Raw genomic sequence first — 102,382 nt, forward strand, 5'->3', positions numbered from 1 at the left:
TTTGTAGTAACTGGTCGGTAAAATTCAATCCAGTAAGATCCAAAACATGAAAACGTGAACAAATTCTATACTTACTACTTCCCATAAAGAATACTATGTAATTGGCTATAAAATGAACGTAAGTAATGTAAAACATATAAAATCAATCTTATTAGGTACTTTAATAAAATATACTTCAATAATATGAATAAATTATATATGTATATTATAAGTACTTTAAAATAAAGTGTTATTATAAATATGTTTATTTTATATGAAATTATATTCTTTATTAACTTATAAGAATTAAATATTGAATATAGAACTAATATTGAATAATATTGACCAATCAAGCTCATATAATATTGACCAACTGCATTGACAAGGGAAGTTAGCCCTATATTGACCACTAAGAGACTGCCAAACTTAGTATAAAAAAAAAACAGTATATCACAGTAACAAACATGTATATGACCACTAAGAGACTGGCAAACTTAGTATAAAAAAACAGTATTTTACAGTGACAAACCCCTATATTGACCACTAAGAGACTGGCAAACTTAGTATAAAAAAACAGTATATTACAGTGATAAACCCCTATATTGATCACTAAGAGCACTATCTAAAAATGGCAAACTCTAGCGTCTCTTTCTCCACTGGAGATATTGTTTTTGCCAAACTTAAATATCACCCACATTGGCCTGGTAAAATAATAGATATGTCTGCTCAAGACAAAGAAAAATCTTTAAAATATACCATTCTTTTTTTTGGTGATAACAAAACTAAATATGTGTATGGATTACCCAAGACAGACAATTTTAAAAACAAGATATTTAATAAGGCGCTACAAGAAGCTGAGGCAGCCATAGGCTCAATCACAGATGCTCATTTAACTACTCCACATAATTTTTTCTCAAGAAGTTGCTCCTGAAGAAACTGATGACACCTCAGTCATAAAACAATGTACAAGATAAAATCAGGAGAATATGAGCTATCTGATGATCTTGACCTTGAAAACTTCTCTGACTTTAGCAGCGGAAGCCGGCAACGCACTACTTAGTGAGAACAATGTCCTGAAGAATGAAATTAATAGCCTCAAACTGCAAAACGATAAACTTACATTTCCTACTCAGGGAAACCAAAAATAGTAAATCTTCAATACAGCAAGACATGGAAAAGCAACTAGAAGAATTGGAAGATAGAGTAGCAGCACTAACGGACTACACTCGGGACCTTTCTGAAAAGAATGACTACCTTAGCAGAAACCTCATCAAGGAACAAAATATCAAAGAAGAGTTATTGGCACAGGCAGAGGAAGAAAAGAAAATCAGCGATGCTAGATTTAAAGAATTGCAGGAATTACAAACCAAGTCAGTGAGTAAAATAAAATATTTAGAAGCAGAATTAATTACCACCACAAAACAAGCAGACAATGAAATTCTTATTCTAAAAACAAAAATTGCTCATTTAATTACTTTAGGGAATGAAAGAGACCAGGAGTTAAGGGATAACAAAGTCATGTTGTCTAAGCTGGAGGAAGATGCGGAAAAAAAGCAGCTAAAGTTTACTGAGCAAAATAAACAAATTTAAACTTTACACTAACTCCTTTCTTGACAACTTTATGAACTCTAACTTTAATAACTGTTTAAATATTTCAGTGAATAATAAAATCAAATCCACATTGCAAAGACAGAAAAATCCATATTCCTCAGTTAGTAGAGATCTCATGACCGAAAACCACAAATAACGACCAGATAAGTAACCCTGTGCAAAAAAAGAACGTGTTCAGTGTGTCTCTCAAAGCTGCAAAGTACAAAGCTAGTACTCAGGATATGATTCATACAAACATATCTGCAGGTGATATGCAAATGGTTGAATGTGGCACTAGATTTCCCCTTCAACTCACTAACGGCCCTCCCATAACAGCCAAAATAAGGAAGAAAAATGAGAGCATAGAAGACTTCTTCTCAAATCATATTGAAGAATATAAAACACCTATAGAAGACACCTTTCCAAGATCTATAAAGTCCATGGAAGACCTGACTTTGCAGGAAGCAGAACATGAGGAAAAAACTAAACTTTCAGATCCTACTGATGTAACCTTTTTAGAGATAAGCCACAAAAGTCCATGCAAAATGAAAATCAAAAATTAAATCACCAAAATGTCACAGCAAAGAATATTAAAATTCTGCATCAGAACATTGACAGACTTTCTAACAAACTGGACAGACTCAACCATTTCCTCACCACTACAAACCCTGACATATTAGTACTTACAGAACATGGTTTAAATAATAACACCATTAAGGAGGTTTGTCTAATTAACTACATTCTTGTATCAGCTTTCAGCAGAGAAGCTCACCTCAAAGGAGGTGTTGCTATTTATAAACACAACAGTTTTGAGACCGAAGTTAAGAGTCTTGGCATAGAAAATCTTAGTGAAGAGCTAATTTGTGAAATGTCAGGGATCAAAGTAAGCACAACAAACAAGAAGCACATTTACATTCTTGGGGTATATCGTCCACCCAGTGCATCTGTAAACCATACCTTTGCCACTCTGACTACCGTTCTTAACAGGATACCTCATGATAATAGTGGTATTTGCCTAGTCGGTGATCTCAACATAGACAGGTTAGACAGTTCAAGAAGAGAAAAGTTGGCTCTTGATGACTTCCTTGCTTCGTACGAGATAACGAGACTGAAACTCCCACCAACGAGAATCTCCAGCAGTTCTAGTTCATCCATTGACGTGGTCTGCACCAATCTTGACCATAACAGCCTTAAAGTTGACATACTCTGCTCGGGCCTCTCTGACCACACAGGACAACTCACCAAATTAAATATTCTAACTCTACCCAAAAAACTAACAACATCGACAAGGAGACATCTAAATGCAAAGAACCTCTCAAGTCTAAAAGAATTACTTGCACTACAAACCTGGGAAAGGCTTTACCAGAAACCTCAAGCTGAGGAAAGTTATTCAGAATTGATCGGCACCTTTACGTCAGCTCTTGATATAACATGTCCCTTAAAAACATCAAGGTGCAAGCCTAAATGTCTGAAATTTAAAAATATATCTTACCATGAAGCTGAAGAAGTAAGAAAACTATTTATGATGGCACAAGAAAAATATGTTAAAAGTAACAAGCCAGAAGATAAACTAGATTTCATCCAAAAGAAAAAGGCCTATGACTTAAAACTAAGAGACCTTAGGAGGATGGCGAATGAAGATCATATAAATACAAATAGCAATAAAATCAAAGCCATCTGGGACGTGATCAACAGTGAACGGGCATCCAAAAAACAGTCAGAGACCAGTACATGGGAGCTAAACATGGGGGATGGCATTATAAGCAATATTGACCAAATAGTAAGACTTTTTAATGAATACTTTACATCGATTGCTGAAGAAACACTAAAAAATAACAACCCTTCAAACAGACCCACTAATTTAAACATATCTGACAAAACCGACTGTTTATTAACTACTTTTCAGTTGACAAACCCGGATGAGGTGCTCAAAATTATTCAGTCTTTAAAATCTTCCTCTTCTGCAGGAGCAGATGAAGTTTCATCAAGGATGGTTAAAACATGCAGTTACGAACTTTGCCATCCGCTGAGTAATTTAATAAACAAGTCTTTGACTCAGGGAATCTTCCCTTCAAAAATGAAATTATCTAAAGTCTACCCTTTACATAAAAAAGGTAGCAAACATGAGCTACAGAACTTCAGGCCTATATCCCTTGTGTCAACATTTTCAAAAGTATTAGAAAAAATTGTACTGAAAAGGCTCCTAAACCATTTACTAACCAACAATCTTCTTACAGAAAGACAACATGGTTTTCTAGCTGGAAGATCCACCAACACTGCCCTTATTGATTTAATAGAGCACATAATCAATAACATTGAAGAAGGAAACAATGTCACCACTACTTTTCTTGACTTAAGTAAAGCGTTTGACTGTTTGGATCATCATTTGGTCTTGGCTAAAATAAGTTCTTTTGGCATTAAGGTGACGGCACTACAATGGTTTAAGAGCTACTTAAGTGACCGGAAACAAATAGTGACAATACAGCACACAACTAATGGAATAACCAAAATAGCAACGTCCCTACCACTAACCATGACTCGGGGTGTTCCTCAAGGTTCGGTGCTGGGCCCTGTTTTGTTTATCTTGTTTACCAGTGACTTACCAAATTATATTGACACATACTGCTACCCAGTCATGTATGCAGATGACACTGTTCTGACCACCTCTCACAAATCGACAGAGCTTCTTGAAATTGACACCTTCATTTCCGTTAGCATGGCCCATCAATATTGCTTAGAAAACGACCTAGTTTTCAATGAATCAAAAACTCAACACATCATATTTGGAAAAAACAAGGACAAAATTACAATCCCACATGACTTTGAAATTTCTTGCTACACAAAACATCTTGGACTGACGTTAGATAACTCTCTCTCCTGGAGTTTTCATATTGATTCTTTGTGTCATCAGCTGAGCACAACAGTGTTTGCCCTAAGAAGAATAAAATCTGTAAGTACCCCTGAAGCCACCCGAACAGCTTATCATGCAATATTTGAGAGCAGGGCCCGATATGGAATTGTACTATGGGGAGCATCCTCAAACAACAACCTTCAACGAGTCATGGTTCTTCAGAAACGGGCAGTAAGAATAATGGCTGACATTGCACCACGGGACAGCTGCAGAGATGCATACAAAAACCTAGATTTACTGACCATCACATCTCTTTACATACTTGAAGTCATCATGCTTGCTGCTAAGTTAAACTTGCCAAAAAACAATCGTCATGGTCGAACCACAAGACATGGACTTGACTACAACTTACCTGCTCACAGGACCGCTCTGTTCGCAAAGAAACCCTCATATGCTGGAGCTAGACTATATAATGCTCTACCTATCGAGCTCAAGACAATTGAAAAAAAAAATCTAAAAAAAGGACTGTATTCCTGGCTTGTGAAGAAATCAATTTACACAATCAGTGAATTCCTTGAACATACAAATTGTCGCAACAACTGTTAAAAACTTACAAGGAACTAAAGGCAATTGATTTCCATTACATTGTATTGATTTTCATTTTATATTATTTTGTATTTGACACCTGTTCTAAACTTGACGTTTATGAATAAAGCTTTCTGTATTCTGTATTCTGTATAAATACTAAAGCGTTTTGAAGTGTGAATTTGTATTGTAATAGTAAGACCTCAAAGCTACATACTATGTGTGTAGTGATACATTATTTAATTGCAGTGTACATGAAGCATTTTTGTATAAGGATTATGTTGAATACGCACAGGAGGAGATGATGATGATGGAGGCCCACAAGAGCTTGGACCAGAACATCGTACCTCCACCACCACGACATCAGGACATCTTCCAGGACACAGAGAACTCACAAGTCCATAACTACGAGATGCTAGTGTAACAAGAGATACATCATTAATTACTGTTGTATATGAAGTGTTGTTTTATAAATACAGGAGGAGATGATGGTGATGGAGGCCCACAAGAGCTTGGACCAGAACATCATACCTCCACCACCACGACATCAGGACTCTATCTTCCAGGACACAGAGAAGTCTCGGCTGCTGCAGAAACTGCTCCAGAGCAAGAACCCAGATGACCTGCAAGCCGCCAACAGACTCATCAAGACCATGGTGAAGGAGGTAGGCTTCGATTCAACGAGGATCTTACATACAGATTCTACTACAATTAATTTATATTCAATTTTACAAAATAATTTAATAAGGTATTCATGAGCACATTGTACAACCAATAATCTTTTTAATAAGTAAACTTATTTTAAAATTTATCTGTATTCAATTAAGATTTATAACTACGAGAAAAAATAGGTTATAACACAAACACATTATAATTAAGCAATATATAGATTTTTAACATTAAAAAACTATTTATTATTAACCCTCTAAATGCTAATCATCTCGATCAGAAGGGTTGGAGTGCCATTCTCAGTGATACTGTCTCGATCTGGACAGTTAAAACATCTGTTTACTAATTCCATTGTCATTTTGTTAATTCTTTGCGATCAAGATATATTTTATATAGTAATAACTCAGAAATAAATTCTCTATCTTATATAGTATTATCTGGAAATAAATTCTCTAATGAAATATCACATAATTGATAAATTTTATCAATTGTATATTGATAACTGTAAACTCTAAATAGGCTGTATTTACGTCAGTATCTGTCGTCAGTCCTTCTTTTATATAATGGCATTTATTATTTTTACTCCTTGAAATACAAGTCAACTGTTATGTATGTCTGTAATAACAAATAAATAAGGAATATTGGTACATAATTAAAATTTTTATTTAGTGGTATATAATGTATAGAAGTGCTAGTACAAATTTTTTTTAAAAGATTTTAAATAAAGGTAAATTATTTTATATATTATAATCTTTTCCTTAATTTCCTGAACATATTATGTATAGTAGAAAGGCCTTAGTTTAAAAATAAATAGTATAGAAAAAAATCTGAAAGTATACATATGATAGCAATAATAGCTCAGCACTGGGAAATATTTAATCAGGAATTGGAGGGTTAATCCCCGAATAATGGATGACTATTGTACTCCCGAGGTCTAAAGTACGAGAAAGCTCTCTTTACAGGACGGTTGTACCATTTTATCCTGTCGTGTATTGTCTGTCTCTAACAGTCGGTCATGTTAATAGCTTGCGTTTCAAGTAGTGATAGCCCTAAGTGTTTATAGTTCAAACCAAGTGTTGCTTTGTTCCTTCAAAAGTACAGGAGAATTTGTTTTGCAGGATGAAAGGAGAGTGGAGATGAAGAGCAGACAGCTGAGCGAGCTAGAGGCGGCTCACAACAACGCTCGGCTGCTGAGCGAGATGCTGGAGTCGTACAGTCAGGAGACGAGCTCTGCTCAGGACCTGGAGCTCATTAAGGAGCTGCAAGCGAGCTGCTTACGGTTCCGACCCAATGTGCAAAAACTGCTGTCCGAGGTTCATAGTGATGAGAGGCTCTTCAGTGAGTTACATTGTATTGGCTGAGCATTAGCAAAGCTTAAAACACTCTTGGGGATAGAAAAGTTTCATTTCTGTCTGTTCACACAATATATTCAAAACTAAGTTATGAAATTAATAGACTTGAAATTTTGCATAAAGCTTTATATATATATACATATTAGTAGCACTGAGTTTGACGATGGTGCATGTCACTCCATTGGATTTGGCTGAGCATTAGCAAATAATTTACATTGGTGTTACAGTTAATCATGATGTCAGTGAAAAAACAACGGAATAATAAATTTGTGAACAAGCTGAGTACAATCATATGAGATTTTAATGAAACATATGACAATTAACAACATGCAGTTCATACAGTTAATAAAAAACATAATAGTGTGAAAGTCAACATTAAAAGTTAGTAGTAAGATTTGATGTCAACGCACTCTTGCGTTGTAGTATTTTCACTACCTCATTTGGAACTTTATTATTATTTTAAAACACTACTATGAAACCTATCTCAATGAACAAAAATGTGAATTTATCATGTGAAAAGATGTCTTTGTAAATTTATCTTGGTACTTAAATTTTGCATTAAACTTAATTTTTACTAGACAAGACGGAGTTATATGGTGGTGAATGTTTAACCATGGAATTTGTCTGCCCAGTGGGAATGTAAAAAAATTCGGTGTCTTTATCGAACTAGCGGGTCTGCCGCAGTCAACGTTAAAAATCTTTATATCCGTAGGGGAAGAAGTAATAGTTTTATAATAAAACTAAATAAAATTATGTACCAATTTTCGGAAAAATAAAAACAAATATAAATCATTCACCAATGGCATAACATGAGTTCCAATCGCTGAGCCTATGCAGTTTGTTTCACAAAATATTATTAACACTGACTTACAAAATGTATTTACAAATTTTTATTAACACTGTTTTATATATTTACAATAACGATAGGCTTATAAAAAAAAAAATTGGATAGCCCTAATTGCAAATACGTTTGGGCAAACACACTGAATCGCAGCTCTCACACAGAGAACAGACAGTTCTTGATCATTTTCTATTACTCCTGTCACATTTGGTCCTTTTATTTGAACAAACTCAATTTTTTATCTTGTTTCCAGGTAATTTGATCAACGAAGAAAAACATCCTGTCCTAGGCCTGCCCATTTTACTGGTGTACTTTTCTGTATTCAGGGCAGTTATCAGTAATCAGTAAAAGACTTTTAAAAATGATTTATTTTGATTATTAAATTACCAATAAACTACAAAATACTATAAAACAATTAAATATATATTCCTTGAGCCGTATATACTTTACTGTATTTTAAAACATGGGATTCGTAGACATTAAATTGTCCGTCTGTACGGTTCGCATAGTATTCAGTGAAGGAAACAGGATTTTTCCGGACATTTGCTATCGTTCAGTGAAACAAGAAATCAGTAACATTACGTTTCGAGATCTGCAATCTGATCTCTTCTTCAGGTAAAGAACTAACCTAATACATAATTACAAACTAGGTTAAAATAAACAAATCTTACCAAAGCGTTGTGGCACGCCTAAGTCAGGAATCACAACCTACATGTTGTGTGTCAACTTCACTAACTCTATAAACATGCACTTAATAAAAAACTATACAAAACATTAATTCTTGTTTCACTGAACGATAGCAAATGTCCGGAAAAATCCTGTTTCCTTCACAATCCTTCCATCGTCAAAAATAACCTTCAAACAAAGAAAAGAGTATTCAGTGGACATTATATTGTCAGCCCGGGTGAAAAGGGTTAAGAAAAAGATAGAAAGCTCATTTCCATGAAATATATTTTTTTCAATTTATATAAATATAAATTCCCTAAGTCATACATAATTTAGTACAAACATGTCGCTCCCTGAACTATAACTCTTGTATACACTGTAAAAGTTTCACATTTGTATCTTCAGCCATTTCCATTTGGTCCTGACGTGGCGTAAATTGCCTACTTTAAATGACTAATTTTACGAGGAGTTTATAAAAAAAGTTTTAATTTTTGGTATTTAGGGCTGTTATTTTAAAAGTATGAATTTAATGTAACAAAACATTTTCCAAACCCAAAATCGATTACACACCATACTGACACAAACCTGAAGTGAAGAGAAGTAAATTGTTCCTGTTTCAAAAAGTTACCATAATCTAACTTGCAGACACTGATTGCATGCCTTTTTTTGGTATTTTTGGAAGGCATTTTCCTGTCCCCGATCCATGTACTGCAGTTTGGTCTCGCAGTTCACATACAAACCAAATATTCAAATACAATTTGACCAAATAACGAGTCACTAAGTTCGTCGTACTTACTTACTTACTTACTGCCGTGGCTCTTGGTACCCAAGGTGGTACTTCGCCTCGCCAACACACTGCCTCCAGATCTCTCTATCCATTGCATCTTCTTCCCTTCTTCCCAGTTTTCTTATGTCTCTTCTGATCTGGTCTCGCCATCTCAACTTGGGCCTTCCTGGTGGTCTTCTGCCCTCCGGAAAACAAACTTCATGAAAATTGAATGAACTTCAGTAATTAATATACCTTGAAATTGGATATTTAATTAATAATAGCTCGTTAGTTAAGATAACTCTCAGGCAATTCTAAGAGTGAATTTCAAGTTTGTATTTTAGGTTTTTGATCTGTAAGCTGTAAACATAATGACAATTTTGTGTGACTCCAGATGAGGTGTTGGCAGCAAACGATGAGCTAGGGGAGGTTCTGGAGAAGTATGGAGTAGTGATAGTGCAAGGTCTGCCGGCCTCCGCGGTGGGGGGCAACCTGCTGGACCTGAGCTCCCCCGCCACTGAGAGTCTGCCCCCGCCACCCACCACTCCGGCCCCCGCCTCCGTGTCTCTGCTGTGTGAGCAGCTCACTGACATCAGTATGTACCATTTTATTATTTTATATGAATTGTGCAGTTGGAATAGTGTTTTGTCTCACATAATGATGGTGGAATTGTAATACAATATCATTTCATCAATAGTTTTAAGCCTACAACCCACGGACATGTGTGTCTCAACCGCTAAGTTCTAATTGGTGTATTCGCAAAGGCGTTTTCTGAAGAAAAAGAAACATTTGCAACACATTACACCTGTATTATATATAACTATTTTCAGTAAATTACAAGGAATAATATGTAAAAGTAAAACTTACCAATACCTGTTATGTATATCCTTTAGTCAAAAGTTTGCAAAAATCCAAAATATATTTTTATATTCCACCACATAAAGGTGGAGTTAATGAAGAAAACACCAGTTACCAATTATAAAATGCTCATAATACTCCAAATGTAATGTGGATTTAGAATGTATACATTTACTTTACTAAAAAACCTATAGCAAAAAACTAGATAAAAATGTTACAATTAATACTATAAATGAGAAGTTCAGGCAGTGAAAAATACTAATGATATCAACACAAATTTCTGTGGAAATAAAATGATATTTCTACATATAGATGTAAAACTACAGTTTTTATTGAACACAACAATATATATCACAATATGTAATACTTACTTTATGCAATTGTAACAATGCCATAAGAAATGCAGAACATAATGTTACTTGATCAAGTGCAGTGTAAATAAATCTTGATTGAGGTGTATAGTGGCTCTAGGGTTAAAATTTGTTATTTCAGTACATATTTTTAACACTGCACTTTATTTAATGAGTAAAAAACAGAAAAGCCTCTTAATGATGTATAATTGTTGTATTATATCATATCAGCCAAATTTAATTTTCAATACTCAGAACCTACTGATGACAAAAAAGTCTTCCTTTGTCCTATAGTCTTTCTCTGTTAAAATGTTTTGTATTGCTAGAAATGACAGCAGTGTCGCAGATTTATATTACATTATCTCACTCGTGTCCTCAGGTATAGATGCTTCTGTTGTGCCAAACTTGGACAGTGCGCTGCCTATACAGCTGTCTTCGTCGATTCTGCCACCCCAACCTCCCCAACCCCTCCCGTCACAACAGCCACTTGGGGACTTGGCCTCCCTCGGGGACATCTTCAGCTCCCTCGCCCAACCGGCAGCAGTGCCTATGTCTCCGGTCAGGACAGGTAAGTTCGGTGTTTTTATAGAACTGTTTTTATTTTTGTAATTATCCAAATGAAATGACCTGCTTCATTGGGAAGGGAGGGTTTAGGATGTGCGAGGGATTTCACCACTTCCAATTATTCTCAAACTAATGAAAAATCACTTTTAAAAGTTTAAAACTGTTTTATGTTATATTTTTGTAACAATATTTAATATGATAAGAAGAACAACTTATGAAACAATGATTTACTGTTTGATTACTTTCAAGATTTATTTAGTTTGTAATCCTTGTCAGAATCGTAATTGCTTTAAAACTATTCCCTCAATGACTGATGAATAAAGCACAAAGGTCACAGCATGATTAACCCATAATGAAGCTATGGTAGGAAGGGTTGATTCAATTGAATTTTGAGTTTAGCTCTAGTTCACTTTCCTTTTATTGCAGCGTCTGGTATCTGACACTGTCTCAGACTTGACTCCTCGAGTCTGGTGTCATGTTCGTCTGAAGAGATCCAAAGAAAGTCGACGACGAAGAAGCTCAAAACGAAACATTTTACATTGTTTTGACATCAGAGACATCTATAAATAGGTGGAGCACTAGAAAACTGGAGCTAAACTCAAAATTCAAATGACTAACCCATTGAATACCAATTAAAAGTAAAATATTTATACCTTCAGTACCGTATGAATCTTTTATTTTTCAATGAAAATCATTGTGTAGGTGCTTAGGGTCAATTAAAAATATTAAACTATCGTATAACATTAACCAAAGCTCCAAGATTCTTCATTTATCATGTAACATGTTAAAATAGTATTTTATTATCATATATTATTTATATTTTTTGAATATACAGGTCAGTTAGTAGTTAGTTTTTGTGCGGAAAGATTGAAAACATTATTCCAGATGCAAAGATATTTTGCACTCAAACACTATCTCTGATTTTTTCCATGAGCATTCGTTTAAAGCATTTGGAAGACCTCTCTTTAGTTGTAAGAAGTATTTTACTTATAAAATGGCCGCAGTTTCTACCCTGTAGTTCTATATTTGACTTTTATAGCAACACAACAGTTGTCAAAATTTGCTCTGCAATATTCTTCCTGAATTCTGATAAGTGTTGTTTTTTGTTTCTAACTAGTTTGGGAACTACACTAGCATTGAATAAAACAACATCAGAGAGTTAAAAAAAAATACTTTTTATAACCCTTTACACTGTGCTGCATTACAGGGAAGGATGACAGTTTTTTATTCTGTTTGTCTACACTCCCGATTAAGTTATTGTATATTACAACAACATTGAGTTACAATGCACTCTATGAGTTGTCCTTGCTTCATTCTCTTTCAAGAGTCAAGAAGCTTTATTGTCATTAAATACAAAATTGTATAATAGACATAGTCATAAACATAGTAAGCATGTACTATAATACTAATATAAGCTAGATTACACTAAAATGCTTTCATTTAAATTATTAACAAATTTGTGGTCTGAAGAAAAATATTAATCTATATCTAGTGGTAAAAATTAAAATTTTATCAAATAAATACATAATTTATTAAATAAAAATGCACAAAATAGGAAGATAAAACAACTTAGTACTATCAGTGTGACTAGAAAGCTTCAATGTTAACACTTAAAATTAAAACAATTAAAATGATCAATTAAATAATTCTAATAAATAACAAAACAAAGTTACAGACAGATAATAAAAGAAATTTAAAAACAACAAAGTTTACAGTTAAAATATTAAAGTACTTGTATCACAGGCAAAGAATTCATTAACAGTGTTTAAGGGAGTCATCTTAAGCCAATTCTTAAGAACAATTTTAAATTTATTGATAGTTGTTGTCCATGCACTATCAGGTAACTTATTGAAAAGCTGAACCTCCATAAAGCAGTGACTTTTTTTAAATTTCTCAAGTCTTACAGGAATTAAATTCAACATATGTTTGGCCCTTGTGTTGTAGTTATGAATGTCATGACGCATCTCATACTCATTCAGATTTTCTTTAACTTTAACTAAACAATAATATATATATATATACATAGATGGTACAGTCATTATTAAAAACTCTTTAAAAATTGGTCTACAAGATTCTCTACCCTTCACATTCTTGATCAACCGCAAAGCTTGCTTCTGCCACAGGAAAACTCTTTGGGCTCCACTACTGTTGCCCCACAGAGTTATTCCATATGACAGAAGTGAGTGGAAAAAGGCAAAATATGATGTTAATAAATATTCTATTATCTAAAAAATTATCTAAATAGATATATTCTATTTACACATAAACTTAACCTACGCAATAAATAAGTAACCCTAGATAACTTTGTACATAAACTACTTGTGTGAGTATCCCAACTAAGCCTGTCATCCAAATGAACCCCCAACAGCTTAACTGAGTTATTGATATTTGTTACAGCAGAGCTTAAACTAAAATAAATATTTTCAGTTTTATTAGTGTTTATATTTAGATAATTTGCCCTAAACCATTCAAAAGCAACCCTCATAGCATTACTCTGTACAATGTCTAAGTTAGTTAAATCTTTTCCAAAATTGAGTAAGGTTGTATCATCTGCGTATAAAACAGACATGCAGGGTACATTAAACGCAAAATCATTTATGGCTATAACAAATAAAAAAGGCCCTAGGACAGAGCCTTGAGGGACACCTATTTTAACAGTTTTAAACTCAGATACATGAGAGTCTTGAGCTACCATTTGCCTTCTATTATTTAGATAGGACGTCATTAATTGTAACTCTCTACCTTGTATACCATAACATTGGAATTTTCTTAAAAGCAAATCATGAGATATACTGTCAAATGCTTTAGACAGGTCAATTAAAGTGGCAGATAATGTTTCCTTATTTTCGAAGCTTCTCAAGATTTTGTCAACAACCAATTCAACCGCATTTATAGTATTTTTACCAGGCAAAAAACCAAACTGCTCTTTACAAAGAAGTTTGCTCTCTAAAAAGTAGTTATATAATTGCTCTTTCATACAATATTCAAGAATCTTACTAAATATAGGTATTAGCGAAATCGGGCGATAACTAGAGGGGCATGATTTATCTCCATTTTTGTAAACCGGTATAACTTTGACCACTTTAAGAATATCAGGAAAAATACTCTTCTCAAGTATCAAATTAAAAAGAAAAGTTAAGGGCTCAAGTACAATATATATTATTTCTTTAACTATTTTGTTGGAGAAACCATAAACATCTTCACTTTGTGATGAGCTCAATCTAGAGACACATTCAAGCACATCACTTGAATATATCTGTCTCCAGTGGAAAATATTATTTCTAATATTTAAATTAGAAGTGTATGTACTCAAAAATTTTATAGCAGAGTTATTACAATTACTCACATTAGTTACTCCTTGAGTGATTGTAGAATTAATAAAATAGTCTTATTGAATTAATAAAATAAAACTTTGTGAAACTACTTCATAATCTGGCCTTTTATGATAGGTTGAAAGCAGTGACACATCTTTTCTATCTTTCCATTTCAAGTAGAGAATCTTTTTACTAGATCAAAAGGTTAATTCACTTCTTTTAGCTGAGAAGATTTCAGTCCATCAAGGACATTATTTCTGTTCGCTTTTAATATACCGATGACATGAATTGTTCTATGTGTAAGATGGAGAAAAAATTTGGGAGAGCTATACCAATTACCATGAACAAAACTCTACCTTCGTCAAGTAAACTTTTACACAAATTTAGCACTACCTATTCATTTACTGAAAACATATCTGTCTAAATTGTCTCTATACCAGTATAAATCTTGAATATGTGACAATACCCAGTTGCTGAATCACAAACCTTATCACTCTTGATTCCAAATCTGGCTGAACTTCGTCATCGGTAATTAAGCTAATACTAACTGATGACGGGTAATACAAGGTGTGGCTAGAAAATAACCGGATTAGAATTTATGATGCCATAGAACCAGACGCAATAAGGCTGAATATTGTACGGCCGATCGCGTGAATCCCCTTCCCACCCCTAATCATGTTTCATGTGGTTCCCGTTCTTATACCTCCCTTAACGTCAGTTATAAGCGGTTAACCTTTTGTCTCTATCTCAGTAAAGTGTTAAGTATAAAAAAATAGCAGGTAAACGTCAAAGTTCTTTTCAAATTTGGAAAGTCTGTAAGTGAAACATTTGTAATGTTACAACAAGTGTACAGTGATGATTGTTTATTATGAACAAGTGGTTTAAACGATTTAAAGTTAGCCACACAAACACAAGTGGCGACACACTTTGGCAAACCATCGTCATCAAAAACTGATGCCAACATTAAAAAGATTGGTAACCTTGTTCAACAAGATTGTCGGTTAATTATCAGTGCAATGTCTGAGGTAACAGGAATCGACAAGCAAAGTGTTAGGCAGATTCTCCATGAAAGTTTCAACATGATAAAAGTGTGTCCAAAAATGGTTTCAAGTGTCTCACACCTGAACAGAAGGAAAGCCTTGTGATTTGTGATGACATCCTACAAAACAATGAAAGTGATCCTACCTTCATAGAAAACGTGATTACCTACCATGTATCTTGGTTTTTTTTTTACTTATAATAGTGAAATAAAATGTCAATCGATGCATTCGAAATCCCTGCTTCTCCACGGCAAAAATGCACGAATGACAAAATAAAAATTCAAGGTCACGATAATTGTGTTTTTTATATCAATGGGATCGTGCACGTTGATTTGGGACCAAAGGGGCAGACAGTGAATTAGAATTACTAGATTAGGGTCCTGACTACCCTGAGTGAGCGTGTACAGAGAAAATGGAACGATTTGGGGAAAAAGTCGTGAATCATCCACCAGGACAATGCTCCAGCTCACAAAGCTTTGTCAGTGAAGACATTTTGGATGATCACCGTTTTCAATCATCTATCCTATTCACCTGATTTGGCCCCCTGTGACTTTTTTTGTTCTCTAAAGTGAAGTCAGCTTTGAAATGGCAAGATTTGAGACAGTAGTAAAAGAAAAAACAACGTAAGTCGTGAACAACATTACGGAAAATTATCTACAGCATTGTTATGCACAGTAGGAATTCACGTGTAGTCTCGCGATTAAGGAAGGAGACATCAAATTGTAGATATCTCTAAATCAAATTTGTTTTCAGCCTCAGTCCGGTTATTTTCTGGCCACACCTCGTATACGTCATTGGTAGCCAATCTGTTGATAAAACTATTCTGTACAGCAGTAAGTGAGAAGCCTGTTGCCAAGACGGGGCTGGAAGAGTTGGACGCCATCAGTGAAAGCCTGCTGAAACAGAGTTTACCACAGACTGTGTCTCAGCCTGTAATCAAGTGAGTATTTGCTTGTCCTTGGAGTAGAATTGTTATAGTTGATAAATCATGCAGTTCGGCAGTGTCAATGATTAAGTTTTTGTGCAAGGTTAATTAATAGAATATAATAATTAAGAATGGTTGTGTTATTCTTAACAAAGTCATACAAATGCAAAAAAAATTTAACAGTCTCTAACTTTTTCCACTCCGTAGACAAATATATTAGAATGGTAGACTTTTACCAAAACGCCAAATACAGTTATATCCGATATTATAGATTATGTCTCTTGGAGAGGTTTTTAGTTCACAAAAGACCTTTGAAATGCTTGGTGTTCATTCTGTGCTTACCGCGGTTGACAAGGAAATATTTATAAATGACCTTCACTCTGCGGCAGGGAGAGGGGAGCACCCTTTGTGTAACTCCGACCGCCTGCTCATCAGCTCTGTGTCTCTTACAGAGCTATAACCAAATATATCCGTGGCGTGTATTTCTTTCTCGGTTGACATGAGTGCGCATCTACTATGTATCTCGTTATTATTCATTGTGTGGTAGTGTTATGATTCGTTAGAAATATTTATCTTGTTTTATAGGCAAATGTAATTAAACTTTTCAGTTTAATTACATTTTTCAATGAAATTGAAATTTATATGAAATAAATATTTTTTTTAATTTTTATCAATAAATACCCTAATTACAAGTAGAATTCCCTGTTTAATACTTTTTTCTTTTACCTGTTATAATGTAGTAATAACAAAAATTAGCTCTGAACTTAAAAAAACCAAATTTCTTTTACTTGTCGGCGTTATAGGAAAGTTAATGGATTTACTGGTGGTGTGCGAAGGGTTAAAATAATAGTAAACAATTTAATGTTGCAGTTTTAAATTTCTTTAAAATATAACTAAATGAGTATTCATTTTTGATAGATATTAATTGTACTGTTTGATTAAAAAGGTTATAACTGCACTGTGAAAATGGTGAAGTACTGAAAAAATTGTCCTATTTCATTTAATAAAATCTGTGTTAATTTCACTGAAACGTTTATGAGAGTTTCAAACGTTTGAAAATTTTCAAAACACACACAAAGAACACACTTTAAGGATTCAGTAAGTCAAATTATTCACATGAATAATATTGGCTGTATTAAATTTTTTTCAGGGCTCAGACAAAAGTTCCGATGAACCAACTGCCATTATCACATCAGGCATCACCTGTACATTCCTCACCTGCCTTGGTACATTCCATCTCACCTCCTTCGAATCCTGTATCCGCCCCTCCACCTGATTCTCTGGACCTGCTGATAGACTCGACTGAGGACCTGAAGGCCCCACCTCAACCCCAGGTCAATGGGGACACACCTGTAGTAGAGGTCACAGCTGAACCCCAACCCCTAGTCAAGAGTGAGGTTTCTATCAGACCCCTTGGACTCGGAGACATCACTGTTCCCCTGGAGACCATCAAGCCAGGTGGGTAGAATTTACTTAGTCAAGAGAGAGATTTCTATCAGACCCCTTGGACTCGGAGACATCACTGTTCCCCTAGAGACCATCAAGCCAGGTGGGTAGAATTTACTTAGTCAAGAGAGAGATTTCTATCAGACCCCTTGGACTCGGAGACATCACTGTTCCCCTGGAGACCATCAAGCCAGGTGGGTAGAATCTCCTTAGTCAAGAGAGAGATTTCTATCAGAACCCTTGGACTCTGAGACATCACTGTTCCCCTGGAGACCATCAAGCCAGGTGGGTAGAACCTCCTTAGTCAAGAAAGAGATTTCTACCAGAACCCTTGAACTCTGAGACATCACTGTTCCCCTGGAGACCATCAAGCCAGGTGGGTAGAATCTCCTTAGTCAAGAGAGAGATTTCTACCAGAACCCTTGGACTCTGAGACATCACTGTTCCCCTGGAGACCATCAAGCCAGGTGGGTAGAATCTCCTTAGTCAAGAGAGAGATTTCTATCAGAACCCTTGGACTCTGAGACATCACTGTTCCCCTGGAGACCATCAAGCCAGGTGGGTAGAATCTCCTTTGTCAAGAGAGAGATTTCTACCAGAACCCTTGGACTCTGAGACATTACTGAACCCTGGAGATCATTAAGTTAGGTGGATATAATTTCCCATTTGATCAGCTGTCGGCCACAAAAAAACAGCAGACACAGTGCGTTGTGAATGTAAATATAGAAAATACTAACAACAAGCAAAGTATTATTTACAAAAGTACAATAATTTTTCAGTTAGGTTATCTATTTACAGTTTAAATAAAATATAAATAGTAATATGTGACTGCCAAACAGCTGTTAATTAATAACACTCTGGATCTTTCCAGATTCAATTGTAAGAGCTCAGCAATCAATTCTCAAATCCCAATATTTGTTAAGGATTCAGTGAATTCAGGATTCAGAAATTTTTTATGATTGTACAAGTGTATCTTTTAAGTGGTTGTGCTCGCTTATGCGTTGACGGATTTCTTTGGAAAAAGTACCGTTGGGAATTGTTATAAAAGTTACAAAATACTTAGTACCTTGTTAAATGTTTGTAACAGGTGTGACATAGCTGATGGCTATCAAAAGACAGAATGTTTAATGTTACCTGCCTGTGCAAGCCTACCACTAAAGTGGTCGTGCTATCTTATGCATTGATGAATTTCATTAAAACAAGTACCATTGGAATTGTAATGACATTTTTTATATAGCTGGGCACCTAGTAAATTTGTATAACTACACTGGTTTTTTTGTTTGTTTGTTATTTGACTTCGAAAATTTGCAAAAGATGCCTTTTTGTTAATATTAAAGAAAATAACACAATTATTTTCTCTAATTCTCCTGTTGTATATTCAAACCTTTGTGTGAAAATTTGTTTTCTTTAGCTTAACTAAAGAAAACAAATAACTTTTAAAGATAATAATTTTTTCTGTGAAAAAATACAAAATGCCGGTTAGCGACTAAACAAGACATATCTAGACCTATGTTTATATGACATTTTGTTTGAAATGATGACTACTATCACCCACAGATGTTTGTGAAACCCTTTTGTGAACATCCTGTATATACATATATAATTTTAATCAAAATGTAAAAAGTATTCAGTTGATAAACCATCTTTTCATAGCAAATTAAGAAAAAGTAATAAAGTAGTAGAAGATTTTTGTATGTAATCTTTTCTGAAAGTTGATGATGTTCTCAGGAAGCCTACCCCCACTCCCAGTGCTACAGGAACGAGGTGTGGCCGTCACAATACACTTTGCTCGAGACAGTCCACGTGATGACGTGTCAGTGTTTGTCGTCACCACCACCAGTCAGAGCCAATACCCTGTCTCTGATTATCTGTTTCAAGCCATTGTTCCCAAGGTAACCCCTCACCATGTACTAATTGTTTTCTGAAGCTGAATACTTTATATGACATTATCCAATAACAGCTTTATATTACCAAGAATCCACTGGAAAGCTTGGACCCTAGTTTTATTCTCTTTCTCTCTCTCAACCATTATAATTTAGTAAAGTTACTTGAAAAATGTTTTCCTGCACCCAATATCTCTTAGTAGCGTTTAAAATCTTATATAAATCTGATAATCGTATCAATCGAATCATAGTTTAGTCTTTGATTCTACAATAAACATTGACAAAGTCTCAATGAAGATATAGTAGAGTTGAAATGTCATACAATACATTTGTACAATGTATAAGTTATTTTAACTGACACTTTTCTCTGGATAACCTACCAGAAGAGAGTTATCATGTCTTGAAATATAAAGTAAGAAACAAGATATGTTAAGGGAAATTAGTTATGCTTTTTCTTGAATGGAGATAAAAGTCAATTTCATTTCCATTGACATTTACTTGAGTCTGATTTTTCATCAGGATAGAGAATATTGATTATTTTGTCACTACAACCCTGCTAGAAAAAAAAATAAAGAACGGTTCGATCTTAATAATTATACTTGAGTTGAAGTCAGAACCAGTTCTTCTGGATGTCTTATACAACCATTTATAAAATTAGACAATTTGCTAAATTTAGGTTTAAACTCGTGAGAAGTTGCACTTACTTTCCCAACGCAAGAGGTCGTGTGAAGACAATTTGCTCATGCTTACTTTTTAATTTTTATTATCCTTCATTAGGAAATATTCTTAAAAAATCCTGTGAGTAGTTTGACTAATTATGTCTTAGAATATCGTACTTTAAATTATCTGCAAATTAAAATGTGTCAATAAAAAACATATTACAAGTACTATACATTTGCCATAAAATTTAGAATACATGGGAGATGATGTGTTAGCAAATTGCTGCATGTAAATAAAAAGTTTGTGAATTATTGTAATCTTAAACTTAAAAATTGCCAAATTGGGTGCAGTTGACAACGGTATTTCCATTATTTTGAGAACAAAGTGAGCAAAAGACTAACAGATGCCATGGCCTTGTGAAGAAGTATAAGAGAAGAGATAAGACGAGTTCCCAAGCTGCTGATATTGTTAATCATGATATTACTACAGTTCGAGGACTTTAGCTGTGCGCGTGACCTTGAGTGTGTGAAGATAGGCGGGAGGGGTGGTGGGGTAGCATTATGCTCTGCGTCCCGAAAACATTTCCTGTGACTCATGGGTAAAACCCTCCTTTCAGAGTCGTATTGGCCCAAATAACTCATCACACTCGCTAAAATCAGTCTGTTTTGTGACAGTGCTGATTGTGGTGGAATTAAATAATAAGAGAAAACCAAATACTAGGACTTATCCTTGTTTTTCAGTTGTTATAGTGTTGTTTAACGTGTTTTTGAAAATAACAGATTTGTCAATACTAATCTGCAAATAGAAATCATGAGTTTAAAGTCGTTAAAGAGATTGTTGCGCCTTCATCTCAGCGGCTAGCACGTAAACGCAACCCGCCACACAGATAGTGTTTATTTGTTGAAAGGGTAGTATTCAGGCCCTACGAGCACAGCTAAATTCCTCCAACTGTACAGAATTTTAAAAGATGTAGAAAACTGTTGTGGGTGTAACAAAAAGACTGATCTGAAAATGTTCTGCATTACTAGTCTAACATGTTGTGTTGGGTACAGGGTTGCAGGTTGAGGTTGCAACCACCATCTAGCACAGAACTACCGGCCCACAACCCTTTCCTGCCTCCAGCTGCCATCACCCAAGTCATGCTCATAGCCAGTCCTGATAAGGTGGGTGTACCAATACTCAAGCAAGTATAAAAATCATTGTATTGATCTCTTGGATGTTTAGTGGTGTATATATACTTATTCTCAAACCATTCCGAGCCCAGAGACTGGGCAGAATTTATGCAGGGCATTAATTTAACAACCCCTCTCTTACATTTTAAATTATTTAAAACATTGATATGTCCTCTAGCATTTATTCAATTTTGTCTCAGAAATAAGGACAAGTTTTAAAACCCTCAGTGAAATTCTGAAAGAGTGACATAAAATATATGGTCTTGTTTGAAAAATTATAGCAAAGATAACTTTTATAAAAAAAGTGAGAGCAACTCAAAATTCTAATTATCTTACTGATTATGTTGAGAAACATTCATGAAATCCTCACTGAGTCGTGCCTAAGTCCTTTATGCCGATACGTCTGTTCTCCTTTCTTCTCATATCCATGGAGAAGATGGTTACTAGGTTTGTTTGGGAGGGACCAGGAAGGTCATGTGGCTCAGTCCTGCATCAACTGGTATACAGGATTGAGAAGACACTGGCAGCAAAAGAGGTAGCCATAGGTGTCTTTCTGGACATCGAAGGAGCTTTTGACAAGACAGGTACTTAGGCGATTGTCAATGCTGTCTTGAAACGTGGTATTGATGGTCAAATATGTGATTGGATAAGGGCCTTACTCACAGACAGGGTGGTTGTTACTACTCTTATGGGAGCAAGTGTCAGTGCAAGGACTATGAGGAGCTTTTCCCAGGGCGGCGTCCTTTTCCTCTCCTGTGGAACCTGGTTGTGGACAGTCTGCTTGTGTCTTTGAACAGCAGTAGTGTCTTTGCACAGGGGTACGCAGATGATATTTTGATTCTTATGAGTAGCAAGTTCAATACAACAGTCACGGAACTGACCAATGATGCTCTGAACTGGTGTGATGGGATGAGTCTTAATGTCAACCCCTCAAAGGCTGCTGTGGTTGCCTTTACAAGGAGGTGTCAGTTGGAGGGTGTTGGTCCATTCCTACTGAGAGGCTCTTCCATTGTGTTTAAGTCCGAGGTTAAGTACCTGGGCGTGATTCTTGATAGGGTCCTATACTGGGGACCCCATATGGAAAGTGTTATCGCCAGAGGGAAATGGTTTTTAATGCAATGCAGACGTGTGATAGGTGGGTCTTGGGGACATGAGCCGAGGCTTTTGTATTGGCTCTATGTCTCCATGGTCAGACCTGCACTAATGTTTGGGGGCTGTTGTCTGGAAGCAAAAAACGGAGGCCAAGATGGCGGTAGCTGGCCTGGCTGGCATCCAAAGGATAGCTTGCCTTGCTATCATTTGGGCTTTTCCAAATGCACTGGGTGCAGCTCTAGACTGTTGCCTCGAACTCGCCCCCCTGGATATTGTAATTTGGGCTATGGCCAGGAGAAGTGCCTACTGTCTTCAGCAGGCGGGAGTTTGGTTGGCAGCAGTGGGCACTGCAGAATTAGCATCCTGATTCAGGGGAATGCTCTGCACATGATCCGTGTCAGATCCACCAAAACTTTTCTTTGACAAACCCTTTAGGATTGTTATACCTTCTAGGAAGGATTGGTCTGAGGGAAAGAAAGCTCTTCCAAAATTGAAGCTTGAATAGTTTACAGGCAGCTTTAAAACAAAAAGTGGCATAGGTGCTGAAATTGTGGGGTGAGACCATGTAGGGAACTGGTGGTCCCTATAGGTCTTATCCCATAGTCTTTTTGGCATTATGGATTGTGCTCATGAGAATCTTTGTCTACGATATAGGAGTAAGACGATCAACATTTTCAAATATGGTCAGCAGCACTGATGGCGCTGGACTCTTGTGTGTTCAACTCCAAACTTGTCTGAGATTGCTATCAAGTTGTTTCTTCCCTTGCCAGAATCAACAATGTGACTGTTTGTGGGGTCTTGGTCATGAGGGGATCCCTGAGAATGAAAGAGCTGATACCTGGCCAAACTGGGCTCAGTATCCAATATGATGGGATCTCAGCCGTTCTGTGGCATTTCTAGGTGTGAATCCTTTTGGGCTATCTTCGAAATGGGTTCACAATGAACATGAGAAAAGGTGGTGGCTGCATCTGTGTCTGAGAATGGTTCTACAGTTGCCTTCCCCTAGGGTGGCATCTGACCTACTCTCACTGAGTAGATCGGTGTCTCTCGGGTTATGGGTCTGATTATGGGACATGGTCACCTGGGAAGCATCTTCACAGAGTCAGCATCCTTTGACAGGATCTGCTCTGTAGAATGTGCGACGAGCAGGAGGAAACCACTGAACACCTGTTCTTTGATTGTCCTGCAATAGCAAGGGAGCGGACAATCTTTGGTAGTTTGGACAAGGGTGGTGAATTTTCCCAGGAGGACCTGATAGGTTGTTTTAGGCGGTTTGAAATCATAGACTGGTAGGCCTCATGGTGTGCTTCCGGAGTGTGCATAAGACATAAGTAATGTTATTTTTTTAATGGAAAATATTCACAGTGGTGTTGTTTTTTGCAGAAACCAATTATGCTGCGAGTCGTTATGAGTTTCACAATGGATGATGAAACCGTTACGGAAATGAAAGAAGTCGAGAAATTTCCTCTGCTGAACTCATGAAGCTGCAACTTTCCCATCCGTTGTACATAGTCATGTTAACTCCATTGAATAAATAAAATATCATTATGTAAAAAATGTACAATCTTAACTAATAAGTTGTAAATTAGTCTAGTTGATACGAACTGTTTTAATTTTTCCATTAAGTTAGATTGAAATTATCGTGATAACGGCTTATATACATGCAAGTCCTGATGTATATAATAAGTCTTGTAGAATCTGAATTGCTTGTACAGTATTATTTTGTCTTAATTACAGAAATTTAATTTAGCAACATCTTTGAAAGATTAGCTCTACAGTTTTAAATATATGTAATATTTACTATTGAATAGGTTGCCTTCTGTTATGTATCTTCAGTACTGTCTGAGGAATCATTTAATTTTGTTGATAATTTAGTAGTTTATTTTCTTCTTTTGTTATTCTGTTATGTTTTTATGATCTGGTTTTTTTGGAGTATAATAATACGTTGAACGTTTGGTGTTGTTAAGTTGGATTGGTTTGAAGGAATTCAACGTAACTTGCAGGAAATGTGTCAAAAGTTGTAATCTATAGATTCTGCTAATATTCCTTTGGATTTTGTATTATCAGTCAAAGTGAAGACTCAGAATGTAGTATTATATGTAAGATTTTTACTCTTTTTGTCTGTGCAACATTTCTGTACCATTCTCTGTCACTATTTGTTGGAATAATTTTCAAACTCATAGTCTGTATCATTATTGTTATTTATTATCTCTTCATTTTATTGTTGATGACTGAAAATTGAATTTATAATGATCACTTATGTATTTTGATAGACTGCTAATCAATAATAAGCTTAGGTTAATTTTATGAAATTGTTTTTGATGATAGTGTAATAAAGGTGGAAATGAACTCTACTTCCGTGAAATGTATATAAAGATTTTATCTTGTATTGTTTTTAAAGTACTGTTTGATTATCATTGTATTTAACATATCAGTGAATTAAAAGCCATATTTTCTCATTTTAATTCTGTTTTGCTGCAAATAATGGAAGCTATTAATTATTTTTAATATACTGTAGAAAATAATGTTAATTTAATTTAGTTTTTTATTCATACGAATTTGATCAATTTTAAATTTAGCCTATAAGGTTTTTTAGGCATTAAAACATTATACACATTATCAAATTAATCAGATACAAAAGAGCAAATGTGTCTTACTAGCACATTGACATATTTTACTAATATATAAAACAACATGTGTGAAATTATAAAAATACACTGACACGAAATACTTGTAAATGTTAGTATTAATTGATAAGTGATCTGTCAGTGATGTGGCCATTTGTGTCACTGGCCTATGCAAGAATCTTATCAAACCATTAAACCGTGCATTTGTTCACTAACTTAGTTAAATGAAAAGAAGAAAAAAGAAAAGATGTTTTTTGTATTAACCTTGTTACTACTTGTGATTTTTTCTAAAACACTAGGTTTTGGGCAATTATGGTTTAAATGGTTTTAGCTCTTGAAAAGTACTATTGTAGTTATGATTCAATAATAAATGACCTGCAAAATATAAAGTAACAAAAATCCAGGGGTTTTTTTGTTTTTAATAGTAAAGGCAAAAAAATGCAGAACGGGTTTTTTGGGCACTGATGCCGTCAACTTCCATCCAAGAAACCACCATTTAAAGTGGGCCCTTCCACCACCTTTAACAGTGACTCATATGAGTGTATACTAGACCGCAAAAATCCTTAACGTAAGATGCCGGAATCGAACTCATGATTCCAAGGCCAATTCCCTCATCAGAAAATAGCGCCTTAGACCACAAAGTCGTCTTGACTTGATGTGTTGGATGTGCAGATAACTCAATTACGATTTTACTCCAGTAGCATTCACTCACTTATCACTTTGGCAGCGCTGTAATGCGTCATGATCGTGACTCATGGTTCTTAGAAAGTTAATATAAGGTCGAAATCTTTTAAAGAGCTGGTCCTTATCTCATTTCTTATATGTCATGTACAGTTCTCAAGAGTTTTATGTATTGAACCCCCACAACAACATCACTGTTTTTTTTTCTCTCCTTTTCTTTGTCAGAAGACAACAACTGTATCTTCTCCTTAGTTGTCACTTTTCATAATGTCAGTTTTCACTTTGAAAAAATAGTGTTATAAATTTACTGGCTAGATAAGTACTGTTTATAGACATAACATGTATTAAGGCATTTACCTACTTACTTTTGACAGCTTAAATAATTCTTTTTCCATTTACAGATTTTCAATTAAACTAACTAAAGAATATTTATTGTAATTTTTATCACACAGACTTTATTTACTGTATACTCTTTAGAATGCCTAAAATGTTTAGTGTTTTTTTTTAAAGACTGAATTGCAGGTGTGTAAAACGTTTTTCGTTGCCCGTTTTTGTCTGTTTAAAATTAAGAAATGCCAAGCGTTTAGTCTCGGTTGTAGAGTTCATTGTTTTGTTATGTACCTTAGTGTTAACACTCATTCACCCACTGCTTGTATACTGAGTACTTAATTATATTGATTCTAAACGTTATAGAGTGTCTTTATCCACCACTTCCAGAGTGATTAGTACAAGTTTTTTTTAATGTTTCAGGGTCTTCACCCGACTGCGAATAAGTCGTGAATTTCGTTCACCGTGAAAATCCCTTGAACAAACCGTGAATTTGATGTACAAATCGTGGAAATCTCTACAACTTGCTATTAAAAAAATCAACATGCGTCATTTCCGTGACTGTCGTAAGGCCTGGTTCACGCGTGAACGAAAATCGCGCAAGCCTAATCGCGACGATCTTCCTAATCGCAATTTGTTAGTGTATCAGACGGTGGCGTAACTAACGCCAATGCAACCAATGCGGTGCATTGGGGCGCAGGCCTTCAGGGGGCGCCTAGAAGGGCGCAAAAGTGTTTTTTTTTAATTGAAGCTAAATTTGTGGGTAACAAAACATTTGACCACCGAGTTGTATTCGTTATTCTAACAGTACAATAGTATGAACTATTAATACACTATTTAAAAATATTCTCATGATGAGTATATTTGAAATGAAATATGATAACTAGTCCACTCAAGTCTAGGTTATCTGCGATGTTACTATGCCGGACTGATACGTTCAGTTTGAATGTTGGGACACTACTGAGCTGCGCGCTGTCCCCACAACTCAGTTTTACTCCGTAACTGCTGCGCATCTCAAGGTCATGCGGCATGTAGTAGGCCGCCGCCCCTCCCCTCTCGTGTGCCGGGTGCCTGGGCGAGTCCAAGTCTCGGCGGGGGAGGGGTGGCCGCTGCGCACTCACAGACTAGTCACCCTGTCCTGTCAGTCGGTCCTTGTTAGTACGATTGTGCGGTTCAGTAGTGTGAGTTTTATTACAAAACAATTTTGTCTGTGTATTTGTTATACAATTTAAATCAGTGGACCGTTTTTACCGTATAAATTTGTGCGTTTTTAATGGATTTCGTTATGATTGTTTGTGATTGAACGAAATGGACGGAAACAAAAGACCTAGTGGTGCCGAGTTCCGAAAAAGGAAAAAACAAGAAGAAGAAAAAGTGAAGAAACTACCAAAGATTGACACGTTTTTTAAAAAACGGGATTTTGCTGATACCTCTCAAAGTCAATCAGGTGACGATGGTGTTGGTGAGAATGAATGTGGGCTTGGGGGTAAAATATCCACGTCAGAAGATATCGTCGAATTGAATGTTCTTGCCGATAACCAAACTTCAGAAGTCCGCCAAAATGTGAGTAAGTCTGCTGATTTAAATATTACATATACTGCTCCTTCTACATCAGCAACTGGCGGAAGTATTTCAGTACAAGAAAATACTGATGTCTTTGGTATAATCTGCAATGATGGTGGAGTAGAGAGTACAGACATAGCTCTTTTCTCAGAAGATATTAACAATGATGAATTGAAATCTCGGATTTTGAACTCCGAACCGTGTAGACCTCAAGGGCCATTCCCTAAAGACATTAAAACAAATAGATCCTTTTCGAAAGATTATTATTTTTCCGAAACGAAAACTGGTCAAAAAATTGAGCGCTTTTGGCTTGTTACTCTCCGTCTTTAAATGGCGTGTATTGTGAACCATGTTGGCTGTTTGCTAACAGACTTGATAAAAACTTTAACAATGCATGGTCTACTGGGAAAATTAATGATTGGAGAAATCTGTCAACAAAAATTAAAGACCACGAATTGAGTAAGTGCCATATTAATGCATGTATCGCATATGGAATAAGAAAAAATAATAGAGATATCAAAACTCTTTTCTATGACAAAGAAGATAAACTGGTTGAAGTAATAAAGAGAATTTTGGATGTTATCATAACAATGTCAACCTGTAATCTAGCTCTTAGAGGTCATCGATCTGAGAGCATAAAAAATGTTAAGAGTGAGTCAGGAAATTTTCTGAATATTATTGATCTCCTTTCTAGATACGACCCTATTTTAAAGAATCACCTGGAAAACGAAGATAGTAGGGTAAAATACTTAAGCCCTTCAATTCAAAACGAGCTTATTCATTTGACATCTCATCAGATTTTGAGTGAAATATTGACTGATGTTCAACAGTCTCCATTTTTTTCTCTCATTTTAGATACTACACAAGACATTTCGAAAATTGATCAGTTATCAATAATCTTAAGATATGTTTTATACAAACCAGACCTAAATCAGCTTGAGATAATGGAATCCTTTTTAGGCTTTGTGCAAGTACTAGACCAGTCAGCCGAAGGACTAGAGGATCTTGTAGTTAAATTTATAGAAGAAAAGAAAATATCTTTTGATAAGTGCCGAGGTCAAGGATATGATGGCGCTTCTGTCATGAATGGAATTTACACAGGACTGCAGACCAGAATAAAATCAAAGTCTCCTAACGCTGAGTATGTCCATTGTGCTAGTCACAATTTAAATTTAGTTTTAAACGACAGTGTGAAATCGATTTCAGAGATTTCATCATTCTATGATACAATAAACAGTATTTATGTATTTTTCGGCCAAAGCCTACCAAGATGGCAATGTTTAAAAGAGTTGACCGACTCCTGTGTTATCAAGTTAACCTTGAAAAAACTCTGTCCTACTAGGTGGTCGTCAAGGTACGACGCTTTACTATCAATCAATGTAAATTTTGTCGCTGTGCTGAAGTGTCTATCGAAAATAATTTTGACTTCAAGCAAGAACAATGAAGTCGCAGAAGCAACTGGTCTTATAAAGGAAATGTCTTCTTTTGAGTTTGTTTTGATGTTAGTGTTTCAAAGTCGAATTTTAGAAAGAATCCAGATCACGTCGAAAACCCTACAGAGGTCCGACGTTAATCTAGACGATGCAAAGAATCTCCTTCAGAAGTGTTTAAATACTGTGAGCCAACTGCGAGGAGAATTCGACGATGTCCTAGATCAAGCCAGGAGGTTAGCTGCTAAGTGGAATATTGATTCGTCAATGACCTCCAAACGTAAAAGAAAAGTAAAGACTTTTTTTGACGAACTTTCTAGTGACTATGAGTTTAGTGATCCTGTGCATTGCTTTAAAGTTAGGGTATTTGTGAGAGCTGTTGATATTTTAATTTCACAGTTAAACGAAAGGTTTAAATCTATGTTATGTATAACTGACACGTTCAGTTTTTTTAAACCCAGATAATTTGTTACGGTTTTCTGACGAACAACTCGTACAGTCAGCCTCTGACTTTTGTAAAAAATATGAATCTGATGTGACTCATGCTTTAGTTAACGAAGTCATTTGCTTTAGAAATATAGTCAAAGACGACATCAGAAGTAATAAAATAAGCAAAATCAGCCAGCTGGCTGATTATCTATTGATTGAAAATAAGTTTATTTCATCAAGTGTGCCAAACGTATGTACTGCATTCATAATGTTTCTTACATTACCCGTGACTGTGGCAAGTAGTGAAAGGTCTTTTTCCAAACTAAAAATAATTAAGAACTACTTAAGAAATTCTATGTCCAATACTAGACTGTGTGACCTTAGTGTAATTAGTATTGAACATGAGAGAGCTCGGTCTTTAGATGTAAAAAGGTTAGCTAGACGGTTCCTAGAAACAAAGAGCCGTAGGGGCTTTGTCAGGGAGTGGGAGTAGGAATTAAAACCCTCAATTAAAATGTCTATGTTTCATGTTTAGCATAAAATTAACATTAAGATAATGTTGGAGCTTCTTACATCATTTATATGTCACTGAATAAATGTAAAATAAATGTAAAAAGTAAAAAGAAGTAGTCTTATTTTATCGTCCTAAAAAGTACAATAATTAATTGAAAGTATGTAATGTGATCCTAGTCTTGTAGTTAGCCCTAATTGAAATGTTTGTACATAATCTTTGACAATCAAAACATGTAAATGTAAACAAAAGATTCATCATTGGTGTTAACATTTACCAGGTGTTTTGCCAAATTTAACATTTAGTGTTTACGTTTATCAATTACCAGGTGATTGAATGATTGATTTAAATTTTACTAAGTTTGAAACTAATATGACCAAGAAATACAAACAGTAAAAAGTCATAACATCATAAGTTTTAATAATCCATTGATTATAAAACATTAAAAAATTAGAAATACCGTTATTTTTGACAGGATGATAACCTAAATAACCTAGTATATCATATATCTTTCTCTAATTGGATAGAGATTGTACAATGCCGTATGTAGCGAAGCAGTATCCAGGAAGACTTGCATTGGGGCGCAATCAAACTAGTTACGCCACTGGTATCAGATTAAATAGAGCGGTCAGATTCCGTTATATGTCTCCAATGCTTAAACTATTTTCAATGAACTTAGAACGTTATAAAACGATGTAGTTGAGTAACAGAACTAACATTCCATCAATCAACAAGCATTTCCAGGTATTGCGATCGGTATTGTTGTCGCTGTTATCTTATCTTTCTCGAGAATCCCGATTACGGCAGGCCGCGCGGCATCACATGATTATTTAAGTTTTTTGCACGGTACATAATTGCCTTTCCATTACAATTCAATTTATATTTCTGATCAGCCCCTCTAGAATTTGATATTTTACTGATAGGTACTATCTCGAGGGATGTTTTTCTTTCGTTGACAACAGCGCGGGACAGCACCTTCGGTGCTGCCCCGCGCTGATGGCTGGAGGCACTCGCATTTTGGGTGGCGGAGTGTGATCAATAATAAAAACAAGTTTTGTGTGTGTTTTTTTTTAATGGTGAGTTTAGTTTTTGTTTGGTAATGTTTGTTTTTGATGAATGTTTGTGTTTGGAGAAATGTAGGGGTGTGGTCGATATAATACGTTAGTACCCTTTCTTCTTAGCTAGTAACCAATTGTAATTCATTATAATCATCCGTAAATGAAAAGTTTGCGTTGGGGGCATAATGTTAGTTCTGTTACTCGACTACACTGTTTCATAACGTTCTAAGTGCATTGAAAAAGTTTAAGCGTTGGGGGTATACAGAATGGTAAAAAAGTCCCGGAACGGTTTAATATATTTGTTACCAATATAGATAAAGTAATGAGACTTGGTATATCAATAATAGCCATAAATGTCTAGTTTTTTAAGGTATTAAAACTTTTTTATCCCTTATGGGGGACGGCCCACGAGGAGTCAGACAAAATTCTTAAATAGCAGCATAGGTCGAGTTTTATATAAAATTAAAGGCCTTAGTTAGTAGAATACATTGTCGCAAACCGGACCTCAAAAGGTTCACTCTAACTGAAATGGCGGCGTTTTAAAGTTATTCGTCATTTATCTGTGATGCGATGAATTAGTTCTTCTGTGTTGGCAACATTCATTGCAACAATGGGATTTCCGGGATAGTGTATTGGTCTTTAAAACTTATTAGTGTTTACATCCTTTCTATTCAGTGAAAGTTGTTTTTGACATTCCTGTTGAAAGTCCAACTGCAGGGTCATTAACTGTGTATCTTATCATTCTGAGGGTAGAATGCGTTTAGACAGGAAACTTAATTTTCCTCGTGAGCTGTTACAAAGTCGATCTTAAGTTAAGATTTGTAAAGTGTAGATTGGGTTTAATTTAATTGTTAACAGTGACTAGTTGTGAATCTTGTGATAGGGATGTCTCTGACTGAGACTGAGAGAATAAACCTGCTTATGATGAGGGGGTATGGTGACCGTGTACGATCATATGACGAAGTTGTGCATTTATTTAATGACACATTTCCGGACCGGTCACCAATATCAAAGTCTACCGTCTGTAGAACAGTCCAACGATTTCTAGATACCGGCAATGTTGAAGACCGTCCAAGAAGTGGTAGACCTTTATCTGCTACTGACGAAAATACATCCATAGAAGTATTACAAAGTTTCATCGAAGAGCCACACACATCAACAAGAACTGCAGCAACTAATCACGGAATAAGCCATGTTTCAGTGTTAAACGTTTTAAAACAAAACCACTATTATCCGTATAAGGTCAGATTGGTCCAGGAGCTTTCGGAAGACGGTTTTGACAGAAGAGTGGAATTTTGTGAGACAATGATGAATAGATATGTACAACATCGAAATTTCTTAGCAAAAGTTGTATTTTCAGACGAAGCTACCTTTACACTTCATGGCGATGTAAGTAGGCATAACTATCGTTATTGGAGCGACGACAATCCTCACTGGGTGAGGGAAAGCCATACCCAGAAACCTGAAAAAGTTAACGTGTGGGCTGGGACTGTTGGCAATCATATTGTTGGACCTTTCATAATCAATGGAAATTTGAATGGGGTGACATATGAATTGATGTTGAGAGAAACCATTATACCGGCTTTACGTGCTGTGTTGGGTCGAAGTTATAACACAGTATGGTTTCAACAGGATGGTGCACCACCTCATTATGCTTTACAAGTACGAGCTCTGCTTGACGGAGAGTTTCGCAATCGTTGGATAGGACGTAGGGGAGCAATAGAGTGGCCACCTAGATCACCTGATCTAAATCCTCCTGATTTCTTTTTATGGGGTTATTTAAAACAAAGGGTTTTTTTAACTAAGCCTGCCAACACAGAAGAACTAATTCACCGCATAACAGAGGAAACTCATCAAATACCTCCTGAGATGATTCAAAAAGTTATTGAAGGCTTCTACCACAGATTGGGCTATTGCCAAGAGAAATTTGGACAACATTTTGAACACTTTCTATAACTGTAAGTACTAAATTTTCAATTCTAATTATTAAATTAATGTTATCTTAATTTAAGAGAATGACTTATTTGGATAAATGACGAATAACTTTAAAACGCCGCCATTTCAGTTAGAGTGAACCTTTTGAGGTCCGGTTTGCGGCAATGTGTTCTACTAACTAAGACCTTTAATTTGATATAAAACTTGACCTATGCTGCTATTTAAGAATGTTGTCTGACTCCTCGTGAGCCGTCCCTCATAAGGGATAAAAAAGTTTTAATACCTTAAAAAACTAGACATTTATAGCTATTATTGATATACCAAGTCTCATTACTTTATCTATATTGGTAAAAAATATAATAAACCGTTCCGGGACTTTTTTACCATTCTGTATAACGGAATCTGACCAATAGAGCGGTTTACGCGAGCTGGCCGACTACTACGTGTAGTAGGGGCCTAGTAGTGTTAGGGGGGAGCATTGAGCGGTTCACATTTGTTGCCAGTTATCGCAGCGATCGCCGAACCTCGTGGGCGTACCAATCTTTCTCGAAATATGGATTCGGTTGGAGAGGAGTCCATAGATATCCGTTAAAAAAATATTACTGAAATATAAACTTCTTGCTTTATTCTAGCTTAACTTATACATAAGTAAATTAATAAAAAAATCCAACTACTTTTTTAACCAAGTAGAAACGAAACACGCCTGTATTCAAGCTAAGTTTTGCGAGAACCGGCAATAGACTAAGTGCCTAGTCCTATGTCACTGAACGCGCTCGTGACGCGTTTTAGCACTAGATACCAAAATTGGCCACTGTGTGAAAACACTATCTTTTACTATTTTTATTTGTAATGTTAAAAAAAACTATCGACCGTGAAACTACTATTTTTGTACGGTAAAAGCCGTGAATATGATGATTAAGATTAAGTGGGAATCCTGTGTTTTTATTTGCATTGTAAGTAGGGATTGTTGTACCGGAATTCGGGATCCCGATATCCAAGGCAAGTTTTAGCGCTGACTATCTCGGGTTTCACCACACAAGTGTGATGGTAACGTGCGTGGACAATATGCAAGTGTTTATCCTTTTAACTGAAAATGTTTGCAGAACACCAGCTACCACAAGACAGCAAAAAATGAATTGACCTAGAGTCTAGATTCTGAAGTTAATTGGTAAAGCGTTAGCGAAGCCTATAACTTGAGGGACTGGAAAAAATTAGTTTTTTGCCTGTTCGCACAATACCTCATTAACGAACTGACCTATAGGCTATAGGCTTGAGGTTTTGTTAAACACAACTTGTTATTGCAAGGCTGTTGCTCTGGCCAGGTGAAAACATCGTTATAGGCCTTTTCTAAAGCCTGCTGAGGTGGACTTGGGTTTACCAAGAGACGTAAGGTGACCTGGGTTGTCTAGATATCAGGATTATATCACAATAGATCATCAGGGTCTCGGTGACAGGTATTTACTTACACAATTGACCCTATTGTATTGTATCAATCATAAAGTCCACACAAGACATGAAACATCTTAGCACTACTGGAAGTGCTGTAATGAGGTCTAACAGCTTCCAAATGGACAAACCATAACTTTTGTATTACCATGTATTCATACAAAAATGCACAAATATACTTTACTATGTAGATATGCAGATTATACACTTTCTCGTGTAAGAGCCTGGCAGCATATTCAATGCCTGTTCTTAAGAATAGACTATAGTGTCAACACTACATTTTTTAATCGATTATTATTATAAATGCTGGTCAAAGTTAAAATATTGCATTTTAAAAACAATGGTTTTATTACACATTTTCAGTTTAACCTCTCACTTCATTGCTTTCTTCTTGGGGACATTTCTAGCAAAATTCTGTAAATCAGATAGATAGATGGTAGTGAAAAAAAGCATTTAGTAAGCATTCTCAAGACACTGGAACAAGTTTCAGCCTTCCAAGTAAATTTATAACGCTTGCTAGACAAACGAAGCACAGAACATTGTTGTGTTTGCTAGTTGAGATTAGAATTCAAGTATCCTAATACTTTCAATGAAGCTTCTTCAGATATTTTTCTTTTGTTACTTAAAGATAATCGTACTTTGGTCTTATCGACAAGAACATTCTATTTAACTTCCTAATATCATTAATCCATGCTTAATGTAAAAATGTTATTTTCATCAGTGTAGAGTGTGTCATATAAGAGTTAGGTAACATAACACTGAAGTTTGACAACAAACTTAATGGTCAGTTGAATGAAATGGCCAAATAGTATATGGTACACATTCAGAAGGGTTGTGAGTGTCATAAATGTTGTATCAACAGTGAAAATGTACCTATTTTTGGGTTCTAATGTCTATTCTCAATTTCAGTCTTGAGGTGATGAGATAAAAACTAAAAAATGGTATATTGTTGATTACATATAGTAGAGTACCTGTACCTATTTAACAACGGAATAAATGGAAAACTGTTTGACGTGTTAAAACTACATATTAGCATGCCTTGATATCTTAAGTAGGTTGACTATGGAGGTAAATATAGTGTTGAGTTTGAGGGCGTTACAGTACTGGAATTAGACATTTCGATTTTAGACATGAATACGTTACTTTTTTTGCCATTGGAGTGTGACGTTTGTGTATATTATGTTAGAGCAGTTACTAACCTGAAAATTTGATGACATCGCATTTTAAAAATATTAAGAGTTTATTCTATTAGTTTGGAAATATCTGCAAATTTTCGTTCTCTCAGAATTGTATGGATTAAAATTCGAACTTAGTAATTAGATTAGTTTATATATTGGTTGCTATTACACCTCTTTTCTGGAGCCTAGGTTTCGTATAATATAGTTGTAATAGCGTTTACTGTCAATAATTATTGATTAAATTTTAATGAAATATGCTTTGTTTTATTTATAGTGTATGTTATGTTGCTTATATGTTTCCTAGCCAGATGTCTTAACCCCAAACAGGGTTTATTTTATTTTTACATACCGGCCAACAGTTAGTATATAAAAATGACAGTAGAGCAATACAAAATTGTGTTTAAAAATAAACAATAAATATGTAGTGATGAAACCACCAATCAGAGTGGGAAAACATAATTTCAATTTTAACTTATATATAAGGGCCTACCTAAATACATTAGCAGTGTAAAAATGCCATAGATCCATAAAAAGACCTAATCCTCCAAGATGAATCCTAACCTGGTTCTTGAACTACTCCTGACCTAGTTCATGAACTACCATAACCTAGTTAGTGAACCAGTTCAATTAACAAAACTAAATTGATGTTATTGTTTGAAAACAAAAAGAACAAAAGAATCAATAAGAACCTACTTAACAGGCATTTTAAAACTAAAAATACAGGTTTTCATGAACAAAGGGTAATTTCACAGGTCCAATTCTGGAAAAAAACAAATCTATAAATAACCTTACCTATAAAAAAGGTAGGTGAAGATTTCGATAAAACTTTCTATACACATTCAATACATGGTCTACTGTATTATATTACTACTCTCATTCTTAGGCCGCACCTCCGAAAATAGACACGGCCTAAGAATGAGGGTTGTATTGTAGTATAGTAGTATATGTAATGAATGTGTATAGAACGTTTGATCAAAATCAGATTGTACGTTTTTGAGGTATGTGACCATCTATAGGGTTTCTCAGAACTTGTCTTGTTAAATGAGTAGTCCTGAAAATGGCCGCTATAAATGGCGATTATTATCATAAAAGTAGTGTTAGTTCATTTAAAATCTTTATTTGTAGTATTTATCTTCAAGTTATTAAATTAACATATATTTTGTATGGTTTAAGTTGATGAACTAGGTTAGGATTCAGTTAGGAACTAGGTCGAGATACTCATTCTTTTTATGGATGGAATCTATGGCCAGTTTTTACGTCAGCAATACATTTGTCCTGAATAAAACCACATATATTTCAAAGGTTGAAGGTAAGAAATAATGGTACTTTGGGATTATACCGACCACACCAGTATGAAGAACACAAAAATATAAATTTATAGAAACAAACATGATAGAACGAAAAAACAACTCTTTAATTACAAAATTACAAGCATTTCCAGGTATTGTGATCAGTATTGTTGTCGCTGTTATCTTTCTCGAGAATCCCGATTACGGCAGGCCGCGCGGCATCACATGATTATTTAAGTTTTTTGCACGGTACATAATTGCCTTTCCATTAAAATTCAATTTATTTTTCTGATCAGCCCCTCTAGAATTTGATATTTTACTGATAGGTACTATCTCGAGGGATGTTTTTCTTTCGTTGATATTAGCGCGGGGCAGCCGAAGCCCGTGCTGATGGCCGGAGGCACTCGCATTTTGGGTGGCGGAGTGTGATCAAGAATAAAAACAAGTTTTGAGTGTTTTTTTTCAATAAAGAGTTTAGTTTTTGTTTGGCAATGTTTGTTTTTTTTGGAATTTTTGTGTTTGGAGAAATGTAGGGGTAAAACACGGAAGTACAACAAAGCGACGCACCAGCTGAACGGGTGGCGAGACTGCAATCACATTATCTACTATGTTGAGACTGCAGAGCCGCAGATATGTTGTCCACAAACAGCCTCCCCAGACAAGCTACACCTCTCTTGTTGGAGTGCACCCCGTCCCTTGAGAGGTCCTTCCTGCCAACGCAGCAGTGTGCCTCAACGAGACTAACATCAAAGTTGATGCTCATAATTTCAAATTGGGCATTGAGCCTACCAAAACTCCCTAAGTAATCATAACCCAGCAGGGGTCACTTCTGGCTGGTTTATATCTTCCAGTTGAACCTACCACTGGGCACAGCAAAAACCAATGTGTCACTTAAATGTGGGCAAAATTATGGATGTCCAGGAGCGGCACATAGCTAACCGCAAATGTCGTGATCCTGTGGTGCAAGGGTAATTTGATAGGTCTAGTCTACTACGGGAGATGATTGTTGGTGTTTGGTGGGGTTCGTTTCCTATCAGAGGTTCTTGCTAGCCTCAACAAGGGTGTGCCACCCCCTGCCTGCTTTGACTGGAGAGGCTGGTTAAGAGCTGGTCTCTCCTTCTTCCATGGGGACATGAATTTGAGATTAGTGCCCTAATTCTTCCTCATGGATCTCAATAGGAGGCGGCCCCTACCCCCTAACCTTATTCATCCTGAATACCCTGTCACTCCGGACGCAGCGCTAAGGTTCTTATAGGATTAAGCACAATTTATAAGCTTCTTGTCCTAAGAGAGAGAAAAAAAATGTAGTTATGGTTCTCAATTTTTGTGTAAGCGTAAGTGTGTAAACTACATAAGCGCTTATTATAAGCTAATTTTTTGTATGTGTATGCTAATGAAAAGTATTCAAATTTTAGAATTGACTTGATTACTGAATAAAAAAATCTAGAAAAGTAAATGTAGTTTTTTTTATTATACAGCACTTTGTACTTTTCAGAATACCTACTGTTGACCTTCAAGATGAGTTTTTCAAAGCCTTCAAAACTAATTTTCACCCTGGTTGGAGCCTATTATGATGGGTTATACAGCAGTCCTATTAAAACCAAATCTCTGACAAGGTAAGCTTTTCTATTTTAGTGTTTTCTTAACCCTTTTAATCACGGCTAAGTGATGTCCCAAGCCAGTTGTAGATTAAAGTAAATATTTTCAATAAAAGGGCCTATTGTCAATAAAAGGCTTCAATTGAACGAATTAATGAACAGTGGTGAATCTTTTCATGCTAGTATTGTGTGGCTAGATGGATGAAGTCTAGTAAATCATTTTGGGTTTCAGTCCCCATTTCAATCCAAATAATTTTACAGGCCCTAAGGGCCTTTGTCGCTTTAGATATTGTGTTCTCAATGTGTGAGTTCCAAGTCAGCCTCTCATCCAGCACTACACCCAGATACTTGACTGTGACACAGTGTTTTACTTAAGTGAGCATATTCAAGACATGAAGTCAGGATGGCTGTATGGTCTAAGGCCCTAGTCACTTGATTTATGTTTATGTTCTACGAGGAATTTATTATTGAATCATAACCATAATAATACCCTTAAGAGTACAAAAAAAAACATTTAAACCACAATAACACCCAAATTGTAATATGAAAAAGTCTAATCACGTAGGAAAAAAAGTTTTGTAAATTACGACTTTCCAGTTCCAGGGTTAATCAGAATTAGTCTTGCTGAATTAATTTTTATTTGTAATTTAAGAATGTATGTAAAAAGTTTGCAGTGTATCGTTGTAATGTATTAAACATTCATATTCAGGAGTTCTCTTTTGTTATATAGTTTTTAATATAAATGTGTACATAAATATATTTATAAGTATAAATTGCAAATATAACAAAGTAAATAGTAACAATCATTGCAAAGTGAGAATTCAAGTTTCACAGAGAATATCTGTGTTTTTGATTAATAGGAACTGGACTCACATAATTATTTTACTTAGTTTGTTTGTAACATATCTGTTAGTACAATTCTTGTCTTGCCGAAAATACGTTTTTATGGTCACTTATATTCAAAGTTGTTTATTTATTTTAGATGTAAGTTACTAAATGTAACAAAATTGATACTGATGTTAGTTAAATTTGTTGTAATTTTTAATTATTTTAATAATTAATCCTGGGTAATAGTCTATTTTTATTCCAGTTGTGCTGTCGCCACGCTGGCTAACCTGACGTCACAGTATCTCACCGGAGTAAGGAAAATCGACCAGGACAGTCTTGTGGCATTTGGGCTGTTTGGGTAAGTTAATTATTATTTCTGCACTGGCACCTTGAATTATGGACCTCCCTAGTCATACAGACCGTGCGCAGGCTTCAGTTGATCGTCCGCACGGTAACTTAAAATGAAGAACTAAACATTTTTAAAAGCATTGAAAAGAATGTGCTACAGTTTTTAACATAAAATATATAATTGAAAATATAAGAAAAACACGATTCAATTATGAGAACTGGCTTTGGTACGTTTAGTAATACATTAATAAAACACGATTTAGTGTTAGTTTATCTATAATAATGCAATGGCATCACATCATTGTGCTTGGCCCAGGAGAGATCAAGTCAGCATGGTTCTATGTAACAATTGTATAGTAGTGTGTGTACTAATGAAATGAAATGAAAAATGTCTTTATTAGAGGTGACGTTAGGACTATAAAGTCCTCTCTACCACTTAACCTCAATGTTGTGCCTAGTTTAAACAGTAGGTTTGAATATCGCAGGATAAACAAATTTGTAAAACTGAGTACAATCATATGTCATTTCGGGATGTGACATACTAACTGCAGGGGAAAAGTATTGGGTCTGTTTGCAAAAGATAGTGAATGACAATGATAACAGACTTGTCTAAAAGGAATTTAACATATTGTTATTACTATTGTTAAAATTTATTGAAATTTTCGTATATTTGTACTCTATTTTCGTTAATATTTATTTAATTTATTGTAATGTTTCTGTTATGTTCTCACTGTTGTTGTTCTTGTTGAGTTATTGTTATTGTTTTGCATAGATCTATTTATTGTTATTTATATTGTTGACGATATGTCAATCTTTTTTTGGTTGCGGTAGTTATCTTTACTAGCCACTATTTTAATTGTTATTTTAAGCCCATCCAGTGCCATAGACCTTCAATCGGGACAATAAATAAAGCAATAATGAAATAATGTTAATACATACAAACTTATTTGGATTGTATAACCATTTACAATGTGTATTTGACTCTGCTGACAAGTTCTATAACTTAGCAGTACCAGTAATGTATAAACAAATATGTATAAATAAATAAATAATAAAATAAAAAGTAATAAATAAACATATGTAGCCTTCTTCTTCTATTGCCATGCACTTAAGCCTCAAGTGCCTTTTACGCCCCCCGGAAGCACACCATGAGGCCTACCAGTCTATGATTTCAGCAGTTCCACAAACTGCCGAAAACAACCTATCAGGTCCTTCTGGGTAAATTCACCACCCTTGTCCAAACTACCAAAGATGGCATACCGCTAACTAACCACAAGATATCTTGGATAAGATTGTATCTGTGACGTAAAACTTTCTTTTCTTTACGATTATCTGTTCCAACTGCAGGAAACTGCAATATTGAAGTATATGTAAACGTATACGTAACCTCGGTGAAGCATGCTATGCGACACTTGGTCTGATGAACTCCTTCCTACCTCGTAATCTGTATGACTTGTTGTAGACTCCTGTTCGGTGAACTCCTTCCTACCTCGTAATTTGTATGACTTGTAGACTCCTGTTCGGTGAACTCCTTCCTACCTCGTAATTTGTATGACTTGTAGACTCCTGTTCGGTGAACTCCTTCCTACCTCGTAATTTGTATGACTTGTAGACTCCTGTTCGGTGAACTCCTTCCTACCTCGTAATCTGTATGACTTGTTGTAGACTACTGTTCGGTGAACTCCTTCCTACCTCGTAATTTTTATGACTTGTAGACTACTGTTTGGTGAACTCCTTCCTACCTCGTAATTTGTATGACTTGTTGTAGACTCCTGTTCGGTGAACTCCTTCCTACCTCGTAATCTGTATGACTTGTTGTAGACTACTGTTCGGTGAACTCCTTCCTACCTCGTAATTTGTATGACTTGTTGTAGACTACTGTTCGGTGAACTCCTTCCTACCTCGTAATTTGTATGACTTGTTGTAGACTACTGTTCGGTGAACTCCTTCCTACCTCGTAATTTGTATGACTTGTTGTAGACTCCTGTTCGGTGAACTCCTTCCTACCTCGTAATTTGTATGACTTGTAGACTACTGTTTGGTGAACTCCTTCCTACCTCGTAATTTGTATGACTTGTTGTAGACTCCTGTTCGGTGAACTCCTTCCTACCTCGTAATTTGTATGACTTGTAGACTACTGTTTGGTGAACTCCTTCCTACCTCGTAATTTGTATGACTTGTTGTAGACTCCTGTTCGGTGAACTCCTTCCTACCTCGTAATCTGTATGACTTGTTGTAGACTACTGTTTCGGGTGAACTCCTTCCTACCTCGTAATTTTTATGACTTGTAGACTACTGTTCGGTGAAACTCCTTCCTACCTCGTAATTTGTATGACTTGTAGGACTACTGTTTGGTGAACTCCTTCCTACCTCGTAATTTGTATGACTTGTAGACTCCTGTTCGGTGAACTCCTTCCTACCTCGTAATTTGTATGACTTGTAGGACTTCCTGTTCGGTGAACTCCTTCCTACCTTGTAATTTGTATGACTTGTTGTAGACTACTGTTCGTGTGTGAACTCCTTCCTACCTCGTAATTTGTATGGCTTGTTGTAGACTCCTGTTCTGTGAACTCCTTCCTACCTCGTAATTTGTATGACTTGTTGTAGGACTCCTGTTTGGTGAACTCCTTCCTACCTTGTAATTTTGTATGACTTGTTGTAGAACTACTGTTTCGGTGAACTCCTTTCCTACCTCGTAATTTGTATGGCTTGTTGTAGACTCCTGTTCTGTGAACTCCTTCCTACCTCGTAATTTGTATGACTTGTTGTAGACTCCTGTTTGGTGAACTCCTTCCTACCTCGTAATTTGTATGACTTGTAGACTACTGTTCTGTGAACTCCTTCCTACCTCGTAATTTGTATGACTTGTAGACTCCTGTTCGGTGAACCCCTTCCTACCTCGTAATTTGTATGACTTGTAGACTCCTGTTCGGTGAACCCCTTCCTACCTCGTAATTTGTATGACTTGTAGACTCCTGTTCGGTGAACTCCTTTCCTACCTCGTAATCTGTATGACTTGTCGTAGACTCCTGTTCGGTGAACTCCTTCCTACCTCTTAATCTGTATGACTTGTTGTAGGACTCCTGTTCGGTGAAACTCCTTCCTACCTCGTAATCTGTATGACTTGTCGTAGACTCCTGTTCGGGTGAACTCCTTCCTACCTCGTAATCTGTATGACTTGTTGTAGACTCCTGTTTCGGTGAACTCCTTCCTACCTCGTAATTTGTATGGCTTGTTGTAGACTCCTGTTCTGTGAACTCCTTCCTACCTCGTAATTTGTATGACTTGTTGTAGACTCCTGTTTGGTGAACTCCTTCCTACCTTGTAATTTGTATGACTTGTTGTAGACTACTGTTCGGTGAACTCCTTCCTACCTCGTAATTTGTATGGCTTGTTGTAGACTCCTGTTCTGTGAACTCCTTCCTACCTCGTAATTTGTATGACTTGTTGTAGACTCCTGTTTGGTGAACTCCTTCCTACCCTCGTAATTTGTATGACTTGTAGACTACTGTTCTGTGAAACTCCTTCCTACCTCGTAATTTGTATGACTTGTAGACTCCTGTTCGGTGAACCCCTTCCTACCTCGTAATTTGTATGACTTGTAGACTCCTGTTCGGTGAACCCCTTCCTACCTCGTAATTTGTATGACTTGTAGACTCCTGTTCGGTGAACTCCTTCCTACCTCGTAATCTGTATGACTTGTCGTAGACCTCCTGTTCGGTGTGAACTCCTTCCTACCTCTTAATCTGTATGACTTGTTGTAGACTACTGTTCGGTGAACTCCTTCCTACCTCGTAATTTTTTATGACTTGTAGACTACTGTTCGGTGAAACTCCTTCCTACCTCGTTAATTTGTATGACTTGTAGACTACTGTTTGGTGAAACTCCTTTCCTACCTCGTAATTTGTATGACTTGTAGACTCCTGTTCGGTGAACTCCTTCCTACCTCGTAATTTGTATGACTTGTAGGACTCCTGTTCGTGAACTCCTTCCTACCTTGGTAATTTGTATGACTTGTTGTAGACTACTGTTCGGTGAACTCCTTCCTACCTCGTAATTTGTATGGCTTGTTGTAGACTCCTGTTCTGTGAACTCCTTCCTACCTCGTAATTTTGTATGACTTGTTGTAGACTCCTGTTTGGTGAACTCCTTCCTACCTTGTAATTTGTATGACTTGTTGTAGACTACTGTTCGGTGAACTCCTTCCTACCCTCGTAATTTGTATGGCTTGTTGTAGACTCCTGTTCTGTGAAACTCCTTCCTACCTCGTAATTTGTATGACTTGTTGTAGACTCCTGTTTGGTGAACTCCTTCCTACCCTCGTAATTTGTATGACTTGTAGACTACTGTTCTGTGAACTCCTTCCTACCTCGTAATTTGTAATGACTTGTAGACTCCTGTTCGGTGAACCCCTTCCTACCTCGTAATTTGTATGACTTGTAGACTCCTGTTCGGTGAAACCCCCTTCCTACCTCGTAATTTGTATGACTTGTAGACTCCTGTTCGGTGAACTCCTTCCTACCTCGTAATCTGTATGACTTGTCGTAGACTCCTGTTCGGTGAACTCCTTCCTACCTCATTAATCTGTATGACTTGTTGTAGACTCCTGTTCGGTGAACTCCTTCCTACCTCGTAAATCTGTATGACTTGTCGTAGACTCCTGTTCGGTGAACTCCTTCCTACCTCGTAATCTGTATGACTTGTTGTAGACTCCTGTTCGGTGAACTCCTTCCTACCTCGTAATTTGTATGGCTTGTTGTAGACTCCTGTTCTGTGAACTCCTTCCTACCTCGTAATTTGTATGACTTGTTGTAGACTCCTGTTTGGTGAACTCCTTCCTACTACCTTGTAATTTGTATGACTTGTTGTAGAACTACTGTTCGGTGAACTCCTTCCTACCCTCGTAATTTGTATGGCTTGTTGTAGACTCCTGTTCTGTGAACTCCTTCCTACCTCGTAATTTGTATGACTTGTTGTAGACTCCTGTTTGGTGAACTCCTTCCTACCTCGTAATTTGTATGACTTGTAGACTACTGTTCTGTGAACTCCTTCCTACCTCGTAATTTGTATGACTTGTAGACTCCTGTTTCGGTGAAACCCCTTCCTACCTCGTAATTTGTATGACTTGTAGACTCCTGTTCGGTGAACCCCTTCCTACCTCGTAATTTGTATGACTTGTAGACTCCTGTTCGGTGAACTCCTTCCTACCTCGTAATCTGTATGACTTGTCGTAGACTCCTGTTCGGTGAACTCCTTCCTACCTCTTAATCTGTATGACTTGTTGTAGACTCCTGTTCGGTGAACTCCTTCCTACCTCGTAATCTGTATGACTTGTCGTAGACTCCTGTTCGGTGAACTCCTTCCTACCTCGTAATCTGTATGACTTGTTGTAGACTCCTGTTCGGTGAACTCCTTCCTACCTCGTAATCTGTGTGACTTGTCGTAGACTCCTGTTCGGTTAACTCCTTCCTACCTCGTAATCTGTGTGACTTGTCGTAGACTCCTGTTCGGTGAACTCCTTCCTACCTCTTAATCTGTATGACTTGTTGTAGACTCCTGTTCGGTGGTAGTATTCCACACTATTTCTACCTGCTGCTGGACCACGTGGTGCCACACTCCTCCTCCCGTCACTTACTGAAGCAGCTGCTCATAGAGAGGCTCATATTCACGCCACTCTACCAGATGTTCGCGCTCTACATGCTGGCCAGGCTGGAGGTGAGCAATTAGTTAGAGATTTACACAACATAGAAAAAGTAACCCTTTTTCAAACTTCTTAATAAAGAAAATAAAATCAAAAGCATGTAGTAAAGTTCATTAGAGTGCTTATAGTTTTTTCTGAAATACATTTTTCCTTTTATCCCAAAACGAGAAGAAGGTAATTAAAAATGTTGAAACAAAAATGAAAGATCTTACTAAACTAAATCCAACTTGATTTACAAAAATGTTTTATTTTATCCACCAAAAAATAAAGTTTGATGTATTTGTTGTCTTGTCTGTTAGATTAATTGTAACAAGACAGATCTTTAAGGTATATACATATTATTAGTCCATTAATCAAAGTGTAGTTTTTATCAAGTATTTCTCAGCTCTTTTCCCCAATATGGGGATGTAGTCAGGGAGTGATGTGACATTTACAGCAGAATCCCTGCCGTGTAAGTAACTCGCTGTATAAATAGCGTTAAAATTAATAATTATTGTCGCTTATAAGATTATATCTCATTCCAATAAAAAAAAGTGTGAACTATATTTTTGCATTAAGGTGTTATGATTACAGTTTTTACAAACACTAGTTCAAAAGTGTAAAAACTCTAATTATGCAGTGGTGTGGGTAAAAATTATGTCTGGAGGATCTGCCAAGGAAATTAAAATCTACTGAATTTTGTTTTCATCCGTTGACAGTTAGATCTCACAAAAGTTTCAGCCATTTTTGAAGCACAGTTTTTAAGTAACAGTCGACTGAGTGAGTTGATGACCTGCTGAAATCCTATTTAGTCAGTCAGTCAATCCCCATGTACAAGACAAAATCGAGAAAATTTAATTAATAGCACCTGTTTTCAAAGAGATTATAATAATGTCATTCAGTTCAATAATATGTTTGGGTGTTTATAATATTTTTGAATTGATTTCTTGAGATTAATTTTCGAAAAAGATACAGACCTGTACATCCAAGATATTTGGGTACAGTGTCTACCTTTATGACACGGTTAAAAGCATAGATTGGTTGTATACATTTTATTTCGCTAAATTATTTTGTATTTTCTGGGGTTTAATTATTGAAATATAGCAAGTGTATTAACAGAATTCCTGTGTAATTGAAAATAGTAGCCAGTACTTAAGTGTACCTAACATGTAAGTCAGCATTTTGCAAAAAAAGTCATTGACAATAAAGATATGCTGTGTTGATCAGAAACATAGTTTATTTGGTACTTTGGGATTATACCGACCACACCCAGACATGAATCGTTATTTCACATTTCGTTTCTACTGATTACTAGATTAGCGTAGAACAATATTTCGTCAATATAAAACAGGAATTGTCTTATCGCAAACCCCTCCCCATCCTCAGACAGAGGTCAAAGTCGAGCGTCTAGTAGATAACGTGATTGCAGAGTTTCGCCGCCCGTTCAGCTGGTGCATCGCTTTGTTGTACTTCCGTGTTTTACCTCTACATTTCTCCAAACACAAAAATTCAACAAAAACAAACATTTACCAAACTAAACTCTTTATTAAAAAAACACTAAAAACTTGTTTTTATTCTTGATCACATTCCGCCACCCAAAATGCGAGTGCCTCCGGCCATCAGCGCGGGCTTTGGCAGCAGCACCTTCGGTGCTGCCCCGCGCTGATGTCGACGAAAGAAAAACATCCCTCGAGATAGTACCTATCAGTAAAATATCAAATTCTAGAGGGGCTAATCAGAAATATAAATTGAATTGTAATGGAAAGGCAATTATGTACCGTGCAAATCACGTGATGCCGCGCGGCCTGCCGTAATCAGGATTCTCGAGAAAGATAAGATAACAACGACAACAATACCGATCACAATACCTGGAAATGCTTGTAAGTTTGTAATTTTGTAATTGAAGAGTTGTTTTTTTCGTTCTATCATGTTTGTTTCTATAAATTTCTATTTTTGTGTTCTTCATACTGGTGTGGTCGGTATAATCCCAAAGTACCGTTTATTTATATTATTGAGCATTGAACACATATTTCCCACAAAGGTACTGGTGAAAACATAGGTCAAAGCAAGAATATAGTGTTAAATGTGGAATTAGTTTTACAAGGTCAAACTTTATTATACGTTTCACATGTACAACTACCACACCTTGCCAACCACTTTTTAACTTAGAATCAACTATCTCACTGTTGAAGGTGAACTATAAACATTCTCATCACATAAATATATTCTCTTGTATGCCATATTCCCAGTGCATAGTTCCACTCTAAACCAGTACCATGTATATGACGAAAAACACAGCTGCTTTTATGGGATGATTTGTTAGCTGGTAGTCGAAGTGGTTGTCTATGTACTCAGCAACCGCCACGAAAGAGAATATTCTCAGAACAATGGTCACTACACCGAAAAACATTTTGGTGAAGTTGCACAAACTGAATTCTGAAAATAAATACGGTAATTATTTATAGCACAAATTACAGTGACTTAAAGTTGTTATCACAAATTGCTTTATAGAACAACATATTTATAAATGTAACAGTACAAAGTTTATTATTAGATAAACAGCTCTTTAGATATTATTATTGTTAATTTGCCTATATTCTTGTTGTCAAATTTGTTAATTAAACCATATGATTTATCAATCTAAAATAAACTTCTGTTTTAGTATAAAACCAGGTGATCTTAAAGTCCAGGTTTTATGTCCAAAAATATGTTCTATTCTCTACATTTCTCTATTGGAGTTCCCTTTAAATAATCTTGTACAAAATAAAGTCTTTTTTCATGTTTTCATTAGTTAAGTAAAAACTGAATCATACAAATTAGTGCAGCCAATTTGGATAATTCAAACCTTTTTTGTTATTTGAAACTTTGGATAGTTTGAACCACAGGCAACCTATGTTTAGACATCTCACTGGAATAATAGGGCAAGTGCCTCGCTAAAAATTTTGATCTAATTTGGGTCGCTGGATATTGCAACAATGTCCACCAGCACTTATACTGATAAGCGTCACAAGCGTCAATATGTGTGAAGCAGTGTACAGGATTGCAGTGGTGATTTTGCCCTGTTTTTATTGCTGCTGTTGTATAAGGACAGTGTTAGCTACATCCATCCTTATAATAATCCTTAAGTGCTCCATGCTTGAACATTACCAAGCTCCTTTAAAATAATATGCATTTGTCAACAGAAATAGAAGTAAATGAGTAGAAAGATAATATTGTTGAGTGAAGGATTTCATTGAAAAATAAAACATTGAATAAATACTCTTATGTGTTATGAATAGATATTATACTTGATGTGTAAAAGTAATAGATAATGGAAAGAACAAAATTAGTTATTTTTACAATTTATATGGTTGCTATACCAAGTTAAGTAAAACTTGATATAGATATTATCAAGTTTTTATATTCTAAGTTATTATAAGTTTTATTCTTATAAGTTATTATAAATTATATGTTAAATTATAATAAATGTATTATAATAATTATTATAATAAATAATAATATAATAAAAAATAATTATAATAAATATAATATATATATATAATATAAAATAAATTTATTAATTTATAAATTATTATAAGTTATATTCTAAGTTATTATAAGTTAGATATTCTATAACATTAAAATACATATCAAGAAATATATTTGATTTGCAGTCAAGTACTTAGCGTTAATTAAGGTCAATTAAAACCTCCATTCTTTTACATACCTGTATATACTCAATTAAACGTAATTGATATGATTGCTTAGCGTTAATAGGTTCTTAATACTTTCGGTCTTGGTTAGTCTAATAGTGGAAACAAGCAATGATATTTAGAAAGGTTTTAACCCCTCATTGTAAAAGATCAGTAGTTGTTTACAGATTTCTGTTGCATGCAAATAGAATAACAAAAGACAGTCTTATAACCCAATGTATCCTCTTAATACTATAAATAAAAATTATTTTTAGTGATTTATTTATTAAAAAAAATTCAAATAATATGATTTAAAACGATTTTATCAGCTCTCATAATGGCAAGTTGTTATTTTCATATCTGTAGATAGTAATCTCATAGATCCTTCATTGTATTATTAGTCGTTGTGAATGAAACTATTGTCATATCATTAGTCAGATATTACACAACGGAAATAATTGTAAATTATTGAGATTTTCTAAGAAATAATGTCACGATTAAAAAAATATATTTCTTTGTTAGTTTACAGTTATTATTGGTGTTTTCAAAATATTCAATTTTAGGTATATACGAGGTGTGTTCAAAAAGTATTGCGAATTTTGTGTATTTTCAAAAATTATTTATTTATTCGTGAATATCTATTTTGTCCTCTTCAAAGTAATCCCCCTGGGATATTATATACTTGTGCCAACGTTTTTTCCAATCTTCGAAGCACTTCAAAAAATCATATTTTGTATCTTGTTCAGCTCCTCCTTCGATGCTGTCTCTATCTCGTCAATGGTGGCGTAGCGTTGTCCTTTCATGGGCCCCTTCAGTTTCGGGAACAAGAAAAAGTCACAGGGGGCCAGATCTGGGGAATACGGTGGCTGCGGTATCATTAGTGTGTTGTTTTTGGCCAAAAAGTCGTGTACAAGCAGCGATGTGTGAGCAGGGCCGTTATCGTGGTGCAAAAGCCAATTTTTGTTTTCCCACAAATTCAGGCGTTTCTGGCGGATTACTTCGCGCAAATTGCGCATAACTTGCAGGTAATATTCCTTATTCACCGTTCTACCTTGTGGCAAGAACTCATGATGCACCACGCGCCTGCAATCGAAGAAAACTGTAAGCAAAACATTCACATTCGACCGAACTTGGCGTGCTCTTTTCGGTCTTGGTTCGTGCGGCAGCTTCCATTGAGATGATTGAACTTTGGTTTCCACGTCATAACCATAAACCCACGATTCGTCACCAGTTATGACCCTCTGGAGCAAATTCGGGTCGTTGTGAACAGATTCCAATATCTCATTAGCAATGTTCATGCGATGCTGTTTTTGATCGAAATTGAGCAATTTTGGTATGACTTTTGCGGCAACCCGTCTCATGCCCCAATTATCCATTAAAATCGAATGGCACGAGCCAATCGATATGTCTAGGTCCTCGGAAATTTCTCTAACGGTGATTCGACGATTGGCCAATACCATTTTCTTCACTCCATGAATTTTTTCGTCTGTTGTTGAAGTGCTCGGGCGTCCGGCACGCTCTTCGTCGTTCACATCTTCTCGGCCTTCTGAAAACATTTTGTACCACCGATAAACGTTACTTTTGTCCAAAGTAGCTTCTCCGTATGCCACAGTCAACATTCGGAATGCATCCGCGCACTTAATTTTGTTTTTCACACAAAATTTGGTACAGGTTCTTTGTTCCATTTTTTTGAATAGGTAAAAATCGAAGACGAACCAAAACACATGCAAACAAAGCAGCTGTCAACAATTAACTGAACATTCAAAATGGCCGAAATTGTCAACATAAATGAGAGACATATGTACCAACATAACGTCACAAAAAAATGAAAATTCGAATATACGTAACCCGCGAAAATTCAAAATTCGCGATACTTTTTGAACACACCTCGTATAATTATTACACAAGAAACTGGGGTTAACCATTCAGGTTTATTTCTAAAAGTTATTTTTTTCTTGATTAACTCAAGCTACTGCTCCCCACACAATGATTTTTAGTTTATTAAACGGAATAAACCTTAAACTGTATTAAGTAGATTGGTAATTCTTAATCTATTTGTAGCGTGAAACACTACTCAGTCTACGATTTCATGACGTACCTTAGCAACTCATTTCCAATATCCCTCAAAGGACACCTGAGTTGTTTATTGTAAAAAAGCTAATCAGTGTTGTTAAAACATCGTTGGTAGTTTTGAGATATAGTTAGCCAATATACGTGATTTCCATTTTTAGTGTTACTATTTTCTCGAAGTAACTTCTTTTATATTTCTAAATAATTTGAAATTGAAACAAAATATGCCCTTACCTCTCATTGTAATTTGCTTTACATATAATCTTGAATAAATGTTCCATCACTGGAAATGTTTGTCATACAGTCATTTACAAACAGCAAATACAAAACTAAGAGGTTGCATATGTTTTAATTCTAGGAATTGCCATGTTCATTCTTGGATAGGCAATCATATGTTCAAAAACATTTTCAACGATTAATAGTGCACTTTTTTAAAGCCATGTCATATTTTTGTTTTATTAGCCACCTATTTTTATTGTAATTACCATAGCTAACAATTTTATTGATTTCAATATATTACAGTATTCTAGCTAATTATGGCTTATGGATGTTTTCCAGAGCAAGACTCACAACCAAGCCATGAGTCCATTGATTGTGATATACTGGCCACTACTTAAGGCCAATTGGTTATTTGTCACAATTCTGCAGGCTTTCAGCAAGTTCACTAATGTTGATAAATGTTTTCCAGAGCAAAACTCACAACCAAGCCATGAGTCAGCTAATTGTGATCTACTGGCCACTACTTAAAGCCAATTGGTTATTTGTCACAATCCTGCAGGCTCTTAATCTGAAATTTGTGCCTCCTTTGGTGAGTAATTTACAACTTTATATTGAGTTTTTGTTTATTTATCATGTAATTCTTTTAGGATGAGTGGGCTATTAATAGTCCTCAAATTACATTGTTCAATAAGACGAGTGGGCTATCCTTATATCCTTAGCCCGCTTTTTGTTTTAATATGTATGAGTCGCAAAACATTGTAAAATCATGATTCTCTATGTTAACGTATGTTCTGTGACCTTTCTAAAAATATTTTAGCGGTCATGTTAGTAGTATATGTCATGTACATGCCTATTACATCGTGTTCCAGCTGTGTCAGACAGGCGTTTGTGTTGCTTATTTGTGTGTAATAGTGTATGTTATCCTTACCAATCAACGTACAATTTTGTACTTTAGTAAAAAAATAAAGTAAGAAATTTAAGATTGTTGACTTCCAAAGTAAGTTTATTTTTTGTTCTTGTAATAAATTAACAGTAAAAAAAAAACAGAATGGAAGTGTTTAAAACTTTTTTCTTTTGAATTAAACGATGTTTAAATAGTGTTATATTGTAGCCAATTTTATTGTGAGTTATAGGATACAGAACTATGTGCATAAAACTTTTAATACTATATTAATAATGTATTTATAAAACGTATGCACTTTCCCTATGTTTATTTTTGTTTTCTTCAGTACACTCTTCTGAGAAAAGTAGACAATTCAAAGTGTGTCTGGTAATACAATGCAACCTCATTAAGTCAGACTAGCCGAGACCGACATAACAAAAATCAGGGTTAAACGGAGAATGTTGAAAAAATAAAGAACATGTACAAACAATACAATATTCTTTCATTGCGTAAAAACACTTGAAATACACATCATGATTATATATAATACAGTATATACTGTTTAATTTTTCTGAATTAATTTAGTTAGTTTGAGTTGCGTCAGCTTTGAATGTCGTTTCTGTGCCACGTGAACACGCATCCTTGTCAACATGAGAAGCTCGCTGGTTTTGTATTTAAATTATTATAATTTGAAAGAAATGGAACTATGTTAAGTTATTAATGTAAATATGTTAGTTCAATATTTAATGATGGTAAGTGGTAGAGATGACTTTATAGTCCTAACTTCACCTTTAATGAAGTAATTTTTCATTTAATTTCAAACAAAAATTTTTTTATTTTGCTTCAAAATTGTAATTTAAAATTTCATTTTTAAAAATTTAAATTTAAGTAGACATATTAAGACATTTAAAACACTATAATTCCTTATATTTATTATAGTTTAGCAGTTTGACAGTTCAATATAAAACTTAAGTTTAACAAATATCAGGTACTAGTAGTTACCTGTAGCTTTGCATGCAATTTCATTTTGAAACACAGAGACACTGTGACCATATTTATTTTAAATGGCATTGCAAACCGTTTTGAGAAAAGTGATAGTCACTGAAAGATGTTCCAATCTCTTGTCCCATTTTAGATTTAAGTTAAAAGATGGTGCCTTATAACAATTAGTGTTGGAGAGTGAAACTGTATTTTATATTCACTTCTGAAATGTCTTTCCAACATTTCATGATATTTTATTGAATATTTCAACGATTTCAGTAACAATGCAACTATCTAAAGCCAGCGTAGAGAAGTCCTAAAGTCTAAAGGGAGACTAAAGTCAAAGTTCATAGCATTTCAGTTAGCACGCTTATGATATAATAATTAGTGGCAATTTTCTGCAGTTAATTAAAACCCCAATAAAAACAAACGCAGGCAAAGAAATGCTTCTGCATGTAACATGACATTTGTCAAGTGTAACTAACTGTCTGATAGATGAATAACGACAAACATTTATTATCACCTTTGTAAATGTGTACAAATACCTATTATTGTTGACTTTGACAGGTGATTTACATCCATATGGATGTACTGGATAATGGTTTGTTAAGAGAGTTTTGAAGACCAACTTTATTATATTATTTGATACATCATGGAATATGTATTTGATGGAATATGGACTCTTACATCATGGGATATTAAAAATAAAACCTCTAACCTTGTTTCAATTATTTCTTGAATCAAAACTTCAATCTTTTATAGGATTAACAAATTTTTCAAACAAGAATGGAAGACATTTATTCCTGTATAATTAATTACTTATGTAACGCCAAACACGGATTTAAGAATTATTGTGTTATTTACCAAACTAGACCAAGCCATAATAAAAAAATCCATAATTAATATTCATTAAAAATGTTGTAATTAAATATTGTGTTCAGTGTAATTTAACTTTCTTTTAACATCAGCATTGAAAAGCATTTATTGGTATAATAAGTCAATAGAGAGTATTTAAAAGTTAAAATTTAACTTACAATAATCACGTCGTTCTAAACCGTATTAGCCATCTAGTGGAGTGTTACACTCATAGTAACAGATGTATTGTGTGTGATATTTATGTTACAACAGTTTTAGCCATTTGTTTGGTGTAACTTTCAAAATTAAAATCAGTCCCATTGAATAAACTTAACTTTCTTCTTGCAGTTTTCCACCCAATACTTGTATGAAGAAAACACTTTTATTTAACAAAATAGGATTTTTAGTCACTGCAAAGTGTATCTTGAAGGAGTTATTTTCTGTTATTTAAAATTTAAACAATATATTTAATATATTTAGCTGAAATTAAATTTTAATGATACAAAATTTTTCAGTTGAGGGTGCTAGCGAACAACCTAATAGGGTACGTCTGGACTGTGTTTCTCGCTCACATGAAGCGGAAAGTTGACTCTCGCAGAAGTAAACATGACTGATAGTCTCAGACTACAGGACTATAATCACTCAGCTGTGAGCGTTCAACATTCCTCCACCACTGTCTGGGATAGTTATACAGTTTGTTTTTCTGTTTTACAACTATTGTATGTACTAAGGGACATTACCGATACACCGTATTTCCTACAACATAATGGATCATATATACTACTTTTTGTATATATATAATGTATATCCTCTGTGAATTTTATATCTTGATAAAGGAGCTCTTGTTTTTTTTAGACATAAGTAGATTTCAGACTCTTCAAACGAGAAAACGTTCGCTAAATTTGTTTCCTCTGCAAACATTTGATAGACCATACATTTTTTCACTCAAAATTTACCTTTTTACTTCAGTTTTACGAATGGACGTAATAGAAGAGTTGGATCAGACATATAAATAAAATGTCTATAATATAAATTTTTATCTCTACTAACGCAAGAAGTCAGCACTGCTGATTTTAAAAGGAATTACTAGCCCTTTTAACATTTATACAAGATGAATAAAGAAAGTAATGTAACCCATTGTTTTCTAAATGAGCGTGTGTTTAAAAAACACTTGTGTAATAATAATCATGTAATTTATTTTAGTGTTTTTCTGTAATGCAATTAAAAAACCCCTGTTGTTTCAGTGTGTATCTAAATATGTTCCACATAGGTGCTCGTAGAATGTCATTGTATTGTGTTTATTGAATAGGAGCAGTACACTGTATCCTAGAAGCTGTTAACCCTTTGAGTGCCAAGTATTTATTGAGTGGGTGTACTGAAAAGTGCCAGGTATATTTCTATTGTGTGCACCTAAAAGTGCCAGCACTTTTGAAGGCATTTTGCAAGGTTTCAGTAAAAACTTCACAGTTTGATTATTTAATAAGCTATCAACATAGTTTTTTGTAATTATTCTTTGGAAACTCTTGCCCAATTAACATAAAATAACAAAGTTATAAAATAAATGTAGGAATATCAAAAATGGACTTACGTCAAAAAACTCCAGAATTTATTTAAATTTCATTTTTCAACCTAATTATCATTACCTAAACAATCATATCCTTTTCTTTATCCATATCACTGGAATGGGTATTCAGTTGTCTATAAATCTTGAAAAATGTATATCATTATCTTCAATAATGAGTAAGTTATACAACATTTAAGAAACTAATGTCACATTGTTTCCGGTAACCATGTCAACAAAAAATGTTTATATGTGAGTTCTAGATTGATTTTCGTTAAAGTCAATTGATCGGAAGTATACTACAACAATTTATTTTGAAAAGAACAGTTCTTTACAAACAATTGAACATAATATTGTTTTCGATTTTTTTCCTGAACGTCCGGTAAAATCGGACATTGGCACTTTTCAGACAACTTTTACGTCCGGTAAAATCAGACGTTGGCATTCAAAGGGTTAAGATTGATAATGTTAACTCACACTTGTGAAATGCGAAGAACTATATGGTTTCATGAAGGGTTAAGAACTGACAGCAGTAACATGGTTCCACAAGAAATTCACAGTTATTACTGCGTTTTAGTGAGTTACAACTAGTTCACCTAGTTTACGTTCTCACTTCTTGACAGAAAACATTCAATTCTATATTTGTCATTTAAGAAGTGTTTGTTTTATAGAATTAATCAGATGACTCCAATCAGCAAATCGTTTCAACACTCTAGAATGCGATGTTTCCTTCTTTATTACCGGACTGGCTCGTGTTATATTTTATTCAGATAAATTTTGTATAGTATTATACTATTAGTCTAAATATTATTTTACTGCACAATAAGTGTAATAGTGTGCCTCATTGTTAGAAGTCCATTGATGTTTTTTGTAATGCAAACAATTGAGGGTATGTATTCTCAGTAGTGTGTATAATTAGGTATTTTTGTAATATATTTTAAAAACTATGCTTGTTGTGACAGTTGTAGTACACCAACTTAACAATTTCAGCAGGCGTTGTAAGTTGAAGGAATGAAACATAAATTTGAGATGGATCTAGATATTATAAAGACATTGTTTTGAGCTTGCTGCTCTTATAGAAGCACAATTTTATCCAGGAATAGGTATATTGGAAATGTACGTAAAAGTTAACAATTTTGTAATGCTACAGCAGAATTGTAAACTTATATTGTTTGATAGACTATAATTTTTATCTTATAGAATATACAGTAAGATACAACTGTTCAATGTGATTTTAAAAATATTTCCGCTGTAAGGTGTAAACCTGTGTTACATAAATTTGGTTCCAGTTTAATATTATATATACGTTATACAGTGGAGTCCCGCTAATCCGAACACGTGTAATCCGAACGTCGGTTAATCCGAACGTCGGTTAATAATCCGAACAGGTCCAGGAGGAATTATTTATAACGATAATGAACAGTTATAGGAACTAATTACATAAAAAAATGAAAATGGGTGCATCATTTATGTACGAAAACAAAGAAAACTTTAATTAAATAGACATACAGTATTTTATTAAGACAAATTGTGTACGGTACAGTACATAAATAATGAAGTTAAATACAGTACCAAATTGAAACTTATAGGTTAAGTATGAGTTAAATTACTGTATTAACCCTTTTAACCCCGGCCATTAAATCAAGTGATGTGCCAGAAATCCCAAGCCATTTTCAGACAAAATGTAAGGGTTTTGTAAAAAATTCATAACTCAGTTTATTTTTTAAGATATTTAGGTAATTCTTTTTTTGTTTTACTTCTTTATACATGTAGCTTACACAAATATACAAATAAAATTATTATTTTGAAAGTAATTTTTTTTAAATGCATATACATATATAAAAATAAATAAAAATGAAAAAATTTCAAGTTTGATCATGGAAACCATATAGATAAAAAAAATATTTGACACAAAAATACCCATTTAATTTATGATATATTTAAATCCTTAATAAAACGAAACAAAAATTATAGGCCTAACTTATTTACAAATTGAGTAACATCAATTTTTGTAAAGCCGTGTAAATTTTTTTTTTGCCATTTCTGGGCAAGGCAATGTAACAAGACCTTTGAAATTCACAGTACTTAAAATAAACATAAAACCAAAGTTTATTTCTGACAAAATAAACTAAAAACTGTTCATAATCTAAATTTTAAAAAAGTTTTAAAACAATATTTACATCACTACAAAATGTAAATTTTCAAGATATCCATCACTCAAAATCGTCGTCACTAATCACATCCACACCATTTGCAACTAGGCTACTAATTATTGTATTTTCACTTAAGGGAGACTTTGAACAATGTCTTTTACTCATTTTGAAATAAAACAAATAATAAACTAAACTTTAAACTGCCGTACTTTATACTGCTTTAACCTAAAACTGTTGAAGAAAACGGAATATTCACAACCACGTGATATACAGCTGTCTGCAACAAGCGTGAGCGTCAGTCGAGACGAACTGCAGTTGCTCAGTCATAGACTGACAAAATACGAAGTCAAACCATTACAAACTAATATATTTCGATGCAAAATATCTTTGTGCACAAGTCTGTGAAATTTCAAAGCATTTGGTGAAATAGGTGGCCAGTAAAGTAATAAAAAGTGCACGTCCGCACTATAACGGACGTCGGGAGTTGACGCCATTTTTACGACGTCCGTATAGTACGGACGTCGGGGTTTAAAAGGGTTAAGAAGTGAAATGAAACAAAAATTGGACGTACAGTACTGTATTATTATTGAGTACAATATTAATTGTTAAAAGACATAAATTCAGTTATTGTCTTCTGTCGCATTTGAAGAGAGTCTATTGGATGACGCGTAGTTTTCGTACAACTATTGAACGCATGGACCCGTACAATATCCAGTACGCTCACACTAAATACGGTAAATGTGCTTGGTAATTCTCAAACACGTTTATTTGTCAAGAAATACAATGCAACAGTCAGAAAACATGTTTTAATAAACAATGTTGATAATTCTATAACAAACTAGACCCATTCTCAAGTTTAAAACCGTATTTTTCTGTAATTCTGGTTAATCCGAACAATCACATAATCCGAATAGGGCTCTGGTCCCAATTAGGTCGGATTAACGGACTCTACTGTACAGGGTGTCCCATAGTTAATAATCAAAACTTTACCAAGGTATAATACAGGTGAAAACAAACAAATTTCATCATGTAATGTATAGTCCTATCTTGCTTAGTTTTTGTCTGTCGGGCTGTGTGTGTGTCTTTTTAGAAAATAATTTGCTACTATGGTTTGAGATATCAAGTTGAAACTTTGAAAGTTTTGTGATCTTTTTATTGTATACTTAAGATAAAAGTTTCAAAATAATATCATGTACAGAAACAAAATGGCAGCCATTTACAATTTTCAAAGCCTAATAACTTTAAGCCTGCAGACTCAAGTTACCAAAAAACAAAGACATACATGGGCGACAAACTCGCCATGCCGACGATTTCATCCTTCAACCCCACCGGACTGCCTTGTTTGAAAAAAAGCCTTCATATGCAGGGGCAAAACTATTTAATGTTCTACCTGACGAGTTGAAGACTCAAGATTCAGCTACAATGAGAAGACAACTTCGAGAGTGGCTAATCAATAAATAAATTTACACAATGGACGAGTTCATGACACATGCTGGAGGGACTCCTCAGCATTGACTACAAAATACCGGAAGAAACACTTTGTAAACCATCTTATTCTGATTTCTATTCTACCTGTCTTTCTTACTGTAACTTGACGCTTATTCTGTTCTTTATGATTATGATTAAAGTATTATTGATTGATTGATTGATTAAGGCAAGTTATTTAATAAAACATGGCCCTTTTCAACACAAAAAACGTTTGGTATTATATTGAATGTTCTACTATAAGTAGTTATGAAATAATTAAGATTTTTGAAATATAGGTCTGGGTAAATACTAAATAACTAATGCTTTAAGTACAGAATTAGGAATGTATCCTTATCAAGGTGTACAAGGCCCTGTGCAACAGCTGATTATATTTAACAGCCGTTAAATAAAATCAGCTGTTTTACAATGCCTTACGCAAATGATAAGAATACATTCCTCATGCAGCCAGACAGACAAAAAACTAAGCAAGATATGACTATACACTATATGACAAAATTTGTTTGTTTTCACCTGTATTACACCTTGGTAAAGTTTTGGTCATTAATTACGGGACACTTTGTATAAATGTATTAAGTACATAAGTCTGAGTTCATTACTGTTTAAGTTACTAATACGGTTATGTAAGGTTACTTGTTACTTGAATGTTAAGTAGTTCCGTTCAAATTTTTATACAGACTTTTATTTGAGATCTTCTTTAGTTGTTATCTTTTGCTTGTCTCTTGTGATCTGAAATGTTTTTAATGTAATGTTATGGACCCTGATTTGGAAACAAGGGCTTTGCAAATAAAATATAAATATTTATTTTCAAATACATCAGATATTAAAGTGGCACCACGTAGGATAAAATACGAGGTAAATAAAAATATTCAAGTCTGTCAAGTTGTAATCATAATTATGAATTATTATGTAATGTTTATTGTCTTATTTCAATGAACCCTTTGAGTGTGTCAAAAAGATTGTTTATCAGCTAAACCATGAGAATATATCTTCTCTTCAAGGTGAGGCATATCTCAGTTCTTCTGGCAGAAGGCTGTGCTGCTTTATGCTTATTTAAGAGGGTTTCTTTTCGTATTGGGAGAGATTATCAGTATTGAAGATAACTTTTTTTTAGAAGTTCACTACTGTCCTAAAAGCTTCTCTGCAACTTTCTCTGAAGCCATATTCAGCAAAGGCTGCATGGCCCTCTTTTGCAATATAAGTACTCTCTGAAGATTTCTTGCAGAGGTTCCTCCCTATATCTGAGGTGTTTCAAAAAAAGAATGGTAGGCAATTTTCAATAGACATGTTACTTCTAGAGTTTGTGAGTTTTATTACATAAAGTGAGGAATTTAGTTTAGAGAGGATTGTCTATAGGATGTGACCAGGAAAGACCCTAATTGATGATTCCTAGATAGTTGGCTTCGCTAGTACTTTCCACACAGTGTATTGTTAATACTTCTTCACATCGTCTCCCTAAAGCTAGTTGGCTTGTTTAGTCTGATTTACCACTAATTCATTAGAGAGGCAGTACTGATAAGCCATGTTCAGTGCTATGAATGATTTAGAGTTAATCTTTATGTCCACTCAAGAGCAAGGTGTCATCGAGTTATATTGAAACTACAAAATTTGTCCACTTGTTCTGGTATGTCATTTATTATAAACAATACTGGTCCCAATACAGAAACCCTGGGTACTCCTTGATTTACAGGCATATGTCTTGATCTGGTTATTTCTGTAACTCCACATTTTGCTTGTTTTATTTCTATTTATTTCCAGTCTTCAGGATAGCTTTTAGACCACATCTTGGCTGTGCTCTTAATGCCTAACTAGAATTTATCAGGTGTCTTTCTCAGGTCTAGGAAGAGACTTGTAACAAGTTTTCCTTTTTCTAGATTTTCAATTATTTATAGTCAGCAAAGTCAATCAGGGAGTTATTGTGATAGGGTTTCCCTTGTGAAACCATGTTGTCTGTCATTTAGTAAATTAAACTTTCCACAATGGTCCAAAAAAGCCCTGTCAGAACAATCTTTATGATTTTAGAGAAAGTTGGCATTATTCATATGGGCCTGTAATTACCTACTACTGTTTTACTATCTTTTTTATGTTGTGTTTAAGTTTTGTAAGTTTTCATGGTGAGGAAAAATTACCTTGACTCAATATGATTTGTTAATAATACTTGTGAGAGAATATTCAGTATTTTCAGAGAAATTATTCCAATTCTGTATTGATATAACTTTAAGAAAAGCAATAGCATCAATTACATACATGACAATAGTTATAATATGTAAGTAATCATATAAATAAAAGAAATATAAACAAGATGTAAGAATATACACAAGATGTTGCCTGTTACTGCAGAAGTTATTGTTAGATTTTTAACAATGTATATGTATTTCTTGTATGGTTTGTGTATTCAAAACTATGTAAAATATGACCTGTGACTGGGGTTGTGTGTAGGTTTATGCAGGGTTTAGGATTGTTTTAAGTGTTCTATCAACAATGCTAGTGAAGTGATTCACATGGTTTCCAATTTTGTATGGATAATCTTCTTTGTGTCTATCAATTTCATGCATCAGCAGTAATTGTGAGGATATATTCTGTATATGGACTGATCAGTATGCACTTTAATCGGAAGCGCTATGAATTCTGGGTTGCTATTATTTCTGTTCGGGGATCCACGTCTCTCTCTATCAGTGAAGTTACTTCTCTGTTCTGTTCCGTCATCTACCATAAGTTAGCAATCATGAATAGGTTATATATTATAGTTATTTATGCTGCTGAAGCTGAAAACTTAAATGCTAACTTGTACATTTTACCCCCCTTTTTTGTTTTCTCCCAGTATGTAACAGTACCATGCCCTGAAGTTGTGCCTATTAAAATATCTTAAATGTGTTACTGGAAAATTAGTCAAGGATGTATATAAACCTTACTTGTATAAAATATTGTAATGAAAATAAATGGTTCTATTTATATGACTTATAATTAGTGTTTATTTGTTGACTTATCCGTATCATTTCATATTAATTTTTTTTTATGTCTTCAGTTTCTAGTGACAATATCTTTGTAGTATGCAATAATTATATTTGTTCTACAATACATTGTGTATTGACTAGATAGTACAATATGCTGTGGAATCGCATAATGAAGTATATTGTCTTATGTATTAAGAAATATTAAATTTCAATAATAGAATGTTCTCACAGTCCAATCATACAATTTTGTAGGAAAGGGTCTAGATTCTAACTCTAGTTGATCGAGTAGCATATTTACTTTAAATTCAACATTTCGGTAAATTGGTCATTTTGGTATTGCAATCCAAATAGCAAAGACTAGTAATAGACCTCACTAATTCTCTGCTAATAGATAGCTTACAAGTCTTTCATTACTTAAGACAATTTTGCAATAATTGTTAAGTAAATCTTAATAACATTTAAATATTTGCTAAATTTGAATAAACAAAAATAATTGTTTCATTAAATTTTTTTTGCATGAAAGGAGATGCCCCTTTAAAGCCTTATTCTGCTTGTACTTACGGATCACTGGCCTGTGCGAGGATCTTATCAAACAGAATAAGGGGGAGAGTCGATACAGTACAAGGTCGATGGTACTGATAAAAAGTGATACGGTCACAGACAGTATTTGTACCTACGGCATCTCTTAAGCAGGGTTTAAACTGTTATCGCATTTTGCAAAACGAGCCAAGAAAATGCGATGCTGTTTGGAAAAGCTCTTGCAAAATTGTGACGAAAGTGACAAAAAACAACAGCAAAAAGTATATCGCATTTAGAAAATAAGTTTACAGCATTAAAAATCTTTTTTTTAAATTAAACTATAACATTATATATTTTGTAATCAAATTTAATTTCATGTGTATAAAATATTAGACACCGTGCCACTCCGCGGGACGACAAACTGTCTGGTTGGAAAACACCTGCACATTCTTAGATCAGAAGTATAGATACCAAAGTTTGAACACTAACCACAAAGTAACTAATACATCTAAAATTACAGGACTTGTGTTAAAATTTAGCTTGTTCAGCATTAAGGAGTGTAAATTATTTACAGACAATAACCAAGTGTGATGTCTGTAAGAATGAAAAAAGGTACCGGTTTTATGTGATTACTACTAAACTGAAATTTTGAAAATTAATTATTCATTGTTAAACTGCCATTGGAAGCCCCAAGCCCATATGAAAAATAGTCAAATGTATTAAAACAATATATTATTTATTATGGCTTCCTCTTGCAATAAGGGTGTGAGTGGACTACGCACAATTGTCGCAACACCGCCCTCGAGTCTGACGGTTCGTGTGTTCCAACGAACAGACGTCAGCTGCGGTAATTATATTTAATTAAAGTGATGATAAGAACATAAATAATGTTTACATAATAAGGCTTAAATTGTGTTTACGCAAATAAATGACCTTTAAAATAAAAATAATCACAGTAAGCTCAATAATGTGATCAATGCAGTTTTTTAACCGAATCCGGTTAAGAATAAAAGTTAAAATAGTCATTTGACAACTTTTATCCATATAATTAAAAGTTCTAAAATTAGACACTCTTAAGTACATTGTATTTATATTGTATAAAACTTTGGTCTTAAGGATAACAAGTTGTTCCTGATTATGAATGGTCAAAATTGCAGTTTGGTTGAAAACGCCACTATTTTGTGTTCTTACCGACCTAGAAACTTTATAATTTAATGTATGTAATCAATTTGCTATGTATGCCAAGATGAAGAAATAAACAAACTAAATTTAAAATTAACTCCCGTAATTTTTGCTCAACAAGTTAGTTGTTGTTAACATTCAAACTAGGTTATCTATACTTTTTGATGCGAGAATAGTATCCAAGGAACGGCCACGCTGGTTGCTATGCCAGCGATGCTTATGCGCAGTGGTTGAGACACATACAAACAAAAATGAAGTTGTATGCTTCCAAATGTCTGTCTTGGCATCTGTAACTAGTTCCAGTGATATTTTTAGGTTATGTTAATCTGATTTTATTTTGAAATGACAAAACATTCGTAAAAGGTTAAGTATACTGCATTTGAGCAATTTTTTTATCTCTATTGAAGGTATTAATAAAAAGCAATTTATTTTAATGAGGTTTAAACATTGGTGTTTACAAAACAAAGAAGGCTACATACAGATTAAATTCCTAATAAGTAATTTAAAGATGTTAACTAGTGTAAAATGAAACTTGTTTTATAAATAAGCATTTATACTATTTAATTTTATTTTGTAACTCAACTGTTATAATTAAAGCTCTTTACAAAATTTTTCTAATTAGTGCTAAAATTTGTAACTGATTATTTAATTTAAATATCGGTTCTGCAGGCTCAAGTATTAGAGAACTTTTCGATAAGTAGTACTGGATTCTCCGCTGAACACCAATGCTAAATAAGTGCTACAGGACAAATACTTTTGCTAAGAAGTTTGAAGAGCTTGTGTAGCATTTTTGCTAAAATTTTCATCTCAGCTTAAACCCTGCTCTTAACTCAGATCCTAAGTTCGGACCAGACACTCATGTAGTCTCCAAAACATCATTTTAGTCTTGGGAATAAAGACAGTAAATGAATTAGTTGATCAAAGGGAAGAAAACTGCCTGAATAATCAACGCAAGTATCAAATGCCTTCAGCAATGAGCAAACGGCATTAGGGCGACAAAAATCTTTCATTTGCCCATTACACAATTAACAGACTGTGATCAAAATCATTACATACAATGTTTGCTTAGTGCAACTTTCAGAAAGCCTATCTCTTTATCTTTCATTGTTGCAATTAGTAAGAAATAATTACAATACAAACCCAATCCCTCATTGCCTCAACATTTCCATTTAACTTCGTAGCAAAAAATAGTGACTATCTTTAAACACAGTTTACAGCAAAAACAACAATTAGAATGTGGCAACTCATTTATTAAGTCTGATAACAAATAATGTACTCTTTCTAATTTTTCCCAAAGGGAAGTGAATATCAAAAACCTCGGTTAAAAAAAAAAGTTTTGGTAGGTACCGGCAAAAAGTCTCCTTCAAATTACAATGAAGGAGACAAGTGTGAGTTGATCAGAGTTTTAAACTTGATTAGAATTTATCGGGTTTGAAATAAAATATCAAATAAAAACAAAGTTCAAACAGGTTTATTTTGAACATAAGTGGAACTAAGCGGGTACCATAAAATCATGTTGGTTCTTCTTCCAGACATCCAGGGGTCCATGCTCCGGTCGGTACTTGACGTTACAACCGTCGTTCTCCAACCTCCCGTCATTTCTCAACTGCTCATACACATCCCTTTCGTACTTGGTGAATCCCCACTTCTTAGAGACATAGATCTGTAACAATGTGTTCACATAATTTTATGCAATACATACAATTCGATATATCACAAATCAGACATTTGACAAGTATACAAATAATGCTTTCAGAACTGGTACATTGGCACTTAATTACAAGATGGTCAGTCAAATCTTTTTTTTTTAAATTCCTGGTTCTCCTGGTCTAACATTCTTGCAGTCACCAGGAGTACTTGCAAGAAACACGAGTTTTGGTGGTCACATTGTTTTCACTAGCAGTACAAGCAAAAAATGTCATGGTGAAGATTACCACCATTTATTTTAATGTTCCTTTAGGTAGATTTACATATAAAATCAGCCTATTGCAATTGCACCCATTCCTTACGGTAGTACGCACTGAAAATGCTTGCCTAACTTCATCATATAAGACCAAAACCAACCCTTAATCAAAATGTTTTATATGTTTTTATAACCTTATTTATTACATTTTCGATTAATTTCCTGAAAACGGTTTCAGCCGAAATATACAACTTTTATATATACATGCATACAATACATATTTATTACATTTTAATAAACAGAGATAGACTAATTTTATTTTAATAGAGATTGAATTACAAAAATATCTTGGCTATTTCATTGGCCAGCTTGGTACGACATTGTTTCAGTACGGCAGTAGCAACTCAAACAAAAACAAAACTGAGTGTTCTGGAATGCTTTAAGCACTTCCAAAATATATTGTAATTAACCCTTTGGATGCCAATGCTCAAGGCTGGTGCATGACCCGGCACCACCAGTGTCCAAAGCAACTATTACCCAAAACCACCAACCCTGTTTTGACAGTTTTGCAACCAAGTAAGCTTTGCTATGTATTAACCTTAGTTTTAATGTAAATTGAATGTTTTTTTTTCATTTTATACTCAATTATATGTGCTATCAGATATATTAAAAAGAATAGCATTTCATTATGAACAAATTTTTTTATGACGTGGTAATGCCTGACCAAAACATTGTTTACACAAAAATTCAGACCAAATAATATTTTCATCCATCTGTAATATTTTTATTTAATAGAGATATCAAATCGAAGACTGCTCAGAAAAATTCAAAGCTTTATTTGAAAAATAGTTTCACAAAAAATATCTTAAGTCAGTGTTATTAAAAGGTGTAATATAACAAAATTACTTTTACAGCAGAAAATTATTTTGTAAATACTTATACATAGTATTAAAAAGATAGATTTTCTCACTACTGTAAGCCTACATTAGTTTCACTCAAAAATTAAAAAAAAGATGTCAAAAAATGAAAAAATATATATGTATATATATTTCTTCACTTCAGTTCCAACATGTGTTTTCAGGAAGGCATAAACGGGTGAATAGTTTTTTGTCATTTTTACAAAAATATTTCTTTTTCCACCTTGGACTCTACTTCTACTACACGCAGAACAATTTCAAAATCTTTTAGCAAAAAAGACAAACAATAATGAGTATCAGTGTCTCATAGCAACCACAAAATAAACAGCTGTGTCAAGGTAATTAGTACTACCAACTTTTAAATTGATTACAATAGTCTTATTTACTTAAAAAAAAAAAGTTTAAACTAACTCTTTAAGTTCATAAATGATGTTTAAGAATTTGTTTACTAAACGGCTGATCAATCAGACGTTGGCGGATTTTGCTGGACCTTAGCGGTTTGGATGTTTAATCTTGATACACCATTTCGTTTCATAAAGTGGTCATTCATACTTTAACTGAGCAGGAAGGACTACGTAAACCTCTCTCTGTTAATGTGACAACACAACATCGTATACACCTAATAATCTTCCTCTGTAATGTTTGGAAAAATATAGAGAAAGAAGAAGTACCCAACACACTGCGGGTGAGATGTTACTGATACACAGGACCACAAGTAACCACAGAAACTTTCTTCTGAACTTGACTTTAAACTTTGTTTATCTATTTTAAAGCAAGGGTACCACAATATTTTTAAGAAATTCACAAAGCTTCAGTGAAATAACTTTTTTTTGTTAAGTAACACCTGTTATATTTGTTAACTTCTACTTATATGCGAAAATTACAATACAGAATTTCAAAATATATTCAATTTGCAAGACAATTATTTGTATACTCTGACTCGTATTATCAACATTTTAGATAAATTCAAACAAACAAACCTTTATTTATAATAAACAAACCTTGATGTGTACTCTTTATATGTAGACATATCAAAATACACAAAGTACGGCGTAAAATGAAAATTAGCCAATATTAGTCTGTTTCTTTACAGACTATTTTTTTTTCAAATACTAATACAAGTTTTCATAAGAACTACAAAAATACGTAACAGTTTTGTAAACAAACACGGGAATGTGTACTAATAGTTTGTTAAGTACAACTAGTTTTGTCCCACAGACCGTGCTGCTACACTAAACCATTGGTTAGAGTTTTAAATTGAAATATTGTTGGTTTTTTAGATTTTTCTTGTTCTATGAGATTCTAGGTTTTTCTGGTGTGTAACATTCCTGGCTTATTCCTGATCAGATTGCCAACCTAATAGAGTAACAAGCCTGATTAAAATCACAATGGTTAAAACTGGAAAATTCTTGAATACATTATTGAAAATTACAATATTTTCTATTATAAAAGTGTTGATTTTATAAAAAATAACCATGTTTACAAGAATAAATGTGTAGTGTAATCTATATATATAAAAATGAAACTGTTCGTGTGTAACAGCATCACTCACAAACGGCTGGACGGATTCGCCTAATTTTTTTTAAAATTTGTTCGTCTTCATCTGTAGAAGGTTATAGGATACTTTTTATCCCTTTCCCGATTCAGGATTCCGCCCCACTGGTTACAGAAATACCCGTAAGAAATGCATTGCAGCAAACATATGTTATTAAGTGAAAGAGTCTTTTCAAATTTTTAATCAGCTGTTCTTTGTAAACATATATTACACTTATAGTTTTAAAGCATAGAGTAAGCTTAAGAGAAACGACAAATTTTGTTTAAAACTGTTTCTGCAATCACTGTTAAACATAGACTTTACTATCCAGATAATACAATTCAAATTTGACGTAAAAATTCACCTTTAACTGCAATATTTATTTAATATAAACCATGCTCATGCTTGATAAGAAGAGCAATGCAGATATCATAATTACTATCTTACGTTGGCTACAAATATAAAGAATGTTATAAAATCAACCTTAGTTGTTTTTTTTTGACAGAAGTATGGTTCTCAAAACTCCGTGTGTACATATTCTCTCGATCGAGACAACAAAGCAAGCTCAATCGTGGCATCGGAGATATAACTAATTTAATCTAAAATTTATTATAGTAAAAAAAAAATTTACTAAGTAATATAAGGACTTCGGTTCTTAAGATTTGCGTGCGAAGCCGTGGGTAACTTATTGAAATGCGCAGCGAAGCGCGCCGGGTCCGCTAGTATTTTATATATGTAATACTGTACTTTTTTCTTTATACCAAGTTGTTACATTTCAATGCACTAGAAACATCTGAACATTGGTTATTCAGCTGTTTGTCCAAGCAATAAATTATTTTCGGTTCGCTCACCTTCTGACGTCCAGGGAACTTGAACTTTGCTCGCCTGAGTGCCTCGATAACTGAAGCCTTGTACCTGTCGCTAGAACGTACGCTCATGATCGGTTGGCCAATCCTGACACGTGCAACTGTGCCCTGGGGCTTCCCGAAGGCACCTCGCATCCCAGTCTGGAGCCTGTCACAATACAAGCATTGAATCAATCTAGAGCTCAGGAAAGAAAGAATTTAAAACTGTATTATTTTACTTAATGCCAATAAAACCGTACTTAATAAACTGGCAAACGCAAGATAATATTAGCGTTTCAGTTAAAGTCTAGATGACTGCCAATATCAGGCTTTATCCTTACATTTTTTTTAATAAGTTTTGCAATTTAAATAGATAATAAACTATGATAGCATCAATGTTCCACTACATCTCTATGTTTCATTATCGAGTTTTGTAGCCAGTGCTGTGATTATTCAGCAAAATTCACACAGCTGTTGTTATTTGACCAATCAGAGTATTCCTTTTTCACTCGTTTGCTTTTGTGGTTATCTGGATATATATGGCTGATCTTTTAAAGTAATTTTTAAGTGAGTTACAAAATAGGTAATTTTTTGGTTCTAGTCACTTGTGTGATGACATGCAGTGTAAACTGAAGATTGTTTACACAGGGTGTCCATAAATCACTCTATTGATCTTAACCGTTTGGTCTGTCCAGTAAAAATAAGTAAGAAATGTCATATTAAAACTTGTCCTATCTTGGTTGGTTTACTGACTATATCTTTGTGTTATTAAGAAAAAATATCTTTAATAAAGGTAAAAAGTATAAAATTTGCAAAATGTTTAGCCTAAATAAGACCTCTTTCGAAGTTTCAGAATATGTCAGGTTTAAAAAATAGCGGCCATATGAATCTTTCAAACTGTACTAACTGAAACTGGAAGAATTTAAGAAAAATGTTTAAGAATATTAGAAATATAAGACTTTTAACATTTTGACACAAACTTTATTTTACTACAAAAAAATTATAACTGAGTAGTAAACTACACAATAGAACTATAGGAATAGTATTGGTTTTACTGAGTGTGATTCAATACTCAAATACACTAATCGAATTATTAATATTGTTTAATTGCTGATTAATAATCAGGTGATTGTAGCAAATTAACAGATGAAATTAATTACTCAATGTGATTTTTTTACACTTGTTTGGATGGACATTAGATTTTTTTCCCAAATAAAATTTGAATTTAGTTTTATTTGTTTATGTACTGTAACCGTACCAGTTAATGAATATATAATTAGTTTACACAATTTTATGGTAAGTACCAAGTTGAACACAGTCTTGCTGAATCTCTTCAGAAAGACGAGGATTCAAGGAGCCAATTCTGTGAGAGGGTCAGATATCAACACTGCACTAAGCGGAAGGTTGAATGGAGCTAAATTAAATATAAATACTTTCATATTTAAATATGACCTGGCCTAACTGTTCTACTGACCTGTCAGCTCCAGCACATGACAACATCTTGTTGATGCGAATAACGTGGAAGGGGTGGAGCCGCATGCGGATGTGGAACTGGTCCTTTCCGCAATTCTTGACCATGTACTTGTTGGCGCAAATGCGGCCAGCCTCCAGCGCCTCAGAGCTCAGCTGCTCATACTCGTCCGACACCAAATGCACACAGAGTGGGAAGTCCTCCACTCGTGCCTTCTTTTTGCCAAGATCAAAGATCCTGATCTTTGGGTCTGGCACACCCCGGCAAAACCGTGACTTGGGATACGGCTTGTTTTTGCAGTAACGATAACTGGAAGCATTGTGACATGAATTAAGTTTGCTACCAAGCTTGCTAGTCAAATAACAAGCACACATGTTATAACTAGACTTTTCAAAATCATCATACAGTTATGATTGACACACACCATGAGAACAATAAAACCCTAATAGTGTTGCCAATTTTTACACTGTATCTGATGACTTGGAGCACGATGTGATTATGTATATTAAAAACATAAGGTTGTTGTTGAATATTTGAAAACAGTTACCCAGTACAAAAAATTAGAAACTTTTTGAATTTGTGCCTCCATGAAAAAGACTTTTATTGGTGTTACAATTTTTATTTTGCAAACATACTTGCCAACATATTTACATAAAAGTTTACATTTACTAAATAATAACCCTAATAATATTTACACTGAAAATTCACGTTTTTCGCTTAGACACAACTCAAATCACTACATTACTTTTGTAAATAAATACAGTAAAATACTGTATAAGTTACTATTTTATTTTGTATTTACTCAAATGCTTGGTTATCAGCACATATACAACAAGCAAGGCCGTTACGCAACACGGTACTCGTCCGCTACATGGCATGACTGGAAGACAGAATCACCACATAGGTACTTCAGTATTATCACAGCCCACTATTTTTGGACGAGTTTTCCCTATCAGAGATCAAAATAAACTTCATTATACGTTCCTTCTTTCATAATGAATCGAAAAATACTCGATGAGTATTCTCTTCCTATCTCCAAATAGACACACGAATGACCTGACATTTTCAAATAATTAAACGTTGTTTTTATAGTTTTTGATTTCATTGATTGTTGTAATAACTTGTAAATTCCAAAATAGGTTCAATAAAGTCAGTTGTTTTTAATACTGTAATTTATTTTGTCCCTGATAAGGAAAACTCATCCAAAAATAGTGGCTTCTTGATAAGTACCCAAACAACATAAGTTTCACAGATAAAACAGTAGGAGAAACAACATAAAACTCGTATTTATTGATAGTTTGGAGCCAATTGAATACAGCTGTCAGGTTATTTGGCCAAAATAATCTTGTAGCCTACTATATAAAATATTAGCGAAATACGAAACGTCAAAATTAGCGATGGTGCACTTTATGCACTTTTCGTACCGTCAGAAATTAGCGACACTGTGGCACTCAAAGGGTTAAGAGCTATAAGACAAATATAATTTTGCTAAAATTTCAAAAAGCTTGTAGCATTTTTGCTAAGAAAATTATCATCTCAACTTAAACCCTAGAATTGTTCGATAATAGCTATTCAATAACAAGTGTAGGTATCAATTTACAATAACGTGACCATGGAAAGGTATGTTCATTTTTCCCCTGAAAACTACAATTTTTCCTGAAAACAATAGTGAAGAAAAAATTCGTCGGCAACGAAAATCAAAGGAGTAACGATTTTTTTAAATCCTCAGAAAACTCCGTTTTTGACAGTTTCCTATAACTCCACATCTGCTCAAACTCAGTATAGCCAGATTTTAAAAAACCGATTATCATACCAACGAGAAATTATCGTACTTTCATATAAAATAATCGTAACAAACACATTTAATGAAAAATAAGTATGTTATGTTCATATAATAAATTATGTTATAATTAAATTTTGGTTTGTTACTTATATAAATTTGTCAAAAATCTTTCATGGTACGATAACTACTCATCGTATATCTTACCGGCGCATAAAATCAATGAAATTATCGTACCTCTGGCAACACTATCCATATTTGACAGTTTGGTAATACTCCTCGCCTTCTCAAATAAAGAAGGGACGCCATTTTGAACTACCGTTGTTCCTCCACGTCTATTCTTAACCTCCTAGTTCAATAGTGGTAATGGCACACCTTTGTGTTGGATGTTCGGTATCTCACGTGGAAACAATTCGTAAAGACAAGTCTGGCTAATACGTTAATCCTGTCAACGATGCCTGCCCGCTGCGCACTGCTTGCTCTTTTAGAAAAAAAATTAACTCGAGCTTGCAAAAGTCGAATCCCAGATCACGTGATGCCCCTGCTCCTTAACGCAATAATGTCCGAAAGGCATTTAATATAATACAATAATATACTTTCCCCCCAGTTCATATGCACCTGTGATAATAATATACTTGGCTATAAATGCCCAACCCATGAAAAAAGCCCATTTTCCATGGTCACGCTAATGTAAATAAATACCCAAGTGTAGGCCACTTATTTAAGTCTCCCATAGCCTATTGTACAGTGTCGCTAAAAAGTTTAGGGACAGGCTTAAAAAAAACACAAATTTCTGACAAAAGTTTGTTTTTAATGGAAACAAATATTTAAATTATACAAAATAGTAAAATGGACATGAATACATACAAATCAGTAATCAATAGGTCCTCCATTAGCTTTATAACATTCTTTGATCCGTTTTGGCATCGAATCAATGAGTGTCAGACAGTCTTCCTTCTTGATACTCCGCCATATCTGTGCCAACATGAACTTCAGTTCAGCTTTGTTCTTCGCTAGACGACTGGCCATGGTATTCCATAAATTTTCTATCGGATTAAGATCCGGGCTTCGTGGTGGCCACTTCAGAACCTCAACATCATGATTACTGAACCATTCTTGTGTGTGTCTTGATTTGTGGCACGGTGCATTGTCTTGTTGAAAGATGTAATTTTCACCAAGCAATTTATTGGCAGATGGTAACATGAATTCTTCTAGAGTTTGACAATATTTAATACTGTTCATTGTGCCTTCAACGAACTGAAGCTCCCCAGGACCCTCACTTGAAATGCAACCCCATATCATTACTGCTTCGCCACCGGCCTGAACTGCAGGCGCTACACATGCTGGTAGAAATTTTTCAGTATTGGTACGTCGTACCCTAACTCTGCGCCTTGGAAATAGTTCAAAACGGCTTTCATCAGAAAACAAAACACGCCGCCAAGCTTCTTTTGTCCACCCTAATCGAGCCTTGCACCAAACTTGGCGTGTCTTTTTGGCCTTGTCATTTAACAAAGGTTTGCGGATAGCGTAAAATGATTTCATACCTGCATCTCTAAGTCTGGAACTCACAGTTGCTACACTCACATTGTAACGATCATCATCTTGTTTCATGCTGCTTAGTAAATCAGGTGCACTTGCATTTCGGTCCTTTTTGCTCATCACGAGTAGCTTACGATCCTGCCAAGGCGTGGTTTTACGTGGCCTACCACTCCGCGGGGCATCAATCACGGTACCGGCTAGGTTAAAACGTCGCACTGTATTTTCAACACATGTTTTAGACACATGTAACTTGGATGCAATTGTTCGGTATGAACTACCGGTTTTATACATACCGATAACTTGCCATTTAATGTCCTCGGACACAGATGAGCGGCCCATAATCACAGCTTTAACTTTCACAAAACAGCGAAATAAACAAATCACAAAGAAGATTGCAGTACAACTGTCACAATGGCAGTGTGGAATGCGCGCGCAGGCTTGTTTCACAAAACAACCGCCAGAGGAACAATGACGTGCAGACCGCATGTCTGTAAATGAAGGCGTCTACTTGTAGAAGCGAAATTAAAACTCACATTTTTTGTTATAAAATGTTCGAAAATAAAATTTTATTTGTACCCTGACCAGTTGAGTACAAAATTTATTTGTAACATGACATATTTTTTTAAATGATCATCATATTATAATAAAAGTACTGTGCAAGTTTCATTACAATATGGCAAGCCGTTAAGAAGTTATAAAAATAAAATATCTAAAAAACAAGGTTTTTTTTGGCAGTTCCTTAAAATACATTAATGCATGCTTCTTCCACATTTTTGGAGATAAAATATTGAAATTTTGAATAAAAACTTGAATTGATGTCCTTAAAACAGCCAACAATCAATAGCATTGAGAAATTAGTTAGTTTAGGGCCAACTGTAACATTTCTCTTTCAGACAGGTGTCCCTAAACTTTCTAGCGACACTGTAGTATAATAGGCCTCTTAACTTTGAGTAATCATAGCAACTAGGCTATCATATAAATGATTCCTGTTGCAACACATTAGTTAAACTAAACTGATGAACAGCATTAATTGTTTTGGGAAAACAACAGTTAATGCCATAACTATTATGGATGATTATTTTTAAAAATTTACAAATATGAAATATAGATATTGCTATAATGGTAATCAACATGGTCCTCCTTAGGACAGGCCTTATTTCCATTACCACAGTACAAGCCTAACAAAAATATTTTTCAAAAATCATAGCTCATAATTCTAAAATCTCTAAAAGACATTAACTTTAATAATATTAAAGTTAATATTATGGTACAGGTAATTGTGAACATTTGTCACATTTTGAAGTGGGAGTCAGGAACAACTTGTAAAAATGCACACATTTCAGAATGATTAATACACACGTTTAACTCTTATATTTAAGTTTTTGTTTAAATATATTATTATAGGAATTAATTACGCAACCATATTTTAGAAACTTTATTTAAATATCACTTATAAAGCGGAAAACTGATTTCTATGATGAAGATAGGTTAAGTGTAAGTACTTACCATCTTGCAGGACGTCTCCCCATGGCTACCTGAAAAACAAATGATATTTATAAAATTGAATTATACATAAATTAATCACATATAAATTAAAATTCATACAATATACATATAATTTAGATTAAACAGGATATTACTTACACACCTCTCACGAATCTACACACGATCGTGAGGAATCACCGGAAGAGAATAGAGAACTAGGAATGGAGGATTTTTTGTACTGTAACGAGAAGGAAGTGACGTACTCATTGACTTGACACTTTACAAGGCTCTGGCTGGAAAGAAGAGTTAAATTAGTCACACATTATATAAAGACACTATACTAAATATATTGTCATGTTGTAAATTCAGTGTATAAAAAATAGTAGGTTTACTTTTAAGGGTTTAAAACTCTCTTTCATCTATTTAATTAACTTCTGCACATAATTTTAATGTGGTAAAATTGGAAGTAATTTAAAATAATTATTGTGCTTAAGTAATGAAATAATTATTGCAAATCTATCAAAAAACGATATATTGATATTATATGTTGAGTCGAGTTATTATTTTATATTGTTCAACAGTCTGTGACTTCTGAGTGATTAGTATATAAAAATATCACACCACTGATTCATTTTTGAATCCAAGAAAGAATGAGTGGCAGTTTAGTATTTAAATAAAATCATTTATTCAGCCATTCAGTATAAAATATACAATAGCATACATGCTAATCTAAGTTGTACAAGTATTCTTATAGATTAAAAATAAACAAGTCCATGCAAAAGCCACACTTGAAGTAAAACAAAATCAAACCATACAGTACTTATCATGTGCAGGTTTTCAAATTAGGGGGTTCCAGTGAAAAATATACATAAATATACAAAAGGTGAATTACTACTCAGGACTATACTACACTTGTAAATTTGGATTTTGGCAAAGACCTTATCTCAACAGGTAGGGAATTGAAAAGCTTAAAACCTACAACAGGAAAAGAATTCAAATTTTTAGAAAGTCAAACATTGATGTGTGTGTGTGTGTGTGTGTGTGTCTTTTCTACTATTAAAGTTACCAGCAGTACTTTATGCGTGTGTGCAGAGTGGCCATATAACATAATGTCACAGTTTAGAAGAGAACGAAACAAGTGCATAGTAGGCCGTTCTGACGTGCTCAGATTTGAGCTCATTAGATAACATTCTAAGGAGGAACAGCCCGACTCGGCCTGACAACCAGCACATCCACTTACAAGTTCCGGATTAGCCCATGATCAAGGGTGGAGCCTAGGAGTTTCAATGGATGTAATAACGGTACATCCCGGGACAAGGGAAAAGTCACAAATTGGGTTTTGGATTCATTGAGTGTCAATTTGTTCAAACGAACCACTCAGATGCCAGTCCAAGTAGGCCCCGAACAGATGATATTTTAACCCCCAAAACATCAGAGTATACGCTCAATAAACTTGTGTTGTCGTCCGCAAACAACACAGTTCCCCCAGTCGCGCGTTAATACAAGTCGTTGATTATCACAATAGAGAGAAGGGACCAGCACCGAGCCTTGGGGCACTCCACTTATCACAACCCTAGGAGGGGAAATTTGTTAGGCTATGCCACTGGTCTCAAATAAACAAAATCCATTTAGAGAGCTTAAAAATCAGAGACTTTAAAATTATTATTTATAAAAACACAGACGAAAGTTCTAAAACATCACAACGTCACTCCCAATATTCTTTGTTCTTCTAGTCTATGTCGCTTTGGTGGAGAGAAAGATGAAATTAATTTAAAATTATTAACAAATCACTATGTTATAGATTAATAAATTTAAAATGTTAAATTATAATATTAAGTTCATAAATCTAATATACATTCTTTTTTAACAAGTGGGGATTTATTATTCCATGCAGAGTTTAGTGTGCTTTTGTATAAATGTTATGTTTTTGTTTCGTTTATAAAAACAGCTAGTTGATTGCCTTAACATAAAAGAACGTCAAATATTAGTTAGTTATGTGGGTTGTTCTATTGTGCAAATTTGAAACTAGTAAGTATAATATAATAACCGTTTCTTTTCTAATATTGTTGATGAAACCTCATTTAAGAAAAATTCTAACATTTCTATTTGGATTGTAATCATCCATGATGTTGTCACTCCAAACGAATTGGCTTCTGTTATAAAAAATATATTCAAATAAAAAAAATCTCAAGATTTTTAGGTGATTTCTTTGTACTTGGTATGGTTCAGTGTTCATCTAATATTATTGACCCTTTGTCAAAATCAATTAATTCTTCACTTGAAATAGGATTTTTTTTCAAATTTGCTCAAGTATGCTAGAATTGTGCCTTGCAGCTTTCCTTCGGAAATCTCAAAACTTAATTTTAATGCCCACGAAGTATCCAAATTGTAGACTCGACTAGACACCTCGGTGTGATCCTGGATAACAGTCTCCGCTAGGATATTTACATAAACTTCTTTTGCCAGAAACTCAGCTTCTCGATCTTTGCACTAAGACGTATAAAGAATGTCGCTACTTCTTTCGCCACGCGAACATCAAACCACGCAAAAATAGAGGCACACATCAAGTATAGGATAATATGCTAGGGTGACGCTTCTAAATAAAATGTTTAACGGGTTTTCGTCCTGCAGAAGCGTGCCGTGAGGATCCTGGGAGATCTTGAGCTGAGAGAGAGTTGCAGGCACACCTTCAAAACCCTTGGTATTCCAACCGTAGCGTCCATCTATATATGTGAGGTCGTCGCCTTCGCTAGTGGTCAAAATATACTGAGAAATGAACATTTGAACCAGCACAAGACCAGAAATGTTGCCAATTTGACCGTGCACAAAACATCAAGATTTTCAAAGAAGCTTTCATATGTCGTGGTTAAGATCTTTAATCATCTTCCAGCAGGAATTAAAAAGGTAATCCCAAGTTTCTCAAGAGAAGACTCCTTAGCTGGTAGCTAAAGGACCCAATTTACAGCAAGAGTGCATTTATCGCCCGCTGTGACAGACTTTAACCTAAATTGAGCACTAACACTGCAATTGATTTAATGTGCACTAAATTTGTTATTTATATTGACACCATTTCTGAGCTCCACGCTCAAGTAATAAAGTAATTGTCTCTACTTCTACTTCTACTACCTTCTACTTCAGTCTCCTCTCTGTGTCCTTCGGTGGTTAGGGCGAGTTTATATAAAAAAGTCCAAATCTTGCCTATTATTCCAATTTGGTTCAAAGTTTTTTTCCAGGAGTTTCTTTGCATTATTAGCTTTTGCAGGCTTGGGCTTTTAGCCTAAAGCAATTTTTTCTTAACCGATTTGACCAAGATTTTTATTTGGCAGTGTTACAGTTTTCGATGTGCCTGTGTTGCAGTTTTAAGCTAACTCCCCTCTTATCAGAACGTTTCCACTTTTATTTCGATTTAAAATGAATCGTTTTGTTAGAGCAAATTTAAAATGCTATTTTCCTGGTTTTCCGTAACTTGTGTGACAGTGTTTTTCCAGTAAACAATTCTAAACCATCCTCTGGTTTTTAGACCGTAGCAAACTCAGAAAATACCTCATGACATTCTTCAGGTTTAGTAATAGTGTCCATTTTGTTAACACGTTTTCCAATGCGGCCAAACACTCTATCTCGAGGCAGGTAAGAGTGGCCGGGTGTTGGAAAAAATATGGACATACTTTTGACCTGTATTGGCGCATCTTGAAGGAGCCACTTGCTTAACATCTCTATTAATATGGAGTTCGTGTTTTCGCCTCCACAGCCATCCGCAAACAGTCTGATACTTGACTGTCCTGGTTCAAATGTCATGTTTTTAAGACGATCGTAAACACAAGTTATAATCTCATTAGACCCTTTTCACTTTGGATCTCATTCCAAGTGTATGTGAATGTGCTTTCTATGTTTTGTTTGGATTTTGAAGAACCCTCCCATATGGTGGAATTGTAGACATAAAACTGTCTAATAAAGTAACATTGTTGGTCTGGTATTTTTTGTGGCACCATATTTTTGGCAGTCAAACGAGTAAGTTACATAGGTGCTAACATCTATTTGAAGAGCATTAAAAACAACTTTTGCTCTCAATTTGTGTACGCTCAAAGGAATCATAAGATCATTTTCCCTCTAGAGTTTCAGCCACTTTTAGCATTTCTTTTAACTGAATGCAACGTGAGCACTTATCATTAGCTGAAGTACCGCAGCTAACATTTTAGTCATATACAAAAATATCCCTAAAAAAGCCATACTTTACCTTGAGAGCTACATCTAAGTTGTCCTGATTGTTGTACGAGTACATTCTCCAAAGCTTTCGTACTGACAAGTCTCTTTGAAGGTACTGGCGCTTAGACTATGCCCTTGGGTAGTGTGATTCGCATGCTGCAAGTTTTTCCAATAAAGCTTTAACACTTTGTCTTTTAGAAAAAAAAGAAAACTGTTTTTCGGTCACTACCTCTTTTTTATTAGGGGTGAATCCTATGTCATTCATTTAATTTTATAGCAGTCTCTGGATTCGTGATTTTGATACATTTAATATAGAGCGAAATGTTTGTTGACATACTTGAACTAAGACTGTTCCTGCTTGTTGTTGGCGATATCGTGGAACATAATACTTAGCTTCAGACTTTTCCTAGATCCATCCTGTGCCCTACGTCTTAACCTCTTTGGAGTTTTGATTGTTATGTATCTTAAAATATAACAGTTTTGTTTTTCCTTAATGTCCTTTTCATTTTTGAAAATTTCATAATACTTATTATGAAACTTTCTAACGTCTTGCATGTTCAGTTGGTTGTATTCGAATTGATGTGTCCCTCTGTGGATACAAGCAGGGTTTTTTGGAAGTCCTTTTTAACGATATCTAAAACAATAGATTCAATTCACATGGTGCAGAATTTCTACTAAAGCGTACTAGAACAAAAAGGTTATGATTAGGTAAAGTTCAATTGGAATAGGTTCCTTAGACTATTTAATGTTATGTTAAGACAGAAGTTGTCAAAATACATGAACATCAAAACAATACTCGGTATGTTAACACGTTTGTCCCCGAACTACTAATGCCTAACCTAAAATACAATCACAAAGATACCTTTTTATTTTCTCAGTAGATCTCTTCCATTTTTCAGAGTTTCTCTTTCTCTCCGATCAAGGTTGAACAGGATTGACAGTGTTAGTTTGATTGTCCATTCCTTCGATGGTAAAAAATAACCTTAGTTGTTTTGTAAATAAATAACTATCACTATCACCAGTGTCCACTTGGGTGATGATGGGTAAATGTGCAATGGAACTATGGAACAAACAAGAAATACCTGTGGAGGAAACAGTCATGTTGGCCAACCAAACAACCTTTAAAACTAAAATATTTCTAAATTATATAAACCTATTCTGGTACTTTGGGATTATACCGACCACACCAGTATGAAGAACACAAAAATATAAATTTATAGAAAGAAACATGATAGAAAGAAAAAACAACTCTTTAATTACAAAAAACTTCTTTCATTAAACTTAGAACGTTATAAAACGATGTAGTTGAGTAACAGAACTAACATTCCATCAATCAACAAGCATTTCCAGGTATTGTGATCGGTATTGTTGTCGCTGTTATCTTATCTTTCTCGAGAATCCCGATTACTGCAGGCCGCGCGGCACCACATGATTATTTAAGTTTTTTTCACGGTACATAATTGCCTTTCCATTACAATTCAATTTATATTTCTGATCAGCCCCTCTAGAATTTTATATTTTACTGATAGGTACTATCTCGAGGGATGTTTTTCTTTCGTTGACATCAGCGCGGGGCAGTGCCGAAGCCCGCGCTGATGGCCGGAGGCACTCGCAATTTGGGTGGCGGAGTGTGATCAAGAATAAAAACAAGTTTTTTTGTGTTTTTTCAATAAAGAGTTTAGTTTTTGTTTGGTAATGTTTGTTTCTGTTGAATTTTTGTGTTTGGAGAAATGTAGGGGTAAAACACGGAAGTACAACAAAGCGACGTACCAGCTGAACGGGCGGCGAGACTCTGCAATCACGTTATCTCTAGACCGCTTGACTTTGACCTCTGTCTGAGGATGGGGCAGGCCCGTAGCTAGGCTGGGGCAACCGGGGCATTGCCCCGGGGCCCCCGGCCAGGGGGGGCCCCCAAATGAAGGTGGAAAAATTGAAAATGAAATTAAAGTTTATGTGAAATTTATTGATTACTGTAGGGTCGTAGGGATATTTCATCGAATCATCAAAATGTCTTTATAAAAAAATATTTAAATAGCTTTTCAATATAAAATAATGGACAGATATTGTTCTCACAGAGATTTCGTAACAAAAATAGACAGACTATCAATCAGCCTGTCAGTTGTTACGCAATTAAAGAAATGCAGTTTGCACTTTTAGTTCACCTTACTCCCCCATCCCCAACAGTAATAAACTCGTCCTGACGTCGACGTGACGTAGACGGCTCCGTCTGCCGACTGCCTCTGCCACAGCTGACAGACGACAGTGAGAGTGACTACGACTAGTGAGCTAGTGACAGACAGCCCGGATAAGGTTATGTTATGTTGATGGTAAACTAACACCAAAAACTGACGTTTTGGCGTTCGTCCGTTACTCGTTTGTTACGGTGTTAAAGTGTTATACAATTTGTATTCTTATTCTTGTATTTGTTAAAATGAAAAGAAGCTATCAAAGTGGGGCAAAGAAAAGGCAAGACAAGAAGAAAAGAGAAGAGGATGCTTCAAAGTGTTCTTCCACCCTATCTGCTTGGTTATGTCCTACTACTAGTACTACTACAACTAAAAGTACTAATGTCACATCTACATCTAGTACTGAAACTAGACCAATAATTGGTGAGTGGTTTGAATTTAGATACGGTATTTAGGCCTAATTAATTAGCTTGGCCAATAACTATATAATTAATATCTTAAAATTTAACTATGTTAAAATTAACTGTGTTAAAATTTAACTAGAGTTTGGATGTTTGATTGAGTTTAGACCACTGTGTCTGACTCAGACTGCAATCTATTCTAATCTAATAAGCAATGTTTGTTTGTGAATTTATCACTAGTCATATATAGGCTACATATTACCTACTATTGTGTAGTGGTCATTTAATTTTTTATGTGATTTTTATGATTCCTTTGGTTTCTACTTCTTTCTGTGTAGGTATTTTATTTGTTTATACATGCACAGCAGCACAGCATGAATATCTATCATAGTAATTTTATATCTTTTTGTGATAATATGATGTAAAAAATGCACCACACTCGCTTGCACATTCATTATTTATGAGGCCATGTATCTACTCTTTTTATATTTTTTTATATATTTTTTTATATATTTTTATATATTTTATATGTTTATTATATCTTTACAATGTTATTAAAATTGGCTTTAAATTATATGTTATATGTAACTTAATGTTATTTTGACTTGCTATTTTTTATTGCAGCCTCAGTCCCAGGAAATGAGATTGAAGAGGAAGTTACAGCTCAAGATAACGCTGAAGAAAGTATTGATGAAGAAGTAACATGCCTAGGGCTAGGGCATCAACAAGAAAATTGTGCCAAACCTCCAACAAGTCCTACGTCAAGCAGTGAACTGATCGGCGTAAATGATCAAGTAAGTAGACATGCCAAGTACAGAATACTTATATTATATTTTTCAACATAACAACATATGCTGTTTTATCGCCCTAAACATGGAATCCCTACGATAAAATATTCCATGGTTACATGGAAGTAAACAGTATTACTTCCATGTAAACATGGAATTACAGTAAGTCCCTATTGTTATGATCATGTTTGTAAGAAAAAAATACTAATGCATTGCAATCTACTTACAGGTGGAATGTAGCCGGACGAATAAAATTAATGAAACTTGTTTAAACACCGGAGAACCCCATTTTCCAGACCAGATCATCGATCCAGAGGTGAAAAAACGAATTATTGAATTAGGACTAGGACCCTATCAACCAGTTGGCCCATTTCCATATGATGGAAAACAAGGTAGGTCCTTTTCAGACAATTATTTTACCCTGAAGTCAAAGTCTGGGCTCAAACTGAAAAGAACTTGGTTGTGCTATTCGTCCAAATTGGATTGTGTTTATTGCCAACCTTGCTGGTTGTTTCCCGGACCTGTAGGAGGATGGGATTTAGGATTAAGGGACTGGAAACATTTGTCTGATCGCATAAAGACACATGAGAATTCACAGCACCATGCTGATTCCTGCTTGGTTTATGAGCAATGGCGACGTCATGGCTCAATAGACGATGCACTAGAAAAAGGTTTGAAGGAGGAGCGGAATTTTTGGAGGAAAGTTTTGAAGAGGGTCTTAGATGTCTCCCTTATGTTGGCAACCTTCCTTTTCGTGGAGACAGTTGGCATATCACTGATAGAAATAAAGGTAATTTTCTATCATTGATTGAATTGCTGTCAAAATATGACACTATCCTAGAAGATCTAATTACAAGGCCAAGTGGTACTGTTAATTATCTCAGTCCAACAATTCAGAATGAAATTATTTCTCTGATGGCTAGTGAAGTGCTTAGTGGAATTAAAGAAGAGCTTTTGAGTGCGCCTTTTTTCTCCATAATTTACGACACAACACAAGATGTAAGTAAAGTAGATCAGCTAAGCGAAGTTTTTCGCTATGTAAAGATTGACCATGACCAACTCGGAAGACCTTGTGAGTTGAGAATTTGTGAAACGTTTACATCTTTCACAGCAGTTACTGACCAAACCGCTTCGGGGCTAGAAGACGTCATCATAAAATCAATTTCAGAAAAAGGCCTTGACATAACAAAATGCAGAGGACAAGGATACGATGGTGCATCGGTCATGAGTGGTGTGTATAATGGAGTACAAAAGAGAATCCAAGAACTTGCACCCCATGCCTATTTCATTCACTGTGCCAGCCATAATTTGAATCTGGTTCTTAAAGATGCCGTTGAATGCAATCGAGAAATAGCACAATTTTTTGAGACGGTGCAAAATATTTACAGTTTTTTTGGCCACAGCATTGTTCGGTGGCAAGAACTAAAAGTCGTTTCTGGTTGTACAGAGAATCCGAAGGCTCCTGTTCCTAAAGACAAGGTAACATTAAAGACTTTAAACCCTACACGTTGGGCAGGGAGATATGAAGCTGTGTACGCTTTAAAGGAAAGGTTCGGTGATGTAATGAAAGCCTTAAATAAAATAATTTTGACAAGCAAAAAGCCAAAGGAAAGGAATGAAGCTGAGGGGCTCAAAAAAAGGTTAGAATCTTTTAGTTTTGTTTTGCTCTTGACTGTCCAGTGCAAAATATTAGGGGAAATAAACATTACCTCAAAATCCTTGCAAACGGAATCTATTGATTTAATGACAGCGTACGATCTCCTAGGCAATGCTTTATTGAAAGTAACCGAACTTCGTTGGTCCTTTGAAGAAGTCTGTAGTGAAGCAGAAGAAGTATGTTCAAAATGGGGGATTACGATTACCCATGAATTTATTGGCCAACGTGCAAGAAAGGTAAAAAAGCACTTTGATGAACTTTGTGAAGACCAAAGACTGACAGATCCTAAAAGCAATTTCAGAGTGACAATATTCTTCCCAATGGTTGATACTATAGTGTCACAAATTGACAACCGTTTTAAAGGCATGAAGCAAGTGATTGATGCCTATAAAATTGTTCACCCTTCTTTCCTGGCCTCATGTTCAGATGAAGAACTGCGTTGTGAAGCTGATAATTTTGTAAGCAGATTTTCAGATGATGTAACGCCATTGTTCAAAGCTCAGATTTTAACAGTAAGGAATGCTTTTCAATCCAAATTAAAGGATTTCAAAGAAGTAAAAGAAGTTGCAAATCTCCTACTCATTGAAAACAGTTCCCTAGCATCAACCTACCCGGATGTACTAACAGCATGCTTTATGTACCTCACAGTCCCTGTGACAGTAGCCAAAGCAGAGAGATCATTCTCAAAATTAAAACTCATCAAAAACTACCTGCGAAGCTCCATGTCCCAACAACGTCTCACTGATTTGGCTCTTTTGTCTATTGAAAATGACAGAGCCCGAAAAATAGATTTTGACCGAATTATTGATGTTTTTGCTAGTGTCAAGTCAAGAAGAAAGTCTTTTTAGTAAGTTCAGTTGCATTCTCACTATCAAACTAGTTGGGCAATTTTAAACTTGAGAATGAGTGGGTATTACCACCATTGATCATATATAATTAATGGTATTACCAGTATTACCATAAACACCATAAATAAATATACAATTTATTGTGTATTCAAAGGTATTACATAATTAATGATATTACTTGTATGTTTATCTACTAAACTACATTGCTTGGATGTAGGCCTAAGAAGAGACTAAAAAGTTTTAAGACATCAGCACTTATGTCTTTATTTATTTATTATCTATTGTGAATAAAATTTGAAAAAATAATTATGTTTTTCATTTTCCTTTCAGCACTATAAATAGAATACCAATCACAATGGTAAGCTGAAAAAATAATGGCTCTAAAAACCAAACTAATGGCACCAGGGCCAGGAGTCATACAAATTTGCATATAAAATCATTACCAGTTTATGACTTACCGTAGAAATTTGTAAACATAGTTTAAGCAAACAATTAAGTACGGTATTATAGATTTAATAAGAAAAAAAGGTAATAATAATAATAATAGGATAATAATAAAAAAATGCACATAAATTCTAAGCCTAAAGATCCAATTACTGTATGCTTATATCTATTAATTAAAAAAAGTGCGAAATATATAACAAAGGGGGGCCCCGAATGGACTTTCTGCCCCGGGGCCTCCAAGGGCCTAGCTACGGGCCTGGGATGGGGTGGGGTTTGCGATAAGACAATTCCTGTTTTATATTGACGAAATATTGTTCTACGCTAATCTAGTAATCAGTAGAAGCAACATGTCAAATAACGATTCATGTCTGGGTGTGGTCGGTATAATCCCAAACTACCCCTATTCTGAGTTTTATCACGAAAATACAGGAAGTAAACCGAGAAACTACAACTTGGATATGGTTCAATTTTGATCCAAAACAACCATTTAGCCATCTTTGCTAAATGGGGCAAGGTTCAACTGCCGCAAAACTAGACACAGTTTATATGATTCTGTTTGAAACAGCACAACTCAGGGTAAGACCCACTTTGAAACATGTAGTTTTTAATAGCAAATTTAAATGGGACAAGGACTTTTTTGAAACCAAACAATTTTTTTTAAATGTAGTCTTTTACTTGTATAATCCAAATCTGTGCATAACTCGAAACATGTTATTTCGTCGACAAGACCTATTTTGAAACTGGACTCTTAATACCGTATTCAACATTTTAAGTATTTGTAACATTGCTACCAACAATACTGTTTTAAAGGCATTAAACAAGTGATAAACTTTAGTTATACCATTGGTACAAAATACCGCACCAAAAATAATTATTATTACTTGTGGACTATTAATTAAAAGCTCATTTAGAAGCAGCACAAAAGTAATTTTTAAACTGACAGAGTTGATTGGTGGGAAAGAGCGGCAGTTTCAGGACTTGCCAGTTGAGAAAAATCTGAACATATTACATTAACATTACATATTTGCCTTAACAAAATTCAACTAACTCAACGTAATTATGTGAAATGCTTTGAAATCCATCTCGATAGGTGATTAACTTGGCGAACCATATTTAGATCAAACAATTACAGCTAAATACAAAGTTTTAAAAAATGTTTTGGTTCTTTGGAAGAAAATCACACCTATCTCCTGAAAGTAAATAATTGTTAACGAAAAAGTAGTTTTGAAACATATCTGGATATATGGCATTCAACTATGGGGTACTGCATCTTTATCGAATCTAAAACAATGAAACGTTCCCAATCCAAAGCGCTGATAACAATACTAAAAGCTCCATGCTTCGTTACAAAATGCGGAAATTCATACAGACACTGATTGATATATACATACAATTTTGATATATCAAAAAATCTAATCTAATCACTGGAATTTAATTCGTAGAGGAGGAGATAATTATCAAAGTTTAATTTACGCTACATAATTAAGCTTATAGGACATAAAAGTCACCTTGCACTAAATTTACTGGATATACTGGAATTTTGATGGATTACTGGAATAGTGAGCATGTGTATAGACTTAAAAGAATGACTTCCTTTATTTAATTGTACGCTTTTGAGTTCTTTATGTTGGTTAAGATCTTTGGACTCTAATCAACCACTGTTTTTACAAGTTACATCTACTACCGTTCACATTTTATTAAATAGATTGCAATAAATAAATAAATGTTAATAATTATTAATAGGTAATAAATATAAAAAAACTTACAGTCAGTGGTTTATGTGCCAGAACTGTTTCTCCTTATCTAAGAGCCGCGCCTTGTCACTTGAATGAAAATAGAAACTATTGTGATTAATAAGAGAATAACAGCAGTATCTATTGTGCTCTTGCTCGGTTACTAGATTATTATTGCCAAGTATGTTGTGTATAACTGACGTGATTTCGTGAATGGTGTTGAAAACGTTTGGTTCATAATATAAAGTATATAATTTTATATTATAACTTTTTAATATGCCTACTACAGTCTTTGATATTGAAAGCCTGTTATTTAGGCCCCAATGCAATACTCAACATCACTGCAACTTCCCAGTAGCCACCACAGGTACAATCTTCAGTCGCTTTTCAGTGTCGGATGTGTAGATAACCTAAAAATTTTTGTGGTGCGAGAGTTCAAATTCGTGTTGGATTTCGAGTATAGTGTATGGTTGCCGATTTCCCGTGACTAATTACCTTATACTTAGAGCCTTCTTATTGAACTTCTGTCTTCTTATGGTATTGTTGGGTAGTAAAATAATGTAATCTCACTTTCATTAATTTTACTTTAATAACTAACAATACAAGGCATTTATTTTACTAACATTTGCTTTTATATTTAAACACCTTAATAGATAGACAGTTGAGTTTTTTTGCTTGTCTCGGCTGGACCTGACATGTCTGAATCAGGTCTAGCCAACCCAGAGCAAGAGGTTATGAATGCCTCTGAGCTCGAAAGAGCGATTGAAAGTATCCTTACACCTAACATGGAAACAGATCATAATTACGGTCTAGTAAATACTAACACTAACGAAAATAATGTAAATGACTTAAAACGAAAAAGGCATGAAAGAGATCTAGATGAAAACGGTAAAACTACTAATGAGAGTAACATTAAGAAAATGTATACAAAAAGATATTACAAAGAAAATAACAAAGGACCTTTTGAAATCATCATTCAGCACAAGGAAAAGTCAAAGTTTAAACCCCTTTCAAATAAGCAAAATTATTAAGCAACATCACCATGATATTGATTTTATTGTTCGTGCAGGCAACAACTTGTCAGTGATGTGCAAAAATTACATTGCTGCAAACAATTTAATTGACTCTCAGTATCTGACTAACTTAAATGTATTTGTTCCCTCTATAAGAATACACTCGATTGGAGTCGTTTATGTCGAACCAGACATAACTGAACAAGAAATTTTGGACTAGGTAATTAATGAATATCCAATAGTACAAGTTCATAGGATTAAAAAGAGAAGAGTCAATAATGACTTAAAGAATACCCATTTTGCAAAAATTATTTTTGAGTCAGACAGCTTACCTGAATATATAAAACTCAACTATGTACGCATGAAGGTTGAGACCTTTGCTATTCCAGTAAAACAATGTTTTAGATGCTTTTCCTATGGTCACGTGGCTAGTTCACCTTGCAATAGAGAGAGGTTATGTAGGGATTGTGGAGATAAATTCCACTCAGAACCATGCACAAAACCCCTAAAATGTTTACATTGTTATGGCCCACATAGCAGCTCATCTAAGATCTGCCCAGAATTCAAAAGACAAAAACTCATTAAAAATCGGATGAGTTCGAACAAGGAAGATTATTTTAAGGCTAGTCTACACTACCCCATTACTTACAAAGCAACCCGAACCAATCAATTTAAAATACAATCCTATGCAGATACAGCTAAAACAAATTATGTAACTGATTATCCAGAATTACCCAACTTAACAAGTAATAGACAAATACACACTAATTTTAACAATAGGTTTTCACCTTTGAACGATTTGGAAGTAAATGATTACAACTCTGGCATAAACACGCACGTTTATAATACAAAACCTATATCTAGGGAAAATTCTACTAGTTACACTAGCAATAAGAACTACAGGCAACATACTAACAATAGATACAATACTTCCAAAAATACTTCCCCATCAGAAAATATAAGTAGTCATACCTCACTTTCAACAACAACTTCTGTAAATTTGACAAATACGGAAAACAAGGAACTGCTGGTAACTCGTTTACACGAGAAAATTAAGGAAATGAGAGGAAAATGTTTAAAAATTAACTATTCTAATGCTAACTTAGCAAAAAAAACAAGTTGATGAACTTTTCCTTACGTGGCTCTCAAGCGATAGCCTTAACTCCGGGAAAAATGCTAAAACCCCCAGATAAAGTAACCAAACCAGCCACTAGTAAAGGTACTAATATTAGCTATAACAGATAAAAAGTATGCAGAACTATCTTAACCTACTACAGTGGAATGCTAGGTCGCTAAAACCTAAATGGCCAGAGGCCATTCAATTATTTAATAAACAACAAATACATATAGGACTAATACAAGAATCATGGCTAACTGATAATGATACTTTAGTTGATAGTAATTACACCATACTTAGAGTAAATCGAGATGACAATTACGGTGGAGTAGCCGTAATTCTACATAAAACTATGTGGTATAAAACAACTTATGAGTACAGTGACAATTCTTTACAATTATTAACAATTCAAATACTTAACTTTTAAAGTACCCATAAATATATATAATGTATATTGTACGAACAAATATATACCTCCGATCCTTCTGGAGGGAAAGGATTTTTAATAATGATCATGGTTATACTATTATATGTGAGGGACATGAATGGTCACCACCCCCTTTGGAGTTTTCAAAAGGGCTAATTCTAGAGGGTAATGTTATTTTTGATGAATGCAGTAATTCGTCCTTTATTTGTATTTAACGATGGTAGGCCTACAACTCTACCAACATTATTTCACCAAGCTACTGCTATTGACCTGACTTGTTGTCTCGCCTAAATTGCACTCAATGTTGGTGAGTTGGGGAAATTAATAAAGATTCACTAGGAAGTAATCATCTTCCCAATTTTTAATTCAATTTGACGTGTCTAGCATAAGCAATGATAGCAACTTCGATTCTTATGTAAATAATTCAAACAAGTATAACTTTAAGAAAGCAGACTGGGGAAAATTCAATAAGGTAATAGAAGATAAGATTAATAATATTCTAAGATCACGGTTAAATATAGAAGTTGAATGCCTGTATGATATTATATTTTATGCCGCTGAGGTGGCTATACCCAAGTTCAAAAACCTGTAATAACCAAAAATACAACTTTAGGCCTAAGGCTTGGTGGACTGATGATTGCTCTCATGCAGTAGCACGCAGGAGATTAGCATTCACCACCTTTAAACATAATATGTCAGCCCTCAACTTACCACAATTTCCAAGTGGCACAAATGGAAGCTAGAGAAACAATAAAAAACGCAAAACGATTAGGTTGGATCCAAGTAATGTAATGTTATATAAGTGAACAAAAGTCCTCATCTCTTGCTTGGAATTTAGTGAATAAATTAAAGTCCAATAAAGTACCACAATTCAATCAGAATGAACTAGCCAATAATGAAAGTTTATGTCATAAATTTATGAAAAATATTGCATCAGATTATGTCCCAAATAAAAGAGAATTGATATTAGACCAGTCATCAACCAATAAATAGTAATAGCATCATTTTAGATGATAATTTTACTATAATGGAATTAGAAACTAGCAATATATTTCTAAGAAGAAGAGTACCTCCCCAGGTTTGGACGGTATAACCTATAAAATGATTAAACACTTACACCAAACGCACTACAAATTTCGTGTTGAACATATTCAATGATATTTGGAATGGCCATTTAGACATCCCACCAAAGTGGAAACAATTTCGAATTTTCGGACTCTTGAAAACCCATCAAAAGAAAAAATATGATGAATCCTCATATAGGCCTATATCGCTTATTCCTTGTATAGTTAAAATTCTCAACACTATGATTAAAAATAGGTTGGAGTTGGTTCACAGAAAAAATGAATATTATACCTGACACCCAATATGGCATTCGGAGGAAAAAAGGTTGTAATGATTATATCTTAACATTTTTAACTGAAATCCAGACTGCACTATCTTTTGAATGAGACACTAATAGCCACATCATTGGATATTTCGGGTGCATATGACAATGTTGACATTCCGACTTTATGTAATAAGATGCTTGAGTTTGGCTTTACCAATAAACTAGTTAAGTACTGCCACCAATGGTTATCTGATAGGACATTAATTTTAAATTGCTCAAATTCATTAATAAAAAGACATGTTTTATAAAGGCCTCCCTCAAGGAGTGTCCTAAGCCCTATATTGTTCTCAATTTATATGCACAGATTAATCATTATATTCCAAAACCAACCAAATCATTACAATATGCGGATGATGTTCTTATTTTATACATCTGGTAAAGATTGTGCTCAAACGCAATGTAATACTCAACATGCACTTGAATCACTCGAGGCATCTTTTAAACAATTACACTTACAATTTAATGGAGAAAAGAGTAAAGTTATAATTTTCTCAAGAAAGAAAAATGTTGGTTGCATAAAACTCTTAGTAGATGGTAGTTTTATTCCTGTTGTCGAACAATGCAAAATACTTGAATCATATTAGATAGTAAACTTACTTTAAGATCTCACATTGAGAATTTATAAGTAGGATTTGTTTAAAAGATATTGACATAATAAAATCTATCACATGTGGGAAAAAAAGGTGTTCACCCAGAACTGGCCTTAAAAGTATATAAAGGTCTTATAAAACCCAGACTTGACTATTGCAGTTTTATATTAAGTACGGCTTCAAAGAAGGATTTAAGAAAATTAGACTTTATATTCAAAATCTAGCCTTAAGAATTGCAATTGGGGCTATGAAGAGCACACCTATTATTGCTTTACAAGCTGAATGTAGAATAGGGCCACTAGATATAAGAAGACAAATGTTGACTGATAGGTTAGTTTATAAGATAAGAAGTAACAAGGACCATCCAGCCTGGTATAAACTAATGTACTTAAGGATGTTAACCTCAAACCTGGATTATTGGCGGAAGAAAAAACTTCCCTCATATATACAATCCTTGGAGAATAGACAACTATTTTGGAAGTCCTGAAAGGTACAGGGAGTTCAAAAGTGAACAGGATTTTGAAAAACCCCTGGTCAGAAGCAATGTAAAACTCACTTGCATTCACACGATTGGCAGAAATATAAGTAAAAGACAAAATAGCGAAATGGTTTTAAAACAATGCTTCCTAGCTAACAACATACCCTCTAACCAAAACTTTCCAAACAATCATTGTGTCAAAATATTTACTGATGGATCAAAGACCATTGAAGGCGCAGGTGCAGCCTTTTACATACCTGAGATGAATGTTAAATGTAAATATAAGCTAAATAAAGTATGTGTCAAACTATACGGGCAGAATTAATAGCAATATTAAAATCTATTGAATATTCAAATGACAACGATTTTGACCCATGTTATCATTTACAGCGACTCTCAAGCAGCTATAAGAGCACTAGAGAAAACAAGACGCGGTTTCAATGCTACTGATTGCTTAGCCCTCAGTGTTTTATATGAAGTACTGAAACAAGGACAAACATTTGTAATACATTGGGTTCCAGGACATTGTGGTATCTACATAATGAATATGTGGACAGATTAGCGAAAGAAGCTATAACTGATGGGCTTGACGTAGATATCAAGGTACCATTACTAGACCATAAATCATTGACGAGCAAACATAGCATTAGAAACAATTCAAGCAACTCTTCACCGCTAGTGCAACAGGTAGATGGTATAAGAAAATAGTTACTGTACCTCCTAAACAACCTTGGTTTAGAACATTAAGATAAGTAGATTTGGTATAATAAGTATATGTAGGCTAAGGTTCGGTCATGCCAGAAATAACAGTAGATTATATTGGATGAAACTATATTTTACATCATTGTGCCTAAATTGCACCTTAGGTGTTGAAGATACACTGGATCATCTAATTCTAGTTTGCCCAAAGCACGAATATATTCGACAACAAACCTTTTTTCATATTAAGGGGAGCGGGTCGTTCCTATCCCGCGCATGTTAAATTTACAAACTTTAGGTACATGTATTGTCAAAACTAAGTAAGTTACAACCTTCAAATTTTTTGTAGGCAAAGAGTACTCCTTTATAAACATCTCTTGCAACTTTAGTAAAAAAAAATCTTTAAAAAAAAATTTTTTAGGAATTTTTAAATATTGTGTGTAAAAAAATTATTTTTTATACCAAAAATTTTTTTTTCTCATTTGTTTTTTTAGATAGAATGATAAAAGATGCAACACCATTTGGAATTGCACTGTTCTATATGCATACCAAATTTCAATTCTCTAGCATTTATAGTTTTTGAGATACATGTACCTTTGAAAAAAACCAAGTTTCCGGGAAATGTCCGGGTAAAGGCAAAAATGACTGCTAAACTAACCTTTTGCTGCTAAAACATCCCAGCTCCGTACTCATGGGTCATCTGGGTCTTCATTTTCCTCTTCTAATGCAAGTTTTCTTTTCCTCCTAGCAACTCTAGCCTCCTTGGTCATGTCTAAAGCAGATTTTTCTGCCTTTTTCAATCGTATTGTATCAAAATTTCGCAATGCGGCAACAGACTTCTCGCTCAGTTTGATTCCTAGCTTGTTATAACACATCCAATTTGCTGGTGAATCCATTATTAAAAGTTAAAACTGCATCATATATGCCAAGTTTTAGAGTGTTTTAGCCTTACAAAAACATTTTTAGGCACCTTAGACCAGACGGCATTGTTGAAACTTTCGTTTTCTGGTTTTGAGTCTTTTGGTCAAGGCATTTTTTTAGAAGATCCGGATTGGCTAAATCTCTATAAATTTTGTTTGATCTGTACCATCACTTCATATGGCAAATTGTGTGAACTTATGGCTGAAAGTCTGATGTAGGGTTTCGGCTTTATTATAACCGCACCACGACTCCGGCCCCTTTGGACATACGCCATGTTGCGGAGTGTCATCATTCGATATTTTGTGGAAATAAGTTGCCCACACATTTTTAAACATTTGTTGAAGATCTGATCCACCTCTTTTTATAGCTAGGCCATAATATTCTTGCAGCTTGTCTAAGTCATTATTTGTTAGCCTATTTCTTGCCCCCTATTGCTCTATTATCTTTTTAGTTTTGTTTTTCCCCAACCGTTTCTTCAATTCCCTTAGTCTGCTCCCCATTCTCTTCTTGACATGATTGACGCATTCCAGTTTTCTTACTTCTACTTCATCTCCATATGGCTTATCGTCAACTACCTTTTTAAAAACCATTGCTGTCACCATCTCCTAAGTATCGTACATACCGTACATTTCGATCTCTGGACTTTCGGAAAACATCTAGGGCACCCGCAACTTCCATGCCGCCACTTGACCCTTCGTAGTTTTTGGAACATATATGATCAGGTACTATTTTTTTTTATTTTTAATGTACAGTGCAGATTTGACAGTATTTGGACATTATGGAAACATCCAACACCTTGCCAGTATCTAATGATGTTACGCTGACAACCCCATTCAGTGACTTGTGTCCCCTCCTTTGCCAAGACCCATCTAAACAAACCGTCAAATCTCTTTTTTGACGTTTTCTTCACACTCATTTACAGACACAGCTTCCTCAATTGCCTGCTTCATACTTTCACTAGCACAATTTTCAACAGCCTGATATATTATGTTACTACAAGGTCCTATTTTTTGAGGTGGTAAAGGTAAGTCTAATAATGAACACAGAATGTTACCTGCACTGATACCTTTTCCGATCGTTCTCATGCCGTAAATAAATTTCAAGTTTACCTCATATTTTCCATTCTCATTTTTTTTAGAGTTTGTAAAAATTAGTTGATTCCAAACAAACACAACATTTCAGTTCAATATTCACAGCCAATCCAAATCTTTTTCTTATCCGTAGTACAAAGTTCTATGCAGTCTTCGCTATCGCAGAATTTACATTTTACAAATTTTTTTTAATTGCTCACTAAATAAACTAAGATCCAAAATAACACTACCCATTCCAGTTCCTTCATAATTGTCATATTTATCAAACGACAGTTTTTAGAAGCCAGAGCTAATGTTTGCATTAGTAGTAGGCCTAGGGCTAGGGGCTAGCAGAATCTGTTTGGGTAGGCCTAGATTTAGAGTCCAACTTACGGTACTTGTTTCCTCTAAACTCACGTTTAGATTTAGTTTTGTAAACTAACCTTTGCTCTTGGCATGGTTATAAGAAGTTGTAAAACACTTCAAGAAACAATACACACTCCTAATCTACCACTAACTATGAAATAAAGTGCAACACTTTTAGTAAAACACAATTATCCGACACAAACACATATAACATAACCTCCTAAGCATATCAAAAACAAATAAAGCAATATTCTTTCTGTCATCTTGTATTCCAGTTGTCAGTACCAGGTTGACCAACAGAGCAAAGCCATAACATACTTATAACTAACACACATGATATATATGATTGTGTCAGCCAACATCTTACGAACTGCTGCAAAAAACTAGTGAACATCTTTTGTTTGTGAATTTTTTTTGGTAATTTTATAAAATTTATTTGAGCATTAATACTTACATATTTTTAAAATACACACTTTAAACTATTAAAAAATGCAATAAAAAAATTTTTCTAATTTTTTTTTAATTTTCATCGACCTGCTCCCCTTAAAAATAAAATGCGGTAAGTATCTCCACAGTTTAACAGACATTCTACGCACAAATGATTTAGATGTTTATAATGAGATAATTTCATACATTAAAAACTGCTAAAATAAATCCATGACTACTAATACAAAAACATACACTGTTCAGCCATAAATGTTGCAATTCCCTGGGTGCTAAAATCCGTGGTCCACCTTTTCGGATTAGAAATGCCTGATCGGCCCCAGGCGAGAAGATGCCTAAAACCAAACCCCTAATCTTCCTATGCATTAAAAATCCCTTCTTTAAAAAACTTTTTCCAACTCTATCTTTAGACTAACAATAACACTTTGTGAACAAATAAACATAAATGTAATCCATTAACCAATAACAAAAATATAGCATTTATAACCCTCAAAGGATCTGGAAAGAAAGAATCGGCAACCACAACACACTTAAAATATATGCAATAGTTCAGTGAATATTGAGAAATCAAGTGTACGTCGCGGCTTCGTGGAATTTCCAAAGCCTAAAAGAGAAAGAAAAAAAAAAAAAAACAGGTACAATCTTATCACTGTACTTAAACACTCGGGTCTCGTCTCAAGTCAAAAACAAATCTGGCCCTGAGACAGACGAATAAGCGTAAATTTAATGACTATGACTCTTGACAGACGAGAGAGAGTGCACTCATTAATTCGTTGTAGTTCTTATCAATTAATCAATTATTTGTGTTTGTGGTCGGTCACTGGTTAGTGCTATCTAAAAGGTGTTAAGAGCAGTAGGGTAGATTGAGACAAATAGGTAGCGCTTGTTTAAAACATTTTGAAAATGTTTTACTTTATTGGAAATGAATAAACTAGGGTCTAGGGAGAGTCTAATGTGTAATAAACTATCCAACAATAATATAAAATTAATATTATTGCTATAAAATTAGTATTCTAGATATATTACTTATCAAAAGTCAAGGAACATAACCTTAATTGATAACAAATTAGGTCTTTACGTCTATGTCCAACAGGTTTCACTCTGATATCGACAGAGTAAATACATCTTACCGACATGGAATGCTCTCTTATTGAAAGGACTGATCAAAAATGGAAAGATGAGGAATAGGATAGCAAAGATATGATTGATATACTACATAAGTATTTGCTTGGCTTCTAACTATAGTTGGGGAATCGTCTATTGTAAATACAAAAATAAATTGGTTAATATAACTTAATAGAATTTTGAGTAACAGTATTACCTATATCAATAAATTTCAAAGAATAGGATTTTTGTTAATGTTTGTTATATTTGTTGTAGCCTAGACTTTATAGGCTACTGAATTGTCAATTTATTTTACATATCAGTAACACTACATCTTTTGAAGTCCCATAAATGAGATCTTACATTTTTGTAAAGTTGCAGCTTTAAAACACTGTAAAATATTTTCACATCTCTCGGAAAAATATTCAACTCTCGGAAAAATATTCAAATAAAGTAATTATATAAATTGAACAACTTTTCTTACTATACAAATTTTTTAAATACTCTTTTTCAACTGATTTTCATTCAAATATAAAATATTTCCAACGAACGGTTTGAGTTATTGAAATATTAATGATATTATAATTAATTGACATACTACATAATCTAATTATTCTACTTTAATATTTTAATAATTGTTGGTTGCAGTATAATAAGTAGCCACCATCACAATCAAATCACTACTATAGGTTCTCGAAATTTACCCATTCCAAAACTATGCTGTTATACTTTCAGAAATAAGAAACTCTTTATTGCAATATCTTTGAGAAATGTCTAGCGCCAATTTACAATAATTTCATGTCTGTAATATTTACAATAATAATGTTTGCACAAGATTACATGTAGTTGTGTATAAAGTTGAAATGCAAGGTTTATTTTTTTTATCTTCTCAGTGCAGGTGTTCTTCCAGTGTGTAGAAGGGTCTTGAAGTCAGCCATTCATTCAGCGATTTCTTTAGTTTCTTTCCTGTGACAATCTTCATTTCTGCCGAAGTAGGTTGAACAGCTTCTGGCCTGCATATGCCAGTTTCTTTTGGGACTGCATGAGATGGTGATAGATGGTAGTCTGCAGCATGTCTGTTACAGTAGTCATGGAGGTTGTCTGCTCGAGGTAAGTTTTTCCCATCAATAAGTATTATAACATCCTGGATATAGAGGGATATCACGGTCATAATTCTGAGCCCTGTAAAAGATCCTCTGCAGGTGTCTTTTGGACGTAGGCAATTTAGGATCTTCATCGCTTGCTTCTGAAGACGCAGAATTCTTTGCAGATTCCCTTGAGATTTTCTTCCCCAGATAGCTATGCTGTATTGTATATATGTTTCAAATACGGCAAAGTATGATGAGTTTGTTGTTGCAATGTTGCTGTGGCTTTTATTCGTTGTAAGATGGAAAGGCTTGTATTCAAATTCTTACACAGCACGTCAACATGGTATGTCTGACATATTTTCATCAATAGTTACTCCTAGAAATTTGGCCTGTGGTTTCATTTTAACTTCTGGAATGGTTGCAACTTGGTTTCGTCTTCTGCCAAATGCTAACTGGTTTGTCTTTTATGTATTAACCACTAGGTCATTTGTGTGGCAGTATTGGTAAGCCATATTCAATGGTATATATGAGCTTACTGCCAGTTGTCAGCAGAATTCCCTGAAGGCAGAAGGGTGGTGTCATCTGCATACATAAGTGTATGATAGAGTCCGTTCAGGTATTGTGACATGTCGTTTGTGAATAAGATAAACACCACAGGGCCAAGAACAGATCCTTGAGGTACACCTCTGGTTATAGCAAGTGGCTTGGATCTTATAGTATGAGTTAATCCTCTTTCGATACGTTTGACTTCAGTCAATTGGCTGCATTCTTCAAGGTAGTTCCTAAACCAGTTTAGAGCAGGACCTCTGATACCCAGGTTGTCAAGTTTGTTTAAAATTAAGTTATTGCCAAGGCAATCAAATGTCTTGCTAAAATCAAGCATAATACCTGTGACTAATTCTTCTTCTTCAAGGTGGTAAATTATAAACTCGGCAAGTCAATTATTGCAGTAGTAGTTGATCGTCCTTTTAATAAACCATGTTGTCTTGTCATCAGTAACTTATGTCGCTCACAATGGTCCTTCAATATTGTAAGTATAACTCATTCAGTCACTTTGGAGAAGGTTGAGATGAGCAAGATTGGTCAGTAGTTACTGGCTTGCTTTGGACTTTCGCTTTTGAACTCAGGATATCCTTGGGCCAGTTTTAAGGCCATTGGGAATTTGCCTGATCTTAGTGACATATTGATTATGAAAATCAGAGGTGATATAAGAGTTTCACAGCATTGTTGTAATAACTTGGATGAGACTCCGTCCACTCCTGAAGAGGTTTTGGACTTGAAGCTCTTGATTATACTTTGAAATTCCAAAACAACAATTGTGGTAGATGTTTAGTTTCTATTTCTTGAATTAGAGCTATGTCATTGTGTCGGACAGGTGTTGGAAAGCCTGGAGTCGATTATTGTCATATTTATCCCAAAGCTTTCAGCACAACCATTTGTAAAATATGCAAAGTTTTTTTCCACTGAAGGCATTTCTGTTGACTTGGATAATACCTCATCAACTGATCGTGCCTATCGATGCCACTCATGTACTCATACTTAATTATAGGCAGAGATCTCAACTTTTTTGACCCTTTGTGTTTTAAGGTGACATTCAAGTAATTCTCAAATTGATTGGAGGTATGTTTAGTTTCCTCTTAACCAAGGACGTAGCCAACAAGGGAGTCAAAGGTACCAGACCCCACTCCCCCAAAATTTTCCTTTTATTATTTTTTTATTATTTAGTTTGGAGTTTTAGGTTAGAGTTTTATTTAGAGTTATTTTCCCTTTAACAATAGCCGGGAGATCAAATCTGTCTGCATGCAATGTGGTGGTGATGGAAATCTTTTTCTAAAATAGATTTTTACAAACTTATTTATGTTGAGGTAAAATAATTGTAAATAAAATAATACATTTTAGGGCATTATTTTACATTCAAATCACAAAACAAACGATATATTTTGAACTCACCAACTAATACACAAATACGAAGAAGCTTGCCTGACAACACTATTTAAACTACATTTTAACCGAAATGGGTAAGTGTTTATATTTATTTTTACCTCGATAAATATGTATGTATGATATAGAGTCAAAATGTTTCTTGAATTTGTTACATACTGTATATTCAAATAGAGATAATGAACAGCAGTACTGCCATCCTTAGTGAGATAAATTTCCCCTTCACTGAATCCTTGCTTGAGTGTAGATTACAATAATGGTGTTCTACCTTTTTAGATTATCAGTATATTCAGAAAGCATTTTATTAATTTCAATAATTGTATGTAATGATAATGTTATAAAACCTATATTACTTTAAGTATCAAAATGGCTATGGTAATTTTGAACATAGCTTGTTAAATATTGAACTGAAACTGTTCAGAAGCGGAAATTGTTCTTTTAGTTCATAATTATTTTGTATTCCATTATTATATAAACACACGTTAAATTTATTAGAAATCCCGTACAAATAAAGTTTTTTTGCTACAATAGCGGTTTGGTAAGTCTGTGACTTTTTTAATCAAATAAAATTTTTTTGGCAAATAAACATTTTATTTTTATTTTTTAATATAATCTTTTAGCTTGATACATTTAGTTCAGCGTTTTTTCCAATTTTTTTATTTCCTACAAATAATAGGTTTTCTCGTCTCTCAAAATAATCAGGCACCAGAAACACAATGCACTGTATTTGGGTTTCTAAAAACATTTGGAAATTTCCAAACCACGTTATTAACTGTGATCTGGGATGAAATTATCGAAAGAGTTGATAAAACAATTAAGACTCTTCCAAATCAAGATTTAGACCTATTTCGTGCTACAAAGAAACTTGAAGCACTATCCTCGTTTTTGAGTGAAAAGAGAGATTTATTTGATTATTTTGAGTCCAAAGCATCGAAAACTTGTAGAAAAAGAAAAAGCTGTATACGACAAAGTAAGAAAGAGAAAGTTATTGCCCGATGAAAAGAAGGACAGAACCATGGAAGAAACATCTCCTTGAGAAATATTTCGCACTGGGGTGTTTATTGACATTGTTGACAACGTAGCTTCGCTGCTCAACAAAACAAGGGAGGCCTATAAAAATTTCGATAAGATTTAAGATCTTACAAAATCTAGAAGAGAAAAATTCCAAAGAGGTGGCTTGAGAAGCTAAACTGTTAGGAGAAGTATACAAGAACGATATTGATGGGCAAGACATTGCCCAGGAATATAACCATTTCAAACAATGCATGGATTTGGAGAACCTTTCTAAGATCAAAGAAATGTACGCCTAAATAAAATGAAACACATTAGAGAACACTTTCCCCAATTTGGAGATCGCTCTCAGGATATTTCTATTCTTACTTGTGACGAACTACACAGATAAACGTAGCTTTTCAACTTTGAAAAGAGTGAACTCATAATTAGATAGTGGATGGTCGATGAAAAGCTTAATGGCTTATTGTTGCTGTGCACCCAAAACGACATTACTTTAACATTAGACTACAAAAACATTATTGACGACTTTGCAGCACGGAAACCCAGAAAAAAAACCTATTGTATGAATCTCTAGCCAGTCTAGTGGTAAGCCATCAAACCAAAAATAATCCAAAGAAAAGGTGATTGAACGAATACTGTAAATAATGTAAATACTTCAACTGTAAAGAGGGGAGGGTGGGTGGTCCGTGATACCGTGAGGTATGTTACACGCATTCTCACCTGAGGCCAGTAGATACCTCACGGCTACCGGTTGCCAGTCCGGGACACGGCGGGTCCATAGGTAGTGGATAATGGGAAGGCTCTCGAAAAAATCAGGATAATTTGTAAAGAAGAATTAAGGGACATTAAGTCTAAAGTCCCTCCCGAACCAAAACTGGCATTTCAAACTAAATCTAAGTTTACGGGGTATAGGCATTATGGT

At 34.5% G+C, this 102,382-nt stretch overlaps 4 protein-coding genes across 8 annotated transcripts; 3 read left to right on the forward strand and 1 right to left on the reverse strand.

Moving 5' to 3' along the window:
- Positions 1-5,484: 5,484 nt before the first annotated feature.
- LOC124374526 (ADP-ribosylation factor-binding protein GGA1-like) lies at positions 5,485-26,601 on the forward strand (the record flags this gene model as incomplete). Of its 2 annotated transcripts, none has more annotated exon segments than XM_046832726.1 (9): positions 5,485-5,670; positions 6,793-7,012; positions 9,694-9,894; positions 10,887-11,075; positions 16,257-16,365; positions 17,501-17,808; positions 19,525-19,688; positions 21,392-21,502; positions 23,987-26,601. In XM_046832726.1, coding segments are annotated over 9 exon segments (1,587 nt in total), but the record flags the coding sequence as incomplete, so codon positions are not given.
- A 9,143-nt stretch (positions 26,602-35,744) lies between these two features.
- LOC124374527 (PXMP2/4 family protein 3-like) lies at positions 35,745-56,998 on the forward strand. 2 transcript variants are annotated; one of them, XM_046832728.1, is made up of 6 exons: positions 35,745-35,899; positions 38,573-38,693; positions 39,766-39,861; positions 45,404-45,566; positions 51,961-52,080; positions 54,726-56,998. In XM_046832728.1, exons 2-6 carry the CDS (start codon positions 38,596-38,598, stop codon positions 54,822-54,824), a joined length of 576 nt encoding a protein of 191 aa, XP_046688684.1. In that variant the 5' UTR covers positions 35,745-35,899; positions 38,573-38,595; the 3' UTR covers positions 54,825-56,998. The 2 variants fall into 2 exon arrangements, with proteins under 2 accessions (XP_046688684.1, XP_046688685.1); XM_046832729.1 differs by lacking the exon at positions 35,745-35,899 and adding an exon at positions 35,959-35,977.
- An 8,515-nt stretch (positions 56,999-65,513) lies between these two features.
- Positions 65,514-75,819, reverse strand: LOC124374529 (60S ribosomal protein L10). 2 transcript variants are annotated; one of them, XM_046832733.1, is made up of 5 exons: positions 75,702-75,819; positions 75,560-75,588; positions 70,738-71,043; positions 69,270-69,432; positions 65,514-65,727 (listed from the first exon to the last, which is right to left on the reverse strand). In XM_046832733.1, exons 2-5 carry the CDS (start codon positions 75,580-75,582, stop codon positions 65,557-65,559), a joined length of 663 nt encoding a protein of 220 aa, XP_046688689.1. In that variant the 5' UTR covers positions 75,583-75,588; positions 75,702-75,819; the 3' UTR covers positions 65,514-65,556. The 2 variants fall into 2 exon arrangements, with proteins under 2 accessions (XP_046688689.1, XP_046688690.1); XM_046832734.1 differs by having other exon boundaries at positions 75,698-75,813.
- A 5,775-nt stretch (positions 75,820-81,594) lies between these two features.
- On the forward strand, positions 81,595-85,654 carry LOC124374528 (zinc finger MYM-type protein 1-like). 2 transcript variants are annotated; one of them, XM_046832732.1, is made up of 3 exons: positions 81,595-82,350; positions 82,953-83,122; positions 83,346-84,742. In XM_046832732.1, the coding sequence occupies exons 1-3, from the start codon at positions 82,173-82,175 to the stop codon at positions 83,922-83,924; spliced, it is 927 nt and encodes a 308-aa protein (XP_046688688.1). In that variant the 5' UTR covers positions 81,595-82,172; the 3' UTR covers positions 83,925-84,742. The 2 variants fall into 2 exon arrangements, with proteins under 2 accessions (XP_046688688.1, XP_046688686.1); XM_046832730.1 differs by having other exon boundaries at positions 82,953-85,654.
- The last annotated feature ends 16,728 nt before the right edge of the window (positions 85,655-102,382 follow it).

The sequence above is a fragment of the Homalodisca vitripennis genome, unplaced genomic scaffold, assembly GCF_021130785.1.
Source record: "Homalodisca vitripennis isolate AUS2020 unplaced genomic scaffold, UT_GWSS_2.1 ScUCBcl_8801;HRSCAF=17059, whole genome shotgun sequence".
In the NCBI taxonomy this organism is placed as follows: Eukaryota; Metazoa; Arthropoda; class Insecta; order Hemiptera; family Cicadellidae; genus Homalodisca; species Homalodisca vitripennis.

Excerpts from the sequence above, each read along its gene's own strand:
- LOC124374527 (XM_046832728.1), top strand. The coding sequence starts at position 38,596 with ATGAGTTTTTCAAAGCCTTCAAAACTAATTTTCACCCTGGTTGGAGCC. Across the intron at positions 38,694-39,765 it reads AAAACCAAATCTCTGACAAG|TTGTGCTGTCGCCACGCTGG; the intron begins GTAAGCTTTTCT and ends TTTTTATTCCAG. Across the intron at positions 52,081-54,725 it reads TGAAATTTGTGCCTCCTTTG|TTGAGGGTGCTAGCGAACAA; the intron begins GTGAGTAATTTA and ends AAAATTTTTCAG.
- LOC124374529 (XM_046832733.1), bottom strand. The coding sequence starts at position 75,582 with ATGGGGAGACGTCCTGCAAGATG. Across the intron at positions 71,044-75,559 it reads GGGAGACGTCCTGCAAGATG|TTATCGTTACTGCAAAAACA; the intron begins GTAAGTACTTAC and ends CAATGCTTCCAG. Across the intron at positions 69,433-70,737 it reads TCATGTGCTGGAGCTGACAG|GCTCCAGACTGGGATGCGAG; the intron begins GTCAGTAGAACA and ends GTATTGTGACAG.
- LOC124374528 (XM_046832730.1), top strand. The coding sequence starts at position 83,747 with ATGGCGACGTCATGGCTCAATAGACGATGCACTAGAAAAAGGTTTGAA.